The 144,179-nt window shown below is 43.2% G+C and overlaps 1 protein-coding gene across 2 annotated transcripts; it reads left to right on the plus strand.

Annotated features, from left to right (window-relative positions):
- The first annotated feature begins 10,453 nt into the window (after positions 1-10,453).
- On the plus strand, positions 10,454-81,968 carry AASDHPPT (aminoadipate-semialdehyde dehydrogenase-phosphopantetheinyl transferase). Of its 2 annotated transcripts, none has more exons than XM_073613125.1 (6): positions 10,454-10,730; positions 16,086-16,305; positions 62,813-62,934; positions 65,309-65,467; positions 72,171-72,248; positions 78,612-81,968. In XM_073613125.1, the coding sequence occupies exons 1-6, from the start codon at positions 10,557-10,559 to the stop codon at positions 78,771-78,773; spliced, it is 915 nt and encodes a 304-aa protein (XP_073469226.1). In that variant the 5' UTR covers positions 10,454-10,556; the 3' UTR covers positions 78,774-81,968. The 2 variants fall into 2 exon arrangements, with proteins under 2 accessions (XP_073469226.1, XP_073469227.1); XM_073613126.1 differs by lacking the exon at positions 78,612-81,968 and adding an exon at positions 76,165-76,329.
- The last annotated feature ends 62,211 nt before the right edge of the window (positions 81,969-144,179 follow it).

Consider the following 144,179-nt stretch of genomic DNA (forward strand, 5'->3'; position numbering starts at 1 on the left):
ACCAACACAAAGTGGCACATAATTGTGAAGTGGAAGGAAAATAATAAATGGTTTTCAATATTTTTTACAAATAAATATGTGAAAAGTGTGGTTGCATTTGTATTCAGCCCCCCTTAGTCAATAATTTGTAGAACCACCTTTCACTGCAATTACAGCTGCAAGTCTTTTTGGGGATGTCTCTACCAGCTTTGCACATCTAGAAAGTATATAAAGTGGTATACCCCGGTAAAGTGCAAAAAATACTTAGAACAGCATCGACAAAGCATGTGGTATCATCATAGTAAACATAAATAAAAAGACAAAATAATCGTGCTTGATCAATAATAAACTGCAAATGTACCATAGAGTAGTGACAAAGTTCTAGAATGTACAAGAAAGTTCCCAAAATGTAAAATCCAACAGGATATCATGATCCAAAAAGTTTCACCACCAAGGAAAACAGGCAACTCTTCCTGTGATAATTACTCTGTAAATGGGGACTCTTACCAGATAATGTGAACCTCATATCACTAGCAAGGTCACAAATGCTTGCAGATATAGTCCTCTGCAGGGTCAAATGGTCCACCTTGTCTCTGGAACTCACTGACGGTCAGAGAAGGTCATCCACAGTATCCAGTTCTCATCTGGGGATCTCGATCAGCCAGACACCACGGAGCATATATATAAAAAAGGAGGCTCCAATAGTGTAATAACATCTAAACACTTTATTAATAAAAGCCAAAAAGGTGGGTACACACAAAGGCATAACAAATTCCAAGCATAGTAGAGATAAGTTTGCTGGCAAACAGAATTCAAATCACCCACACTTTCTGGGGTCATGTGGGGCGTAATGACGTCAGCGCGTAGCTCTGCCCCATCTAGAGAGTAACATTTTTGCCCATTCTTAGCAAAATAGCTCAGATTGGATAGAGAGCGTCTAGGAACAGCAATTTCCAAGTCTTACCACAGGTTCTCAATTGGATTTAGGTCTGGACTTGGACTGAGCATTCTAACACATGAATATGCTTTGATCTAAACCATTCCATTGTAGCTCTGGCTGTATGTTTAGGGTCATTGTCCTGCTGGAAGGCGAACCTCCACCCCAGTCTTAAGTCTTTTGCAGACTCTGATGCCGCGTACACATGATCGGACTTTTCGACAACAAAGGTCCGATGGTCTTACCGATGGTCCTTCGACGGCGTTACAACGGACTTTCGGCGTACTTTCTAACGACCGGACTTGCCTGCACATGATCACACCAAAGTCCAACGGATTCGTACGTGATGACGTACGACCAGACTAAAATAAGGAAGTTGATAGCCAGTAGCCAATAGCTGCCCTAGCGTCGTTTTTTGTCCATCGTACTAGCACACAGACGAGCAGATTTTTCGACCGGACTCAAGTCTGTCGGAAAGATTTGAAGCATGTTCCAAATCTAAAGTCCGTCAGATTTTCGACCGAAAAAGTCCGCTGCAGGTCCGATGAAGCCCACACACGGTCGAATTGTCCGCCAGACTCGGTCCGCTCGTGTGTACACGGCATAACAGGTTTTCTTCTAAGATTGCCCTGTATTTGGCTCCATCCACCTTCCCATCAACTCTGACCAGCTTCCCTGTCCCTGCTGAAGAAAAGCCTCCCCACAACATGATGCTGCCACCACCATGTTTCACGATGGGGATGGTGTGTTCAGGGTAATGTGCAGTGTTAGTTTTCCGCCACATGTAGCGTTTTGCTTTTAGGCCAAAAAGTTCAAATTTGGTCTCATCTGACCAGAGCATCTTCTTCCACATGTTTGCTGTGTCCCCCACATGGCTTCCTGCAAATAGGACTTATGGCTTTCTTTCAACAATGGCTTTCTTCTTGCCACTCTTCCATAAAGGCCAGATTTGCGGATTGCCAGACTAATAATTGTCCTGTAGACAGATTCTCCTACCTGAGCTGTGGATATCTGCAGCTCCTCGAGAGTTACCATGGGCCTCTTAGCTGCTTCTCTGATTAATACTCTCCTTGCCCAGCCTGTCAGTTTAGGTGGACGGCCATGTCTTGGTAGGTCTGCAGTTGTGCCATACTCTTTCCATTTTTGGATGATGGATTGAACAGTGCTCCATGAGATGTTCAAAGCTTGGGATATTTTTTTAAAGCCTAACCATGCTTAACCACTTACAGACCGCCCACTGTCATTATACGGTAGCTCTTTGAAGTGGAATATCGTTGTTATAGCAGCAGCTAGCTGCCATAACCCTGGTATCCACTTCTTCAGCGGGTGGTCCTCTGTCCCCTTCTCCTTCTTCCTAATCCTGCTGTCCTCCTTCTTCACCTTCTTCCTGCTGTCACCTAATTAGTAAATACAGTCTACCTGTGTGTAATTTATTCACTGTATAAATAGAGCTGTTCTGTGAAGCCCTCATGAGGTTTGTTAGAGAACCTTAGTGAAAAAACAGCATCATTAAGGCCAAGGAACACACCAGACAGGCCAGGGATAAAGTTGTGAAAAAGTTTAAAGTAGGTTTAGGTTATAAAAAAATATTCCAAGCTTTGAACATCTCACCAAGCACTGTTCAATCCAGCATCTGAAAATGGAAAGAGTATGGCACAACTGTAAACCTACCAAAACATGGCCGTCCACCTAAACTGACAGGCCGGGCAAGGAGAGCATTAATCAGAGAAGCAAGAGGTCCATGGTAACTCTGGAGGAGCTGCAGAGATCCACAGCTCAGGTGGGAGAATCTATCCACAGGACAATTATTAGTCGGGCACTCCGCAAATCTGGCCTTTATGGAAAAGTGGCAAGAAGAAAGCCATTGTTGAAAGAAAGCCAAAAGAAGTCCTGTTTGCAGTCTGCGAGAAGCTATATGAGGGACACAGCAAACATGTGGAAGAAGGTGCTCTAGTCAGATGAGACCAAAGTTGAACTTTTTTGGCCTAAAAGCAAAACGCTATATGTGGCGGACAACTAACATTGCACATCACCCTGAACATGATGGTGGCAGCATTATGTTGTGGGGATACTTTTCTTCAACAGGGAAGCTGGTCAGAGTTGATGGGAAGATGGATGCAGCCAAATACATGGCAATCTTAGAAGAAAACCTGTTAGAGCCTGCAAAAGACTTCAGACTGGGGCAGGGGTTTACCTTCCAGCAGGACAATGACCCTAAACATACAGCCAAAGCTACAATGGAATGGATTCGATCAAAGCATATTCATGTGTTAGAATGGCCCGGTCAAAGTCCAGACCTAAATCCAATTCAGAATCTGTGGCAAGACTTGAAAATTGCTGTTCACAGACACTCTCCATCCAATCTGACAGAGCTTGTGCTATTTGGCAAAGAAAATTGGGCAAAAATGTCGCTCTCTAGATGTGCAAAGCTGGTATAGACATCCCCAAAAAGACTTGCAGCTGTAATTGCAGTGAAAGGTGATTCTACAAAGTATTGCCTCGGTGGGCTGAATTCAAATGCACACCACACTTTTATCAGATATTTATTTGTAAAAAAAAATGAAAACCATTTATCATTTTTCTTCCAACTTCACAATTATGAGCCACTTTGTGTTGGTCTATCACATAAAATCCCAATAAAATACATTTATGACAAAATGTGGGAAATTTCAATCGGTATGAATACTTTTTCAAGGCACTGTAAAAAACCTTTACCTTTACAACCACTTTAGGAACTTAGGCACAGCTTGTGTTTAAGAAATATAAAGTGAATTTGTTCCAAGATCATGCACACTAAAGTATCCATATTTATAAGCGCACAACACTGTTTGTGCAATCTGGACGTGTATGCCACTCATCCTGCATGTGGGCAGTATCTGTCTCACAGAGCACGCTCATCAATGCCCGGAACCAGGCGGGGACCATGTTCATGTGAGAATCAAACATTATGGCAGTACCCCAGCTTAGAGATGAGTTTTGCACAGTGTGCAGTAATTAATTACACAGAGTCCTTCTGTAGAATACCCAACCAGTCCAGCATACCTTTGCCACCTCACTCCCAGTGACAGAATGGGATCCCGCTGTGCACCTAGTTCTGACCTCATACAAGCAACTAACTCCTTTGCTCCCATACCATGTGAATAGGCTTTGGGTCCCTGTAACGTGGGTTCAGTCCTGGTTGCTTTGGGAAACTGACTGCTGGGGAGGGAGCCAACTCACTGACCCCCTCGCTACCGGAGGACACGTCACCTACACCAGGTTCCATGCCTCACGACTGGCTGCAATGTACCTTGCACTATTTGGTAAACCATAGCAACTGCATGACTCCTCCTGCTTCTCCTGCTGAGTACACCTTCCGTAGTGGCTTTGATTCACACCTCACATGTGCATTACTGACCCTAGTTCTGTTGTATGCCAGGAACCATCATGCACCCCTTTGAATGACTTCAGACCAGGCTCAAATAGTTTATACAACTTCACTTGTACATTTGTCGATAAAGTTCAACATGAACAATTTTAATAGAACATCCCCTAACTATCTCAACTAAGCTGCCCAGGCATACCTCAGCAAGGTGATAGTCCATTTTTGGCATCCTCCAAAGCTTGATAGTTCTCTGGACTTCTGGTGCCTTCCGGCGGACTGCCAGGCACAGCAGACCTCTCTGTTGGTGTTCTGTAGCAATCACAGCAGCTTCCTGAGTGGGCTGAAGCTCTAGAACCCAGCCTCCCCCCTTATTTATATCACAGGGCGGATCAGCTGGATCCAAAAAACCCGGGAACAGAGGTGCAAAACATTAACCCCTTCCCCAGCCTGGGTCAGCCAACTACCTAAACTAACATTCTGTAGACAAGCTGTCTACATGTGTGTTGCTGGACTTTTCCCCCCACTTTCCGTTTGGTACAATGTCAGCAGACCAGGAAGCAAGAGTAAAGCTCTTTAACAAAGCCCCAGATAAAAGTAAAAACCTGAGAGAGATAATAACCCTCTTCAAACTTTGTCTAAAAATAAGGGCATCCATTCTCAGAGCAAATTCCTTTCCTGCAACCATGGGTTACAGAAAAGAAATTTGCTTGATTCCCTGATCAACACAGACAGTGTTGATGCGGGAATCCCTCCTGCCAGGCAATTGTCTTCCCTTGATGGGGACGGCTTTCCCTGCTCTCCTAGCAGCTATAGCGTCCGCTACCGATACTCGCAAGAGAATCCGGCAGGCTGGTTGTACCCAAGATGATCGATCGATCAACTTGGTACATTCAGCCTGCCCATTAAAGGTTTGAATCTCGGTCAGTTCCTGCTGAACCGGTCAAGATTCGAACCATGTATGGCCTGCCTAAGAAAAAAAATTTTCACTGGACATATACTTAAATTAGGAACTGAACACCAATATCACCTGTGATCTCTTTGAAACTGATCATCCCCCATAAGTGACTTACTACCGATATATCTTGTTTTGTACTGTGTCTCTGTGTTGTGGCAGCCATCTTGGTAGAGGCCAGGTTTAGCTTCCTCTTGCAGTCTTATGGCGGTGAGTCCTTGGATTTTTCCATAGAAGGAGCATCTGTTTCTGCAAGATCAGCTCCATCACCTGCGAGTAAAAATGTTGACGTTAGCAGCCTGGAGACTGAAAGATCGAAGCTAGCTAGGGAAGATTTTTTGAATTCCGTTATCGAGACAATGCTCTGAGCTAGAAAAGCTTCTACAAATATGTCTTACTTCAGAGTCTGGAATGCTTTTGAGGCATTTGCTTCTATCACTGTATTAATACACTTGCTTCAAGTGTAACTTGTAGTGGGGGGTAGGTGGGTGGTAGGTGGGTGGTATTAGTAGGTGGGTCATGGGTGACACTTCCTCCATACACTAGGCACCTTGGGAAGGGTCCCTGCCTTACACATGGGGAACCTTTACTTGAACAGACTACTGAACTTTAGTTAACTTTCAATGGTAATAAACATCAACACGGTCAGTGACACATTTGGGAGTGACACGCAGAGCATCCACTGTGGTAGAGCATACTCAGCCTTAAGGTCGGGAAATGAGTGCAGCCTGCCATCTGAGACAACATGTTTTAGACCCACTATCCCCCTAGTAGCCCATACTTGAGGATCCGGAACACTATTCATATGTGGAAGTGTTGGATTACACCAGAGGGGAATATGAGGGCAGAAAATCCCTGGAGAACGATAGCGGGCTCTAGCCCTATGCCACACAAAGATAGTGGTTCGCACCAAAATAGTGGTGCGCACCAGGGTAGGACCCAGCACCCCGGAACACCAGATTGCTGAAGGTGGAATACGATCCTATAATAGCTGCCTCCAGAGTTACAGCAGGGTTATCTCTAGGCTGGGAGAACCACCACCTTTCCGTCACCAGGACTGCCGCCCAGAAATAAACTTGAAAATTGGGTACAGACAGGCCCCTCCCCTGTGTGAGAGGCAACTGGAGAGTGGAGAGGGCCAAACGTTAAGGTTCCACAAAAAGGAGGATATAATACCATTCAGTTTATCTAAGAAAGAAGCTGGAGGCAAAAGAGGAGAATTACGAAAAAGGTATTGAAATTTAGGAAAATAGACCTTCTTTATTAGGTTCACTCTACCCACTGGAGTGAGAGGAAGAGAACTCCAGGCCACGCACTTCTGGGAGAAAGTCCAGAGTAATGGCAATAGATTTAGGTCAAAGTAAGAGGACAAAGGGGCCCGCACCACTATGCCCAGATATTTAAATTCAGTAGCCCAAGCTAACAGGATATTAGTGTGGGGAAGGGGACTCGAGGGGTGCAAAGGAAACAGGAGTGATTTTCCCCAGTTGACCCTGATACCTGAGAAAGACCCAAAGGTATCAATAATTTTGTCCCTCAAAAAGAGGAGGGTGTCATCTGCATACAAGGAGATCTTGTCTACCACCTCCCCCACCCAGCTGCCCTCGACCAAGGAGGCAGACCTAATGCACCCTGCCAAAGGCTCCATCGCCAGCGCAAACAGGCCCGGGGAGAGTGGACAGCCCTGCCTGGTACCTCGAGTCAGAGGGTGACAGAGAATTGTTAATGCGCTCCCTGGCCCTAGGGTTATGACAGAGCAGCCAAACCCACTTAACAAACTGGGGACCAAACCCAAATTTATGAAGGACGGCCCAGAGGTAGCGCCACTCCACTGAATCAAAAACTTTTTCGGCATCTAGAGAGGCCACCACCCCCGCACCGTTCCTGTCCGCCCTAGAAAGATGGGTAAGAAGCTCTTGGATGTTAATGTCGGTTCCCCTACCCGGTATAAACACGGATTAATCAGCATGCACCAAAGCAGTGATCACAGTGTTCAAGCGACCGGAAAAAATCATAGCAAAAATCTTTTGCTTCCACATTAAGGAGGGATATAGGCTGGTGCGAGGAACACTGGTCTGGGGCCTTACTAGGCCTGAGAAGGACTACCACAACCGCCTTGGACATGGAAGAGGGAAGGGAAGCCTCCTCCATCGAATTTTGAAGCATGGTCCGAAATGTGGGAAGCAGCTCCTCCGCACACGTTTTAAAAACTCGTCTGGGAGGCAATCAGGGCCCGGGGTCTTACCAGCCTGCAGAGGGGCCACCTCCCTCTGAAGTTCCTTCAAAGTAATGGGGCTATCTAATGGCAAACTGTTTGATATACAATATGCACACGTGGTATATACACTCACCGGCCACTTTATTAGGTACACCTGTTCAATTGCTTGGTAACACAAATTGCTAATCAGCCAATCACATGGCAGCAACATGCAGCATATCCTGGGCTATGCTACCCCACATGCAGGCCCAGGACTAACATAGCGGGTGTCACTAGTTAAAGGGAGGGAGCCTACGTAGCTGATGTCCCCTAGTTACTGAGGACCAGGAAGCAACAAGGATGTTGTCACTTCCAGTTTCTGCTGTAACTTTCCCTGGCTGCTGTGGCTGGAGAGGAAGCGAATGCACCATGATCTGTGCTCCATTAGCTTCAATGCAGTGCAGGAAGGACATCAAGGATTTCAGTAAAGAAAACCTGCCACTATAAATATGCTATCACATAGAAGGCTATGTAAGCTGTAACGAGCAGGGCCTCCTGATTCCTCCTGTATTGGATTGTATTATAACTGAACTGTCTGCCCTAACGTTTTCAAGCGCTGCGCAAAATGTTGCTGCTATATAAATCCATTATAATAATAACAAAAATATAATAATAATATATATAATATAATAAAAAGTATAAATAATAATAAAAATAGAAAAATAAAAAATAATAATAACATCTAAGAATTGGTAAGCTGCAATGAAATAAATGTTTGCTTTTGGGTTTAATACTGCTAGGATCAGACAATAGTCTGTGTAGTGCAGAGGTTTCATTAAAAGTCTTTCTCTGCAGCAAATGTTGTGTGAGTACAAAGACTGGGACATACATGGGCTGTTCACACTCTATTAACCCATATCCAATTTTCAAGAAGTTCTAAAGTGATCTAAAAGAAAAATCAAAAACACACATGTCATACTTACCTGCTCTGTGTAATAGTTTTGCAATGAGCAGCCCCAATCCTCCTCTTCTGGGGTCTCCTGCCAACGCTCCTGGCCCCTCTTCTTCTCCGACTGCCCCCCCAGCAAGCTACTTACTATGGGGGCACTCATTCGGGTCTTGATCACAAGCCGGGCTGTGCGCGTCCAATGACACACAGCATGATTTGGCCACGCCCCCTGCTCCCACCTCATGGGATTTGACAGCGGCAGGAGACCCTGTCCGGTTTTTATTGCTGTCTGTGCCCCCGTTAGAGAAATTCACCCTCTCCTGTCCTGTTTACTGTTATCATCAAAAGTGAAAGGAAACAAAAATACCAAATTTTGGGTTGTCCCCAGAACAGGAATAGAGGAGAAATCGTCAGAGGGGGGCACTACTTCTGGTGACCACCCTGGGATTCCCTCATTTTGGGAAGGATTTCATCTCACTTCCTGTTTTGGCTATGGGACAGAACGTGAAGGGAAATCTCCCCAATGGGACACTAACAGGGCCTATAACCCTGCCGTAAAACAAAGTGAAAAAGAGACAAGACCTATAACCCTCCCTTACAACAAAGAGAAAAAGAGGCAGGGCCTATAACCCTCCCTTACTCTATCTAAAATAAAAAAAAAAAAAGTTTTGCCTTTGGTTCTAACTGATAAAACTTTTTATTTAGACTTGGATAGAATGGTAAGGGTTTAAAACTATTGTTAGGTTTTTATAGCTTTCGGTGTCCCCATTAGGGAGATTCACCCTCTCTATGTGTCATGATCGTAGGTGTGCACAGCCTATAGCATTAGGGTGTGCACCCTAAAGCCTCGTACGATCGGATTTTCGGCCAAGAATTGTGTGATGACAGACTGTCTAAAATCGAATGTTAGTACGCTCCATCAGACAACTGTTGTCCAACTTTCGGCCAACAAATGTTGGTTAGCAGGCTAGTAAATTTTCGGCAGACAACGGTTTGTAGTCAGATTTTTGTATTGTGTGTACACAAGTCCTTCACACAAAAGTCCAAAGTACAAACACGCATGACATTAGCAGGAGTTGCCCAAAGGGTGGCGCCCAAGAGCTGAAATTCCACGTAGTACATCACTACGTTCGTGTTTGTTGGCCGACAATTGTGTGCCGTTAGTATGCAAGACAAAATCCAGGCACACGCCCTTCGGACAAAAGTCTGACGCTTTGTCTGCCAACAATCCAATCATATGTACTAGGCTTAAGGCTCAAATACACACATGTATGTGTGTGTGTGTATATATATATATATATATATATATATATATATATATATATATATATATAGCACTTTTCTTTTGGCAGATCCGGTAAAAGGGGGATCTTTCCCATCTTCACACATAGTGATAATGCTAATGCACATGGGGTGATTAGGGTGTGCCCAGGCACACTCAGCACACCCTGTGCGCACGCCTATGTGTCATGATCACAGGAATGAAAGTGAGGGGAACATTCTGAGTTGCCACCACAGCAGGAATAGAGGGGAATCTTCCAATAAGGACACTCGTTAGTATGACAACTATCTACATAGTGCCTCACATTAAAAAGATATTCTCTTGCTTCCAGTTGAATCTTCATCTCTCCTAAATGAGACACCGATGGCAAGACTACAATACTGACAGGGGTTTTACCCCTCCATCTGCTCTATACAGAACAGTATAAACGTTTAGATATAATGTGTGTATTTCTAATACATAATATTTGCTGTTGCACTTGAAACTAATCAAAAACATTCTGACAAATCTCAATGTACGTTTACTAAAATTTCCATCCACATTTTTGGTTATTACAAGGGACTGACTGGTTATCTCTATACAAATTTCCAGTTGTGCTAATAAAGTTTGGTTAAACATTTAAAAAAGCATGTACACATCGGTCAATAATCCAGGAAGACGCTGTCTTCTCTAGTGGAGCCATGTTGTTGGTGATATCTGCTATTCACGTCATATATTTTGGCTTCAAGAAAATGGCCGGCAAACGTGAACTAAACCCTCTCCTCTGGAGACACTTTGTTGCGATGTCATCTTCCACAAAGTATGCAGCCAATGGGAAAAGGATGGAAGTTTGTTGTTAGAGGGGAATGAGTGAAAGAATTGAGAAGCGATAGCCGAGGGGGCCGATGAACTGGTGAATGCGGGCGGTGTGCCGGCTGGTACCCACCATGGAGGGGGTGAGGTGGGCATTCCCGTGTGCTCGGTGGGCGCCGGGCCGGGACGATTGGCTGCTCTGTACTCGATGTGTTCAGCCTGAGGAGAGGAGGAGGATCGGACAGTTCATGTTCACACGGGACGCCAAGGCTGCCATGGTATACCTAGAGATCAGATCATAGAGTCTATAGTAAATGGAATACTGTACTTTATATATTATGTATATTATCATATTATATGGTATATTAATATGTTAAATGGTTTATTCTTTCTATAGTTATAGAGTATATTATATTGTAATACTTATAGATTATATCATATACTGTATATTATGTTGTGTGGTTAATTTATATAATATATTACATTATGTGATTTATATTCTTAAATTATATGATATATTATAAAATGGTTTATAATACGGTATATTTTTATATTATATTGTATAAGGTATTTTATTGTATTATATACTATATTGTATATTTATAGCTTTATATATTATATTGTATGATTTATTTATATATTACATTATGTGATATATTTATATTTTATATTCCTAGATTATATGATATATTTATATGGTTTATTCTATTGCATATTTATTATAATAATAATAATATTATTATACACGATTTATATAGCGCCAACAGTTTATGCAGCGCTTTACAGGGAGGGGGGACAGCACAATTACAGTACAGTTCAATACATATTTATATATTATGTGGTATATACAGTGAGGGAAAAAAGTATTTGATCCTCAGCTGATTTTGTACATTTGCCCACTGACAAAAAATGATCAGACTATAATTTTAATGGTAGGTTTAGCTTAACAGCGAGAGACAGAGTAACAACACAAATATCCAGAAAAACGCATTTCAAAAAAGTTATAAATTGATTTGCATTTTAATGAGTAATATAAGTATTTGATCCCCTATCAATCAGCAAGATTTCTGGCTCCTATACGGGTAACAAGCTGAGATTAGGAGCACTCTCTTAAAGGGAGTGCTCCTAATCTCAGCTTGTTACCTGTATAAAAGACACCTGTCCACAGAAGCAATCAATCAGATTCCAATATCTCCACCAGGGCCAAGACCAAAGAGCTGTCCATGGATGTCAGGGACAAGATTGTAGACCTACACAAAGCTGGAATGGGCTACAAGATCATCACCAAGCAGCTTGGTGAGAGGGTGACAACAGTTGGAGCGATTATTCGCAAATGGAAGAAACACAAATATACAGTCAATCTCCCTCAGTCTGGGGCTCCATGCAAGATCTCACCTCATGGAGTTCCAATGATCATGAGAACGGTGAGGAATTATCCCAGAAGTACACGGGAGAATCTTCTCCATGATCTCAAGGCAGCTGGGACCATAGTCACCTAGAAAACAATTGGTAACACACTATGCCATGAAGGACTGAAATCCTGCAGCTCTCGCAAGGTCCTCCTGCTCAAGAAAGCACATGTACAGGTCTGTATGATATTTGCTAATGAACATCTGAATGATTTAGAGGAGAACTGGGTAAAAGTGTTGTGGTCAGATGAGACCAAAATCGAGCTCTTTGGCATCAACTCAACTCGCTGTGTTTGGAGGAGGAGGAATGCTGCCTATGACGATGAACGAGGCCATGTACCATCAAATCTTGGGTGAGAACCTCCTTCCCTCAGCCAGGGCATTGAAAATGGATGGGTATTCCTGCATGACAATAACCCAAAAAACATGGTCAAGGCAACAAAGGAGTGGCTCAAGAAGAAGCACATTAAAGTCCTGGAGTGACCTAGCCAGTCCTCAGACCTTAATTGCATAGAAAATATGTGGAGGGAGCTGAAGGTTCGAGTTGCCAAACGTCAGCCTCGAAACCTTAATGACTTGGAGAGGATCTGCAATGAGGAGTGGGACAAAATCCCTCCAGAGATGTGTGCAAACCTGGTGGCCAACTACAAGAAACGTCTGACCTCTGCGAGTGCCAACAAGGGTTTTGCCAACAAGTACTAAGTCATGTTTTATGAAGGGGTCAAATACTTATTTCACTCATTAAAATACAAATCAATTTATAATTTTTTTGAAATGCATTTTTCTGGATATTTTTCTTGTTATTCTGTCTCTCACTGTTAAAATAAACCTACCATTAAAATTATAGACTGATCATTTCTTTGATCAAATACTTTTTTTCCCTCACTGTATATTATTATATACTTAGAGATTATATTGTATATTATGTTATATGGTTTTTATAATATTTTACATTGTGATATTTTATATTCATAGATTATATTTATAGAGTATATTTTATATAATATGGTAAATTTTTTTTTAAATATACTGTAAATTATATGATATGATTTATATTATATTATGTGATATATTATAATTTATTTTCATAGATTATATAGTATTTTTTTTTATTACGGTATATTATATGATATATATATAAATATAACGTTATGTATTACATTTTATATTCATAGATTAATTTAAGGACTTTCAATGTAAGGACTCATTCTTGCTGGTAGTTAGAATCTTTAATATTTGCAAACAAAATGAAGGTTTGCTATTTAGAATAATAAGCTGTCGGGTTAGTAAAAAAGCGATATCAGAACCGATTCAATCATACAGTTTGTGGTGTACATAGATTTGCAAATCAATGGGATAAAGCAATATTCCTGAACTGTGTTTTATCTCATGGTTACTGTGAAATTGTGTGAATACATCAATGCAGTGCATGTTATCTCAGCTTGCAGAGCTTGGATTTATTGAATGAGTTTACCAAAAATGTAAATATTGCAGAATATTCAGCCTCATGCTACATAACTAAGCTCCATTTCAAGCTGAATAAACTAAATTATCAATGTATCTTAAGTAGAAAACTATCTTTAGATAGATTTTTACTCCAAAAGCATTTTATTAAAATAAATTTGATAAAAATTTAAAAAATCAGATTTTTTTTTTTTTAATACTTCAGTACCGGGCACTAGGGGTGCAACGGATCGTCACCGATCCGTGATCCAAAGGGTTCAACCTGTTCGGATCAGCACACATGCGCTCCGCGCAGCACGCCGCTGCCTCGGCCTTAGGAAAGGCCGCGGCTTTGGCCTAGCTCCGGAGCGGCGGCCATCTTGGTACACCAGGCGGCCGTTTACCACGTGATCGCTCCGTCAACTGACGGGGAGAGATCGGATGGCAGCAGCGCTGTGGGCTGGATCTGTAGTGCCCATAGCACTGCTCTGTGAAATTGCAGTCACATCCATTGATCATCCCTCCATACTCTGCCATACTCTGCAATACTCTGACAAAACTCTGCAGTACTCTGCAGTACTCTGCAGTACTCTGCCATACTCTGCCATACTATGCAATACTCTGCCAAAACTCTGCAATACTCTGCCAATACTCTGCCAATAACCTGCAATACTCTGCCATACCCTATGTAACGAGCCCCTGCTCGCTCGGTTCCACTCTCCTGACACTCTTCTGCTCTATAGAATCAGATTGCAGATCGCAACATCTGATGGTTCGGTCATCCGATGCTCCAGGACTAGAACTACAGCTATGTGCCGTTCTAATCCAGTTGTGTAGCTCAGAACAAACACACGGCAGGCTGTATGTAAGTTCAACCAGGAATCTCTTTTATTGAAAAATACAGGCTCTTTTATACAATAAAAGAGGAGGTGTATACCTCCTGCTCATATTACTCTGAATATACACCTGTGACCAGAAACCTAATTAACATGGGCTAATTAACTAATCTCTTTAGACAGCCTAGATGACTCAGACATGACCTTTAGGCCAGACTGGCCGTCTTGTAGCTCAGAAAACCCAATCAACATTATCACAATAGCAGAGTTAATTAACACAAACAACAATGGGGATCTAATGACTCTTAGATCCCATACTAGAGACTTATTTACAATACACATTTTAGCAGACAACAGACAGGTAGCTGGAATTGATGACATTAGCATTTAACAGTAGGAGTCCCAACGGTATGAATCAGTCACTATTCTAATATGGCATATAAAGGGTTCCCAGAGTCTTGTGTCTTGGGGGGACATGGAGCTGAATCCAAAGTAACACCAACCCCAGGGTCCCCAGAATCTGTGTGTCCTGGGCGAATACCACCTCAAGGGTCCCCAGGCATACAGCTCACAAAGAGCACCGTTCCCCCAAATGCCAGGGCCCACGATCGATCGGCAAGAGGCTAGCATTCAGTCCCCTCCAAACGTCTCTCTCCCGGCTAGGTCTGTCACACCCTGCCAATACTAGGGGTGCAACGGATCGTCACCGATTCGTGATCTGAACGGTTCAACCTGTTCGGATCGGCACACATACGCTCTGCGGAGCGCGCCGCTGCCTTAGGAAAGGCCGCGGCTTCGGCCTAGCTCCGGAGCGGGGGCCATCTTGGTACACTCGGCGGTGGTGCGCGCTGACGTCATCACCCCTTAACTCGTGGATCTGATCTGGCCGGCTTGGCGACTTTTATTCTGTAAGGTTAGACTAAACAACACTAGTCTTCCTTCCTAATTCCTATTCTCATACTGTATATACAGTGGGGGACTCTGTGGATATTACAGCAGTGGGGGAGATTTTGGATATTACAGTGGGGGAGATTGTGGATATTACTACAGCGGGGGAGATTTTTTTTTTTTTGTTGATCCAAAAATGATCCGAGCCGTGACTCCTGATCCGAGGAACGATCCGAACCGTGAGTTTTTTGATTCGTTGCACCCCTACCGGGCACTCCCCCTCCTGCCCAGGACAATTTTCAGCTTTCAGTGCTGTCGCACTTTGAATGACAATTGCACGGTCATGCGTTGCTGTACCCAAACTAAATTTTTAATGTTCTTCCCATAAATAGAGCTTTCTTTTGGTGGTATTTGATCGCCACTGGGGTTTTTATTTTTTGCTAAACAAACTAAAAAAGACCGGAATTTTTGAAAAAAAAAAAAAGTTTTTCTTTGTTTCTGTTATAACATTTTGTTTTCTCCTTCACTGATTGGCACTGACTGGTGGCACTGATGGGCAGCACTGATGATGAGGTACTGACGGGTGTTACTGATTGGCACTGTGGTGGGCACTGACTGGCAGCTGATGGGCACGGATTTGCAGCTGTGGTGAGCACCTTTGATGGGGGCTGTGCTAATAATCAATGTGCTGATTATCAGCGCAGACCCCCCTTCTGACAGGGAGAGCCGCCGATTGGCTTTCCCTGTCAGTGCGAACCGAGGAAAGCCGTTTACCGGCACTTCCTGGTTTACACGATGATCAGCTGCGATTGGTCACAGCTGATCACGTGGTAAGGAGCCTCCGTCTGAGCAAGTCCTGACTGTCATTTTGAAAGCAGGGATTTGCTGGCAAAGTGGCCAAGGAGCCACAGTAGCAAGGCTCAGGAGATATTCCCCAGGAGTTTTGTTGATGTATTTTCATTTGTTTTTGTGTTTTTATACCTCACTAGAGTCCAGCTTGAATATTTTTGATGCCTATCTTATATCATTTAGGAGCTCATAATCTGTTCTTTTGTAGGCTGGTCGTCTTCTGATGAGAAAGTTAATTGCAGAAAATCTTCACTTACCCTGGGACAGGATACACCTGGAAAGAACAGCAAAAGGAAAGCCGTTCCTGGCCAACAATGTCTCTCATGAGAACTTTAACTTCAATGTCTCCCACCAAGGAGATTACGCTGTCCTTGCTGCTGAGCCTGAGCTACAGGTTGGAGTTGATATCATGAAGACAGACTTCCCAGGTATGATGGAATTACACTGATTCTACTCTGTCAGCTATCATACGTTTTAATATTGCATAGCTTTAAGCTGAGTATTGCTAGTCCGTTGTTAAAGGGTAACTCCAATTTCTTGGGAAAAAAAATAGCAAAGAAAAAATAATATAGCGTATACAATTGCGACACAAGTCATGTTGTAATTAAATGTTATTAAAAAATACCTTTCCTTTTCAATCTGCAGACCCTCTAATTTCCTAAAAATGCAATATGGCTACCCAGAGTTGTTCTGTACACAGAATGTGTACTGACCACCCCCAGAAACATCATTTTCGGCTTGTGTGATTGGCTCACTGATTTTCCCAGAAGTCTGCTTAAGATACAAGTCAGATTTCAGGCATCCCCTGCAACAAAAATGTCATTTTTGGTGAGATACTCCCAATAGCAACACGTCTAAAGGGATGCAGGCCCTGCAGCTTTCCTCATTAGAGCCGTGCAGCAGCACAGCTGACTGATAATTATGAAATCACTCCCATTAGACCCACTCGGCCCAAAGGAACAAACCGTGATTTCTTCAGAATAACAAAAGGTAGGAATCTACAACAAAGGTTGTTATAATCCTTGTAATGTACATAGATCACCCAGAGGGGAATGTTTATTTCTCAACAAAAGTGGAGTTACGCTTTAAACACTGACCTCTGTTTGCATTGAATGTGTCTAAAATTGAACTCCATTTACTCCAGGTATTTACCTTCTCCTGTTCTGTCCCATACTGAGAAAAGTCACTCCAATTACTTCCTATATCGGACAGGTTAGTAGGAGGGTCAGCCTACTATATAACCTCGTATTCTGTGTCTGTATTGTTATAAGAGAAGCATTATAAAAAAAAAAAAAAAAAAACATTGATCCCTTTAAGTGCAGTGATAAAAATTACACCTATCCACCTAATACAACTACAGATATCACATAAAATCAAAAACTATAATTAGTCCTTTTCCATTTAATCCGTGCTTAACCACTTGCTGACCAGGCTTTTTCTGGCACTTTTTTTTTATACGTTTTAAATCCGTATTTTTTTGCAAGAAAAATTACGTATAACCCCCAAACATATTATTATTATTATTATTATTATTATTATTATTTTATTATTATTAGCAGAGACCCTAGACAATAAAATGGCAATCATTGGAATTTTTTATGTCACGCGGTATTTGTGCAACGGTTTAGCAAACGCATTATTTGGGAAAAAAATACACATAAATGAATAAAAAAAAAATAAAAACACGATAGTTACCCCATTTTTTTTGTATAATGTGAAAGATGATGTTGCACTGAGTAAATAGATACCTAACATGTCACACTTTAAAATTGTGCACGCTCGTGGAATGGCGCCAAACTACGGTACTTAAAAATCTCCAAAGGCGGCGCTTCCTTACAGGTTACCTGTTTAGAGGTACAAAGGAAGTCTAGCGCTAGAATTATTGCTCTGGCTCCAAGTTTGTGGCGATACCTTTATATATGGGTGCGCAACTTGCGTATGCGTTCTTTTCTGCGTGCAAGCACAAACGGATGGGGCCCTTTAATTATTTTTTTTAATTATTATTTCTTTTACTTTTTATTTTTACACTGTCTTCTTTTTTTATCACTTTTATTCCTATTACAAGGAATGTAAACATCCCTGTTAACAGAAATAAGGATGATATGGAGAGATCTGGGGTGAATAAGACCCCAAATATCTTTGACCTTTTTAAAAGCAAAATATTTTATAAAAATGTTTTTTTGATCTTTCGCTTTAAAAATTAAAAAAAAAAGTATTTTCTTCCAGCCTGGACTGGAAGTCGTTCTGGTCCTTCAAGGCCATAGAGTTGATCAAAGAGTGTTAACACTTTGATTGCTTATGGGAGCAGCTGGCTGCACCATCGAATCGTTTCTCAGGCGAACTGGCAGAAAAGGTAAGCCTGTGAAACAACGGCCAGCCGGCTGAAAAAAACGTTACTGGGGTTATGATCTCTTCAGCCATAATCCCGGTAAACCACTTGAAAACCACAACCTATATATACGTATTTCGGTTGGCAAGTTGATAATATACAGAAGTGCATAAACCCAGTTCACACTCTATTGGGTTGGTTTTTAAGCCTAGTTTCACACTATTGCGATGTTTGAACCAGCGCGATTCCAGTGCAGATTCCTGCATCGCATTTCCCTTGCAGGCAGTTCACGCTGCCCTCTGTGAACCACTGCGAATGCAAAGTTAACCAGTTCATGCCCAAGGACTTCATATGACGTCCTGGACTTTGAGTGGGGATATTTGAATGATGCCTGTAAAACAATCAAAGTGGCAGTTCAGCCGCTTGATCGTTCTTATAGGCAGCGGGTGCTTCTGCTGAAGCCCTGGTGTGACCTTATGACATCACGTCCGCCCGGCAGAATTAAACATTGCCAGGGACTCGGCTGGAAATTCCGAGATTGTTTTTTTTGTTTTTATCTCTGTTTTTCCAGCCTAGAGGAGAGATGTGGGGTCTTATAGACCCCACATCTCTCCATAAAGAGGATCTGTCACGCGCTATTCCTATTACATTCCTTGTAATAGGAATAAAAGTGATCAAAAAATTTTTTTTGAAGAGAAAGTGTCAAAATAAAAGTAAAGTAAACAATGAAAAAAAAAAAAGTAAAGCGCACCAAACCCCCCCCCCCCTGGTGCTCGTGCACAAAACTGAACGCATACGTAATTCACGCCCACATATGTAAACAGGGTTCAAATCACACATGTGAGGTAGAGCTGCACAATTAATCGTTAAAAAATCGTGATCTCGATTCACCTCCCCTGACGATCTCTCCTGCTGAGTTTGAAGATTCTTTCATATAAACAAGTGGAGAGATTATCTGCTCACTCAGCTGTCAAAAGAAAACATCCAGGCAGTCTGCCAAGTTTAGAAACATTGTATCTAACATTGTATCTAACTTCCTTCTTAGATCAAAGGGATAAACTTCTCTGTGTAAACAAATAACCTGGGCAATCTGCCAAGCTTCAAACAACTTGTAAATGCAGGAAGTTTAACCACTTAAAGTCTAAATCTTTTTCTGACACTTCTTTCTTAAGTTAAAATCAATATTTTTTGCTTACTTGGAACCCCCAAACATTAGAGATATATATATATATATATATATATATATATATATATATATATATATATATATATATATATTAGAGTGAGACTGCGAGCCAGGCCTTCTCGTCCACATCAGTGCCTGACCTCACAAATGCGCTTCTGGTCAAACATTCCCCTAAACCTTGTGGACAGCCTTCCCAGAAGAGTTGAAGCTGTTATAGCTGCAAAGGGTGGGCCAACTCAATATTGAACCCTATGGACTAAGACTGGGATGCCATTAAAGTTCATGTGCGTGTAAAGGCAGGCGTCCCAATACTTTTGACAATATAGTGTATTTCTCTTCTTTATGGAAGTGAAAAACTCCTTCTAACCACTTCAATACCAGGCATTTTCATCCCCTTCCTGTCCAGGCCATTTTTCAGTTTTCAGCGCTGTTGCACTTTGACAATTGCGTGGTCATGCAACACTGTACCCTATTTTTTTCCCCCCACAAATAGAGCTTTCTTTTGGTGGTATTTGATCACCTCTGCGATTTTTATTTCTTCCGCTATAAACAAAAGAATAGTGACAAGTTTGAAAAAAACACAATATTTTGTACTTTTTGCTATAATAAATATCCCAATTAAAAAAAAAAAAAAAAAAAAGGAAAATTTTTTCCTCAGTTCAGGCTGATATGTATTCTTTTACATATTTTTGGTAAAAAAAATCTCAATCAGCGTTTATTGATTGGTTTGCGCAAAAGTTATAGCGTCTATAAAATAGGGGATAGATTTATGGCATTTTTATTATTTATTAATTTTTTTACTAGTAATGGCGACGATCTGCGATTTTTATCGTGACTGTGACATTGCGGCAGACATATCGGACACTTTTGACACTATTTTGGGACCATTCACATTTATACAGTGATCAGTACTATAAAAATGCATTGATTACTGTATAAATGTCACTGGCAGGGAAGGGGTTAACACTAGGGGGCGATCAAGGGGTTAACTGTGTTACCTAGGGAGTGATTCTAACTGTAGGGGGAGGGGACTCACAAGGGAAGGAGACCGATCGGTGTTCCTCTGTACTGGGAACACACGATCTGTCTCCTCTCCCCTGACAGGACGTGGATCTGTGTGTTTACACACTCAGATCCACGTCCCTGCTCTCTTACCGGCAATTGCGGGTGCCTGGCGTACATCGTGGCCGCCGGGCACGCGCATCGGCTCCCGAGTGACGTGGCGGGAGAGCTTTAACAAAGCCCGTCCGAAGCCTTGTTTTGAAGCAAGTGTAAACTAGCCCTTATATGAGCCCTTACAAATACAACTGGCCCTACAACTGGCCCTCGTAATGCTGATGTGGCCCACAATGAAATTAAGTTTGACACCGCTGCTTTATTTTAACCTGGTTATCCTGCCATTACACGCGTCCTGTCCTAGGGGGACAAGCATACTGAACAATGTTGTCACCAGTGGTCTGCTTATTATGGACGCTGCCCCACTGATTCATGCGCCTGGCCCCTAATCTACATACAGGGTGCCAGATGCATGGATTTCAATTGGGTTTTTTTTTTTGTTTTTTTAGAAGCGCATGATTAGAGCCTGAGGTTCTAATTGGCTTCAAAAAAGGGTGAGCTCGGGGTGCAGAGCTCACCCACTTGTGTGATGTGTGCGGCAGTAGTTGGAGCGGAGGGGAAGGAGGAGGCAGGGGTATCTGGCAGCAGCCAATGAGCGCGCAGTCTCTGTCGGGGACATGCAGAGGCAGAGTTGCCGTGCAGCTCAGCTGGGAGTAGAAAGATGGCGATTTCTGTGGTTGGAGCGTGCCACGGCCTGGCTCTGTCCTCCTGGCTGCTCTCCTACTGTTTCATCCATCTGCTGTGCATGAACTTCAGGGTGGCCATGAAGGAGGAGAAGCCACGATCGTGGATGGGGTAAGTCTGGACCCGGCGGCAGGGGAAGGGGAGAGGGGTTGCTGCCCCCCCCCCCCCAAAATGGAGCACCAGCCACCACTGGTTGTCACCCTAGGACAGGGAGTGTGTTAGAACTACAAAAAAAAAACCTTCTCTTCTCCATAACAGGATGAGGAGTTTGCAAGTAAATGGAGATAGCAGGGAGCAATTCTAACTGATAACAGTCCAGGGGCAGAGAGCACAGGAAGTCATTAGCTCACAGGATTTCTGGCTGAATGAACTGTTGGACAGATATGCTTTGTTAGTATATTTAACCTAACTATATTATGGACATGATGAGGGAGGTATTCTGTAGTCCAAATCAATAGGGCAGCCTAGGGTGACAACGCAGCTCCTGCAGTGATTGAGCAGTGTCCCCTTAGGACAGGAAGTGTGTTACCGGTAGGATCACCGGGTGAAAATCAGGGAAACAAGGCCTTATGGGAAAAAAAAATAATAATAATAATTCAGCTCTACACACCTAATGTGTCAGCTTTGGGTAGTCACAAACCTCCAGTGTTTCTGACAGTTCTAGTGTTCTTTTTTTTCAGTTTCTTTTGAGTTATTCATTTTGGAATAACTTTATGCACAGTAATAGAACAGTCATTGATGGGGGAAAAAAGGAGCTCAGAATTTTCACTTAAAATTGATCTTTTCACACGCTAAGCCAGAACGTTCCTCACTGTCTGCATCACTAAAATGTTCCAGCTAAGAATAAATTGCAGCAATTCATCACAGTGACATCTTTTATTTTGGAAATAATTTTGCTCTGCCCTCTTTAACTTTTGTAGCACCTTTTCTGAGCTGACATTTTCATCTTCATTGTACCGGTATAAGCACCCAGATGATCTATGACATCCTTTTTATTAATTATTCAAACCTCCATTCCTTGGATCTTCCAGAGGGATCAGAAAAAATATGGTGCCATATTCCGCTTTTATTTCTTAGGTCGTCTATTTTCACAGCTATGCGAGTTGCTGTTAAAGGCAGTGTCCAGCTTAATATATAAAGTGCACTAGATGGAATGCTGTGTAGAAGGAAGGCGGGGGGTGGGGGGGGGGGGGGGGGCGAAGAACACTGAATTATTCGCCTAGGAATTAAAGAGGAGCTCCGGTCTCCCCCCCAAAAAAATTAGTCAGCAGCTACTAGAGCTGCACGATTCTGGCTAAAATAAGAATCACAATTTTTTTTGCTTAGAATAAAGATCACGATTCTCGCAACGTAACATGATCTTTCACATTCTACAAAAAAAAAATTGGGCTAACTTTACTGTTTGTTTTTTTTTATTTATTAATTGAAGTGAATTTTTTCCCAAAAAATTGCGTTTTTAAAGACAGCTGTGCAAATACAGTGTGACATAAAATATTGCAACAACCGGCATTTTATTCTCTAGGGTCTCTGCTAAAAAAAAAAATATCTATCTATCTATCTATCTATCTATCTATCTATCTATCTATCTATCTATCTATCTATCTATCTATCTATCTATCTATCTATCTATCTATCTATCTCTATATCTATCTATCTCTATATCTCTAGATATATATATAGATATAGATATATATTTGGAGGTTCTAAGTAAATTTCTAGCAAGAAATACAGATTTTAACTTGTGAGCAGCAAGTGTCAGAAAAAGGTTTAGTCTTTAAGTGGTTAACCTCCCTGGCGGTATGATTATTTCAGATTTTTAATGCTGAAAGCGGTACAATTATTTTGCACGGAAATTTGGCGTTTTATATTGTAGGCCTGTAATTCTTAGGAATAACACACTTAAACAAGAGTCTAGTAGACATCCCGGGTATGATAAAGTTTGAAAAACGAAATAAAAAATTATAATATAATAAATAACTATAAATAATTATAACAAATAATATAATAATAATAAAAATTATTAGAGGTCGACCGATATATCGGCTGATATTTGGTGTTTTTTACTTAATTGGCATCGGCGGATTGTGCTGATAAAAAAGGCCGATATCAGCGGACTTGCAAATGACTTCTGTAATAGAAGTCAACACAAGTTGCCTGTAATCTTCTGTGAAGCTACTTCTCTCCTCCTCTGGGCAGCCTGCCAAATCTGATAAAAAGAACCTGAAGGATACAATGTTTACACTTATGAATGAACTGAGCTCCATGTGGAGAAGTTCTCAGTTTAACCATTTAAAGCGGAGTTCCACCCAAATTTTGAACAATATCTGTATGTATTCTCTTCCTTGCCTAGATGCTGACATGCCGTTTAAATAAATTTAAATCGCCGTAATTACCTTTTGTTTTTCTATTCTTCTTTGCACTTCCTGGTTCTCCTCCCGTGGGAGTAGGCGTGTTTCTAGCCTCACCCAGACTCCTGGGAGCTAGTCTCAGGCTTCCCAGGATGCCACTGAGCATGTGCGGGAACGAGCGGTGAATGCTGGGAGCACAGCATTCACCACATCCAGGAAATAAATGCTTGTGGGCTTCAAATGCCCACAATGAAGATGGAAACCGCCTGCAGTGAATAATATAAGTTATTCTTTCCGACGAAATCTGACACAGGCGGACATATTACACACAATATGTGAGTATGTAATGCTGAGAAGAAAAGTTTGTGAATGAACTCAAAAAAAAAAAAAAAACAATAGATAGGTGGACCCCCGCTTTAAAGACTAAATCTTTTCTGACATTTGTTGCTTACAAGTAAAAATCCAGTATTTTCTGCAAGAAAATCACTTAGAACCCCCAAACATTATATTTTTTTTAGCAGAGACCCTAGGGAATAAAATAGCGGTTGTTGCAATATTTTATGTCACACGGTATTTGCGCAGCGGTCTTTCAAACGCAATATTTTTTCAAAAAATACACTAATAAATTAAAAAAAAAAAACTAAGCAGTAAAGTTAGCCCATTTTTTTTTCATCCAAAAGTTTTGATTACCTGTTTTTGTGTATTTAATATTTAAGATATAGTTTTTTTTATTTTTTTTTTTAATCTAAATTCTACATACAAGTGAACTGATTGGAGGTTTGTTTTGTTTAATAAATGTTTAAATGTAAAAAATTTTCTGTATCACTTAAGGTTGCCTTCACACTGGAGCAGGCATGCGTTGATGGTAAAACGCTGCTAGTTTTAGCGGCGCTTTACCGTCATTTTAGCGGCGCTATTCGGCTGCCAGCAGGGCGCTTATAACCCAGCTGGCAGCCGAGGAAGGGGTTAAATGCGCCCCTGAATCGCTGCTGCCGAAATGCTTTGCAGGTGCTTCGGCAGCGGTGCACATTCATTTCAATGGACGGGAGTGGTGGAGGAGAGGTATACACCGCTCCAAAGATGCCGCTTGCAGACTTTTTTTTAACATCCTGCCAGCGCATCGCCTCAGTGTGAAAGTACTCAGGATATCACACTGAGACTGCAGGGGAGCCGTTTTACAGGCACTTTACAGGCACTTTATTTTTAGCCCAAAAGTGCCTGAAAAACGCCCCAGTGTGAAAGGGGTCTAACTGTTAGATTTTATGAGATGAAGGGAAAAAAAAAAATTTGGCCTAATATATCGGCCCAAAAAAATCGGCATCACATATCAGCCATCGGCCACCGCGATTTCTAAATATCGGCATCGGCCAGAGAAAAACCCATATCGGTCGACCTCTAAAAATTATTCAATAATGTAATCAAATCAAAAACACTGAAATTTGCTCAGTCGCAGAATTGTCGCTTTCGTTACTTTCAGTGTTTGATGACGGATCTCCCCACAAATCACTATCGCTCAATTCTGCGAGTGACTCTAATTTATTATCTCTGTTTTCTAGCTGGTCTAAAAGCACTTTTGACGTAAACGGACATTTTTTGGCTGCCATGGACAATCTCCAGTTTCCTGTCAGAAAGAACAGTATTTATAATATAAAACTGCATGCAATATACTGGAGAAACCACTAGGGACAAAGGGGATGTGTAATTATTTGATACAGTACTGTAATCTGTAAGATTACAGTATACTGTATCTATACTGTGTTTTTTACTTTTTGAATTTGACGCCAAACTCCATCCCCGTGCGACACAGCACTCGCAGGGAATGGAGCCCGGCACTGTGAATCGAGCGAGACACAGCGGCTCGCAGATCACAGCAGGGAGACATCACAGGATCCAGGGGACAAGGTAAGTAACATCTACAAAGATCCTGCGATGCGATCCTGAGTCTGCCTCTGGGTTACCGCTTTTGGTATTGAAAATCCACCCCGAGCCAGACTCGGGAATACCGCCAGGGAAGTTAAAGTGTAAGTTCACCTTTACAGAAAATCTGTAAGGTGAACTTACACTGGACACCCTCCCCATCGCACCCGGTCCCGCTGACCTGGAGTCCCGCGATCACCCGTTCTAACACATCGGATAGCTGCTTTACCGGTCTGGGGATTTGAAATCCTGCAGCTTTCTCGCCTCTTCTCTAGCGCTGACAGGACGGGCTACGGGGTTTCTGATTGGTTGATGGCACCGACCAATTAGAATGCCTCCTATACGTATTTTACGAGGTACGTTTAGGAGATTAAGCCAAGGGGATTTCTAATCCCCGGACCGGTAAATCGGCTGTACGATGTGTCAGAGTGGGTGATCACCGGATTCCAGTCGGCTGGACGGGGGGGATGGGGAGGGGGTCCAGTGTAAGTTCACCTTACAGATTTTTCTGTAAGGTGAACTTACCCTTTAAACTGACCTCATTTATAGACTGAAGTTCTTCCCTTTGATCTAAAAGAACCAAAAGATACTTTGTCAGCACTGGGAGATAACTATAAACAATGTTTATAAACCTTTGCTGGCTTTTTTTGACAGCTCTGAGTGAGTAGAGAACGGCTCTGCTCTGTATGAATCAGGGAAATGCTGGGTTAAGATCGTGGGGGGGGTTGATTTGAGATTGTGATTTTTTAACGATTAATCGTGCAGCTCTAGCAGCTACTAATACTGTAGCTGTTGGCTTTTAATATAAAGGACACTTATTTCTCTGGGAATCCAGTGATGTCCTTACCCAAGCCGATTTGTGTGCAAGCGCCAGCATCTTGGCTAAGGCAAACCGGCAGCGAAGCCCTCTGGCTTCACAGCCAGTTTCCTACTGAGTTGAGATCAGGGCTCTGTGGTGGCCAAACCATCACTTTTAGGACTCTTTGTTCTTTACGCTGAAGATAGATGACATTGGCTGTATGTTTGGGGTCATTGTCCTGCTGTTAGGCCCATTTTGCTCTGGTAATCTTGTCACAGGCGAGAATTCTCACTAACAACTTAAAAACAGACACTTCCAGTTTTCTCACCTAAGCAAGAATGTTGTACACCCTGCTGATTGCATCCTCCTGGGATACTTAGTCTTGAACCCCAGCAGGCTTCAGAGCAATTGCGCAGTGTCGGGGGGTTAGTGGTCTTTTCCTGGTTTTTGCAGCCAGGCCCCAGATGATGTGGCACATGCTCGTTATCGGGGGGGGGGGGGGGGGGGCGGCTATTGCAAAAACCAGAAGAGAGAGCCATCTCCCGATGATTGTAGAAAAAAGATGACAGCACAGGACAGGGTATGCAGCTGCAGAACAGCGGATCTCTACAGGACACTGCTGGATCTGCTGGGCATGCAATTACGTTTTTAGTGGATAACATAGGGAAAAAGTTAAGGGGGAGGGGGTGAAGTTCCTCTTTAACCCCTAAACCAGTTGACATACTGTCTTAGCAATCAAAGTGCCAATCCGGACTCAAAGAGTCTAAGACCAACTTTTTTGTATCTGTTTTCCTTTATACAATACTTATATATGACCACACAATTGTATCTTGTAGCTATGTCCTATCTTGCTTTACCTTCTAATAAAATAAGATTGAACTACTGAAATACTGTAGCTGCCGCCTTTTAATATATGGACCCTTACCTGTCCAGGGTTCCTGCGATGTTGGCACCCCAGCCGATCTTCGGATCGGCTGTCGGGTGTTGCCGCCGCGATTCATGGTAAGGGAAACCGGCAGTGAAGCCTTTCGTCTTCACAGCTGGTTCTCTACTGCGCATGAGCGAAGCGTGCTGCACTTTGTATTTGGCCCGGCGGCGGAGAAAGGAGGAGGAGGAGGCGAACTTCCTAGGGACGGTGACGTTGTTCTGCCGACAAAGTTCCGCTCGGCAGATAAGGAACCCCCTCTACTGCGCCAGCGCAGCGCCGGCGCAGTAGGATCCGCCGCAAATAGCCGAAGGTGAAAAGGGGAAAATTAGCTGTACACGGCGCCTGTAAGAGGGCCCCTAGCGGGCTCGCTTCGCTCGCCACGCTTCGCTCGGCTCTTTTTTATTCCCCCTCTAGGTCCACTTGGATGGTGGAGAAGAAACCTGGACCTAGGGCACAGGTGCCGTGTACAGCTGATTGAACATTTTGAGCTTCGGCTATCTCCGGCGGCTGATAGTAGTTCGCACTGAGCAGGTGATGCGCCTGCGAAGTACAGGGGGGTCCTTACCCGCCGAGGGAACTTTCTCGGCAAGACACCGTCTCCGGAAGTGGGGAAGGGGTACTTGTCAAAAACAGGAGACGGATAAGCAGAAGTTCCACTTTTGAGTTGAACTCCACTTTAAATTCTGCTAGATCTCTTCAGGCTGGCCCCTTTTGCATGTATAGCTATGTAAAACATTACAAATAAGTGCCTATAGTGTATAAAATCCAGTAGTACACTGTCACACTCTGCTCTGCACATGCTCCATTTTTAGGCACTATCGAGTTTGTAGAGGCCGATCAGCTTGACAGCTTTAAAGCGGAAGTAAATCCATAGGCTTAACAGTTTAAAAAAAAAAGTTACCTTCCCGGGAAGTGCCGGAAATGTAACTGTCACATTGGTTGTGCTCTCAACCAAACTGTCAAACCATCAAATGGCTGGTGTCATAACTGATCACATGTGCAGCATCATGACAGTTGAAGATAGGAGGGTTTACTTCCACTTTAACCACTTCCTATGCGGGCCAATTCTGGCTCTATGCTCCTACATGTAAAAATCATCATTTTTTTTTTTCTAGAAAATTACTCAGAACCTCCAAACATTTATATATGTTTTTTTGGCAGAGACCCTAAGAAATAAAATGGCGGTCGTTGCAACGTTTTATGTCAGACGGTATTTGCACAGCAATTTTTCAAATGCGTTTTTTTTTTGGAAAAAAAAAAGTTTCATGAATTAAAATAAAACAAAACAGTAAAGTTAGCCCAATTTTTTTGTATAATGTGAAAGATGATCTTACGCCGAGTAAACAGATATCTAACATGCCATGTTTTAAAATTACGCACACATGTGGAATGGCACCAAACTTCGGTACTTAAAAATCTCCATAGGCGACGCTTTAACATTTTTTACAGGTTACATGTTTTTAGAGTTATGCCCCGTACACACGATCCTAAAATCGGACGACAGATCATCCGTTTCTTTTTTTTTTTGCATGCTAGTGGTGTGTGGAACCTGAAGAGTTTACTAAAATGTATGAAAATTCTCATACGACAGAATAATAAATCAAAAGTGATGTCATGTGTTGTAGTGTATTTGTATTGTATTTTTGGACGACAACTGTACTGATTAAAGCGGAGTTCCGCTTAAAAAAAAAAATAAATAAATAAAAGTCAGCAGCTACAAATACTGCAGCTACTGACTTTTAATAATCAGACACTTACCTGTCCCAGGGTCCAGCGATGCGGGGGAATGAAGCCCCGCTTGCCTCCCCCTCCTCTCTGCGGTGCTGGCATTGTCACTGTGGGCGCCCGGCTATGGCTTCACAGCCGGGCACGCACTGCGCATGAGCGAGCCGCACGCCGTGACTGGCCAGGCAATTATCTGGGACCTGTGACGTGTCCCAGATGATTGCCGAGAGGGAGGGGGGAGAGGTGAACTTGCTTCCGGGGCCGCGGTGCGCCGGGAGGAAGTGGGAGTCAATAAGACCCCACATCTCTCCTCCAGGCTGGAAAGGCTGAGATTAAAAAAAAAATGAACTCTCTCAGCCTTTCCAGCCGCGTCCTTGGCTTTGTTTACATCCACCGGCCCAGACGTGACATCATAACGCCGCGCCCGGGCCTTTGAGGGTCATTCAGATGACTGGGGACCATCTGTTCACCGGAAATCTCTATGCGCAACTTCCAGCGGCGACCGATTCATTCTCCGGCTCGCTGGTGGCATGGGTGAGACCAGAAGAGCACTGAAAAAGCACCAGTCCCATAGCGGCAATTCAGCTGCTTGATCGTTCTTACAGGCAGTGGGAAGGGACGTACCCCCCCCCCCTCCCGCCTGTAAGAACGATCGAGCAGCTGAACTGCCGCTATGATTGTAATTACGGTGCACAGAATCGCCGGCCGAAAGAAACGATATCTGAATGATAAATAAATACAAAGTTATGTGGCTATATACCTTTGTATTTATCTATTTCTGTGTATATATATATATATATTGTTGGCAGCTTCTCATATTCTTATTTTTTATATTTGAACGAGTTTGGTTTTGCGCATTAGTTTTTTTTTCTTTTTGATAGCTGAATGATGCCTTTACCTGCAGGCATCATTCATATATCACCACTCAAAGTCCATGACGTCATATGACGTACCTTGGGCGTGAAGTGGTTAAAGCAGAAATAAACCCTGCTATCCTTTACAGCCAAGGAAGCTGCTTCTGTTTAATCTGCAACTGCCATGTTGCTGCACATGTGATCAGTTATGACACCAGCCATTGGATGGTTTGAAAGTTTGGTTGAGGACACAAGCAAATGTGACACAGCAATCCTGACATTCCAGGAATGTTATTTTCTTTAAACTGACTACTTTTTTTGTTAAATTGATGGGTTTAGTTCTGCTTTTATGATTCACTGCTGTTCAGGGGCTCTGGGCTTCAGGAAAATGGCAGCCTCCAGCAAGAAGAAACAGGAGAAATGCTGGAGGCAATTTACAGCACACACTAATTTTGGTAGCATAATTCTTAAAGCGGAGCGGCACCGAAAAAAATTTTTTTAAAAGTCAGCAGCTACAAATACTGCAGCTGCTGACTTTTAAAACATGGACACTTACCTGTCCAGGGCGCCCGCGATGTCGGCACCCGAGGCCGAAGCGTCTCTCCGTCCTCGGGTGCTGCCGCCTCCATCTTCGGTAAGGGAATCAGGAAGTGAAGCCGTGCGGCTTCACTTCCCGGTTCCCTACTGCGCATGCGCGAGTCGCGCAGCGCAATACGAATGGTCCCTGCTGCCTCTGGGACCCGTGTGTTTCCCAGCAGGCAGCGGTTGGGGGAACAGGATGTGGCGTAAATACCCGCAGATTCTGCGGCTATCTACGCCGGAAGTGGGTACAGATACCTGTAATATACAGGTATCTGTACCCCCCTCCCCCCTGAAAGGTGCCAACTGTGTCACCGGAGGGGGGGAGGAATCTAATGAGTGGAAGTTCCACTTTTGGGTGGAACTCCACTTTAATATAGAATGTATGTTCCTTGCTTAAAAAAACATAATCTTTTACAAAGTTGTTGTGGATAAAGTTCCTGGCCTGAATCAAGCATGCATCCAGAGAAGTCAGAGTAGCTGATCTGCATATTTGTCCAATGACTCGCAAAGTACTGAAGCCACCAAATCTACATTTTCAGAAGCGATCAGTATTTGTCGGCCTACATAGTACGCTATTGTTATGCAAGACCTGGAGACATCTTTACTGCTATTCTCTTATTTCTCTTATTCCTTTTCTGCAGTCAGAGCACAGAACTGTTAAAATGATTATCGATTCAGTTCAGCCTCCAAGCATTGCAAGTGACGTCAGTAGTCAAAAATAGCAATCTCCTTCCTCCTAGCGGGACATTGTAATATATTTAATAGACATAATTTATGGCTTGTGTGCGTGAAGAGGGAGTTTGTGTCTAGTGGTTCAGCTTTGTCTCTGAAGGCTTAATTCACTGTGAAGCCTGCGACTGCATTGGAATTCACAAGTCACAGCTACATTGCTGTATGTTACATTTAAAGGAGAACTATGGGAACAAAGGTTTCTTAAATCTAGTACACACAATGACATTATTGGGTGAATGGTGTTTTTTTTGTTGCATGCTAGTCCCATATCAAAAATGAAGAGGTTACGAAAATTCTCACACAACAGAATACAACTTCGGAAGTGATGGAATGTATTGTATTGTATTGTATTCTTCTGTTTCTGAGCATGTGCTCTTGGTCTTCCGATTTTTCTTTCCGACGACTACTGTACTGATTTAATGAAAATCGCGTGATTTAGTATCATACAAGAAGTATTAAGTATTCGTGTTTGCCCCTTTGGCGCTGTTTTTGTCATCTGATTGTGTGTACGAGGCATTACATAAACCTGTGAAAGAGATTACCCCAGTAAAAAAAAAAAATATATATATATATATATATATATATATATATATATATATATATATATATATATATATATATATATATATATATATACACAGTCATGGCCCAAAATATTGGCACCCCTGCATTTGCCAGATAATGCACCACTTCTTCCAGAAAATTGTTGCAATTACAAATGTTTAGGCATTCTCATGTTAAAATGTATTTTGTTTGTATTGGTATGACACAAAGTGGAGAAACAAAAAGCCAAATCTAACACATTCCAACTCCTAAAATGGACTGGAAAAAATTATTGGCACCCTGAATTTAAAGGATATGTCCACCCTAAAACAAAAATCCTTGCATCTACAGACATCTGCAATCTAAAACTAACCTATCTAACCCTGGTATACATACCTTTTTTTTTTAAGCCGTTTCGACCTGATCCCACGCTGGGCTGTCCTCTGCGGCTTCGCTATGGAGGCGGGTGCAGAGGACACAGCCAACAACAGAAGCCCCATTGTTAGTCTATAGGTGACATCACTTCCCATCCATTTCACAGCCATGCCTTCTGCAGAGCTTCCACTGCTGGAGATTGGATGGGCTTCAAAAAAGGTATGTATACTGATTTCTTCTTTACGGGGTTAGTGCTACATTGTAGATGTCTGCAGATGTGGGGATTTTAGTTTTAGGGTGGACTTACACTTTAATATTTGGTAGCACACTCCTTGGAAAAAATAACAAATCAATTGCTTCCTTTAATACCTCTCTACTGGAATCTTTGACCACTCTTCTTTCGCCAACTGCTCCAGGTCTCTCAGATTGGAAGGGTTCCTTTTCCCAACTGCTGCTTTGAGATCTCTCCACAGGTACTCTATGGGCTTTAGATTTGGACTCATTGCTGGCCTGTTCAGTACTCTCCAGCACTTTGTCTCAATGTGGTTGTAAAGTCAGAAGGTTTTTTTATCTTAATGCATTCTATGCATTAAGATAAAAAATCTTCAGTGTGCAGCAGCCCCCCTAATGGTTGAGTCCCCGCTTAATCCAGCGATGATTCACAAAATCCTTGGCTGTCCGGGACTCTGCCTGTTGATTGGCTGAGACACACAGCGGGTGCCATTGGCTCATTCAGACATGGAGCCGTGGCTTGGCCCTGCCCCCTCTCTCTCCTCATTAGCTCACTGACTTTGATTGACAGCAGCGGGAGCCAATGGCACCCGCTGTGTGTCTCAGCCAATCAACAGGCAGAGTCCCGGAAAGCCAAGGCTTTCGTGAAACAAAGAGCAGCCTCTCGGGTGCCCCCGTAGCAAACTGCTTACTGTGGGGACACTCAGCAGGATGAAGGCGCCAGGAGCGTAAGCGAGGCACCCAAAAAGAGGAGGATCTGGGCTGCTTTGTGCAAAACCACTGCACAGAGCAGCTAAGTATAACATGTTTGTTATTTTTGAACAAAAAAAGCCAAGGCGTAAGTATCCCTTTAAACCATTTCTGGGTGCTTTTTGATGTGTGCTTTGGGTCATTGTACTGCTGTAAGACCCATGACCTCTGACGGAGACCCAACTTTCTGACACTGGACCCTACATTGCACCCCAGAATTTTTTGGTAGTCTTCAGATTTTATAATGCCATGCACACGCTCAAGACATCCAGCGCCTGAAGCAACCCCAAAACATCAGTGAACCTCCACCATGTGTGACTGCAGGAGCTGAAAACTGTAGAATGATGGGCTTTACCAAAAAGCTATAATTTTGTTTCGTCTGTCCTCAGCATATTCTCCCAAAAGGATTTTGGCTTCCTCAGGTAAGTTTTGGCATACACCAATCAGGCTTTTTTATGTTTCTGTGTCAGCAGTGGGTTCCCCCTGGGTCTCCTACCATAGCGCCCATATTCATTCAGATGGCGACATATAGTGCGAGCTGACGCAGTTGTACCCTCTGCCTGAGGGTCAGCTTGATTTTGTCTGGAAGTTGATCGAGGTTCTTTATCCACCATTCGAACAATTCTTCATTGCAATCTTTGATCAATTTTTCTTTTTCGTTCATGTCCAGGGAGATTAGCTACAGTGCCATGGGCTGTAAACCTCTTGACAATGTTGCGCACAGTGAATACAGAAACATTAAGATCTCTGAAGATGGACTTGTAACCTTCAGATTGTCCATACTTTTCCACAATTTTTGTTCTCAAATCCAAGACGATAGACAATTGTTTGCTGCTCTTCCTCTTCTTCATGCTCTGTGTGGCACACAGAGACACACAACAGAAAGGTTGAGTCAATTTTTAACCATTTTAACTGGTTGCTGGTATGATTTCTATATTGTCAGCACCTGTTAAAGTGGAGGTCCACCCTGAAAAAAAAAATGCACCAAAAAATACCTAAAAAAAAATGGAGGAAAAGAAAAAAAAATTTTTTTTACTTACGTGAAATGGCTGTTGCTAGGCAGTCTTCCTAATCTGCCTCTTCCTACACCGTGGGGATCTTCAGTCTTCTGCTCCCCACGTTGTCTTCTGGGGAATGGGGTGTGGTGTGTTATGGGAACTGTGTGTGTCCCACAACACATCGCGTCCCATTCACAAAGCGCCGCGCCGCTCGCGCATGCGCAGTAGGAAACTGGCAGTGAAGACGCAAGGCTCCACTGTCTGTTTCCCTTACTTAGGATGGTGGTGCCGGGACCGGAGAGCCGAGGGACAGGTCGGCCTCAGGCAGCCGACATCGCAGGCACCCCAGGACAGGTAAGTACTTATTTAAAGTCAGCAGCTACAGTGTTTGTAGCTACTGACTTTTAATTTTTTTTTTTTTTAATGACGGAATCCCGCTTTAATTGATACAGGTGAGTTTAATTACAAAATTACAGGAGCATCACAAACTTGGAATGCAATTTTTTATTACAATTTTGAGAAGGTGCCAATAATTTTGTCCAGTCCATTTTTTGAGTTTTGCATGGAATGTGTCAGATTTGGCTTTTTGTTTCTCCTCTTTGTTTTTGTGTCATACCAATACAAGCAAAAGAAATAAACATGAGCATGCCTAAACGTTTGTAATTGCAACAATTTTTTGGGAGAACTGGTGCATTATCTAACAGAAATGCAGGTGTGCCAATATTTTTAGCCTTGACTGGCCTCACCCGATGTGTTTTGTCAGACTTCATCAGGGAGAGTAGCTTGCATTTATAAAGCACCAGAAATTCTGTCTACCTTTACAGAATGTGCCCTCTCAGGATACTTCATCTTTTCTTCCTCTACCACATTCATACTGTCACATATGCTTGGGCCAGGTTTTTGGATTGTCAGGGTGGAATATTGTTAGGAAACTTTCAGGAACTTGGAGAGAGAACATAAAATGTCCCTGCATGTGGGGTTCTTGGTGGAACTTGAATCCATGTTGCCAGAGTTGCAAGACAGCCATTTTGCCCTTGTTACTCTTAAAAGAGACTCTGTCATCCGCATTAACTGGGAGTGTATGTAAAACCCTCCCACTGCTGCCTTCATATGCCATACATCAGTGGCAGCAAAAGGGTTAAAGTAAATCATTCTCGGTGACTTCCAACATCCCTGTTAATGCTATTACTCCTGCTGCTGCTACTAAACTTCTTATGCCGCGTACACACGAGCGGACTTTGCGGCAGACTTTGCCCGGCGGACGGGATTTCATCAGACAATTCGATGTGTGTGGGCTCCAGCGGACTTTGTTTTCTCAAAAGTTGGACAGACTTAGATTTGAAACATGTTTTAAATCAATCCGTCGAAATCGAGTCCGGTCGAAAAGTCCGCTCGTCTGTATGCTAGTTCGACGGACAAAAAGCCACGCTAGGGCAGCTATTGGCTACTGGCTATCAACTTCCTTGTTTTAGTCCGGTCGTACGTTATCACATACGAATTTGACGGACTTTGGTGGATTGTGTGTAGGCAAGTCCGTTCATTCAGAAAGTCCGTCGTAAAGTCTGTCAAAAAGTCCGCCGGGCAAAGTCTGCCGTAAAGTCCGCTCGTGTGTACGCGGCATAAGTCTAACCTCCTGTCTTGACCTAAAGCAATGGATACAGGCTCCTACTCATTCCGATGGCAACACCCTTAACCTTGTTTTCTCCTGCTTATGCACTCCGTGCAACCTCTTCAACTATCCTCTCCCACTCTCTGATCACCACCTTAATAGTTTCGCTCTCTCCCTGTCTTCCACCTCCTCTCCCTCCAACCGCCTAACAGTTACCTGTAGAAACCTTTGCCACCTCAACCCTTCTCTTCTCTACTCTGCTACTGACCACCTCTATGAGAAAATCTCACCCCTGTCCTACCACACCCTAGCCACTTCTGTTTACAACACTTCACTGTCACCCTCCTTGGACACACTGCCCCACCCCCTCACTACACACAGAATCAGGCCCCGACCCCTATAACCTTGGTAAACAGATGACACCAGAAGTCTCAAAAAACGTAGCCGCGCACTTGAGTGCCTGTGACTAAGTCTCAGAAAGCCTTCAAACAATATAAATCTGCCCTCCAAAAAAACTATTCCTGCCTCCTCACTGCCAAGCAGACCTATTTTATCACTCTCAGTAACACCTTCTCATCCATCTTCTTCAACTCTCTTCTTTGCCCTCCACTGCTTACACCCACTATCTCACTCACTTGAAGTGATTGGCAATTTGTGATGAAATCTCCACTCTACAGATATCCCCCCCCACTTAACACCCCATGTCCACGGTACAATCATTACTTCCCTCATTAAGCCCCGCTACTATAGACAAGGTTGCTAAACTTTTTTCTAACACCCACCTACCCCCTGGACCCTGTTCCCTGCGGTCACCCTCTGGCTCTATTCTACACTCTAATGCCCCGTACACACGGTCGGATTTTCGATGGAAAATGTGTGATAGGACCTTGTTGTCGGAAATTCCGACCGTGTGTGGGCTCCATCACACATTTTCCATCGGATTTTCCGACACACAAAGTTTGAGAGCAGGATATAAAATTTTCCGGCAACAAAATCCGTTGTCGGAAATTCCGATCGTGTGTACACAAATCCGACGGACAAAGTGCCACGCATGCTCAGAATAAATAAAGAGATGAAAGCTATTGGCCACTGCCCCGTTTATAGTCCCGACGTACGTGTTTTACGTCACCGCGTTTAGAACGATGGGATTTTCCGACAACTTTGTGTGACCGTGTGTATGCAAGACAAGTTTGAGCCAACATCCGTCGGAAAAAATCCTAGGACTTTGTTGTCGGAATGTCCGAACAAAGTCCGACCGTGTGTACGGGGCATTACTCCCATCTTCAATCTCTCCCTCTCTTCTGGTGGCATCTTCCCCAACTCTCTAAAACATGCACTAGTCACCCGCATACCTAAAAAGCCCTCACTTGACCACACCAATCTTAACAACCTACGCCCCATCTCCTTACTCCCCTTTTCCTCTAAACTCCTTGAACATCTAGCCTACAACTGACTGAGCAACCATCTGACTGAGAACAAACTTCTTGATCCTATTCAGTCTGGATTTCACCCTCAACACTCCACTGAAACTGCTCTCCTTAAACACACAAACAATCTACTAATTGCTAAAACCATTGGACACTATTCTGTACTCCTACTCCTTGACCTCTCTGCTGCCTATGACACGGATAACCACCCCCTCCTCTTCGAAAACCTTACTCCTTTGGTCTCTGGGACTGTACTTCTCACTGGTTCTCATCCTACGTATCCCACCGTACCTTCAGTGTCACTTTCAATTTTCTCCCTCCTCTGCTCTTCCTTTCTCTGTCAGCGTCCCCCAAGGTTCTGTTTTTGGACCTCTCCTATTCTCAACCTACACTTCCTCCCTGGGTCAATTGATTGCCACCCATGGCTTTCAATACCTTTTCTATGCCAATGACACCCACCTTTACCTCTCTACCCTTCAGCTCACTCCATCATCCAGCTAATTCGCCAACAGACATATCAGTCTGGATGCCACACCACAAAAATCAATGGCTCGACTATCAACCCGTCCCCCCGTGACAGGGTGCTAGGTGTAATCCTGGACTCTGAACTCTTCTTTCGGCCCCACATCCAATCATAGTCCAAAGCTCGCCGCCTCAACCTACACACCATCTCCAAAATACGCCCCTTCCTAACCAATTACACCACAAAGCTTCTAATTCACTCCCTGGTCATCTCTCGCCTCGACTATTGCAACTCCCTCCTACCTTTACATAGGCTATCTCCCCTTCAGTCCATCATGAATTCTGCTGATAGACTCATCCACCTTACAAACTGCTCAGTGCCTGTTACCCCTCTCCGCTACCCCTCTCTGCTAATCCCTCCATTGGCTTTTGCTCACCCAACAAATTAAACTCCAGATACTAACAATAACTTACAAAGCCATCCACAGCTTAGAAGGGGCTGGTTGCTCATTGCATAGACATGCATTCTCAGGTACTAGCAGTTTGATTGTGTTTGAATACCCAGCCAGCATCTAAAATCATTATCTAAACTAAGGACATAAATCTTTTTTTCATTATCTGTGATTGCTTAGCCATTGCCATTGTGTGGAAATCCACTGGGTGGCACCATTGCCCCTTTTATACAGTCTCTTTTTAGGAATTAAACATACTGCACTGTAAATGTAAATTTATTTCTGTTCTGTGCTTTAAATGTTTGTTTTTATATCCTACAATATAAATGGTTAGTATTGAGCTTAATTTGCTTATACATCTTTTACATGCTGTTATCCTGTTTACGCTCTAGAAATCACATGTTTATACAGTCGTTTAAATAGACTTATTAGAACTGTTTGGTGGATTGAAATCACTGGCATTTATTCCAGATATTTTATAACATATCATGGAATGATTCTTAGCTTCTTTATCCTGCGGTTCACAAATCGGGCTAAGAGGTGTGATTAAAGTATTGAAAAATGTGTGAGGACTGCCATTGCTGCTCTTCTGAAATGCTGGCCAACTGGCTAATTATGCTGATGCATGGGCTTTAGTACTTTATGTGTCACTGAGTAGCAAAATGTTTGCTTTTTAAGGGAATCAGAGAAATGTCAGAAATCCTTCTCTGCATGCTTGTTTCTGACCAGTGACTTAAAACTTAGTGGGTCAGCATGACGGCCAGGCAACTAGCATTATCGGAAGGAGATGTCAAAGTGATTTACTGTTACAGGGTGGCCATTCTGTGCACAAACTCATGTGTGTATACGTGTGTGTGTGTGTGTGTGTGTGTGTATATATATATATATATATATATATATATATATATTATATATAGAGAGAGAGAGATAGATATAGATAGATATATATCTAGATATATCTATATATCTATATATATATATATATATAGATATATATATATATAGAGAGAGAGAGAGAGAGAGAGATATATATATATATATATCTATCTATATATATAGATATTGCTGCATGCGCTCTCATCTTCACCCAACTTGCTTCCAGGTTTGCCGACTCTGGCTCTGTGACTGGCCGGAGCCACAATGACATCACTCCCGTGAATGCGCACAGGAGCTGCTGTTCACAGCACAGGGCTCGTTTTTTCCTCATTAATGTACACACGGCACCCCATATTGACAGAAAAACACAGAATTGTTGACATTTTTGCAGATTTAAAAAAAAAAAAGAAAAACTGAAATGTCACATGGTCCTAAGTATTCAGACCCTTTGCTCCGTATTTAGTAGAAGCACCCTTTTGATCAAATACAGCCATGAGTCTTTTTGGGAAAGATGCAACAAGTTTTTCACACCTGGATTTGGGGATCCTCTGCCATTCCTCCTTGCAGATCCTCTCCAGTTCTGTCAGGTTGGATGGTAAACGTTGGTGGACAGCCATTTTTAGGTCTCTCCAGAGATGCTCAATTGGGTTTAAGTCAGGGCTCTGGCTGGGCCATTCAAGAGCAGTCACAAAGTTATTGTGAAGCCACTCCTTCATTATTTTAGCTGTGTGCTTAGGGTCATTGTCTTGTTGGAAGATAAACCTTCGACCCAGTCTGAGGTCCTGAGCACTGTGGAGAGGGTTTTTGTCCAGGATATCCCTGTACTTGGCCGCATTCATCTTTCGCTTGATTGCAACCAGTCGTCCTGTCCCTGCAGCTGAAAATCACCCCCACAGCATGATGCTGCCACCACCATGCTTCACTGTTGGGACTGTATTGGACAGGTGATGAGCAGTGCCTGGTTTTCTCCACACATACCTCTTATGCCCCGTACACACGGTCGGACTTTGTTCGGACATTCCGACAACAAAATCCTAGGATTTTTTCCGACGGATGTTGGCTCAGACTTGTCTTGTATACACACGGTCACACAAAGTTGTCGGAAAATCCCATCGTTCTAAACACGGTGACGTAAAACACGTACGTCGGGACTATAAACAGGGCAGTGGCCAATAGCTTTCATCTCTTTATTTATTTTGAGCATGCGTGGCACTTTGTCCGTTGGATTTGTGTACACGCGATCGGAATTTCCGACAACGGATTTTGTTGTCGGAAAATTTTATAGCCTGCTCTCAAACTTTGTGTGTCGGAAAATCCGATGGAAAATGTGTGATGGAGCCTACACACGGTCGGAATTTCCGACAACAAGGTCCTATCACACATTTTCCGTCGGAAAATCCGACTGTGTGTACGGGGCATCAGAATTAAGGCCAAAAGGTTCTATCTTGGTCTCATCAGACTAGAGAATCTTATTTCTCACCATCTTGGAGTCTTTCAGGTGTTTTTTTAGCAAACTCCATGCGGGCTTTCATGTGTCTTGCACTGAGGAGAGGCTTCCGTCGGGCCACTCTGCCATAAAGCCCCGACTGGTGGAGGGCTGCAGTGATGCTTAACTTTCTACAACTTTCTCCCATCTCCTGACTGCATCTCTGGAGCTCAGCCACAGTGATCTTTGGGTTCTTCTTTACCTCTCTCACCAAGGCTCTTCTCCCCCGATAGCTCAGTTTGGCCGGACGGCCAGCTCTAGGAAGGGTTCTGGTCGTCCCAAACGTCTTCCATTTAAGGATTATGGAGGCCACTGTGCTCTTAGGAACCTTAAGTGCAGCAGAATTTTTTTGTAACCTTGGCCAGATCTGTGCCTTGCCACAATTCTGTCTCTGAGCTCTTCAGGCAGTTCCTTTGACCTCATGATTCTCATTTGCTCTGACATGCACTGTGAGCTGTAAGGTCTTATATAGACAGGTGTGTGGCTTTCCTAATAAAGTCCAATCAGTATAATCAAACACAGCTGGACTCAAATGAAGGTGTAGAACCATCTCAAGGATGATCAGAAGAAATGGACAGCACCTGAGTTAAATATATGAGTGTCACAGCAAAGGGTCTGCATACCATGTGATATTTCAGTTTCTCTTTTTTAATAAATCTGCAAAAATGTCAACAATTCTGTGTTTTTCTGTCAATATGGGGTGTTGTGTGTACATTAATGAAGAAAAAAAATGAACTTAAATGATTTTAGCAAATGGCTGCAATATAACAAAGAGTGAAAAATTTAAGGGGGTCTGAATACTTTCCGTCCCCACTGTATATGCTTTGTCTCATATTCACTATATTTGAGATTTATTTTTAATACAAAGTTCTTATTATTTATACATAACATGGTATCTTGTTCAATGTTTATTGTTTCATATTTTTAGCGCTACACTTTTCACCAATCTTTTACTTTGAACTTTCGTCACATTCTAATGTAGCAGCTGTTCATTCTTCCTCACACATTGGGTAAACGCAATAATATCCCCTCTCCACACTTGGTGGAGAAACCCTTGTTGGCAAGCACAAAGGTAAGGCATTTCTTGTTGTTGATGACCAGGTTTGCACACATCTCAGGGGGGATTTTGGTTCACTCTTCTTTACAGATCTTCTCTAAATCCTTAAGGTTTCTTGGCTGTAGCTTGGCAACTCGAAGTTTCAGCTCCTTCCATACATTTTCTATAGGATTAGGTTCTGGTGGCAGACTAGGCTACTCCATGACCTTAATGTGCTTCTTCTCGAGCCACTCCTTTGTTGCCTTGGCGGTATGTTTTGGGTCATTGTCATGCTCTAAGACCCATCCACAACCCATCTTCAGTGTTCTGGCTGGGGGAAGGTGGTTCTCATCCAAGATTTTACAATACATGGCCCCATCCATTGGCCACTCAATGTGGCAAAGTCAGTTTGTACCTTTAGGAGAGAAACAGAAGCATCATATTTCCAACTCCGTGCTTGATTGTAGGGATGGCATTCTTAGGGTCATAGTCAGCAATCTTCTTCCTCCAAACACGGCTAGTCGAGAAATGCCAAAGATCTCAATTTTGGTCTTATCTGACCACAGCACTTTCTCCCAATCCTTCCCAATTCTTCTCTGAATCATTTAGATGTTCATTGGCAAACTTCAGACGGGCCTGTACTTGTGCCTTCTTGAGGAGGAGGACCTTGCGGGCACTGCAGGATTTCAACCCATAGTGGCGTGTTGTGTTACCAATAGTTTGTTTGGTGACTGTGGTCCCAACTGCCTTGAGATCATTCACAAGCCTTTCCCATGTAGTTCTGGGCTGATCCCTCACTTTCCTCATGATCATCCTTAAATCTTGCATGGTGCTCCAGACCGATGGCGGTTGAGGATTATTTTGTATGTATTCCATTTGCAGATTGCTCCAACAATTGTCTCCTTCTAACCAAGCTTGTTGCTGATGGTCTTGCAGCCCATTCCAGCCTTTGTGCAGGTCTACAATCTTGTCCTTGATGTCCTTCGACAGCTCTTTGGTCTTGCCCATGATGGTGAGGTTTGAATGGAAGAAAGAGATTCTGTGGACTGGTGTTTTTTATACATTTAATGAGTTGTCGTTAGGAGCATCTTCTTACATTGACAAAACTAATCTGTATACCACATGAGAACATAATGTAGCCAGTCTGTGGGAGCCAGAATTATTGTTGGTTGGTAGGAGATCAAATACTTATTTTTCTCACTGAACTGCAACTCAATTTATGACATTTGTATCCTGTGTTTTTTCTGGATTTTTGGTTGATATTCTGTCTCTATCATTTAAAATACATGTATGATAACAATTATAGACCCTTCATTTCTTCGTAAGTGGGCAAACTTACAAAATCTGCAGGGGTTCAAATAATTCTTTTTCCGCTGTGCCAGTTTCCCTTAGTAATGTAACCTGATATACTCTTGAACATCAGATTCTTTTTGGTGCCTTTTTGTTTGTTTGAGAATTTTTCCTTTGGGCTTCCCCCTATATTCTACCTGCCTTCTTCAGGTAATATTTACACAGATGTTCTATTCAGTGAGATTCTCAGCTTACTATGGGGGACACCCGGGCAGACTCCCTCCCGAGCTGCTGCTCTGTCTGTTCATTCAGACGCAGGGCGTGGCTCAACCTTGCCCCCACTCTTTCCTCACTGGCTCACTAACTGTGATTGACAGTAGCGGGAGCCAATGGCTCAGCCAGTGAGGAGGCTGAGACCCTGGAGAGCCGCTGCTCTTGTGCACATCGCTGGATCGAGATTGGGCTCAGGTAAGTATCGGGAGTATCGGGGGGGGGGGGGCTGCTGCACACAGAAGGATTTTGTGATTAATCACAGCGGAAGCTGATCTGTGGGTGCCAGGTACTGGATGTCGGCAGGCACTCGGCAATCTTCGGTAAAACACACAGAACGGAGATCTGCCTATGTAAACAAGACAGATCTCCGTTCTGAAAGGTGGGGGAATGGATGGATTTTGTGTCCCTGCAAAGCAGGGAATAAAATCAATCACTTCCCTTAGTAAAAGCACCTAATACAGTAAACAAAAACACTGGCTAGGCACACAGGTAACCCTTTGAGCGTCCTTGATCTTTAACCCCTTCCCAACCAGTATCATTAGTACAGTGACAGTGCATTTTTTTTTAGCACTGATCGCTGTATTAGTGTCACTGGTTCCCACAAAGTGTCAAAAGTGTCCGATAACCCACCACAATATCGCAGTCCTGCTATAAGTCGCTGATCACCGCCATTACTAGTATAAAAAAAAATTAACAAATACAAATTCCATAAATATATATTTAATTTAAGACACTATAACGTTCGCCTAAACAATCAATATACGCTTATTGGGATTTTTTTTTTACCAAAAACATGTAGCATACATATTGGCCTAAATTTTATGAAGAAATTAGATTTTTTAAAATTTATTGGATATGATTTATAGCAGAAAGTAAAAAATATATATATATTTTTTTTTTCCCAAATTGTCGGTATTATTTTGTCAAATACCCGTTACACACGGTCAGACATTGATTGGACATTCCGACAACAAAATCCATGGATTTTTTCCAACGGCTGTTGGCTCAAACTTGTCTTGCATACACACGGTCACACAAAGTTGTCGGAAAATCCGATCGTTCTGAACGCGGTGACGTAAAACACGTACTTCGGGACTATAAACGGGGCAGTAGCCAATAGCTTTCATCTCTTTATTTATTCTGAGCATGCGTGGCACTTTGTGCGTCGGATTTGTGTGCACACGATTGGAAATTCCGACAACGGATTTTGTTGTCGGAAAATTTTATAGCAAGCTCTCAAACTTTGTGTGTCAGAAAATCCGATGGAAAATGTGTGATGGAGCCTCCACACGGTCGGAATTTCCGACAACAAGGTCCTATCACACATTTTCCGTCGGAAAATCCGACCGTGTGTACGGGGCATTATAGTGCAAAAAATAAAAAAATGCAGAGGTGATCAAATACCACCAAAAGAAAGCTCTCTTTGTGGGGGAAAAAAGTACATCTATTTTATTTGTGTACAGTGTTGCACGCCCGCGCAAACGTCCGTTAAAGTAACGCAGTGGCGTATCACAAAAAATGGCCTGGTCCTGAAGAGGGGGGGGGGGGGGGGGTAAATCTTCTGGAGGGCAAATGGTTAATAAAGTCTAAGAAAAAGGATGTTGGGGGAAGGACAAAAATCATTTTAACTCTATTTGTACCCTTAAGTTGAAAAGTTATGTTGTTGCTGTATATTGTGACATGTCAGGAATTTATTCTTGCAGACTTTTTAAGTTGCTGAAAGGTGGACTTTAAAGTTCATCTCATTGAAAAGTTCCATTTTGCTAGTTGCCGTTATGTATGAAATGGCTTGACCAGGTTAATCAGCACTTCGTAGATTTCCTATACAATGTATGAAGGAAACCAGAAGCTTTTATTCTGTACGGCTGTAATAGGAAGTTGGTGGTTTTATCTCTCGCTCCTTTTGTGGTGAAAGTCCACATCTAACCTTTTGCTGTCAGCATTTGTTGAGTGCAGAGGCTCGCTGTTTGCAGCTTTCATCATATGCAGTGCCCTCTGTGGGTCTGACATAAGGAGGTTTGTTGTGACAGCCTTTGTAGTGGAAAACCGCGGCTTGGAAAAGTTGTGCCTGGTGCTTCTATGGTAGAAAACACATAAGACGTCTTTTTAAAAAAAAAAAAAAATTTATCCCACGTATGTTTTAACTGAGAGAGCGATTGGATGGATATACTAAAGCATTTTAATTAGGTTTTTCTCTTGGGCACACATAAAAAACGGAGAATATGCAATCTGTGTTTGTTGACAGTTTTACTGTCCCTGAGTGCCCATGAATTTATACAGGACTGGCATTCTTTTAATCTTTTAGACTGAGCTTCTTGTAACAGCTGATGTTTTCTTGCTATATGTAATGTTTGTTTGGACTACTGCCATTACCTGGTGTATAATGCTTAAAGAGACCCTGTCACAACCAGATAAACGTACAGTGAGGGAAAAAAAGTATTGGACCCCCTGCTGATTTTGTATGTTTGCCCACTGACAAAGAAATGATTGGTCTATAATTTTAATGGTGGGTTTATTTTAACAGTGAGAGACAAAATAACAACAAAAGTATCCAGAAAAACGCATTTTAAAAAAGTTATAAATTGATTTGCATTTTAATGCGTGAAATAAGTATTTGATCCCCTTCACAAAACATGACTTCATACTTAGTGGTAAAACCCTTGTTGGCAATCACAGAGGTCAGATGTTTCTTGTAGTTGGCCACCAGGTTTGCACACATCTCAGGAGGGATTTTGTCCCACTCCTCTTTGCAGATCCTCTCCAAGTCATTAAGGTTTCGAGGCTAATGCCGCGTACACACGAGCGGACTTTACGGCAGACTTTGCCCGGCGGACTGGATTTCGTCAGACAATTAGATCGTGTGTGGGCTCCAGCGGACTTTGTTTTCTCAAAAGTTGGACGGACTTAGATTTGAAACATGTTTTAAATCAAGCCGTCGAAATCGAGTCCGGTCGAAAAGTCCGCTCGTCTGTATGCTAGTTCGACGGACAAAAAGCCACGCTAGGGCAGCTATTGGCTACTGGCTATGAACTTCCTTGTTTTAGTCCGGTCGTACGTCATCACGTATGAATTCGACAGACTTTGGTGGATTGTGTGTAGGCAAGTCCGTTCATTCAGAAAGTCTGCCGAGCAAAGTCTGCCGTAAAGTCCGCTCGTGTGTACGCGGCATAAGGTTTGGTAACTCGAACCTTCAGCTCCCTCCACATATTTTCTATGGGATTAAGGAATAGAGACTGGCTATGCCAGGACCTTAATGTGCTTCTTCTTGAGCCACTTCTTTGTTGCCTTGGCCGTGTGTTTTGGGTCATTGTCATGTTGAAACCCATTTTCAATGCCCTGGCTGGGGGAAGGAGGTTTTCACCTAAGATTTGACGATACATGGCCCCGTCCATCGTCCCTTAGCAGTAAAACACCCCCAAAGCATAATCTTTCCACTCCCATGTTTGACGGTGGGGATGGTGTTCCTGGGGTCATAGGCAGCATTCCTCCTCTAAACAGGGCGAGTTGAGTTGATGCCAAAGAGTTTGATTTTGGTCTCATCTGATCACAACACTTTCACCCAGTTCTCCTCTGAATCATTCAGATGTTCATTAGTAAACTTCAGACGGGCTGTACATGTGCTTTCTTGAGCAGGGGGGCCTTGCAGGCGCTGCAGGATTTCAGTCCTTCACAGCGTAGTGTTACCAATTGTTTTCTAGGTGACTATGGTCCCAGCTGCCTTGAGATCACTGACAAGATTCTCCTGTGTAGTTCTGGGCTGATTCCTCACCGTTCTCATGATCATTGAAGCTCCACAAGGTGAGATCTTGTATGGAGCCCCAGACCGAGGGAGATTGACAGTTATTTTGTGTTTCTTCCATTTGTGAATAATCGCACCAACTGTTGTCACCCTCTCACCAAGGTGCTTGGCGATGATCTTGTAGCCCATTCCAGCCTTGTGTAGGTCTACAATCTTGTCCCTGACATCCTTGGACAGCTCTTTGGTCTTGGCTAAGGATGAGCTCAGGCGTGTTCGCACAGCCCACGTGCAGAGCCCGCCAGGAAGTCGGCACGGCGCTGCGTTAATCACAGGCAGTGAGACATTTCCTGATGTGCGGCTGCAGAGATCGTGAAATGTCCCACTGCCTGTGATTAGCGCAGCGCAGTGAGACTTCCTGGCGGGCTGTGCGAACACGCCCGAGCTCATCCTTAGTCTTGGCCATGGTGGAGAGATTGTAATCTGATTGATTGCTTCTGTGGACAGGTGTCTTTTATACAGATAACAAGCTGAGATTAGGAGCACCCCCTTTGAGAGTGCTCCTAATCTCAGCTTGTTACCTTTATAGAAGACACCTGGGAGCCAGAAATCTTGCTGATTGATAGAGGATAAAATACTTATTTCACTCAGTAAAATGCAAATCAATTTATACGTTTTTTTGAAATGCATTTTTTTGTTGGATATTTTTGTTGTTCTGTCTCTCACTGTTAAAATAAACCTACCAAAAAAATTATAGACGGATCATTTTTTTGTCAGTGGGCAAATGTACAAAATCAGCAGGGGAGCAAATACTTTTTCTCTCACGGTACTTACATGCTGTACTCATAAGTCAGGATTATTAATACAGGTATTTATAGAGTGCTGACAATGACTTCGATATATTGTACATTCACATCAAGGCATTTTACAATCTAAGGTCCCTAACTCACATGTACATACTAGTCCAGTTTAGATAGGAGTCAGTTAACTTACCAACATGTCTTTGGCGTGTGGGAGAACACGGGAGTACCCAGAAGAAACCCACACAAGCACACTGAGAGCATACAAACTCCATGCAAGTAGTGTTCTGGCTGGAATTTTGAACTGTAAGGCAAAAACGCAAAAGCAGGAGTGCTAACCACCAAGCCACTGTGCAAGCTTTATTTATGAATTTCACTCCCCCACCATTCTGGAAAAATAGACTTTACAGTGGAACTAAACTGTATGTGAGAACCACAAACTAAAAACACAATTTAATTCCATTTTAATATTCAAAGCAAACTCGCCCATCTATCCATGTCTCCATGCTTTATTTTGTTGGGAAGTCATTTTGAAAAACACCCCCCTAGCATTTCTATCTGTGGCAGTCTTGCTTAAGGGCAAATGATTCATGTTGCATTTACTTCCTGGACTCCATCCGCCCTTAGCTCAGGCATATGAAAGAAAAATGCCCACCAAGACTCCTGGGATGACAATATTTTGGCCTAGGCCAGAAACCAGGAAGCAACTGAACAAATGTAAAAAAAAAAAAAAAAAAAAAAAAAAAAAAAGTTTAAAACAAGTAATTGTAATGTACCGTATATACTCGAGTATAAGTCGAGTTTTTCAGCACATTTTTTTGTGCTGAAAGTACCCCCCTCGACTTGTACTCGAGTCAAGCACTTTTCTGCAGCAAAAAATGTCATTTTCCGAACCGAATTTGGGGCCCCTCATCAAATTTGGTGTGCCAACCCAGTGGAACTAGCACCATAAAATATCCAAAGCTGGAGTTCCTAGCACTAAGTGGCCCCGAGATACAGGGCCCCAAAATCGGTTCGGAAAATGTCATTCTCTGCTGCAGAAAAGTGCTTGACATTTTCTGAACCGATTTTGGGGCCTCGTATCTCAGGGCCACTTAGGGCTAGGAACCCCAAATTTGGTGTGCAAACCCAGTGCAACTGGTACCATAACATATCCAAAGCTGGGGTTCCTAGCACCAAGTAGCCCGAGATACGGGGCCCCAAAATAGGTTCAGAAAATGTCATTCTCTGCTGCAGAAAAGTGCTTGACATTTTCTGAACCAATTTTTGGGGCCCTGTATCTCGGGGTCACTTAGTGCTAGAAATCCCAGCTTTGGATATTTTATGGTGCTAGTTCCACTGGGTTGGCACACCAAATTTGGGGTTCCTAGCACTAAGTGGCCCCGGGATACGGGGCCCCAAAGTGGGTCCACTGTGTCCATCTGCAGCAATGTCATTTCGGGACCCTTTGGGTTCAGAGACCCCAAATTTTGGCTACGGCTAGGGGGCATCTAGGAACCCTTAACTACCGAGTTTGAAGTTTGGGGGACCTATGGCTGCAAATGGGCACAGTGAGGCTGCAAATGGGCATTGTTGACCCTCTTTTGCACTTACAGTAACTGCATTTCTCACCCTCGTCTTATACTCAGGTCAATAAGTTTTTACCATTTTTTTATACTCGAGTATATACTGTACCTTTTTATTTATTTACTAATGCTAAAAACATAAGGATTAAAAATAGTTAATGTTGTTTGAGTTCAGCTTCGCTTTAAATTCTCAAGCATCTCCAATTGTAAACTGTGCTCCCCACAGAGACCTAGCTTTTCAAAAAAAAACCAAAAAAACAAAACTTGTCATTGAACATTAACTTTACTGTACAAAAAATCACAAGCACATGATTCATCACCAAATAAAACATTGAACAATCCAACACACACACTGTATTGTTCTCACTTTGTGATCGACTCCAAATATTAAAAAAGCATGATCTATCACCTGTAAATGTTTTTTTATCAAAAAAATTAATTTAATCAATTTAACTTCTGATCGTTTTTTCCTGCTGACATGAATGCTGCCCATTGTCGATCTAATGTGACTATTATGGGGACGGGTTCCTCAAGGAGTCCTCACCAGATCCTGAAGTCTTCCGGTTGCTTTGTGGTTAAGTTACAACCTGAGAGGCAACAAAACCATTTAGCAGATCTGGTCTGCAGTTTTTGGCCACCCATCTGCACTTCTTGAAGGGTGCAGTTGGGGTGAGATGGGTATCTTTGCCTGGAGTGGGGCTTTAAAGCGGTAGTAAACCGCAGCTGTTTAAAAAAAAAAAAAACACCTGTAAGGCAATTGCATAATGTGCTAGTATGCATTGCAAACTAGCACATTATAAAATATTTACCTTGGAAATAAGCCTTCCAGCGGCGCACTGTCACCACTGAGAGGGCTGACATCTTCCCCCGGTCTTTATTTGGGGTCGCATGTTTTCCGGATATGTAATTGTCCGGAGCTGCAATGACGTCACTCCCGTGCATGCACGCGGGAGCCCTCGGTCCGGCACCAAGCTCTAAAGCTCCGGCAAGGTATGCTGGACCTTCAGAGCGCATGACAGAACTGGCTGCATGCAGGGTGAATATCTCCCAAACTGTGCACATTTAGGAAATATTCATTTTACCTACAGGTAAGCCTTATTATAGGTAAAAATCACCAAGCCGTCTTTTTTTTTTTTTTTTTTTTTTTTTTTAACATAAAGTTTTTTATTTAATAAAAGCAAATACAAAAGAAAAAAAAAACAAAAACATACAGATGATACATTTTGCAGTGGTTACAGTACAAGGTGTACAGAAGTTTAGCAGCAGATGTTACAAAACAAATCTCACAACACATATATATCTATGAGAATACCACAAATAGGTCAGTAGGAACAATGATGGGGGGGGGGGGGGGGTACACATGAATTGAGAATTTTGTGGCTACGTCCCCTCTACAGCCTCCCCGTCTCTCCCTCACCACCATACTAGTAACTTCAGCTTCGTGTAAAATATAACTATATACTATATAGGCCCAGGGGGGCTCCCTTGATTCATAGTTGACCCATCATGGGGACCAGTGGTATGTAGATAAATAACATCAGTCAGAGTCGATACGCCCATTGTGCAGAGAGGGGAGTCCCGCGCCCACGTGTTAACTCATTCCAACTCTAGATGTTCCGCACCTATCCAGGGATCCCAGATTTTCCCAAATTTTTTTGGGCAGTTGCGACTTAAATACGTTAGCTTATATATCGGCAATGCTTTATTAATGAGATTTTTCCAAAAGCCTATTGATGGGGAGGCGGATCCCTTCCAATGCAGCAGGAGCGCCTTTCTAGCATAGAAGGCTGCGTAGAATATAAAGAGTTTTTTAGCTCGGGATGTATCTAGTGTGTCAACTATTCCAAGCAGTAAGGGTATTGGATCACAGGGGACTTTTAATTTGCCAATTCGGTTTAACGTATTAACTACGCCTCTCCAGAACGCCTGTGTATATCGGCAAGACCATACCATGTGGAAGAAGGAGCCCTCCTCCGTCGCACACTTGGGACACATCAGGTTATTAGTGGGGTATATTTTGGCTAGACGCTGAGGGGAGAAGTAGGCTCTGTGCAAAAATTTTAGCTGGGTGAATCTGTCCCTGGCAGAGATCACCAGGGGCAAGTATTGCTGGATACCCTCCTCCCAGTCGTCATCAGCAAGCGAAGGTATATCCTTCTGCCAAACCAAAAGCAGTTGTGAGACTTTAGATGTGTCTAGGCCCGCCAGGGCCGCGTATAGGTTGGATAGGATCTTTCCTTCACCCTCGTCGCCCAACAGTCGTTCAAGCCCAGTAGTCATGAGTGTCGGGGGAGTGGGAAATTGGGAGTGGTAGGCATGTCGGAGCTGTAGGTATCTGAAAAACATGTTATTGGGTAGTCTCTTTTGTTGTTTTAAGGCATCAAAGGGAAGTAGGCCATCTCTTGACACTATGTCCGCCACGGTGGTTATTCCGTAACGGGCCCATAGCACAGGGTCCGGGATAGTCTGGAAGTGCGACAACCGCGGGTTCCCCCACAGGGGAGTGCGGGGGGACCAGCTGTCCGCCCCCCTGATCTTGCCTCTAACCGTCTCCCAAACCTTCAAAGTGGTTTTCATTGAGGTGGTAATACCAGAGTTAGATCTGGGTCCTCTGTGTATCAGGTTTCTCAATTCTGAGTATGAACCCAGCAAAGCCGCCTCCAGCGTGGAAGCAGGGTTCGCTGGTTCCTCAGACATCCACCATCGGAGGGTAACCAACACCGCCGCCCAATAGTACTTTTGGAAGCACGGTAAGGCAAGTCCCCCCAACGTCAGAGGGAGTTGTAAAGTGGATTTAGAGATTCTAGGTATGCTACCGTTCCATATAAATGCAGTAATCACGGTGTCAATTTTTTTGAAAAAGGTATTCGGTATGTGTACCGGTGTCTGTCTGAAGACATAGAGAAACTTTGGCAGTATGGACATTTTTATCAAGTTCACTCTGCCTACTGGGGTTAGGGGCAGTGTTTTCCAAGTGAAGCATTTTTGGGTCAGAGTAGACAATATAGGGGATAGGTTGAGGGGAATAAACTGCGCAAAATCTCTGTGTATTTCTATTCCCAGATACCTAAATTGGGAGACTATTCTGAGGGGAGTATTAACAGGTATCGAGTCTTTCCCCGGGCGCAGTGCAAAAATTACCGATTTGGTCCAGTTAATACAAACGCCAGAGAACCCACCAAAAGTGTTAATAAGTGATAGGGCAGCCCCCAGGGAATCGCTGGTATTCCTAAGGTACAGCAGGGTGTCATCCGCGTATAGGGATATCTTTTCGAGTACCGTACCAATCATAATTCCGGTAACTGAAGGGGAGGATCGGAGAAGGATTGCCATTGGTTCTATGGCCAGGGCGAACAGAGCAGGGGAGAGTGGGCAGCCCTGCCTGGTACCCCTGTGCAGGTAGAAGGGTGGCGAGATCATCGTTCCCGTACGAACCCTAGCCCGTGGAGAGGTATAAAGGGTCTGTATCCAGGATATAAATTTGGGACCGAGGCCGAACCGACGCAGGACCTCCCATAGATAACACCACTCTACTGAGTCGAATGCTTTCTCAGCGTCCAGGGAGGCCACTGCGTCAGATTCTGTCAGGTATTCCTCGGCACCCATGACCGTGTATAGTCTACGAAGGTTAATGTCTGTCCCCTTACCTGGCATAAAGCCAGTTTGATCTTCATGAACCAAATTATGTATGACTCCATTAAGTCTTCTAGCTAGGATCTTGGCAAGTATCTTAGCGTCTGTATTAATTAAAGATATGGGGCGGTATGAGGTGCAAAGCTCAGGATCCTTGCCCGGTTTAGGTATGACCACTATAATTGCCTCCGTCATGGACGGCGGTAGTGTAGATTCCTCCAGGGTCCCCGTAATCATCTCGTGCACTTTGGGTATCATTTGCTCCCCGTGTTGTTTATAAAATTCAGGAGGGAGGCCATCCGAGCCCGGAGTCTTCCCAACCTGAAGTTCGCCTATGGCCTGTTTCACCTCCTCTAAGGAGATGGGAGCATCTAAACAGTCTCTGGTCTCTTCGTCAAGTGTAGGGAAGGTGAGCTGACTAAGGAAGGAGTCCAACTCCTCCGCAGAGTAGCCCACCCTAGAGGAATATAGAGACTTATAGTACGTGGCAAAACAGGTGTTGATAGCAACTGGGTCTGTCACCGAGTTCCCATCGTCAGTTTTAATACGGGCTATGGTGTACGCAGGCTGTTGTTCCCTCGCCAACCATGCCAGCAGATGACCTGTCTTTTCGCCCTGTTCAAATATACGTTGTGTCTGTGTCAGCTGTTGTTTTTTAGCTCCCGCTACTCGGAGGAGCATCACCTCATGGTGTGCCGCCTGCATATCAGACAGGGTGAGTGGGTTCTGTGTCTGTATGTATCGGGATTCGAGGTCTTGTGCCCTATTCTCAGCTTCCTCAATGGAGACCCTGGCGTCACGTCTGGCAAGGGAAATTGCGGTCTGGTAGCTTCCCCGAGTATGTGCCTTAAAGGCATCCCACCTAATAGGCAGCACCGAGGAGCCAGCATTAAATGTCCAGAAATCTGCTATAGATGTGTCTATGCTTGTCGCAACACTTTCCTCTGATATCCAGTAACGGGACAACCTCCATAGTCTCTCTGAGGGGGGGGTCTGTGTTTGCAAAGTAAGAAGCATAGGGGAGTGATCCGATATGCCCCTAGGGAGCATTTCCGTTTCTATTACACGAGAGAGCAGCCCTCCAGTGATGTAAATCAAGTCTATCCTGGATAGTGTACGGTATGAGGCAGATTGACAAGTAAATGCTCTATCTCTTGGATATTTCCACCTCCACACATCCACCAACCCATACAGGGTAGCCCACCTACTGAGGGAAGAGTCAGAGCCCGTCCCTGAATTCAATCTATCCACGGACGGGTTCGGAACCATATTGAAATCTCCGGCTATAACCAGGTTATCCGTGGAATATGAAGCAAGCATAGGGGTCAAGAATTTAAGAAGAGCCATAGTGGCCGGAGGGGGCACATAGATACCCACAATTAGCATCTCAACAGTATCTATTACAGCATGTATTAAAACAAATCTGCCCTCCGGGTCAGTCCTGACAGCAAGTAGGGTAAAGGACAGGGATCTGTGTATTAATACGCTAACTCCCCTGGCGTAACCCGAGTATGACGAATGGTAGGAGTGCCCTATCCACGGTTTTTTAAGACCAAGGACTCTCCTACCCACCAGGTGGGTCTCCTGAAGTATGCATATGTGTGGGTTATATTTTTTTAAATATGTCATAACCAGGGTTCTCTTTACTTTATCATTTAGACCCCTAACATTCCATGATATAATTCTCAGAGGTGCCATAGCACTAGAAATAGTAATGTTTGGGGATGGGAGTGTTGGCAGGACCGACCCAGAGTGGGACACACACCCGCCAATAGACAGTAATTCATTCGTAACATCTTGATCAGCGGGCCCGAAGTAGACCACGGGCCAAAAAAGATAAACCCAAGTAGACCACTGCTTATAGTCGTATCAATCTGAGTAAACCAAGAACAAAAAAGGAAATAAAGGAAAAAACTAACAAAAAAGGGGAACAACCGTAACCCAGAAACCCAACCCCCCCCTCCCCGCACATCCGTTGGGGAACTCGGAGTGCTTGTATCCCAAACTGATCCCATTATACTGTAGGAAAGTCTCCTATGAGAGCAATGGAGAGGCAGGCGACCTTTCCTCGCACAGGTGTTACAACTTTTCTCAAGATTGGAGATCTCCGCTCCCACGCCTACAGCAACAGGGGAGTACAAAAGAAATCAACTCTTTCAAAACATTATAGCGACATATGGAGTTTTCTATTGCATAGTTTGTAAGACAGAATCAGGCTTAAAAATAAAAAAACACCTAATAGAGATTAGGGGCACTTACTTCGTTGTTTGACCAGTTTACCAGCCATATATATAGGTATTGAGTCTATCCCCCTAGTAGTGTCACTGGCATGCAAATCTCCAAAAGGAAGGAAACTGTTACAAAACCATCCATTAACATTTAAACTTTTCCCCCCCCCTCCCAAGGACAAAACCCATGAGACAAAGATAAGCTAAGTCAAGGGGGGGAAAGGGAAACATCTAGTTTAAACTAGAGGCACAGGCTTGAGTATTTACTAAGGGTAACCTTTGCAGATAACAGGAGAATAGTTCACTCCTTTGTGGCAGTGTTCAGGACATGCAATTCCCTCAGAGAGAGCACACTCTTACAAGGTAAATAACAGTGTTAGAGCTTTGCTAGTGCATTATTTGCAGAGCAAAGTTGGGCTTGAAAATAAAAAAACACCTAGTCTGAGCTAGGGGCACATACTTCATCATTATAGTTATACTTATAGTTATACCCCCCCTTCTAACATCCGCAGGTATAAGGAGAACAGTTTAGCCCCCTAGTATTTCCACCGGCATGTAAATCCCCCAAAGGGGAGGAGCTTCTACCAACCAATATATCAGCATTAAAGTTTATCAGATGTATAGTTTGTGAGGCAAAGTTGCGCTGGAAAATAAAAAATCACCTAGTAGAAACCAGGGGCATATACTTCATTAATGAGCCAGTGCAGACCTCACGTATGTAGGGAGAACAGTCTATCCCCCCAGCAGTGGCGAGGACATGTAAATCCCTGAGAGCTGCATCGTATTATTCCAGCAGATTCCGGTCCCGCTCAAGCATTATTCCCTCCCATCATTTATCAAGCGTATGAGTTGGCCGCAAAGCAACCTTGCAGAAATGAAGTAGTAGGTTAATTGCGTCGGCCTTGCAAAGTATTGTCTTGTCCCGGCCGTTCAAGTATCGATTGGGAAGGAAAAATTGTATAGCCAAAGGAAAGAGCATGGAGGCGAGCGTCTACCGCGCTCTGAAGTCATTCACTTCGGTACTAGCCAGTGTAGCTATTCCAGACAGGAGAAAAGCACAGTGTCTCCTCACTCCATTACCCCAGGAAAGAGTTTTCCCTCGCATAGCTGCGTCAGGCAGGGTTAAGTATCTCATCGCGTTATCTTCGTCCGGGTGTTGTATCTGGAAATGTAATGTAAGTTACAGTCTTATCCTGCCATCATGGTAACGGATTTGGGTGGTCACCATCCGTTTTTCTGGAGGAGGAAGGTCCGACAGCCGGCAGAAACTGTGTTCGTAATAATTCTTGGTATTCTAATGTGAAGAAGCGAGGGGAGACAGAGGGCAGCTGGGGAGGGAGAGCAGGAAACATCGGTCTACACTGGAACAACGGTGAAACTTATACATTACCGGGCACGGGGAAGGCCGTCCAGCCACTGAGAGGCATCCTCTGGGGAGGTGAAGTAGCGAGTAGATTCACCGTCAATTACCCGGAGGCGAGCAGGGAAGAGCATGCTATATTTAAGCCCTTTTGTGCGAAGCTGTGCCTTAACGTGATCAAAAGTCCTTCTGAGCCGTTGTGTGTCAATAGAATAGTCCGGGAACAGCATTAGCTTCGTGTTGTCAAAGCGCAGTTCAGGAACTTTGCGGGCTTCTCGTAGTGCCAGGTCCCGGTCTCGGAAATTCAAGAGTCTAAATATAAACGTGCGCGGAGGAGACCCCGGGGGGCCTCGTACAGGAGGCATTCGGTGGGCTCTCTCAATCACGAAGTGCGGGGAGAACTGGGCCTGCGGAAGCAGGGTGCGGAGCAGATGTTCCGTGAAGGCCGCGGGATCTTGGCCCTCAGCTCCCTCTGGTAATCCCACGAGCCGTAGGTTGTTCCGTCGGCTTCTGTTCTCGCCATCTTCCGCCCTAGACTCCAGTGTCTTCACCCTGACCTGCAGTGTGTGAATAGAGGCCCTCTGGTCCCGAATGGAATCCTCCGTCTCACCAATCCTACGTTCAGCCTCTCCCATTCGTCCTCTCATCTTCTCCATGTCCCTCCGCAACAGCCCAAATTCTGTCTGTAGGTTGTCGATTTTTGCTGTGAGGGTCGTCTGGCATCCAGTTATCGCCTGCATTAGGGCCTGAAAGCGGTCTTCCTCTGCCGTCGCTGGATCCGCCATGTTGGCTTGAGATGCTACGTGCGCGCAGTCTATGGCGGGCCGCTGTTGTTGTTGCTGCTGGGCTAGTTTAGGGGCTTGTTTAGCCTTCCTACCCGGGCCCGATTTGCTTCTTCTCATGCCCCAGCTACCTCCCGTATCTGTTAGTCAAATGGAGGATTAATTTTCGGATAGTTTAGGCGATTGGGAGCGGAGCTCCTCTCACACACGTCCTTTCAGGCCGCCAGCTCAGCCACGCCCCCCACCAAGCCGTCTTTACTACCGCTTTTAAGGTCAAGTCGCCTTTATGAGATGAGTTAGCAAATGCTCGTCAATTATGTGTCTACCAGTATGCTTATATTTGCTTCTAGCTTTCAAACTGAAAGCTTAAAGTGGTTGTAAACCTCAGTCATGGAATTTGAGCAAAGCATATACAGTGGATATAAAAAGTCTACACAACCCTGTTATAATGTCAGGTTTCTGTGATGTAAAAAAGTGAGACAATGATAAGTAATTTCAGAACTTTTTCCACCTTTTAATGTGAACTATAAACTGTACAACTCAGTTGACCAACATACTGAAATCTTTTAGGTGGAGGGAAGTAAAACTAAAAAACTAAAATAATATGTTGTATAAGTGTGCACACCCTTAAACTAATACTTTGTTGAAGCACCTTTTGATTTTATTACAACACTCAGTCTTTTTGGGTATGAGTCTATCTACTCTTCTTTGCCAAAACATTCCAAATCTGTCAGATTGCGAGACCATCTCCTGTGCACAGCGCTCTTCAAATCACCACACAGATTTTGAATTGGATTCAGGTCTGGGCTCTGGCTGGGCCATTACAAAACTTTAATCTTCTTCTGGTGAAGCCATTCCTTTGTTGATTTGGATGTGTGCTTTGGGTCGTTGTCATGCTAAAATATGAAGTTCCTCTTCATGTTCAGCTTTCTAGCAGAAGCCTAAAGGTTTTGTGCCAATATTGACTGGTATTTGGAACTGTTCATAATTCCCTCTACCTTGACTCTAAGGCCCCTGTTCCAGCTGAAGAAAAACAGCCCCAAAGCATGATGCTGCCACCACCATGCTTCACGGTGGGTATGGTGTCCTTTTGGTGATGTGCGGTGTTTTTGTGGCAAACATATTTTTTTGGAATTATGGCCAAAAAGTTCAACCTTGGTTTCATGAGACCATAACACATTTTCCCACATGCTTTTGGGAGACTTCAGATGTGTTTTTACAAAATTTAGCCGGGCTTGGATGTTTTTCTTCATAAGAAAAGGCTTCTGTCTTGCCACTCTACCCCATAGCCCAGACATATGAAGAATACGGGAGATTGTTGTCACATATGCCACACAGCCAGTACTTGGCAGATATTCCTGCAGCTCCTTTAATGTTGCTGTAGGCCTCTTGGCAGCCTCCCTTACCAGTTTTCTTCTCCTCTTCATCAATTTTGGAGGCACGTCCGGTTCTTGGTAATAGGAAAAAAAGGGGGGGGGGGTTCGGCAAGGAGCCCCTGGTCAGACTTTAAAGGCACAGCAAACCAAAGGGATCGTAGTCAAAATAACAATGTAATAAACTGTATTAAATATAAATGCATAAGTAACAAAAACATCGAAAAGAATAATAAAAATCATCTATATAGAAATATACATGATGTGAGCCCCGATGCATCAGTAGAAATATACATGATGTGAGCCCCGATGCGATGCGTTTGACGCATCGGGGCTCACATCATGTATATTTCTATATAGATGATTTTTATTATTCTTTTCGATGTTTTTGTTACTTATGCATTTATATTTAATAAAGTTTACTACATTGTTATTTTGACTATGATCCCTTTGGTTTGCTGTGCCTTTAAAGTCCGACCAGGGGCTCCTTGCCGAACCCCCCCCTTTTTTCTTTTGACAATTTAACTATACGGATGTGGCTATAGGAGTGTTTTTCTTTATATTCAGTTCTTGGTAATGTCACCGTCGTGCCATATTTTCTCCACTTGATGATGACTGTCTTCACTGTGTTCCATAGTGTATCTAATGCCTTGGAAATTCTTTTGTACCCTTCTCCTGACTGATACCTCTTAACAATGAGATCCATCTGATGCTTTGGAAGCTCTCTGTGGACCATGGCTTTTGCTGTAGGATCTGACTAAGTAAATGCCAGGAAAGACCTACTAGAACAGTTGAACTATATTTGGGATTAATAAGAGGCACTTTAAATGATGGTAGGCATGTACTGACTCCTATTTAACATGAGTTTGAATGTGATTGCTTAATTCTGAACACAGCTACATCCCCAGTTATAAGAGGGTGTGCACACTTATGCAACCACATTATTTTAGTTTTTATTTTTACTCCCCCCCCCCCCCCCCTAAAAGATTTCAGTTTTGTTTTTCAATTGAGTTGTACTGTTTACAGGTCACATTAAAGGTGGAAAAAGTTCTGGGCTTCATGTACACACCTACTTTGAGTTTAGGAGCTTTGGCAAAAAAACGGCAAAAGCTTGTAAACTCAAGTTTAGGAGCTGTAGTGTACATGAGCCCTAAGTGTGGTTTTTCTCTGGTGCTGCTTTCCTCTGTTATCAGCATGAGTCACTTCTGAGAAGTATTCCTGACACATGACATAAATGAGTGTGGGGGGGGAGTAGAGCTGATCCATTCAGAACACAGCTCTTCTGCTGTGTGGAGGGGGGTGTGTCCCTTTCCTCCACTGAGCTCTCTCACACTGTAACTGCAGTCTCTCCGCCCCCTCCTCTGTGCTTCTGACAGATGAAGAAAGATTTTTAACAGGATCTGCACTTTTGAAGGGGTGTAGAGAAGAGAAGACTGCAGATAAACAAGTAAAACCTATGTAGGAGGATTTATTGTATCTCTGCCTATCACCTGAGGCTGTATATGTGAGGGTTTATAAGCACTTTAGCTCCATGTTTATATGGGCCAAGGCTATGGGCCATTACTACGAAATGCGGCTGCTGTTAGCGCTGTGTAAACTCCTATGTAGCATCGGCTACAGCGATGTGGTATGGGAACTTCCTTTGCCTTTCCCAGAACAAAATCAAGTCAGGCAGAGCATTGCTTAGCCATTCACAGGAAGCCTTGTATTTTTAAGAATGAATACAAGGAGTTTCTCCTATTGGCTGCGGTGGAGATGCTGATGTCATCCACCTCTCCACCTCAGCCAATCAGATTAAGCAGCAGTCCTGCATTGTATGGGAGGACCATAACTGCCCGCCTTGATTCTGGAGCATCAGACAATGAAGAAGAGCTCTGGCTGCCATAGGGATTAATGAAAAAAGGTAAGTATATCATCTTATTCATTATCCCCGGGGCAAAGTAAGCAGCTAGCTCTTGCAGTGGGAGGGGGACCCACTGTAGGGTTAAATCCTTTTTTTTTTCCCTCAGAGTTCAGCTTTAAAGCTAGAAGCAAATATAAGCACACTGGTAGGTTTTTTTCTTAATTCATTACCTGGCATGTTTTATTGGGTATTTCTCAGTAATCTTTCTTTGCCATGGTGAAGTTATTGATTTGCTGCAAAATGAGCTATTGATTTCACTAATAAGCTAAATTTGCAGTAAAGCCTTTAAAAAATGCATTTTAGCAGACTTCTATGCTGTGGGGTTTGTGCATGCTCAGCTCCAGGTTTTCTGTATGGCCTTTGTTCTTTTAGTTAAAATATTTATGTATGATTTTTGGATACAGAAAAATGGCTTGCTTCCACCTCCATCTTTCTGTGGAAATGATGGGCAGATTGGTTAGAAGGAACAGGTGGTACAGTAGACACATCATTGGATGGGTATCTTTGGCAGCACCTCCCCTAGTTACCAATCTGATCGGTGCAGCTGATTTCAGATAAGGGTGTAGAGTTCATATTGATTGAACAGGTTAAAAGAGAACTCCACCCAAAAACAACAAGATAGTTAATAGCTCATTAAAAATTAAACAAGCTGTTTTTTTTGCAATATTTATTTTTAATTAATAGTTGTGCCCCGCAATACTTCACACACACAACACAAGATGCCTTCAGTCTGATGGCCAGCATCATGCAACCCACTTCCTCTGAGCCCAGACTGTCCAAGACCTGCAAAATACATTCATTATTATTCATTACAAGGTTACATTATTTTGTGTCCATTATATTTGCCTAGAGCTGTGGTCTCCAAATTGTGGCCCGGGAGCTGGATGCAGCTCTTTGCTAGCTTTTTATCCTGCCCTTGGGGCAAATATTCCCCCTACTGTAAGCAGCAGTGGGGCATAGTTTCTGCCACTGACCCCAACAATGGAGCACTATTCCTCCCACTGACACCAATAATGGGGCGCTATTCATCCCATTTGCTCCAATGATGGGGCTGCTATTCCTCCCCTGGCGCCAACGATGGGGGTGCTATTCCTCCCCTGGCGCCAACGATGGAGGTGCTATTCCTCCCCTGGCGCCAACGATGGGGGTGCTATTCCTCCCCTGGCGCCAACGATGGGGGTGCTATTCCTCCCCTGGCGCCAACGATGGGGGGCTATAGGTGTGTCCCTAGTTGGTGCTTGCTTACTGTGTGGAGGATGGACTAACTGGCTGACCAGAGATCCGTGTTCCTGCTTAGCCCTGTCAGAACAGTGGTCTACCTTGTTTTTCTATCGGCAAACCGCCGTTCTATCCCTGTGGGAAGCGATCACGGGTGGCCAATGTCCGCCGGACCCGGTGATTAGCTCCTCTTGTTGCCAGTCAGCCCGCACGCCCCCGGTGGCTATTGCACGAAATGATGTACAGGTACGTTGTTTCATACAATAGAGCCAACCTGCCGCAGTATATGTACTGTGGCCGGACTGCGGCCGGTCGGCAAGTGGTTAAATATTCAATACTTTGAATGGATGAAGAGAAGACTGCAGATAAACAGGTACAACTTATGTTGGAGGAATAGTGTCATCTCTGAGTAAGGGTTTACAACTTAAAAAAAAGAAAAAAAAGCAACTTGTTTATAATGCACCATGCTTTTACAAACTACCGTATATACTCGAGTATAAGCCGAGTTTTTCAGCTCATTTTTCTTGTGCTGAAAACGCCCCCCCCGGCTTATACTCGAGTCTCTCCGCCTCACTGTGTCCATCTGCAGCCTCATGCGCCTGATCTCCCGGCGCTGTGATGTGCAGTCTAGTCAGCGGCCGTCTAGTGTAACAAAGCCCCGCCTCCTCCTTGTCCTCATCCGTGATAGGCGGAACACTGACTCACTGCTGGGAAAGTGAATCAGTGTTCCATCACGGACGAGGAGGAGGCGGGGCTTTGTTACACTAGACGGCCGCCGACGAGACTGACTGCATGTCACAGCGCCGGTGTACTAGAGATCAGGTACATGAGGCAGGGAGATGGGCACAGTGAGCATGTAGATGGGCACAGTGAGCATGTAGATGGGCACAGTGAGGCACGCAGACGGGCACAGTGAGGCATGCATTTATATGTGCCTGGATCTGAGCTTTGAGCTTCTTTTATAGCGCCATGTGGTGTTCTGAGCCATTTCATACTTTTTATTGCTCTGGTATTTCTATTTTTAGCTTATTTGAGTGGATGAATTTTTGAAGCCCTCCATGTCTAAGCAATATTTTATTTGATACTACAGTGCGGAGCCTGGCTGGGTATCCAGGTGCCATTAGTCCTGCTCTCAGAACGAGGCTCCCAATACTGTACTATACAAAGTAATTTATATAAATTACAGGGAAGGAGCGCTGCGGTAAATCTTCAGCTTGATTCTCCCATTACTGAGCCAGAGCATATTACTGCAAGGTCACATTTACTTGTTAAAAGTGAAAAATATTGTGTTTAGCCCGACCATTTAAATTTATGTTTGCAATTCTGCAGGCAGCGGCTCGACTGAAGAGTTCTTTCGTCTCATGCATCGTCAGTTTACCGAGAGGGAATGGCACTCCATCAAGAGCATGGCCGGCGACTGGGCTCAACTAGACATGTTCTACAGGCACTGGGTAAATCACAGGCTCCGGAACAGCTGAGAAATAAGGTCTGGGCTTCATATACTCATCATGTCACCCCCAGGGCCTGGGCTTTGTACCATTGTATACCAGAGCAGCACCCAGAGCAAAGGTTTATCTGATATCTCAGCATATACTTTTCAATTAAACTGGTCATTAATACTTTTTTATTTCACATATTTTTGTAACAGCAACAGTGGTAAACACTTCAGAAAACAGGAAAAGGGAGTGTTTAACCCCTTCGTCTTAGGGCCGGTTCACACTGGTCCAACATACGCTCCAACATGGAGAGCACAAGTTGCATGACATGTCAAAATCAATACAAAAGAGAACAGGGAGACGGGACTTTAAATGAAGTACTCGGAGGGTCAAGTGTTGTGTAGTATTATAATTAACATATATATATATATATATATATATATATATATATATATATATATATATATATATAGTAGGACATTTGTCTCATAATTCATATTCGATAGAAAATTGATATACTACACCTATAATTAAATACCTGCATGGAGTAAAATGAAAAGCTTTATTTCATACAGCAATACGTAACACATAAATAATCCAAAAAATGGATGGCACATGATACATTTAGAAAAGGCCAAAATCGGATAGTACATGATTAGAATATAGTCAAATACAAAATGCATAAACAGAATCCATAATGACGTGGTAGGATGAAGTATGCGATTTGAACACGCATCTGTTAGCTCAACGCGTTTCGTGACTTAATGTCACTCATCAGGAGCAAGCGTGTACATGTGCAAGATATCTCTGTAATGATATATTGTGCATTTCTAGTTGGTCTATTATAGTCACAGGTGTGAACAATAAAAAAAAATAAATGCGGGGTAAAACTCCCTGTATGATATCATATAGGTATCTATATGGGGTGCTAATCCTATATAGATATCATGTGCCATCCATTTTTTGGAGTATTTATGTATTACTGTATGAGATAAAGCTTTTCTTTTTAATATCTTACTCCATGCAGGTATTATATGTGTATAATGCCACACAACACTTGACCCTCCGCATACTTCATTTAAAGTCCCGCCTCCCTGTTCTCTTTTGTATAAAATAATAGTGATGGAGGCTGATGACAACGCCATCTCATATACAGTCCCACAGACCCCTCTCTTTTAGAATGTTAATATCAATGGTTCCCTATGAGAGCTGTTTTAACTGGCCCGACTTGTGTCGGTCCGACTTTGAAAAAGGTTCCTGCGCTACTTGGCCTCGATTTCAGCCCATTGATTTGAATGTAAGTCACATCCAAGTCGGATCATCATCTTAACTGATCCGACTTGTGGCATGTGACTTGTGCCCTGAGGATCTTGAAGGGGAATCTGGTGAAGATGGAAGACCTGTCAGCGGTGACAGCACACCGCCGGAGGGCTGCGTTTTAAGGTAAGCATTTTATAATGTGTTAGTAGGCAATGCGATGCGTGCATTTGCGTTTGTATGTGCATAAATGTGGGGGGACCTCAATTTTTCTGGGGGAGGGGGTTATGTGCTTGGGTGTAATTTTCATTTTTTACAATTCCCCTATGTGATGATTTTTTTGATGACAGGTTCTCTTTAATGAGACATCCAGGGTCTACAAGATTGCATTGGAAGCATTGGAAATCAAGCATCATAATGGAGCATGCTGACAGGAGTAGAGAGCAGAGGGATGACTTCAGCAGCATGCTGCTGTTCCTTTTATGTCTAATTACAGGCTAGGGGCAGCCTGTGACCTAGTTTTGCAGCCTAACCGCAGCAGAAAATAGGTGGGTCACTAGCCTGGCTGTGCTGTCTTCTATGGCTGTGTAAATCTCAGAAATGGCTGGACAGAAATACAAATCCTTTGGATGGTAAAACAGCTCCTATGTCTGCATTTCAAATGTGTATTTAGTTGTTTATCTGGCATTCAGTTGACTTCATGGAGCTGTAGAGACGTTACTATATTTTTTTCCTAGTAATCCCATCTGCATACTGTTCCAGTAGTGCTTAAACATGCTTTTTGCATTTGCCTTAATCATCTGGCAATATCCCACTAACCGGTGTAATGTTACAGAAACAAACATATGTTTCTTACCGTGGAGAGTACAGAGGTTTTTCGCAGCACTGACACAAGCCACATAATGCTCTTGTGTGTGTGCGTGTGTGTGTGTTTGTTTTTTTTTTTTTTTTTTTTTTTCATTTTTCTGATAAGACGCTATAAATATTTTATTTTAAGAAGCTCAACATTCATAAGGATGAGTGAGCAGATATGTGCAGGTTTTAATAGGAGAAAAGATCAGAGTAAATAATGTATAATATTTTGTTACAATAAATTCTGAAACTTTGGCGGATTCTGTGTTTCTGCTTTTAGGCTCTAAAGGAAAGCTTTATAAAAGCCATAGGGGTCGGACTAGGCTTTAGTCTGCAGCGTGTCGAATTTGAAGTGTCACCCATAACTATGGAGGTCGGTAAGGTTTACACAGAGACCAGAATGTGGCTGGACGAGGAGCTGGAAAACTGGTCTTTTGAGGTAAGAATGTGAAAGGTAACTGTGAAGCTTCATCATCTCTTAGGGTCCCCTTCTTGTATGTTACCATGGCTGTTCAATGAGACTAGGTCACTGGAGAGTTAGGGCATCAGATCAGGCCGCTTCCCTGTACTACTCTGCTATGCCTGGCGGCTTCTCTGATATACTCTCTTGTATTTAACCGTGGAGGGACCTGGACTGTTTAACATGCAGTTCTTCATTTTATCGCAGTGAGTGCAATAGTTTGTGTTTTTTATCATTTATTCCAATAAATCTACACTTAAAGTGTTTGTAACCCTAACAAAAAAAAAAAAAAATCCTGTTACTTTAAAGGTATGTTATACAGCACAGTGCTTGTGCTGTGTAATTTGGCCCTTTCTATCACCTGAAATACCTGGCTGATACTGCCAGTTTCTGCCTTCCCCTGTAAACTGACCACAGTTTATCATGACTGCTGGGCCCTGACACCGTGGTCACTTTACTTTCCTCATTCATCTGCTATGTCTCCTCTCTCCCCCTCCCTGCCTGTCAGCTCCGATCTTCTCCACGATCCTCCCTCCTGCTGCTATCATAAGTGTCATGTCCTTGCAATCCACTCTGTTAGGTTACAATATGTGCTTCACTGTATGTTCTTTATAAAAAAAGCTGATTTCCTCATTCCTCTTGGTGTCGCGTGAACACCCACCTTTCTCCTCCCCTCCTCCCAGCTGATGTCAGCGGGAGTTCTCGGCCCCTCCTGCTGTAGCTGTCAAACTGCGAGAGAAGAGAGGCGAGGAGTCACGTGAGCTTTTTTTTAATAAAGGACATGCAGTGGGACACATATTGTTACCTACCAGAGTGGATTGTAGGGACATGACAAGTGGCTTTACAACCACTTTAAGAGATGGCGGCCTATTTTGTTTTTCTCACTGGCCAGGTGTGAGTGACACTTTTGCTTTCCTAATATTTTTATGTTGTCAAGATAAGAGGAAAACCAGAGAATACAACAGCTAGAAAGGTGATGACTGTTCCTGTCGACTGTTTACAGGTATCACTGGAACTGAGTTTTCTTAAGGGCCCATTCACCCCAGGGCTGCACTGTACTGAGCAACTTTGCCCAACGCAGTCTCAAAACATAGACTTTGCAAAAATCCTTGTGCAAAACTCTACGACCTGCAGTACTTTTTTTTTAGGGCAGCGTGTTACAACTCAGTCCACTGCATTGCACCACACTGTGGCCAATAGAACGTAATGAAATGTCATTTGTGACATTTCAATAAAGTTCATACAAAAAAGTAAACTGCGCCATGTGCTGTTTTTAGCGCATCTGCATTGCTGCCTTTTAGTGCACTCCAGTGGCAGTGCGGTAGTGCACGCTGCTGCTGTGAATGGGTTCCTATAATAACATGCAGAGTCAGACAGATTCAATTGTATCAAAGCCCCAAAACAAAAAAAGCAACATACTGCAGCTTACCAGTCCTTAAATGTGGTGGCTGCATTATTTTGCACTTTTCAGGCTCAGAACATTTTCAGCAAGTACAAAAATCACCCTTTAATCTTGTCAGAGATTCAGTGTCATTAGTCGCTTCCGGTGAGCTGAAAAGAAGCAAAGAGAACCTTACCTCTAATGTGTAAACCACTGGTGCCATCCACATACCATGTAATTGAGATGAACAAAGGGGAGACCTGTTTAAAGTCCAACCAGTGTAACAACCTTGGCTGCCCCCAAAAATTCCACGGATAAAAAAAATGTAGACATGAAAGAACAGGAGATGTGTTATTTGCAGGGTGGAGAAAAGAAGAAATGGCTGCATATCCAAAGGTTCCAAAACAAAATGCTTTTTATTGAACATGACCAGGATACCCCAGGGACACCAGGTATTAGTCACGTAGATGTGTTTCACACATCTGACCTGTGCTTAATCATTAGCAATGTGAGCAGCCATTTCATATTTTCTCAAGTTTTCACGGAGGCGGACCGGGGCTAGCACTCCTACTTGGTTCCAATTGAGGTATTGCACACACCTGGAGCAGCGCATCCCTTTTCTCTTTATTTGCAGGATCACCAGTTAAAAATAAAGAAAAGTCTGAAAAAAAAAAAAAAATAGTGTGGCCGGTAGCATCTTTAGTTCTCCTATCCATTCAGTTGATATTGGAAATGATTACTCTTGGCCAGGGGTGTCAAACTGAATTTACCTGCAGGCCACCTCAGCATTATGGTTGCCCTCAAAGGGCCGGTTGTATCTGTAAGATTATATAAATTTGTCCAGGGCTTTTCTTTTCTCAGAGAATTAGGTGCAGGAACTCAACCTTCCCCTTCTGCGCCAAACCGCATCAAGAAGTGGGTGTGGTCAAATTGCACTAACAGTGGGAGGTTCTTAAAGGGGCAGTAAATACCAGGAATGGTAAATGTTATGTATGGAGTTCAGGGATGCACTATGCACAGAGTGCTGTTTCAGGGGTGCTCTATGCACACGATGCAGAGTTCAAGTGTGCGCTACATACACGATGCAGAGTTCAGGGGTGCGCTACATACAGAGTGCAGAGGTTAGAGATGTGCTGTGTACAGAGTTCAATTTCAGGGGTTTCCTGTGCACACAGTGCAGAGTTTAGGGGTGCGCTACGTACAGAGTGCAGAGTTTAGAGATGTGCTGTGTACAGAGTGCAGGGTTGAAGAGTGCGCTACATACAGAGTGCAGAGTTTAGGGGTGTGTTATGCACAGTATGCAGAGTGCAGCTCACTTTCACAGGCTGTCCACATCTCACTTCCACCCCTCCTCGGCTCTAACCTCTGCACCACTCTCCATCCCCCACCTCTGCACACAACTCCCTCCACGGCCCCGATTCCCCCACAAAAGCTTCCTCGCATCTCATCTTACCTGCCGGCTGTAGTACCTCCCAGCAGTGTAGACGGCTCCACCTCTCTCACTTGCAAGGGAGATCATTGGTTGGCATCTGTGCACCCAGACAGACAGAGATCACAGTGCAGTCTACTACGTGATGCCCCATCCCACACTGCATCTTCATCTCCCTTGTCCCCACTGTGTGTAGGGCAGGCATGGATCTGTAAGAACCGCTGAGAGGAAAGCTGTCGGTGTAAACACCGAAGGCTTCTGTGTTTACAATTGACAGTGGTGAGCGGAGGGTGAGAGCCTGATGTGGCGGAACAAAGTTCTGCCATCTTCCTGCTAAAATAAAGCCCTGGGTGCGAGGGCCGTATGACATGGTTAGGTGGGCCAGATTCGTCCTGCAGGCCTTGTGTTTGACACGTGCTGTGGGCAAAGTGAACTTACCCCATTTGCACTGGGGGGCATAGAGCCTGGATAATCCACATGGCAACATAAACTGGAGCCAAGTGATTGTCCTCAAAGTCAACCTGCCTGTCACTTCAGGAGGGAGGATGTACTCATAGGCAGTTGGTGTTTGATGTGGGGCATGCCAGTACAGACAATGCTAATGGGGCGGCTTCTCTGTGCCTAACGGAATCCTTTCCAATATCAGTCGAAGGGATGACGGTACCAAGGCTGCTTCCCTGTCTGAGTCCCCATTCTGCCTTAATCCATCTCTGGTGACATTGATAGGGAAAGGGGAAGGTGTGTGAACAAGTTTGCATTCTCTTGACTTCATAGGACTGATTGAGACAACAAATATAAAAACTACATTTTGGATCTGGAGGGCTGGGAACTTTCTATATGGCCATGTTAGATTGTAGTTGCTATGAAGCAAGGTCTCCCAGGAGATCTAAGCATTATTCTGTGTTTTATTTATGTTCTGCTTTCACCATCTTTCCAAGTGAATCATTTTGTCTGTTAATAATTCATATAGGAATTCCTGCATGGTAGCTGTGTATATCGATCCACAAACTTTAATCTTTTTGTTGGTTTTTGAAGTATATATTTTCCTGCGTCAGAATAAACGATGTATAATTATGTAAGCATGCTTATCTGACTGCCAGAAGTACGGGATTATGTCAAAACACACAATTACCTTTCCTTAGGCAATATTAAGTTAGTGATGGCTGCAGAAAGCAAGAAAAAATGTCATCCATATCTAACTTTTTATACTAAATATTCTATGCAAGACCAGACACCTCAATATACATCTATTAGCTCCTTTGTTACTGAAGACCTGACTTATGGACTAAGGCCTTCCAACCACCACCCCTGTCCAGTGAAAGTGCTGTGCAGTCATGAAAGTCCCTCTCATTGGACAGAGGGTGGTGGTTAAAAGTCCTTAGACCCCTTTCCCACTTATGCGTTTTGCTGTGCTGGAACGCACCTTTCCAGGACAAAAGTGCATTAAAATTATTTGCCTTTAAATTCTATTCTTTTTACATCGATGTGCTGCGTTTTTAGTATGGTTTGAAAAGTTCTGCATGCTGCATCTTTGGTGTGCTTTTAAAAACCGTACTACAGATGCACCTTCCATTGAAATCAATGGGAAACGCACCCAGAGTCTGCTTTTGGGTGAGTTTTTGGCATCACATGGCAAAAGTATACTGGTTTTAAGTTACGGGCACCTTTCAGCATCCTTAACAACCAGCGAATAGCTGATTATTAAGGACCAGGCAGATGCTGGCTTCCTTAAAATGGTTGTAAAGGCTGAAGGTTTTTTACATTCATGAATTTTATGCACAAAGGTAAAAAAACCTATGTGTGCTCCTCCCCCCCCAGCCCACCCTAATACTCACCTGAGCCCCCTCTCAATCCAACGATGTGCATGAGAGCCTTGGCTGTCCCGGGACTCCCTCTCCTTATTGGCTGTGAGCCAATGAGGAGAGCGCAGAGGGGGCGGGGCTGAGCTGCGGCTCTATGTCATATGGAGCATGCCTTGGGAGCAAGCATGCATCAGTGCCCCCATAGCACATGGCTTGCTATTGGGGGCACTGGTCAAGGGGGAGAAGCCAGGAGCGCCGGCGAGGGACCCGAGAAGCGTAGGATCGGGGCTGCTCTGTGCAAAACCATTACACAAAACAGGTACGTAAGTATAACATGTTTGTTTTTTTTTGTTTTTTTTTAAAGCCGAACTTTTAATACCACTTTAACAATTAGTTGGAATGTAAACAATGCCCTCCCTACTACTACTACTACTCAGTTGTCCCCTTGTGGGTCACCAGGAGTTCAGCCTTCCGTCCTGTGTAGGTGTCAGTCTGGCCTTCCCCTGCCTCCTTACCTGAGATTATGGAAGCCGATACTCCCTGCTGTCCCACCCGTTGTCTCTCCACCTCCTCCCTTTCCGGTGATAGTATCTCTCCTGCACAAGAGGAGCTGGGGCATGCTGACCACTGGGAGGAGGCTTTATCAGTTGTTAAGGACGCTGGCGGGTTCCGGCTTCTTAACAACCACCCACCCGCATCCTTAAAGTGGTTGTAAACCTTTGTTTTTCTTTTTTTTTAAATAACAAGCATATCATACTTACCTGCACTGTGCAGTTTGTCTTGCACAGTGTGGCCCGAATATCATCTTCTGGGGTCCCCCGGCGGTGCTCGCGGCTCCTCCCCGCATCGGTAAACCCCCTGGGAGAAGCACTCTCCTGGGGGGTTACTGTGTGGGCCACTCTCGAGTCCAGCATTAGCATAGAGACAGAATGCTGGACTTATCCACCGCCCCCCTGCGCCTGCGTCATTGGATTTGCTTGACAGCGGCGGGAGCCAATGGCTGCGCTGCTATCAATCTATCCAATCAAGAGCCGAGAACCCCGGACAGAGAGGAAGAGCGCGTCTCCGCTGAGGGAACGAAGGGCTCAGGTGAGTAAAACCGGTCACTGTCAGAAGTTTTTTCGCATTTAGGTGAAAAAACATAAGAGTTTACAACCCCTTTAACAACAAATGAATAGCTGGTTGTTAAAGAGGAGTTCCACCCAGGGGCTCCATTAAAAAAAAAAAAAAAAAATTAAAAGTCAGCAGCTACAAATACTGCAGCTGCTGACTTTTAATTGGACACTTACCTGTCCCAGGGTCCAGCGATGCGGGGGATCGAAGCCCCGCTCGTCCCCCCCCTCCGCTCGTCGGCGCCGGCATTTTAACTGTGGGCGCCAGGCTGTGGCTTCACAGCCTGGCACCCACTGCGCATGCGCGAGCGGCGCCGCGCGCCGTGATTGGCCGCTCAATCACCTGGGACCTGTAATGGGTCCCAGATGATTGACAGGAGGGAGGGAGCAGAGCCGAGCCCTTCCTGTGCCTGGGGGGAAGTGATGTCACCAGCCCAGGCAAAGGAAGAGGCAGACTACGAGGGACCACCTAGCAACAGGCATTTAGAGGTAAGTAAAAAAAATATATATATACATTCAAATGTTTTTTTGGTTTTTTTTTTTTACAATTTTTCAGGTATTTTTGTTTTTTTGGGGTGGAACCCCACTTTAAGAAGCTGGCACGTAACGGCATCCTTAACAACCAGCTATTCAGACATCTACGCTGTATAGCAACACATTTAATACGTGCTATGCATTTTTTTAAAACACACTGCGTTTTAGAAGCGCTGCAGTGTGAACACAAACAGTCCCCACTTATCAAAGTGAAATTAATGGGAGGGTATTCTTGCTGTAAGAAGTAATGGGCCTCTTGTGGTTTGTGCAATCAGAAAGGACCTTTACCTAAACAGTGGCTAACAAGTTCACTTTAAGAAGTGCCAGCTTTATTTTGCAATAATGGAAGTTGCATGTAGATTTTTGTGATAAGTTGGACTCCAGTGTTCAGGAAACAGTAATTCATTTTGATTGAATTGTATAGGAAATGCTTCTGGATGACAAGCATCATGTTGCTGTTGCCTTGGGGGACACAAATACAAACAGAGAACAGACTTCAAAGGTAAGCTAACATCTGTAAAGGTGTGCTGCAAGGAAATGCTTGCCGCCTTCTTACCAGGGTGTTGATACACTGGCAGCCTTATTTAATATAGCAGTCATGTGCCTTTTATGGGGTGTAAAGTGAGATAACCTATAACATCGAATCACGTTTTCATCTCTGGTCAGGACAACACGATTGCTGATTGGTTGCTTGGATTAAAAAAAAACCTAAAGTGTTAAAACTGTCCACAAACCTTGAACTTTTTGAATAGAGTAAGGAAGATTCATAACCACTTTCAACTTTATATTGCTGCCTCTGTTCCTACTGGGTATTTTCAATCTCTTTCTTTGTCCTAGTGACCATTTTCGCTGACACAGAGACTTAAAAGAGAGGTATGGGTTTTTTGTTTTTTTAAATCATACTTACCTAGGTGGATGCTGCATCTGCCCCCTCCCGCCAGCTCTAATGCCCCGTACACACGGTCGGATTTTCCGATGGAAAATGTGTGATAGGACCTTGTTGTCGGAAATTCCGACCGTGTGTAGGCTCCATCACACATTTTCCATCGGAATTTCCGACATACAAAGTTTGAGAGCTTGCTATAAAATTTTCCGACAACGAAATTTCGGTTTTGGAAATTCCGATCGTGTGTACACAAATCCGACGCACAAAGTGCCACGCATGCTCAGAATAAATTAAGAGACGACGGCTATTGGCTACTGCCCCGTTTATAGTCCCGACATACGTGTTTTACGTCACTGCGTTCAGAACGATCGGATTTTCTGACAACTTTGTGTGACCGTGTGTATGCAAGACAAGTTTGAGCCAACATCCGTCGGAAAAAATCCATGGATTTTGTTGTTGGAATGTCTGATCAATGTCCGACCGTGTGTACGGGACATTATAGTTGTCCTGTGGACAGATTCTCAAACCTGAGCTGTGGATCTCTGCAGCTCCTCCAGAGTAACCATGGGCCTCTTGGCTGCTTCTCTTATTAATTCTCTCCTTGCCTGGCCTGTCAGTTTAGATGGACGGCCATGTCTTGGTAGGTTGTCAGTTGTGCCATTCTCTTTCCATTTTCGGATGATGGATTGAACAGTGCTCCATGAGATGTTCAAAGCTTGGGATATTTTTTTTATAACCCAAACCTGCTTTAAACTTCTCCACAACTTTATCCCTGACCTGTCTGGTGTGTTCCTTAGCCTCCATGATGCTTCTGTTCACTAAGGTTCTCTAACAAACCTCTGAGGGCTTCACAGAACAGCAGTATCTATACTGAGATTAAATTACACACAGGTGGACTCTATTTACTACTAGGTGACTGAAGGCATTTGGTTCCAATAGATTTTAGTTGGGGGTATAATTTATCATTTTTCTTCCACTTCACAATTATGTGCCACTTTGTGTTGGTCTATCATATAAAATCCTAATAAAATACATTTACGGCTATAACATGACAAAATGTGGAACATTTCAAGGGGTATGAATAGTTTTTCAAGGCAATGTACATCAACATTTTTTTCTTTTTGGAATATAGGTTTTACAAAAATGAATAAAAGCTGATCATTGTAATCACCCCGTCGGTGGTAAATGCATAGTTGCCAACTGTCCCGATTTTGACAGAACTGAGCGATCAAAGACCACTGATTGCTCAATTCTCAGTGCTCTCAGAGAGCTGGTCAGCAGTCACTGGTGATTGCTCTGCACTCCTCTGATCCACAGGAGAAGTACAGTCAAAGCTTGTTTGGCTGTACTTGTTCTTTAAAGGCAAATCTAACATTTTACACTTGTCACCAGAACAAGAAGTGAGGGGACATATTCTAATGTGGACACCTGTTCCAGTGCCAACTGTCTAAGTTTTTCCCTCAGAGATTTCCTGTTGCTCTCTGGGACAGAAGGGTAACAAATATCTCTCCGACGGGACAAAAACTTAAACTCAGACATTTTAATGCATGCCTACACGATACAAAAAAAAATAAAAAAAGATTGGCTTATATATCCTTTAAATTTAAGCTAGAAGTAAACTTCTATCTCATGCTTTTATCTGTAGGTAAGCCTATAATAAGGCATACCTATAGGTAGTGTAAATATCTCCTAAACGAGCCCTGTGCCGTGAACAGCGGCTCCCGTGCGCATTCACGGGAGTGATGTCATTGCGGCTCTGGCCAATCACAGAGCCAGAGTCGGCGAACCTGGAAGCAAGTTGGGTGAAGATGAGAGCGCATGCAGCAATGACATGGAAGAGCTGGAAGAGCTTCGTTTTAAGGTAAGTTTAACATAATGTGCTAGTATGTGATGCATACTAGTACATTATGCCCTTACTTTGCAGGTACAAAAAAAAATGTCCAGCGGTTTACAACTGCTTTAAGGTAAGCTTACTTAGGGAAAATGATCCGTACACTGCACTAGGACCCTTTAAACATAATGCGTGTAATGGCAAGAGGTCAGCCATTTACTGCTGTTAGAAACATGGTAATACTTGAATGTCCACTGCTTAGCCATAGGTTCACATTAAAGGAGAAGTCCAGCTTGAGCTTTTTAGGCTGGGAGTCTCCTAGGGGGCACAGGAGTGCAATTCGTTTTCAGCGGAGAGCGGTCTGAAGTACGCTCTCCGCTGACCTCACGCCCATCAGTCGAGGCAGCGCGTTATCCCGACTTCCAGGTCTGGATCCTCCAGCTGCCTTGATTGATGGCAGTCTCAGCATCTCAGCGAGCCTTTGAGACAGCCTCTCCACAGCTCATCGCTCCAATGAGCGTGGAGAAGCAGAGAGGAGAGACGCTGACCCACAGTCAGCAGCGCCCCTCTCAGGGAGAAGTGAGAACCGAGCCATCGGCGATGTTCGGTGGCTCGGTTCTCAGTGCAGAGACGGTGGTCTGATGCTCCATCCACATAGGTAAGTATGAATCTAAAATAAAAAAAAATCCCATACTTCTCTTTTAACAGCGCTTAGGGTCACTTGATACCCTAATGTATGTTCTGCCGAGATATCATAGGCCCTAAAACCCTCTGAAGTCTGAGCACTGGTCCATATCCTGTACCTCACTGTCGATTCTTGAGTGTATGGCGTGGAAGGGAACAAGCCTAATAAAAACCTAGAAAATAAAAGATGCTATCTGTATCAAAATCTACTACCAAATTAAAAACCTGATCTGTCCTGAAAAAAAAAAAGTTGTTTAATATATTAGTCTATAAAATCTCCAAAAGAAAAAAAAAAAGATCCTCTAATGCACCTACCTGCATCTCCCCCTACCATGTTGATTTGTAAATCTGTGTGTGTGTGTGTGTGATAACATTTGAGGACTTTATTATAAAAAACAAAAAGCACACTTGTGTTTTAAAATTTTCCACTATAGGGGGGCAGCACAGTGGCTAAATGGTTAGCACATCTGCCTGGCAGCACTAGAGTCATTGGAAACCCAACTATGACGCCACCTGCCTGGAGTTTGCATGTTCTCCCTGTGCCTGTGCGGGTTTCCCCCGGGTGCTCTGGTTTCCTCCCACAAGACATGCTGGTAGGCTAATTGGCTCTTGGATAAATTGGCCCCAGTATGTATATGTATGAATGTGAGTTAGGGACTTTAGATTGTAAGCTCCTTAAGGGCAAGGACTGATGTGAATGTACAATGTATATGTGTAGTGCTGTGTACATTGACCGCGCTATATTAAGTACCTTTAATAAATAAAAATAAAGTACAGTTATCCAAACCCCTGCATATTTCAGACTTGTCAACATTTTGTAGCAAACACAATAGACTATTTTTGCTAGTATACAAAGCATGCTGAGGAAGCATGAGGGAGGGAGATATACTGCAGAAACAAGGAATCCTCCTAGATATCACTGCACAGAATATCCCTTGTGATCTCTGTGATCTTAGAAGCATGTACATCCAGATGGATGCAGAAAGCACCTAATTTAATGTAACTTGCTACTTGCAGAACTCCCAGAGCGCCTGGAAGAGCTGGCAGGCATATGGAGGCTCATGTAAAAAAAAGACACGTAAAATGTCTGGATGTTTTATGACAGCTCTCAAAGGACAGGAAACGAAGAGGAAAGGTTATGTTTGCGAAATAACTTTATTTGCCTGAATATATTAAAAGAATTAAAGCTTAACTACAAGCAGATATACTGTAAACCACACATTAATGCAGTTCAATATTCATTCATCTTTAATGAATATGAGTTTACATGTTGATAAGAGTAAACAAAGAGTTGACCTCATCGGTCTGCTGCTTATCTTTCTCTGTCCAGTCAGAAGGCAGGGTGGAGAGAGAACTTCATTTTATTCCTTAAAATGGTAGTAAAGTCATTTTTTTTAATAATACATACAGGTAAACCTATAATAAGGCTTACCTGTAGGTACAGTAAATATCTCCCAAACATGCACCGTTTAGAACTTATTTAGGGCCCTTTCACACTGGGGCGGTTTGCAGGCGCTATTGCGCTAATAATAGCGACTGCAAACCGACCTGAAAGTGCCGCTGCTTTGTCTCCAGTGTGAAAGCCCTGAGGGCTTTCACACTGGGGCGGTGCGCTAGCAGGACGGGAAAAAAAGTCCTGCTAGCAGCATCTTTGGAGTGGTGAAGGAGCGGACTGTATACCGCGCCTTCACCGCTCCTGCCCATAGAAATCAATGGGACAGCACGGCTATACCGCCGGCAAAGCGCCTCAGTAGAGGCGCTTTGCGGTGGTAGAGGCGCTTTGCGGTGGTTTTTAACCCTTTCTCGGCTGCTAGCGGGGGGTATTGTAAGTGGCGCTTTACCGCCGACGCCGCTCCAGCGTGAAAGGGCCCTTACTTTAATAGCGTCAGTGACGTCACCTGGTGCATGTGCATGCCGTCCATTGAGAACGGCCATGACTTCCACGTGGCTCATACATTCAAATGGCTGGAGCACACAAACGCAAAAGGAAGACCGGGTGAAAATGGAAGCCCTGTCAGTGGTGACAGCGCGCCGCTGGAGGGCTGTGTTTTAAGGTAAGTCTTTTATAATGTACTAGTATGCGATGCATACTAGAACGTTATGCTCTTCACTTGCAGGGAGAATTTTTTTTTGCAGTTTACTGCCGCTTAAAAGCATATTCAAGGCAAAATTTAAATATACATATTTTATACTTCTCTGCAATTACATTCACATTCCCTTTTATCCATTTAACATGCTACAAATACAGAGAAATAACTGTTGATGTCCCATAAATGTCAGGCAAAATCAAACGTTTGCATTTATAAAAGAGAGCAAACACTTTCAATGGTATAGTTTGTTAGGTTTTACATACACTTTAATTGTAAGTGGTGTTATCCACCTGGCTGTGTTGTATAAGGGATCTGTGTAAAGCTTAGGAATCGATAGACAAACTACAGAACCTTTGGCAGGTCAAACCGCTCTCCTTTGTATATTTTACCTGTATATATGACAAAAGTTTAGCTGTACTTTTTAGTGATCCTTCCTCCAGCGATGCTAGGTCTTCTCTCCCCCTTTTCACTCTGTTGCCACTGCTGCCATCTTCTCCCAGTCTTCTATATAGGTTGGCTATGGGTAACATAACTTCCACACATGAGCACAGAAGTTACATTAACCCTGTATTTAGCATTTACTCCTGGCCATCTGTATATAGACTGAGATGTGCATTAATGGAGCGCTGGGTTGTGGAGGGGGGCAGGAGTGGCTGGCTCAGGCTCGCTAAGAGCCGGAGCCGTTCAAGGGATCTGGGCGGATCCTGACCCTTTCCAAGCCTGGACGGGTTATGTGACGTCAGCTCCGTGAGCAGAGAGCTGGTGACGGTAAGTCACCGGCTCTCTGCTCTTCCCCCGTGCCCCACACTCACTGGAGCACCGGACTGTGGAGGGGGAAGGAGTCGCTGGCTCAGGCTCCCTAAGAGGCTGAGCAGGATGCCGGTCCAGGGATTTGGGCGGATCCTAACCCTTCCCGAGCCTGGACTGGTTCTGTGCCGTCAGCCGACAGCAGGCTTCAGCCCACTGTCTGCTGAAAACAGGTCACAGGAGTGCAGTACGAACTGCACTCCAGTGATCCACAGGAGAAGTACAGCCAAACAAGCTTTTGCTGTACTTCTCCTTTTAAGTAACTTTAGCTCTGCTTTATGTAAATGCAATGCTGCATTGATTTTTGTCTTGTGTTTCTGCCTGGGGGTTCAGCTTTAAAGGGGCACATTGCCAAAACCCCCTAACCTTTTTTTGGATTTTGAATTTTTTTTCTTGATCTAGTCCTGGTGACATCTTAAAAAAAACAAAAAAAAAAAACAACAGGAAAATCTGATTGTAAGCTCCACTGCTAATTTAAATATGAGTATGATTTAGTTGTATACAATAAAGCTGCCTACAAAGTGGTTGATATTTTGTCATTGTACTGTTTCTTCTGTTTATAATCAGAATGTAAAGAGATCAGTTACGCCATTTACAGTTCTCACCTACAAAGACCTGATGGCTTCAGCTGTTCCACTGTCTGATGAAGACCCCACCTATTGGGATAGCTTTACTTCCAAACAGGAGCTTCCCCAACGCCAAAGTGCCAAGCCGTCATCAAAGTCATGACAGAAGCCTGCGACCTTCCTGGATTTTTGAAGCCTTTTTATGAAGATTAGAAAAAAAGAGACTGTTGTTTTGGTGCATTTTCCTGAATGTCCCCCTAAATGATAATTGTTGGTAATGAACTGTCATAACATCGACCTGAAATGCATACAAATTTAAAGTGACAAAGCACAAAGATTGGAGGGAAATATTACATAAACATGCAGCTTTGAGGGAGGTTTCTTTTCTAGTTTGTCCCTGATGCAAATAATTATATCTGGTTTAGTGTGGCCTGCTCTGTTGGTGATAAAGTGGCAGGTTTTCATTTTAGGTGAAATAAAGAAAAAATAGCAGATTGTAATTTGGATCTTTTATAAATTAATTGTCCATTTATTACTCATTATTTGCAGAAGCTTAGTGTAATGCCACACTTCTCCACGTGTGTGATGTCATAATGTACATCTGGCCGCAGTAGTAAAATGGTACACATGTAACCCCACCACTAGACAATCTTAATCCCGGAATGATGTGTTCATAAATATGTACTTTTGTATTGTCTGAGTATTCAAGTGTATGTCCTATACAGACATTCCTGGTGCGACTTTTATCTAAGGGGAGCAGTAAGAATCAAATGCAGAAATGCTGATTGACTGCTCCCCCTTTTTATGAAACTAGGTAGCTGGGGCTGTCTGCTCACACATGACATTGCAGTTGTCATGTGATGTGGACAAAATCATCATAGGCACCAGAAGGTTGAGTGATAAGATATTAGATCTACTTTTGGTCCCGGGGCAGTAATATTTAAGGATAACATTTGCATATACTACGTAACTGCTTAAAGAACATCTGCAATTTAACATCGAACGTCATATGACAGGCATAGGTCAGCAATATCAGACCACGGTATGGGTTTTCAAAGATAGAACATAAGCTGTTTACCTTCAGACTCTCGCCTTCTGATTGAAATTTTATTACGGCACATCTGCACACAACAGGCAGTCAGTAGAAGGAAGGGGGGGCGAGTCATCATTTTAAGTTATTTTCTTGTCTATGCCATTTTTGTCTTGAGCTATTGAGCTCTATAAAGAACAGGTATTTTTCTGTAAAGCAGTTGAGGGTAGCCTGGTAAACATATTAATATATGGCATATGCATATACAGTGAGGGAAAAAAGTATTTTGATCCCCTGCTGATTTTGTATGTTTGCCCACTGACAAAGAAGTGATCAGTCTATAATTGTAATGGTAGGTTTATTTTAAATTGATTTGCATTTTTATAAGTGAAAAAAGTATTTGACCTCTTCGTAAAATATGGCTTGGTATTTGGTGGCAAAACCCTTGTTGATAATCGGAGGTCAGACATTTCTTGTAGTTGGCCACCAGGTTTGCACACATCTCAGGAGGGATTTTGCCCTCTTTGCAGATCCTCTCCAAGTCATTAAGGCTGACGTTTAGTAACTCGAACCTTCAGCTTCTTCCAAATATTTTCTATGGGATTAAGGTCTGGAGGCCACTCCAGGGCCTTAATGTGGTTCTTCTTGAGCCATTCCTTTATTGACTTGGCTGTGTGTTTTGGGTCACTGTCATGCTGGAATACTCATCCACGACCCATTTTCAATGCCCTGGCTGAGGGAAGCAGGTTCTCACCCAAGATTTGACAGTACATGGTGCCGCCCTTCATCCCTTTGATGCTGTGAAGTTGTCCTGTCTCCTTAGCAGGAAAACGCCCCCAAAGCATAATGTTTCCACCTCCATGTTTGACGGTGGGGATGGTGTTCTTGGGGTCATAGGCAGCATTACTCCTCCTCCTCCTCCTCCAAACACGGCGAGTTGAGTTGATGCCAAAGAGCTCAATTCTGGTCTCATCTGATCACAACACTTTCATCCAGTTCTCTTCTGAATCATTCAGATTATCATTAGCAAACTTCAGATGGGCCCTTTAAGGGAGCGCTCCTAATCTCAGCTCATTACCTGTATAGAAGACACCTGGGAGCCAGAAATCCTGCTGATTGATAGGGGATCATATACTTTTTTTACTCATTAAAATGCAAATCAATTTATAACTTTTTTGAATGCATTTTTCTGGATATTTTTGTCTTTATTCTGTCATTCTGTCATTCACTGTTAAAATAAATCTACCATTAAAATTATAGACTGATCATTTCTTTGTCTGTGGGCAAACGTACAAAATCAGCAGGTGATCAAATACTTTTTTCCCTCACTGTATGTGGTAATACAAGTTTGCCAGACTAAAAAAATGTTTTTTTAAGTCCAGACCAAAATACATAATATATATGCCGAACCACTATACTCTGCCTTTAAAACCACACTTGTTCTACGCAAGTTTGTATTGAGTCTGGTGGCTTGCGTCTACAAACCCCAAAACAACATTTTCGAGTACAACAACCGGTCCAAGATCCTGTACATGCCTAGTGAGAAAACACAGGTAACATATACAATCAACAAGGTTGAATATACCAGAATATTAACCCTCAGAACCTCTTTTATTGGTGGGAAAAGGCTGCTTAAAAAACGTGCCTAAATCTGCATATTGTACACGAGTTTAGGTGCGTCAAGTGTTTTGAGTGTTAATGGATTCCATTGGCCAGAACATCAATTTATTCTGGCCATTGGAATGAATAAAGGCTCAAGCACTAAACATGCCTAGTATTTAAGCATGTTTAGATGCGTTTAGGAGTGTCAAGTGTTTTTGCTGTCTAGAAACACCTGTGTGTGCATGGACACAAAGGCTAACATTAGACACGCTTTTACAGACTAAAAAAAAAAATGCCAAATGCCTGTAAAAACTGTGTTTTTTTAACCCAGTGTGCATGAGGCCTTACTTTATGGATCAAACACAACTGGAGCAGAAATAAATGTACTTTCAGCTTGGCAGAATAGCTGTATATATGTACGCACATAATTATATTTTATTATATATAGAAAATGTGAGGAAGTCATTTGGTGCTGGTATGAGAGTTGTTGTTAAAAGTTTTAAATCCGTGAAGATGTAAATAAATGTTTTCCCATGTAGATTCCTGTTATTGTGTTCTTTTATGTGTGTATGTCCAGGATGAATGAAGTCTGTGCATATGTCCTTAAGGCTATAAAACAACTAAATCGATTTATACAGTATATTCATATAGAAAGGGAGAAAGCAGAATCAATTAGGTGTTCTGCCTTCACATGTGCTAACATTAAACATGATTTGTTACATCTCAGTGCTTCTAATCGCCTTTTTTTCTAAGGTGTCAACAGTGGACCTGATCTTTGTAGTGTTTATTGCAACAGTCCCTTGTCTCCATTGGAAGCCCGTGTGGCAGGGTGATAACACAGCAACACAAATAAAAGACCTGAATGGTGCACTATCATACTAAAATAGGAAGTGCATAAACAAGGATCCCCTTTGTATCATCACCAGGTATTATTTTAATAAAAGCTGCTTAGAAATATTGGACATTACATTAACCTGTTGGAGCTTATGAGATTTTAGTGATTGGGTTTACCCCTACTTTAAGGCTGAACTCCGGGATTGGCAAATATTATCCATATGTAGAGGTCACGTTTATTCTTTGTGTATTTCTTTCAGATCTGTGCAGTATTCCAGTGTGAAAGTTTACCTCTGTACAGGAGCTTCCTGTAGTAAAAACCGGTCACTGCTTTTCACTCCTTGTGCAGGGTGACTGGTCTTGTCTCCACCCCTTCCCGTAGTCTTCTGTAGTGGGTGGAGCCTGCTCGATCCATCTCACAGCTCAGCTCTCTGTATAGGTTATGTACAGGACAGTGATGATGTCACTCGAATAGTTACAAGGCAATATTTGCATTTGCAAAGGGATCTGGTGAACACAAAGTGGATTCATAAGCTTTGTGGCTATTGAGGAATATATTTCAAATAACGCTTTTGTGCCTGGAGTTCAGCTTTAAGGTTTAGTTTCTGTTATTGTGTTAATAGGTAACCCTAGTATAACCCTAGGCCTTGTGTTTGATCTAATTAGAACAGATGTCACTTCTGTGACATCTGTGTCTGTGCATTTAAAAACTGGAGCTTTCTGGACCTCTATCAGATCTGGGGGCAGCCAGATGTAAATGGATTTGTGTGCATTTTCATCACATTACCTCTGTCATGTTTAGGTCCAAAAAAAAAAAGGAATAGGATGCAGACCTTTTCCATTCTTTCGGATCTGGATGGAACCAGAGGCAGCCGGATGTAGAGAGATGCAAGTGCGTTTATTTCCGCCATAGACTAACGTGGATTCTGATTCATGTTTTGAGTCCATTTATATCCACCCCCCTCCCCCAATAAACTAACATAGATTCTGATCCATGTTCTGAGTCCATTTATATCCGCCCCCAGATAGACTACCATGGGTTCTGATCCATGTTCTGAGTCCAATTATGCCCGCCCATAGACTGACGTGGATTCTGATCCATGTTCTGAGTCCAATTTGCCCGCCCATAGACTGATGTGGATTCTGATCTATGCTCTGAGTTAATTTTTATCCACCACCCCCCATAGACTAATGTGGATTCTGATCCATGTTCTGATCCTTTCTGATTCAGGTTTAATATTTGTTTTTTTTCAATTCTAAAGCATATCACAGTAAGACAGAAATAAGAATATAAAAATTATAGCAACATAAACATGTATATAAAAGAATCCTAAGAAATTTCCAAAGACACTTTCTGTGATACATCAGGCAGCTGCGCTTACTAAAAGTAAAGCTGTAGTGGTAAATAGGTGACATACTGGTGGCAAAAAAAGAGGGCAGAGAAGAAGAACATAGAGAGGAAGGAAAGAAGAAAAAAAATGGGAAAAGGGGGAAATTGGATGCTCTGGGAAAAGTGGTTTAGGCAGAAAAAGAGGAAGGGGCGAACGGTGTAGAGACCGATGTCCAACCTAAGAAAGGTCCTTGTGCAACTGTTGGGGGGGCAGGGGGGTAACTCCGAGGTTGAGGCAAGCAGGGAACCTGATAGGGCAGTATCTACAGATGCTAGAGCTTTTAGGAAATCAGAGGAAAAGTAGTGCGCCATTATCAGCCAAAGAACTTTGTGCTTATCCCACGTATCAGATTCCTGCTCTATTTGCGCCTCCATCTACATGATATCGTTTACTATGTGAACCCAAGGGGTAATAGGGGGAGAGTTGGAAGTTTTCCATGCAGTCAGTTGGCAAGCTGCAGATGAGAAGTACCGCAACAGGTTGGCTTTTCAAGATTTGTACGTGCCTGACAATATTGACATTAGAGCAATATACGGCGAAGGGGTAAGGGACTCGCCATGCATCTCATTATGGATGGAGAAAGTTTTCCTCCAAAAAGGAGATACCCTATCACATTCCCCTGATCCATTCTGATTTGATGAAAAACTGAGAGGCGGGCCTGATCGGACTGCCCCAAAAGGGGCCTTAGAGGGAAAATAAAAAGACTGCTTATCCAGAGTTTTATGAGCATGTTCAAGTACCATAATCCTCATAGGGACATAATAGAAGGTGGGGTGCTCTATTGTAAACATTTTGTTTGTAAACTACAGGTTTGCTTTTCTGATAAATTAAATGTTTAAAACATACAGGAAGGCTATCTGCACCACAATATCTACTTAGTAGTCTCTTAAAATACTCCAATGCTTGCTGCCTCTCCTTGCATAGCAACTACTGCGAAGAGATACAGAGATATTTTTTTTATTTTAGTAATGAATTCATGAAGAAATGTCTATTGTACATACACGTCTCTAAAGATTCAGATATGTCCGATTGTGATTGAAAATGGATTCCACAAAAGAATGCATTACAAACTTGCTGCCTTCTGGGAAATGCATTTACCAGTTTTTATTTTCAGCTTCCTTTTATAGTACTGTATCTTTAGAAATCTGATGCGGAATAGTATGCAGGAAGGAGACAGATATAATAAAGGACTGGCCGAGGTTTTATCTCCCATCTTTACCTACCTACATTTTACACTGGCTGCTGTGTATAAAAAGTCGACAACATTTCTAAGAGTGCCAGCCAATCACTGTGGAAGGGAAAGATGTGAAATGCCGCATGTACTAATGTGAACAGTTCTGTGTATTGCTACAGTTGAAATAAAAAATAGCTTGTTATAGATTAATTTTTAGGAAATATAAAGGACACAACTCTGTAATCATTAGTACTGTACTTATTTACATTTATTATATTTTAATGCATGCAGTGCCTGAATTTGACTTGGTATCAGCCTTTTGCAGTACCTGTACAGCAGAAGTCAGACTGGGGGGTGGAGAATCAGCACAAGCAGCCAATCAACACACGTGCCAACAAGGAACATGATAGGATGGATAGCTGAAAGGAGGAGAGTAAGGCTGGGTATACATGTTCGGTGTTTGTTGTTCAACCAGTGGATTGAACGAAAAAAGACTCACAGATCCCCAAATCAACAAATGATGTGTGATGTAGGCATCTCTGCTGCTGTGCTATTGTGTTCTGACTCCCCCACCAGAATACACTGATTGGTGCTTGCAGCTATTGGCAAGTGCTGATCGAATGCTGGTTTTAGGACGGTCGTTAGAAGCCATCTGTTAACAAGACAGTGGCACGTATGTACCAAAAGTGAGCCTGTTCAGAAGGAACATGTGTACCAGGCTTTACATAGAGATGAGCTTCAGTGTTACATAGTTAGGTTGAAAAAAGAAACATGGCCATCTAGTTCAACCAATACAAAAAAAAACATACAATCCCATATACACAATCCTATACCCACACTTGATCTAGAGGAAGGTGAAAAACCCCAGCAAAGCATGATCCAATTTGCTACAGCAGGGGAAAAAAAATCCTTCCTGATTCCCCGAGAGGCAATCGGATATTCCCTGGATCAACTTTACCTATAAATGTTATCCAGTATAGTATGTACATTTGGGAAAGAATCATTTTCTAAAGCAATCTGCTGAGCTTGCCAGAACCACCCCTGGAGGGACTCTATTCCATATTTTCACAGCTCCTACTGTGAAGAAACCTTTCTGTATTTGGAGATGAAATCTTTTTTCCTCTAGACGAAAAGAGTGGCCCCTTGTCCTCTATGATGATCTTAAAAGGGGGTTTGTTTACCCCCTAGTGTTTTTTCACCTTAATGCATCCTATGCATTAAGGTGAAAAAACTTCTGACACTGACCAGCCCCCTAGCCCCCCCGTTTTACTCACTTTCGTTCCCTCGGCGGAGACGCGCTCTAGCTCTCTGCCCGGGGTTCTCTGCTCTTGATTGGATAGATTGATAGCAGCGCAGCCATTGGCTCCCGCTGCTGTCAATCAAATCCAGTGACGCAGGGGGCGGAGCCGAGTCCAGCATTCTGTGTCTATGCACCTAAATGCTGGACTCGGGAGCGCGCCCACAAGGTAACCTCCAGGGGAAAAAAAAGAAGGTTTACAATCACTTTAAAGTGACTAACTCAACACCAAGTTCACTATATGGACCACTTATGTATTTGTACATGTTGATCATATCTGCCCTTAATCTCCTCTTCTCATGAGAGAATAAATTCAGTTCCTCTAATCCTTCCTCATAGCTGTGCTCCTCCATGCCTCTTATCAGTTTTTTGCCCTTCTCTGCACTTTCCCCAGTTCCCCGATATCCTTTTTGAGAACTGGTGCCCAAAACTGAACTGCATATTCAAATGAGGTCTTACTAATGATTTTAACAGGGGCAAAATGATATCTCTCTCTCTGGAGTCCATACCTCTCTTAATACAAGAAAGGACTTTGCTTGCTTTGGAAACCGCAGCTTGGCATTGCATGCTATTATTAAGCTTATGATCTACCAAAACCCCCAGATCCTTCTCCACCATTAATTCCCCCAGTTATACTCCCCCCCTAGCATGTATGATACATGCATATTCTTAGTCCCCAAGTGCATAACTTTACATTTATCAACATTAAACCTCATTTGCCACACAGCTGCCCAATTAGTGCACAGCACATTGAGGTCAGCTTGTAAGTTGGAGACATGCTGTAAAGACGTTATTGCACTGCATAGCTTGGTGTCATCTGCAAAGACAGAAATGTTACTTTTAATCCCAGACCCTATATCATTTATAAAGCTATTAAAAAGTAAGGTTTCCAACACTGAACCTTGGGGTACACCACTGATAACCTTAGACCATTCAGAGTAAGAATCATTAACCATTACTCTCTGAAATCTGTCTTTTAGCCAGTTTTCTATCCATTTACAAACTGATCTTTCCAATCCTGTAAACTTTACCTTACACATTAGCCGTGTGTGTGGAACTGTGTCAAACGCTTTTGCGAAAAGTATACCACATCCACAGCCACCCCTTTACTTACCTCATAAAAAGAAATCAGGTTTGTTTTGACAACGTCTGTCTTTCATGAATCCATGCTGTCTGTTGCTTAAAATATTTTTTTCCAGCAAGAACTCATCTATGTGGTCTTTTATTAAACTCTCCAATATCTTCCTGACTATAGAAGTTAAACTAACAGGTCTATAGTTACTTGGTAAAGACTTTGATCCCCTTTTAAATATAGGCACCACATTGGCCCTACGCCAATCCAGTGGTACCATTCCAGTCATGAACGAGTCCCTAAAAATTAGATACAATGGCTTTGAAATGACAGACTTCAATTCTTTTAGGATCTGTGGGTGCATGCCATCTGGTCCAGGTGCTTTATCCACCTTTATTGCCTCCTAAATATTTCTGACATATTTCACTTTTGAGCCATCGTGGATCATTTGGGGCTGTGTCAATATCACCCCCATTATGGACATGAGCTCCTCCATGCTCCTTTGTATACACAGAGCTGAAGAAAGTATTTAAAAAAATGTGCCTTCTTTTTATCCCCAGTCACCCACTCTAGATTATTTTGTAAAGGGCCTACATGCTCAGACCTTTTTACTATTAATATATTTGAAGAATTTTTGGGGGTTTGTCCTACTATCTTTTGCAATCAGTCGTTCGTTCTAAGCCACATAGGTTTTATTTTTAGCCTTTTAAACGTATTGCCCATGGGAATATACTTTGCAGTGAGTTCACATACAGTCTTTTTGAAGAATTCCCATTTCTGTTCTGTGTTCGTCGATTCCAATATTCTCTCCCAGTCTAAGTTTTGGAGAGCAGCACTCATCCTTGGAAAATTTGCTCTCTAAGGCTGCTTCCACACTGAGGCGCTATAGCGCTAAAAATAGCACCTGTAAAGAGCCTCTCCTGTCACTCCAGTGTGAAAGCCCAAGTGCTTTCACATTGGAGCGGTGTGCTGGCAGGACGCCACAAAAAGTCCTGCAAGCCGCATCTTTGATCATGGGCAGTGCCGGCAAAGCACTGCTGCAGCAGCACTTTGCGGGCGCTTTTAACCCCTTTTTGGCCATTAGCGGGGGTTTAAAGCTCAAAAACGACGGTAAAGCCCCACTAAGGATAGTGGCGCTATACCGTCGAAGCCCCCAACGCCCCAGTGTAAAAGTAGCCTTAAAGTTAGGTGTTTTTGTATTTCCCATATGTGTTTGTTGCTTACAGCTAACATTAAACAAAATCATGTTAAGGTCACTGCTACCCAGATGTTTTTATATGATTATTGATAATAAGCTCTGCATGGTTTGAGATCACCAGGTCCAGAAGAGCATCATGCCTAGTCGGGGGCCTCAAAAAATCGACCATAAAATTGTCTTGTAATAGGTTTATACATTTTTGCCCTTTAACTGTTCCAGCAGTGCCATTACTCCTGTCAATTTCCAGGTAGTTAAATTCCCCAACTATTATCACTGCCCCAGCCCTTGCAGCCCTTTCTGTTTGTGCAAGGAGCTGAGCCTCCACCTCCTCATTAACACTGGGAGGTCTATAACAAACTCCAATGACAACCTTTGTAGTACACACACCCATGTACAGTTCTACCCATAATGCTATAGACTCATCATACTCTGAGATCACTTCTTACATAGAGACAGACACCACCATCCCTCAGTTTTACCCTGTCTTTCTGAAAGAGAGCATAGCCAGGAATATTAATGGCCCAGTCCTGAAGAATGAAGCCAAGATTCAGCAATACCAATTAGATCATAGCTCTCCTCATGCACTAGAGCTTCCAACTCACCTATTTTGCTTGACAGACTTCTGGCATTGGTGAAAAAACACTTTGTCACATTTTGCATATTTTTTATTTCAGTACAAATAGTACAATTTCCAATGGTTGTTTGTAACATGGGAACCTTCGTATCATCTGCCATAACCCTCCCCCCATCGTTCCCCATTCCACCCACCAATAGGGCTGACCCCTGTCTGACCTGTCTGTCCCATTATAATCTAATTCACCCTCCCCCGACAATCCTAGTTTAAATATGCTGCCTCTCACACTGTCCAGTCATAAGCTGGGAAGAGAGAAGACCTAAAGTGTTAGGTCTTGTTCACACAGGCGTGTTAAAACGTGAGAGCTGTGTTTACTCACATGGAGATGCTCTGGGGGTGTTCTGTGCATCCTTGTACAGACAGTGTGCAGCAAGTTGAGCTGCAGTAGGCTATGCTGCCTCCTCCTGAATGCCTGTTTTTTTTGTTCCAATCTGGGGTATTTTGCATCGCAATACTGTGCTGCAACCTCGTGCCATGCCGTTGACATGCTATTATGCCATGGTCCTAATGCCTTCAATAGGTTAGTTTGGCAAGCAGCACTGCCTGTTTAACGTGGCATGCCACACTATGAACTGTTGCCAGGTGTATGGACCTGAGTGGCCACCATGTTGTTTTGTAGGTAGGCAGTTGTGGGGGAAGGGGGTAAAAACACAGATCACCTGCCTATTTTTGCCATCCATGTGAACTTATTTTTGTTATATACAGTACATTCAAGTGCTGGGCTATTGATTTATATTTATACAATAAAGTTGGACTTAATGGCTCTTTCACACTAGCGGGCTGGTATCCGTTGTGTAGGGGGGGTGTTTAGTGTTGTTAGAACTGTTTTCTATTTTTTAACTTTATCAAAATGTCACAAAATGACACTTCAAATCAATGCACCACAGCGCATTGCAATGCCATACAGTGCAGTGAGTTGCAATGCACAGCATGTCACAATTATTTTCTATGTACCCTTGCGTTGCAATGCAGATCAGCACAGCTCAACAAAGATAGTGTGAACAAACACCAAAAGATACCCAATAATACTTACACTGATGGCCCAAGAAAAAAAGATTTTTTTTTTTTTTGATAAATAATTAATAGCTCCTAATTTCTATCATAATGTGTGCATTGGGGTTGGTTTACTAAAACTGGAAAGTGCAAAATCTGGTGAAGCTCTGCATAGAAACTAATCAGCTTCCTGGTATTTTGTCAAAGCTTAAGGCCCCTCAAAGTTCAGGTCCACCTGTCAGTTTTTCAGGCAGACCAGAATGGACGCTCCATGTACCTCTATGGAGCGACAGGTGTCAGCGGTGACATGTCCGCTGACATCCGATCCGCTAAATGCACACGGATGGAAACCCTATTTTACATCCGTCTTGCTGGTCGTATGAAAACGGATAGGCAGTCCATTTTCATCTGATCCCCCATAGAGGAGAGCGGGGCTCTGACAGGTCCGTCCCTACACAGTGAGCGGAGACAGACCTGTCATCCAATGGCTCAGTGGGGATCAACAGATCGATCCCTGCTGAGCAAGCGGAGTCTGTCAAAACGGACAATAAGGAGCGAAAGAGCCCTAAAGTGTTACAAAACCCACAAGAGTAAAATCAATCTGTATATGCAGTAAAGCATGCTTGTTATACTCACTGTGGAACCAAGGGGGTTAATCCTCTACATTGTGTAAAAAAGCTGTTGAAACCTGTCTTCTCTGATCCTCCCCTTCTTTTACTGTCCCCAATCCATCTCCTGATAGTAAAGAGCTTCGGGGGCACTCTGCACATGCTAAGTTTGATGTGTATTGCTGGGAGAGTTTTCTTTTTGTTTTTTTTAGGAGGGTGCATGTGATCAGCACTGTCCAGTCAAAGGGTCAGTCAAAGGGTCAGGGGTCCTGCAGCCTCATAGAACAGTCAGAGGAGAATGAAAACTCCTCCAAGCTTTAAAGCGGAGTTCCAAAAAAAAAATAAAATAAAAGTCAGCAGCTACAAATACAACAACTGCTGACTTTTAAGATTAATGTCGCGTACACACGGTCGGACTTTCCGGCATACTTGGTCCGGCGGACCAGAGTGTGCCGGACAATCCGCCCGTGTGTAGGCGCCGGCGGACTTTTCCGGCGGACTTTTTCCCAAAAGCCCGCCGGACCTAGATTTGAAGAAAGTTTTAAATCTTTCCGCCGGACTCAGTTTCGGGTGGAAAGTCCGCTCGTGTGTGTGCTGGTCCGACGGAAAGCCCGCTCGTGTGTATGCTGGTCCGACGGACCAGATACGACACGAGGGCAGGGTATTGCATCTCGCGCTCGCTGCAATAGGAAAAACACATTTTCCTATTGCGGCGAGCGCGGGGCATACCAGGCCCTTAGGTCTGGTATGGATTATAAAGGGAACCCCCTACGCCGAAAAAACGGCGTGGGGTCCCCCCTAAAATCCATACCAGACCCCGATCCGAGCACGCAGCCTGGCCGGTCAGGAAAGGGGGTGGGGACGAGCGAGCGCCCCCCCCCTCCTGAACCGTACCAGGCCGCATGCCCTCAACATGGGGGGTGGGTGCTTTGGGGGAGGGGGGCGCCCTGCGGGGCCCCCCACCCCAAAGCACCTTGTCCCCATGTTGATGAGGACAAGGGCCTCTTCCCGACAACCCTGGCCGTTGGTTGTCGGGGTCTGCGGGCGGGGGCTTATCGGAATCTGGGAGCCCCTTTAATAAGGGGGCCCCCAGATCCCGGCCCCCCACCCTATGTGAATGAGTATGGGGTACATGGTACCCCTACCCATTCACCTAGGGAAAAAGTGTAAGTAATAAAACACACTACACAGGTTTTTAAAATATTTTATTAAACAGCTCCGGGGGGGATCTTCCTCCGGCTTCGGGGGTCCCTCCGCTTCATCTTCTCCCGGCGTCCGGTTGGTTCTTCTCCCGGTGTTCCAGTTCTTCGGCCGGCTCCTCTGCTGTCTTCAGGTAGCTCTCTTGCCAGCAGAGGTCCGGACTCCTGGGCTTCTGGGCTTCTTCTCTTCTCTTCTCTTCTCTTCTCTTCTCTTCTCTTCTCTAGATGTTGACACGACGCTCTCTCCGGCTGGACTGCTCTCCGAGGGCTGCGTTGTGACTTATATAGGCGGAGACCCCGCCCCCTTTTGATGTCACAGTCCCTGGGCATGCTGGGACTGTGACGTTTTAGGGGGCGTGGTCAACATCACCCAGTGACCACGCCCCCTAAAACGTCACAGTCCCAGCATGCCCAGGGACTGTGACATCAAAAGGGGGCGGGGTCTCCGCCTATATAAGTCACAACGCAGCCCTCGGAGAGCAGTCCAGCCGGAGAGAGCGTCGTGTCAACATCTGGAGAAGAGAAGAAGCCCAGAAGCCCAGGAGTCCGGACCTCTGCTGGCAAGAGAGCTACCTGAAGACAGCAGAGGACCCGGCCGAAGAACTGGAACACCGGGAGAAGAACCAACCGGACGCCTGGAGAAGTTGAAGCGGAGGGACCCCCGAAGCCGGAGGAAGATCCCCCCCCGGAGCTGTTTAATAAAATATTTTAAAAACCTGTGTAGTGTGTTTTATTACTTACACTTTTTCCCTAGGTGAATGGGTAGGGGTACCATGTACCCCATACTCATTCACATAGGGTGGGGGGCCGGGATCTGGGGGCCCCCTTATTAAAGGGGCTCCCAGATTCTGATAAGCCCCCGCCCGCAGACCCCGACAACCAACAGCCAGGGTTGTCGGGAAGAGGCCCTTGTCCTCATCAACATGGGGACAAGGTGCTTTGGGGTGGGGGGCCCCGCAGGGCGCCCCCCCTCCCCCAAAGCACCCACCCCCCATGTTGAGGGCATGCGGCCTGGTACGGTTCAGGAGGGGGGGGGGGGCGCTCGCTCGTCCCCACCCCCTTTCCTGACCGGCCAGGCTGCGTGCTCGGATCGGGGTCTGGTATGGATTTTAGGGGGGACCCCACGCCGTTTTTTCGGCGTAGGGGGTTCCCTTTATAATCCATACCAGACCTAAGGGCCTGGTATGCCCCGCGACGGGGCTCGCAAGGTGTCAATCTCGCCGATAAAAGCGGCAAGATTGACATCCTTTTCTAGTCCCGTCGCACCTGAGTCACGTTCAAAATGAACGGACTTGTCCGTGTGTGGGCAAGTCCGTTCATTCTGAAAGTCCGCCGTAACTCCGGCGAAAGTCCGTCGGAAAGACGGGCGGACTTAGCCCGCCGGAAAGTCCGGTCGTGTGTGGGCAAGTCCGTCCGTTTTAAAGTCCGGCGCACCTGGCGGACAAAGTCCGTCGGAAAGTGTGCCGGACCAAGTAGGATAGAAAGTCCGACCGTGTGTACGCGGCATAGGACACTTACCTGCGAAGGGCGCCCGCGATGTCCTCACCCGAAGCCAATCTGTCCCCCGGCTCCGGCATCTTCGGTAAGAGAAACAGGAAGTGAAGCCTTGTGGCTTCACAGTCTGGTTCCCTACTGCACATGCGCGAGTTGCGCTGCACTATCTCACTGGTCTCTGCTGTCTTTTGGGATCTGTGTGTCTCCCCCTCTGAAAGGTGCCAAATGTGACACCGGAGGGGGGGAGGAATCCTAAAAGTGGAAGTTCCATTTTTGGGTGGAACTCCGCTTTAACCAGACACTGATAGATGTCATAAGACTGCTATATACTACTGATGAGATAATGTATTTAGCAGTTTTTATTTACTAAAATAGTTTAATTCCCATGTTCTGTTAACTACGGGAGACCAGATATAGAGAATGAAGGGTCCTGGGTTTAGTAACAATTTAATTGAACAAGCGGAAATTAGAAGCTAATTGGCTACCATGCACAGCTGCACCAGATTTAGCACTCTTCAGTTTTAGTAAATCAACCCCAATATTGTGTTTTATACTATACATGCATGTATAATGCTTCGAAAAAGTATTTGCCCCTTTATGATTTTATATTTTTTTTCATATTTATCACACCAAACTGACTTGGATCGTCAAACAAATTTTATTGTTACACAAAGATAACAACCCAAGTAAATAAAAATGCATTTTTTAAATGATTGTTTCATTTATTAAAGTGATGTTCCGGCCGAAATTATACTTTTTAAATAAAAATACCCCTATAATACACAAGCTTAATGTATTCTAGTAAAGTTAGTCTGTAAACTAAGGTCTGTTTTGTTAGTTTATAGCAGTAGTTTGTTATTTTATAAACTTCCAGCAGGCCATGGCCATCTTAAGTGTGGGCATCTGAAGCCAGACTGTATTTCTTCCTGAATCTCATCCTTGCAGATCTCGCACATGCTCAGTGCAGCACAAGCAGTGTAATAGGTTTCAGGTCAGGTTTCCATAGCAACAGCAGTGTCAGAGGAAGTTGCCGCCCCTTCCCAGAAGGCATTGCAAACAGGAAATGATGTGATGGGCCGCGGCCAGGGAGGAGGAAGTGAAAAATGAATACAGCAGATATACAGTAGGTGCTGAGAAAAAAAATTTAAAAATATCCAATTCGTTTACAGTGCACAGTTTAGTGAGGGATGCTGAAGAGTTGTAAAAGTGGGTGGAACTCCACTTTAAGGCAAAAAGCTATCCAAACCTGCCTGGCTTTATGTGAAAAAGCAATTGCCCCCTAAACCTAATAACCCTTGGCGGCAACAACTGCAATCAAGTGTTTGCGATAACTGGCAATGAGTCCTTCACATTGCTGTGGAGCAATTTTGGCCCACTCTTCTTTGCAGAATTGTTTTAATCCAGCCACATTGGAGGGTTTTCCAGCATGAACGGCCTGTGTAAGGTCATGATACAGCATCTCAATTGGATTTAAGTCCAGGGTTTGACTAGGCCACTCCAAAACCTAAATTTTGCTTTGTTTGAACCATTTGGAGGTGGACTTGCTCTTGTGTTTCGGATCATTGCCCTGTTGCATAACCCAGGTGCACTTGAGCTTGAGGTCACAAACTGATGGCCGGACATTCTTCTTTAGGATTTTTTGGTAGAGCTCGAAATTCATGGTTCCATCAATTATGGTAAGTCGTCCAGGTCCTGAAGCTGCAAACCATTATGCTACCACCACCATGTCTGACTGTTGGTATGATGTTCTTGTTATGAAATGCTGTATTTGTTTTATGCCAGATGTAACGGAATGCACATCTTCCAAAAAGTTAAATTTTTGTCTCAGTCCACAGAATAATTGCCTAAAAGTCTTGGGGATAATCAAGATGTTTTTTGGTAAATGTGAGATGAGCCTTTGTGTTCTTTTTGGTCAGCAGTGGTCTTGGAACTCTCCCATGGATGCCATTTTTTCCCAGTCTCTTTCTTATTGTTGAATCATAAACACTGATCTTACCTGAGGCAAGTGAGGCCTACAGTTCTTTAGATGTTGTTCTGGGTTCTTTTATGACCTCCTGGATGAGTCGTCGTCATGCTCTAGGAGTAATTTTTGTAGGCTGGTCACTCCTGAGAAGGTTCGCCACTGTTCCAAGTTATCTACATTTGTGGATAATGGCTTTCCCCGTGGTTCGCTGGAGTTCCAAAGCCTTAGAAATGGGTTTGAAACCCTTCCTTGACCGATACATGTACATTACTTTTGTTAGATTGTGGCATGATGTGTGGCTTTTTGTGATCTGTTAGCGTGCTTCACTTTGGCAGACAGCTTCTATTTATGTGATTTCTTGATTCAACAGGTCTGGCAGTAATCAGGCCTTGGTGTGGCAAGTGAAATTGAACTCAGCTTTCCAAAAAATTGTGGTTAATAACAGTTCATTCATGATTCAGCATGGGAGGGGGCAATTACTTTTTCACATGGGGCCATGCAGATTTGAACAGCTTTTTTTCCCCTTGATAAATGAAATAATAATTTAAAAACTGCATCTTGGATTTACAAAGTTATCTTTGTGTAATGTTAAAATTTGTTTGATCTGAATCATTTAAGTGTGAGAAATATGCAAAAAAAAAAAAATTAAAATCAGGAAGATGGGAAAATACTTTTTCACAGCATTGTACATATTATATTATACAGCCTTTTTTTTAGCCTGACAAAGCAAAAAAAAAAAGAATAACCTTTGCTGCCATGGAAACTCTCCAAGAGAAACACAAACTAAAGCAAACGTTTCATTAAGGAGATGGAAGATGTACAAAGAAATGTACACTATATACATGGAATCTCTGTTGGGTAAAATGTATAGAAAACATTTATAATCTCCATACCCAGTTTCTATTCAATCCACTCTGTGTTTGTATTAATTGACGCTGGCATTGTGTGCATTTGCATAGACAGTAGCTGTGTTTTATTACCTCAAGGATTACCAGAGTCCAAATAGAATCTTAATAAATAATGGCCCATCCATGGACAGCAAGCATCTATTTATAGCACACCAGGGTGAAACCAGCGAGGAGTGATGATTGCATTATAGTTAGCATCTCTCATGTAGAATATTTTGTAAAAAATACATTTTTTTTAAATGACGCAAAGGCAAAAAGGTACATTTACAGCTCACATATACTGTACATGCAAGTGTGAATGTCTTAATTCCTCTGTTCTTCTTGTTTGCTTGCATTTATATTCAAAATCTCTGATTTTTCCAAAATAATTTTTAAGTTTGATATTTCTCCATAGTTTTTCAGTAATTTCATTAAAGCGGAGTTCTGCTAATAAAAAAAAAAATAGAAGTCAGCAGCTAAAAATATTGCAGCTGCTGACTTTTAATAATTGGACACTTACCTGTCCCAGGGTCTAGCGATGCGGTGGAGCGAAGCCCCGCTCGTCTCCCCCTCCTCTTTGCGGCACCGGCATTGTAAATGTGGGCGCCCGGCTGTGGCTTCACAGCTGGGCACCCACTGCGCAAGTGCGAGCCGCGCCGCACGCCGTGACTGGATCTGGGACCTGTGACGTGTCCCAGATGATTGCCGAGAGGGAGGGGAGAGAGGTGATCTCCCTTCCAGTGCCGTGGTGCACCGGGAGGTAGTCGGAGTTGGGACCCTCTGAAAAAAATTACATGCCAAATGTGGCATGTCAGGGGTCACCTCCCTTAAAGCGGAAGTTCCATTTTTGGGTGGAGCTCCGCTTTAAATTTGATGATGTTATCTTAGGACAGGAGATGTAGAATAACATGTCATCAGTGTATGCTGCTATTTTATGCTCCTCATCTCCAATCCTAATACCTTTTTATAGCTACACAATTGCGTACTGTTGTTAATAAGGGCTCTAGAGAGAGCACAAACAAAATTAAAACGAGAATTTCCATTTACATGGAAGACAACAGAATTGAAAAACCTAGGAATAAAACTGACACCGTCTTTGGGAAACTCTATCAAACAAACTATATACCACTCATTAATGAAATAAAAATAGTAATAAAAAGTTTATTAACTAGACCACTATCCTGGATTAGTTGAGTGAACATGGTAAAGATGATAATACTACCATAAATGTTGTATAAATTCCAAATATTGTCAATTTCCTTACCTCAAATATACTTTAAGATGTTGAAAGCAATTATATTAAAATATATCTGGCAGAATAGAAAACAGAATATGGTTCTCTGTATTAAGTAAAAATAAACTGCAAGGGGGCTTCGCTGTACCGGAAGTTAAAACATGCTATATAGCTATATTAATATCACAAGTAATAGAGTGGACTAAAGAAACAAATGAAAAAAGATGGGTGCAAATAAAGAAAACTTTGAGTCGTACGCCGTTGGGTAAAATTGTATGGATTCCTCCACAATATAAAGAATTAGACACACACACACACACACGAATTGACACTAGAAGTATTAAAAACTTGGGATTTAATACACAAAAAAAGCTAATTGGAAGTTTAATTCACCATTAATCCCATTGAGGGACACAAGTTACTTTTTACCTGGGAAAGGGAGATTATTTGGGGAATGGATAAGAAAAGGAAACGCACAGGTGAAAGACATAATGGAAAATGGGGAATTACTCACGCTACAGGGCTTACAGCAAAGGAAAGAATGGGTGGTGATCAATGAATGGCGGCATTTTCAGTTGAGGCATTTTGTGACATCTATACTGCAACCAATAAGATTCTGAGAAAATGTATTACCGCTAGAACAGTTGTGTACATCTAAAAATTCTAGACATGGGATATTGTGAATCTATAAAATACTGCTGATGTTAGCCAGAACTAAGAAACCGCCATACATCGAAAAATGGGAAAAGAAGTTGGGAGCACAGGTGAATGGGTTTCGATTAAGAACATTTTTTAAAATGGTACATAGTTCTGCAGTGGATATAAACACTACAGAAATGAACTATAAATGTTTGTCTAGATGGTATATAACTCCAGATAAAGTTTATAAGTATCAAACAGGAAAATCACCAAACTGCTGGCGAGGCTGTAATACTTTAGGAAATATGGCCCACATTTGGTGGGACTGTCCCAAAATTAAAAAATATTGGAAAGAAATGTTATCTCTGATTAAGGAGATTATAAAAAAAGAAATGCATAAGGAACCGTGAGTATGCCTATTCCATAATACAGAGACTCCAATAAAACATTATAAAAATACTCTGATACCATATTTATTAAATGCTAAAAGTTTAATCCCACTACACTGGCAGGAACAAGAGGGTCCGGTAATAGGTGAATGAATGAGAAAAGTTGAATATAGATATCAAATGGAACAACTGCGATATAGTGAGTGGGATGAGAGTGGAAAAATAGGGGAAGTTTGAAAAAGCTGGATTGAATTTAAAAGAACAAGGAAATACGCTGAAGAGATCGGAGTAGAGGAAATGGGTATGGAAGATTACAGAAGGAAACTGGGGGGAAAAAGAAGAAAATAGCGAGGAGGTTTGGGGGGTAAGGGGAGGGAGGGTAGGGGGGATTTGTATAAAATTATTTTTGGAAGATAATTTTCTCTTTTAATGTTTGTATGAGAATTATTGAAAGTCAATAAACATATTAAAATAAAAAAAAATAAGTGTGAATGTCTTACCTGCCAACAAGTTTCTTTGTTTAGCTAGTTTTCTAACTCAGACATCGCTGCCAATATCTTTCCTCACTGTTTAAGCAATAAAGCTTGGTCAAGATTGGCTGTTGACCAACCTGTGATTCAAGGAGCAGCAAAGAAGATGTAGTGCCCTCCTCTAGTTACACTGTTAGACTATAATTCGTTTTTAAAACTGCCAAAATGATTGCGCGCTAGGTATCAGTGTATACCGCCAACATCCATACTATCCTCTTGCCGACCGCATAACACCATTATACGGCGGCAAAGTGGCTCTCCTGTGCACTTCCGGGTAGGGGGCGTTTTGGCTGTGCTGTGACAGGACACAACACAAGCCGATTAGCAGGTGGTGGCCAATGGATGACCGCCAGCACCGGCTGATCGGTGAAGGGGAAGACAGGACAGAGCTCTGCATATGTAAACAATGGAGCGCTCTGGTGGTTTTTGTTTTGCAGGGAATAAAACCCGGCACATCCCTCAGCTAAAAGCACCTTAAAGTAAATACATAAACACTGGTTAGGCACAAATTTAACCCTTTGATTGCCCCTGATGTTAACCCCTTCCCAGCCAGGGTCATTAGTACAGTGATAGTGCTTATTTTTAGTGTCACTGACACAAAGAGTCAGTTAGTGTCAGACTGCCACAGCCCCGCTATAAGTCACTGATTGCCAGCATTACTAGTATAAAAAAAATAAACAAATTCCAGTATATATACCATTTTTGGTATTATAACATCTACCGTTTGTAGACACTATAATGTTTGTGTAAACTAATCAATATACGCTTATTGGGATTTTTTTTTTACCAAAAGTGTATAGCAGAATACATATTGGCCTAAATTTATGAAGAAATTCAATCTTTTTAATTTTTTTTATTGGATATGTTTTATAGCAGAAAGTAAAATACATTGTTTGTTTTTCAAAATGTTTGGTCTTTTTCCATTTATAACGCAACAAAATAAAAAACCCAGTGGTGATCAAATACCACCAAAAGAAAGCTCTATTTGTGAAGAAAAAGGGATTTAAATTTAATTCATGTACAGTGTTTCATGACCGCGCAATTATCAGTTAAATTAACGCAGTGCCAAAAGGCAAACAATGACCTGGTCATGATGAAGGGGGTAAATCTTCTGGAGGTCAAGTGGTTATGTGACTTAAAAAAACTTATAAAACAAAAAATATTATTTTTCCAAATAAAAACTATAAATATGGTGCTATCAAAAAACAATATGCACACAGACTCTGGTGTAACCAATCAGCTTTTAACTTTGGATTGTTCAATTAAGCTTTGGCAATAAAACTTAGAAGCTGACTGGTTACTATGCACAGTTGCTCTAGATTCTGTGTGCACCAGGTTTAGTAAATTTCCCCCTATGGGTCCATAAACATCCATAAATCAATAAACCAGCTGTAGTTTCAACAGTGATCTATGCAAACATCTTGAATTTTTGTGGAGCACATTCAAGAGTTTTGCATAGATCACTATTGATATTATAACTGGTTTATTGATTTTGGACGTTTATGCACACATACCTAGCGCTTACTCATTTTGATAGTTTCATGTACAATATCCTAGTGCTTTTACCACAGGACATTTGGAAGAGCAGCAGAGGTATCACAAGTGCATGGGGTGGAATCTGTGGCGCAGTGAGTGATTTGAGTATACAGTAAAATTATTTTTGGCTTCACTGCAGTCAATTGAGCAGTAATCAATAGTTTTTGTCTGTTCAGGGTTTCCTAGCTGGGTGTTTGATTTCTCCCACCTGCTTCTGGAAGACACTTCCAGAATATAGGGCAGAAAAACTCAAATGTCCAGTATGAATTATTATCGTGCCCCAGCCAATATCTGGAAAGAGGTGTCCAGAAGGTGGCTAGGGAAGTGCTAAATGTTTGGGAGGGCTGTAATGGAAAAGACACATAAATGAGATATATAGGACTGCACACCCCAACTACAATTTGAATGGGAATGTTCCCCCACAGGGTTTTTTAGCAGCAAAGTATCACAATTGATCAATATGTAAAAAATCTTTCCAGAGTGTTCTTTCCTCTCCAGGGAGGGTTCCAGTTTTCCTGGGGCTCCTGTCCCTGGGAGATAGCTTTGAATAAGTGAGTTGTGGGTAAGCTTTCAAAAGAAGCTGTCACATAACCCTGAATTGACAAAAAATAACTTATTTTTATAAAGCGGAAACTCTCATCTACCATTTTTTTTTCTTCCCCTCTTACCTTAAAGTGGTTAAAGTAAAAGCAAATAAAATGCACTGCCAGCCCCTCTGTTTTATCATGCCATAACACACAGTGTAAATGTTTGTGTAAAACGATGCCTTATCTCAGATCTCTTCTGGCCGGTCGCGTGGTCTCCAGCCGCTCTGCTCCTCCGATCTTAGGGCTGCAGCAGGAGGGGCTTAGATTCCCTCTGACGTCAGCAGGGGATGTAACGTGACTGCTTTGCTAGCTGCTCAGCACCTCCCGCTGTAGCCCTTAGATGCCTTAGATGGGGGAGGAGAGCCAAGGGTCACGTGACCGGCCAGAAGAGATCTGAGATAAAGTAATTACAGGCACCATTTTACACTAACATGTACACAGTGTGTTATAGCTTGATAAAAGAGAGGGGCTGGCAGTGATATAATAGCGGCAGGAGTGGAGGGGCGGGGCAGCTGACACACAGGATCCACACCAGACACTGCAAAAATGACTAAATTAAAGAAATCTCTGTTTGATTTGTTTCCCTCTTGTGATCACAGTCTAGGGTACTTTTTGATTCAGTTACTTTAATTGTAAGGGATATATATATTTGAAAAATAGTTTAGCCATGTTGAAGTCATATTTGTCTTTTGTACGTCTTCCATTTTATGTAGAATTGTCTGTGTTTACATATGCTGATAAGTCAGCATGCCAACAATTAAGCTAGAAGGCCATTCTGGCCACAGGAGTGTACAGCCAGTACTCTGTAAATATGTCTTATCAATCATTTGTTTTTCACAATGAAAAGTCATCTGGTAATGAAAAAGTTGCTCAGCTATTATTTTCTCCACAATGGAGTTTTTTGCCTCTTTGGCCAGGACTACCTCCACCTAAGTGTGTGGAGGTTCCAGGTTAAAGGTGATAGCAGGTATGGTTAGTGATCAAAATATTGATCAAAAGAGGAGAGCTGCGAATGACGGAAGCACGTAAACTGGCCACAGTAATCAGGGATCAGCAGCCATGATTACTGTGGTCAGCACACAACGGGGGACACAAGAACAGGCAGGATCAGCCAGGTTTTTTACAGCTTAGAAAGGGGCAGATTAGACAGCACAAGCACTGTGCTGTTTAATCAGCTATAAGGGAACAGGATCTTATTTATTTTTTTTTTTTTAGGGTTACAACCACTTTAACCTCTGGGTTGCCCTCAATGAACATACTCGGCAATGGTACATCTCATTACAGCTTCCGCTAAACCTCTCTAAATGCATCTCCCACAGTTTATGTCTTCAGTGACGTTCTACATTTAACTCAGCCCACAAACGGCTCTTCTGGGAGTAGGCATCATAGATCTCCCTCCACACCTCAGGTCTTTCAATCTCCCATACCCTCATAGGAGCCAGACTAGTCCTTGCTCGTCAATGGAAACAGAAATCCTCACTCTCTCTAGATCAGGGGTCTCAAACTGGTGGCCCTCCAGCTGTTGCGAAACTACAAGTCCCATGAGGCATTACAAGGCCGACAGTTAAAAGCATAACACCCACAGGCATGATGGGACTTGGCACAACAGCTGGAGGGCCACCAATTTGAGACCCCTGCTCTAGATGAAGTGATACGGACTCTCAATAACCACTTCCTAATGGAGTCCTCATTTGTTAAAGCAAACTCCCAACTTTCAAGGAGACTTGGGAACCCTGGATCAAAGACAGCAGGAGTTCTACCATTATTTAGCCTCTTTATTATCACACTTTTGGATCATCTTTCTCATCCTACTAATCTTCCGCAACTCTTACCCACCTACCTGCCTAAGCTGGAAATGCCCTCTTTCCGATTATAATCACTCAATACCTGCTCTATATTATACCACTATAACATATCCTGTCCCACCTACAACTCCAAGATTATACTCTGTTACTCTCATGAGCAGCGAAACCCAACTATTGCCCCAACCGCCTTCCTGGAACACACACTCTCGTCCTCGCTGGACCCTTCAGGGGCCGACATATGCTGGCGTACCCTTAAAATTCAGTCTCCGGTGAACTCTTCCTTTCCCACTCAATTACTAACTTTAAAGTGACACTGTACTCCCCCCACCCCCCATTCCCTCTATTATATCCCCTCCCACAATCCCCTCCTTGATTATTAGTAACTACATATGTTCAGATATTAAAGAAATTTTTAGTATATATGCTGGTGCCGCCCTGATGGAGATGGCTTGGTCACAGTATGATCCCACTTGGGTTGACCGGCCCATACTCCATCACGAGGCCCTTATGTTTATGTTAACTATATGGCTTTGTTAAGTGGTTATTTCCTTTGTACCTTTTATGTGACATAAGATCATCACATGTTTTGTACCTTTTGAAATTACTCTTTAATAACCTGTGTAAACTGGGTCCCGTGCCACCATCTTCTCATCTGACATTAGGGGGCTGGCTGTCTCTTTTGAAATACTGATGACGCATGAGCAGTGTGCTGGAGATACCTAAAAAGCCTCCAGTGATGCGTAATATCAGTGTCCTAGGAGACATCTGACAGGGGGGTAATGGGAGATGTCATTCTTGCTTAGGGGAGAAAGCCAGATTTGAGGTTAAGTCCCAATAAATAGATATTTTGGGGAAAAACGTAATGTCCAATTATTTAACAGGAAGAGGGAAGGAGGAAAATTGTGTTAGCTGATTAAAGAGGGAGAAGGTCCGCTTTAAGGTGATAAGGCGATGCTTGTGTTTGTAACTCCAGTGTGTGAATGCACAAAACATCTGCCACCAACGGGATTAGTAATTCTACAGCTGTGTTATTCTGGAAAAAACAGGTCAGTCTAAATGTTCACATTAATTGTATCCAACTGCAAATACAGCACAAAATTCTCAGAGAGAACATCATTAATCATATAATCTCTCCTCACTGCTTAAAGGATTTTATTCTAAGTTCCCCAATGAAGCTTCGTTCATCTATTCTTCACACTAAATTACACCCCAGGAGCAAGAGAAGAAGGGAAATCTATCTTTCCTATACACCCTCCAGAAGAAAAGATCCAGCCGCACAGTCTTTGAATTGGACAGTTTAAACTGGGTTACATCCCTACCGTGTTCAGATATCTCTCATTTATCTTCTGTATGAGTCACTCAGCCAAATATAGAATAGTCTTGGCTATCACTGACAGGAGGAAATCATCAGACTTTCATGTATAAGATGTTCTATGCTTTTTCTGTTTTCCTTGTCAAAAGAAGTTTATTGAGTATACAATGTTATAAAGATACATAAAGTAAGTTTACAAGGATCTATAAAGTAAGCTCATTGTTTTACAGTAGGGTTTCTATAGGCAAATATAATGAAATTTCAAATATTAAACATTGGGTTTACGTAAACCTAAATTAAAGATATATATCATTTCCTTAGTTACTTTTGTAGGTATTTAAATGATTTATACCTACTATACATATTGTTTACAAGTAGAGTGTATATAGGTCAAATAAATTCTGATAATGAGCTTTAATCGTAAGGTGGAGAAAAGGAAAGAAAAAGAAGAAAAAGGGTTGAAAGGTAGAGGTATGGTCCACAAGGTTGTCCTGCTCGTCAGTTTATTATTCTTTTTAGTTCTCTTTGAAGCCTTAGAATGGGTGTCTCTGTAAGTCATTTAATCTGTTACCATGGCAACAGGACTGAGTCATTGAAGTTTGACAGGAACTGTTGTTTTATCCAAGGATGCCAAAGTTTTTCAAATTTTGGAATTTGATTTTGATCGATGGCTACCATCTTAGCATGGGACATTGTATTATTCATTCTGTGAATTGTTTCTGCTAGTACCAATGTAGGAGATTTCCATGCCTTGGCCACTGTTTGTTTTGCAGCCGTTATTAGTTGGATCATAAGTTTGAATTGAGAGAGTGTTAACCATTCCGGTTTTAGATTAAGTAAAGTTAAATATGGATCTGGTTGTATTATTTTTTAAAATATTTTAGATGCAATCACGAAGACTTCCTTCCAGAAGGTTTGGATTACTGGGCACGTCCACCATATGTGTAAATATGTGCCTATTTCTGGGCATCCTCGAAAACAAAGAGCTGAGGTATTAGGTGAATATTTTGCCACTCTAGCGGGTACAAGGTACCAGCGAGTTAGGACTTTATAATTTGTCTCCAGTGCTAAGATGTTGGGTGAAGATGACTTAGATGTGAGCCATATGTTAGACCAGTCCGTGTCTTCTAAAGTTCGTCCCAGGTCCTCCTCCCACCTCTGAACGTAAGAGGGTCTATTAAGATTTGCTACTCCATATAATTGATTATAAAGTGATGAAATTGTACCTTTAGCAAATGGATCTTTTGTACAAATTGATTCAAAAATGGATAATTGGGATAATGGTGTATCCCCCTTTAGGAATGGTGTATAGAAATTTTTGATTTGGAGATATCTAAATATCTCAGAGTTTGGTAGATCATATTTTTCTCTAAGCGATGGGAATGAAAGGAATGATTTAGATGCTATGAAGTCATTTAGTGTCTGAATGCCTGATGTTGTCCAAGCTTTAAAAGAATTTGGGTAGATCCATGCCGGATAAAAGGCCGGATTTCTGATAAAAGAAAGGAGAGGATTGTGTGGAGATTGTAACTGATATTTGGTTTTTAGTTTATCCCAGAGAGATAAGAAGTGTTTAGTTATGGGATTATGAATTTTAAAGCGGTCTTTAGGATCAAGCCATAATAAATTTGATATTAATAGAGGGTCATTTTCTGAAGCCTCTATAAATACCCATAATGGGATTTCCTGTTTTGCATGGTATTTGGACAGACTGGCCAAATGTGCTGCTCTGTAGTAGTTAGTAAAATTAGGGTATCCCAGGCCTCCTTTATTTTTGGGAAGATGTAGTGTGTGTATAGGTATACGTGGTTTAGAAGAGCCCCATATAAACGAAGTTGCTCTTTTTTGTACTATTCTCAAAAAATAGGAAGGAATTGGAATAGGGAGGACTCTAATTAGATAAAGCAATTTGGGTAGAATAGTCATTTTGATTGCATTAATCTTCCCTATCCAGGATAAAGGAAGTTGAGACCATTGTTTTATTAGATTTGTGATCTGTCTTAATACAGGAGGATAATTGGTTGAGAATAAGTCAGAATGAGATGCTGTTAAATGAATTCCAAGATATGGGATTGATTTTTCTGCCCATGTGAATGGGAGTGCAGCCCTAGCCGGGATCAATTCCATGTTTGTGAGTGAAATATTAAGCATTAGGCATTTCTTAGGATTAATCATAAGGCCGGATAGGGCTGCAAATCCATCAAGAGCTGGTATTAAGTTAGGACCAGAGACCTGTGGTGATGATAGAAAAAGTAATATATCGTCTGCAAATATACATAATTTGTGTGTAATACCTCCTACTTCAATGCCAGTTATAGTTTGGTTTGTTCTGATGTATTGGGCCATGGGTTCGAGTATAAGGGCAAATAATAAGGGAGATAATGGGCAACCCTGTCGGGTACCTCTTTCGATATTAAAGGCTTCAGATTTGTATCCAGCATATTTTATATAGGCTTTGGGTTTATTATATAATGCTTTGATCCATGTTAAAAAGTGTGGTCCAAAACCCCATTTTTGTAATGAGTATTGCATATATTGCCAGGATACTGTGTCAAATGCCCTCTTAATATCGAGAGATAGAAAACATAAAGGGATTTTCCGTTTTTTAGCAATATGTGCCAATAACACTGCCCTGCGTATATTATCGCCTGCCTGTCTATTTGGCATGAAGCCTACTTGATCTCTATGTATTAATTTTCCTATAATGCTATTGAGGCGTTTTGCTATTATTTTTGCTAATAATTTAATATCGAGGTTTAACAGAGAGATAGGCCGATAATTCACACAGGAAGTATCATCAGAAAGGGGTTTTGGGATCATACAAACAATTGCCATTAGTTTTTCTTGCCGAAAAGAATGTCCATCTAGAAGTTTGTTAAAAGTTTCAGTGAGAATGGGAGAGAGTATTTCTGAGAATGTTTTATAGTATAAAGCCGAGTAGCCGTCTGGGCCTGGTCTTTTGTTAAGTTTTAGGTCTTTTATGGCGTTAGCAACTTCATCTATAGTTATAGGCTCATCCAAACTGCTTTTTTGATTCTGAGATAACTCAGGTAAGGTTATTTTTGAGAAGAAGAATTCAGCCTCTGTAGGATTAAATTCATTGTTTGTCTTATATAAAGTTGCGAGATGTGAGTGAAATTTATGGACTATTTTAACTGGATTACAAGTGTAAACATTTTTTGATAATTTCAAACGTATTGGTTTGAAAGATTTGTTAGTTGAATTTAATGCCCGAGCCAAATATGTACCTGGTTTGTTTGTATTCATGTAGAAATTGTGTTTGGAGCGTTTGAGGGATTTATCAACTGACTCAGTGAGAAATAGATCGTATTCCAATCTAGATTTTTCCAGATGAGATTTTGTACTCTGAGATGGATTATCTTGAAATGATATGTAGGCTGCATTAAAATTGAGTTCTAGTTTTTTTGCTAGATTTTTGCGTTCCCGTTTAAATAGTGCCATTTGTCTTTGTATTGTACCACGCAAGACAGGCTTATGAGCTTCCCACAGTGTTATTGGGGAAATGTCTGTTGTATTATTAATTGATATGTATTCCTTTAAAGCTTGTTCAATGGCCATCTGATGTAGTGGGTGTTTGAGCATTATGTCCGGTAAGTACCACGTTGGGTCATGCGCTTTTGGTATGGCTGAGGCTATAGTAGTGTATACTGCATTATGGTCAGACCACGGAATCGGAATTATATCTGATGCAATAATTTCTGGTATCATTCCTATTGTTAGAAAAATATGATCTATTCTGGTGAAGGTTTGATGAGGGTGCGAGAAATAAGTGAATTTCTTTTTCATTGGGTTACTTTCTCTCCACGAATCTACCAGATTGTATTTGGAAAGAAGTTGAGAAAAAGGTAATCTAGAGGTTATTTTGGATGGTGTAAAAGGTGATTTATCTAGAAATGGGAGGAGGACCTGGTTCGAATCCCCACACATTATCACTGTTCCTATTTTGTGTGTATTAATCACTTGTAATATATGTGAGAGGAATGGTGTAGGTTGTTTGTTAGGAGCGTAGTAGGAAATCACCGTGATTGCTGTATCCATTATATAACCCATGAGTATCAGGTATCTACCTTCTGGGTCTTTAATTTCTGATGATAAGGTGAATGGTGTGGATCGGTGAAATGCAATTAGAGTTCCCCTTTGCTTTGTACAGACAGAAGCCGTGTAAATTTGTTGATAAAAAGGAGAAATATATTTTGGAGTAGAATCTTTGGTGAAGTGTGTTTCTTGGAGGCATACTATGTGAGCCTTCTTGTTATGGAAAGTACGGAAGGCTTTGGTCGTTTTTTGAGGGACATTTATTCCCTGAACATTCAGGGAAAGTATATTCAGTGGTGCCATGGCAATAGATCAAATAGTTTTGACTTACTTTTTGTTATGCAGAGCTGACTGCGCAGATCAACCTGTGTGGACTGAAGAGATGAATAGATAGAAAAGAAACCAGTGAATTCTGGAGTAAAGAGTAAACAAAAAACATATGAGATTAGATGATACATTGTATAAATTATTTTTTGCAAGTAATCACAATTTACCCGTGAAAGAGAATAAATATCTCTCTCAGGGGAATAAGTGCCTTCGTCACACTCCCACATAATATGGTTGGGAGAATGAGGAGGGCTAATGGGGGTACACGGATCTTCCGCTTACAGGAGAGAAGTGCTATGTCAAAAGACATCAAAATGATGTTTCATTAATTGGAGTGCAGAATATAGTTTTTGTTGAAATTATTTATTCCAGGGTGGATGTATATGGTTAGTCTTGCCCTAGGCTAAATAATTCAGTTAGAAAGGTACTGTTAATAACTTTGGTATTGATGAAGATAGTTTGAATTATTTTGGGATTTTAACCCTTTTAGAGTAAACAATTACATATTTTATTCATATGCAACTGTTTAGATATGTTAACTCATAAAATTGAGGTTGTATTGCTTCAGATTAGAATAAACAAAAACATAATTCTAGGAACTAGTTAGGTAATAATATATTTGTTTTAAGAAAAGAAAGAAAAAGCTTCCATTACTTCTGGATTATTGAACATATTTGTCCTAAAAAGTAATAAATCTATTGTTATTACCTGATAATATATAACTGAACAAGAATTTCCTTATTTCACTTATATATTCTAAGGCTATATGAATCAGAAGTAATAAGAAATATAACTGGAATGTAACATGATCCCACACAGTGTGTGACTATCAGAATGCAGTTACATTCAGTTATAAATATAGGTTTTTTATAGAGAACCATCTCTTAGTATAATAAATGAAGAGATATCAGGAATTAGGATGTCAGTCCATTGAATCTTCTTGGTCCATGGATGATGTGGCATAACGGCCTCTTTTGTGAGAATGATGATTCCCATTTTGTTCTGAAATTTTCTGGGTGCTGCCTGAAGGTGAAGAAGATGCCATTCTTCTGCGTGTGGGAGTGTTGCTGCTTGTGGGTTCTGTCAGATTTAATTTTAAAAGGGTTTGTTGTAGTTCATCTGCTGATCTGCTTCTGTAAATTGTACCTTGGTAGTTAAATCTGACTGAAAAGGGGAAGCCCCATTGATACATAATGTTGTGGCGTTGCAGTTCCATTAGTTGGGGTTTCATGGATCGTCTTTTAGTAATAGTAAGTTGGGATAGGTCAGCAAAAATTTGATAATTGTGTCCTTGAAAATTAAGTTCCTTTTTTTCTCTTGCAGCAATTAGTATTTGTTCTTTCGTTCTGTAATAATGAAATTTTGTGATTATATCACGTGGGGGTCCATCTTTCTTTTTGGCTGTGAGGGCTCTGTGTACTCTGTCCAGTTCTAAACGTTCAATAGGGATATCTGGCTTTAGTTCTTGTAATAGAGCAGTAATAGTAGATTGCAGGTCTGTCACAGTTTCAGGTATTCCCCTTATGCGCAAGTTTGAACGTCTGGCTCTATTTTCGTAATCTTCGAGCTTAGTTTGAAGTATTAAATTCTCTTTTTTTAATTGTTCCAATTCTGTTATATTTTCTTGGGTTGTAATTTCAGTTTCATCCATTTTTATTTCTAGGGCGGCGGTGCGGTTTCCCAGCTCTCTTATTTCTTTGGTTAGGCTTTTTGTTATTTGGTCTGAGGTTTGTTTTAAAGCCTTATGAAGCATCTTTTCAAATTGTAATAATATTACTGGGGATGCTGAGGAGGCTTGTGGAGAAGTTTGTGAGAGGATTTGTTCTGTATCTGACTTAAATGGAGAGTCTTGCTGTGACATTTTCTGTCTGTGAGAGCGCCCTGATGCTGTATCTTGTGAGGTGACTGGAGCTGCTTCAGCTGCAGTGAGTGCCTGTGAGCTCTTTGTGAGGTGATTTTTATTTCTGCCACGGTTTCCTCCCAGTACCATATTTCCTGCCCAAACTTTCACAGTTTGTTCCCAGGGGCAAAAAGGTTCAAATGGATACCTTTTGAGCCTGCAGGCTCCGCTTTGTCCTTCTCTTCTCTCCTCAGCGGTGTGGAGCTCTAACAATGCATGTCTGCTCTGCTAGGCTCCGCCTCCTGCCCCCGCTTTTTCTGTTTTCAATGCAAGCCAATAATTTAGCATTTTTAAAGGCTTTGTATTCATACTACAATAAATGGCTTAGGTAACATTAAAGCCCCAGAAAAAGAATAGGCTATTGCACTAACTGAAACCCAACTGTCATTAAATGGGGCACATACGAGGGCCAGGGGAACATCAGGTGAAGTGGATGCAGCTCCTCTCAGATTAGGTCTGGAGATCCTAATGCACATATAATGAACAAAAACAAGAATGCACCTCCATCTAGGTGTAGAGATTTATTTAATAAAAAAGTATAAAAGACAATAAAAATGCACTCACTAGATAAAAGTATATCAAGGCTTGTCATAGACCCATATAGACCTCCATAGGATCAATGTGAGGCTGCAGAGCTCAGTAGGCATGTGGCTAGTTAAGGCAGAGTTCTTGATGGAACTGCAGTTGTCAGGCTTCAAGCTAGAACAAGCCTATGATTTGATAAATAGGCCCTCCTGTCTGCCCTGAAACATGTAGCCACATCCCCTCCACTTCCTGTCATCATCCAGCCAAAAGAAGTGCTGTTTGGAGCCACAGCCATCTTGCCACTTCTGGAAGCCGCATGTTGCTATTGTTTCAGCCTGAAGCCTAACAGCTGTACTTCCATCAAGAACTCTGCTTCAACTAGCCACATGCCTGCTGAGCTCTGCAGCCTCACAGTGATCATATGGAGGTCTATATGGGTCTATGAGAAGCCTTAATTCACTTTTAACTAGTGAGTGCATTTTTATTGTCTTTTGAACTTTTTTTTAATAAATCACTACACCTAGATGGAGGTGCCCTTTTGTATTTGTTTTCTAACATTAAAGCCCAACCCTGGCAAATGTATTCTTTTAATTGTCTAACAGGTGTTAACAAAAGTTCAGCCCTCCCCCACAGTTCCTTTTCTTTACCTTACTCAACCCAGAGGACTGAGGCCATACTATGAATGTAGGGCATCAAGGGCCCACACTCCAAGGGGGCCACAACACCCTACACTGTGAAATTCCGCTGAGGGCAGCACTGACTTCGTCACATTAGCTTCACCTTATGCATCACTGAGGACCATCCAGCTCATAGGAGAAGCCAAGAAAAAGAAGACCTTTTGGCATCCCGCGGCTGGCATGAAGACATCAGTAAATGTAACTTTTAAAAAAAAATACAGCCTAGGAGCATTCAGGGAGGAGGGGATGCATTGGGTGGGAGGTATGGAGCCCGGAGTTGGACAACCTGCATCAAAGTGTGCTGATAAGGACTTTAGAATTTCTGACTCTACATATACTTTAAAGTGATACTAAATTATATCTATTCTCTAAAAATAATTCATATACATCCACTACTAAATGCCCTGTAATCTAATTTTGTTAAAATTGGTTCTCAGGGCTCATTTACACAGACAACCGTGGCGGTAAAAGCAGGAGTGTAGCACCCTCAGAGCTACTGTGTTTAGTGTTTTTTGCTAAATTAAATTTTTGTAACCAGGGAGAGCACCTATCGATTAACAGGTCTGGGTTCTATTGGCTTGGGCTGAATTGCTTCCCCCTGTATCCTAGGGGATCCTGGGACATAGCGGGTGGGAGAGTTCAGATACTAGCCTTCTTGGTAATATCTCCTCAGCCAATCCCTGGTTGATATGGAGGTGACCAGCAGGAGCTGAGTGAGGTATATATGGGCTTGGGCCTAGAGCAGAGCTCTCTTGGTCCTGGGGGAGTAAGTCCCAGCCTCATGGCTCTGGCATCCCTGGGAGTTTCACTCTGCCCTATCCTTCCTTGAGTATTCTCTGAATGTCCACTACCAATCCAGAATACAGGCTGCTGGAATACTGAAATTTGCTGACCCTGCACATGGCTACCTGGAAATCAAGAACAGAGAATACCAGCCTCTGATCTAGAGACTTTCCTAAACTCCTCTGGAAGATCTTTAGTTACAACTTTCTGCATTCAGGACTGCATTGCTATTGGGATTCCTGTTTGCATCCTGCTCATTCTTATAACTTTAAAGGGGGTGCCTTCATCCTGATGTTCTGGTTCAGATTAGAGTCCTCATCGTTTGTACTATAGTTTTCTGGAGTAGCCCCAGGCTCACCCCTAACCTATCCGTAATGGTGACCCCACAATAGGGATAAAACTTTCCGCGAAAGGGAGTTTCACAAGACACGTGGCCACTCATTAAAATTAGAATAAAAGAGGTTTAACCTTAAACTGCGTAGAGGGTTCTTTACTGTAAGAGCAGCAAGGATGTGGAATTCCCTTCCACAGGTGGTAGTTTCTGCAGGGGGCATTGATGGTTTCAAAAAACTATTAGATAAGCACCTGAATGACCGCCACATACAGGGATATACAATGTAATACTGACATATAATCACACACATACAGTATCTCACAAAAGTGAGTACACCCTCACATTTTTGTAAATATTTTATTATATCTTTTCATGTGACAACACTGAAGAAATTACACTTTGCTGCAATGTAAAGTAGTGAGTGTACAGCTTGTATAACAGTGTAAATTTTGCTCAACACACAGCTATTGATGTCTAAACCGCTGGCAAGAAAAGTGAGCACACCCCTAAGTAAAAATGTCCAAATTGGGCCCAAAGTGTCAATATTTGTGTGGCCACCATTATTTTCCAGCACTGCCTTAACCCTCTTGGGCATGGAATTCACCAGAGCTTCACAGGTTGCCACTGGAGTCCTCTTCCACTCCTCCATGATGACATCACAGGGCTAGTGGATGTTGGAGACAGGTTTAGGTCTGGAGACATTCTTGGCCAGTCCATCACCTTTAGATTCTTTAGCAAGGCAGTGGTTGTCTTGGAGGTGTGTTTGGGGTCGTTGTGTTGGAATACTGCCCTGCGGCCCAGTCTATGAAGGGAGGGGATCATGCTCTGCTTCAGTATGTCACAGTACATATTGGCATTCATGGTTCCCTCAATGAACTGTAGCTCCCCAGTGCCAGCAGCACTCATGCAGCCCCAGACCATGACACTCCCACCACCATGCTTGATTGTAGGCAAGACACGCTTGTTTTTGTACTCCTCACCTGGTTGCTGCCAAATACGCTTGACACCATCTGAACCAAATAAGTTTATCTTGGTCTTATCAGACCACAGGACAAGGTTCCAATAATCCATGTCCTTAGTCTGCTTGTCCTCAACTGTTTGCGGACTTTCTTGTGCATCATCTTTAGACGAGGCTCCCTTCTGGGACGGCGGCCATGCAGACCAATTTGATGCAGTGTGCGGCGTATGGTCTGAGCACCGACAGGCTGACCCCCCCACCCCTTCAACCCCTGCAGCAATGCTGACAGCACTCAAATGTCTATTTCTCTAAGACAACCTCTGGATATGACGCTGAACACATGCACTCAACTTCTTTGTTCGATCAGAGCGAGGCCTGTTCTGAGTAGAATCTGTCCTGTTAAAACACTGTATGGTCTATAACATGGAATGACACTTTTAAAGAGCTCCGGTTTACATAATGCATGTTATAATGTTATGCATTATGTAAACCGGAGCTCATGTTTTTAAATTTGTGTCTTGTATGGCTTATGTCCAGAGTCTTTTTCAAATAAAACTAATCATTTTGAATAAAACTTTTTCCGATTTATAATTGCTGCTAAAAAACCCCACGGGGAACTTTCATTTTTCTTTTTTCAAACCACTGTATGGTCTTGGCCACCGTGCTGCAGCTCAGTTTCAGGGTCTTGGCAATCTTCTGATAGCCTAGGCCATCTTTATGTATCAAATCTTTTTTTCGGATCCTCAGAGAATTCTTTGCCATGAGGTTGAACTTTCAGTGACCAGTATGAGAGAGTGAAAGCGATAACACCAAATTTAACACACCTGCTCCCCATTCACACCTGAGACCTTGTAACACTAACGAGTCACATAACACCGAGGAGGGAAAATGGGTAATTGGGCCCAATGTGGACATTTTCACTTAGGGATGTACTCACTTTTGTTGCAAGCAGTTGAGACATTAATGGCTGTTTGGAGTTATTTTGAGGGGACAGCAAATTTACACTGTTATACAACCTGTACATTCACTACTTTTACATTGTAGCAAAGTGTCATTTCTTTAGTGTTGTCACATGAAAAGATATAATAAAATATTTACAAAAATGTGAGGGGTGTACTTACTTTTGTGAGATACTGTAGGTTGGACTTGATGGACTTGTGTCTTTTTTCAACCTCGTCTACTATGTGACTATGTAACTATCCAAGTTCGAAAAAAACAAACCCCCCAAAAAAGAGCTGCACGGCCTATTTACTGTCTCAGAATGTGACAATGTTGCTTGCCTCGCTACTGTGTGATGAACAGGGAACAGAATCCGGGACCAAACTGCAAGACCAATCCAGTCTGTGCGCTACAGGAGGTTTAACTACTGTTTTACAACCCCCTGACCACCCACCTAATCACAGCAATATAGTTGAATAGTGTTGTACTCATGCCACATTTGCAATGTTTTGCTTTGTGTCCGTGGCAAAAATTAAATGGCATTTTGCATTCAGCAGGCAGTACCGTCACCAAACATGACCCATTCAAGTGAAATCAGCATTTTGAAGGTTAAACCAGGTGGCGAGGAGGTTACATATTGGGGTTGATTTACTAAAGGCAAATAGACTGTGCACTTTGCAAAGTGCAGTTACACTCTGCAAGAGCTGTTGCTCCAGAGCTTAGTAAATGAACAGAAGCTGTGCTGACTTTCATCATCCAATCATGTGCAAGCAATAATGCTGTTTTTTTATGTTCTTTGCTTGTGATTGGGTATTCTTTACAAAGTGAAGGTTTACCTCATTTACTAAGCTCTGGAGCAACTGCATTTTGCAAAGTCTTTGCAGTCTATTTGCCTTCAGTAAATCAACCCCGTTGTTTGTCTATCTACTCTGAAAAGTTGTCAACCACTGCTGTGTATGTGAATGAGCCTTTACTGTGTTTCTGCCTCCTCGTAATGTCCTTCACGAGTTTAGCCAAGGAAGGAGTTTATTATGCATAAGGAGGGGGAAGCTCCATATCTAGAGAGGAAGGAAAGAGAGGAAAGGGAGGAGAACAAGAGAAAGGAAGTCCATGGGGGTGGTCTGGTCACCAACGATACTCTAGGTGGTGAGGAAGGGATAACAGCTACTATGGCAGGAGGACTGTTTGGTGAAAGTATGGTGGTAAGCAGTGCGTGATCCAGGGTTTCCAAATCCGGCCAAACTTTGGAGCCTGGTCTCTTTCAATGGCTTCCATTTTGGCGTGTACCATGGCATGGGATACTCTGTGTTTGGCCTCAGCTACAACCAAAGAGGGGGATTTCCACGCTTCAGCTATTGTTTGTTTTGCAGCCATAAGCAGCTGAATAAAAAGCTTAAATTGTGTGTGTGATAGGGGATCTGGTTTTAGATTGAGAAGTGCTGTGGTGGGGTCTGGCTGTGCAGGAACGTCAAACAACTTGGCATTGAGGGCAAAACATTTTTAGCTACTTTAAGATGTCCTTTATAACATTTTTATAATAAAGAAAGCCCAAATAGTTCCATCTTCTATCATTGCGACTGGGGCCTGGAAATCACAAGATTCTTACTTACACACCACAAAACACCTATTATCTTGCTTTCTTACAGTGTACAGGGTTCCAATGGGACTTGCTGGGACAATAGAGTCGCCTTTCTTTGTAATGCAACAATTTAAAAGAAAATATTTTCCTGCAGTAAAGGCTTGAAAACAATAATGCCCGAATGTATTAGCTCCCTCCAAAAGATGGTTCTGTTTTGGTTGACAGAATTCATTTTGGAGCTAATAAATAACTCATAACTCATTTTCAATAAAGAGTGAATTGTCACTGCAAAGAATATGAAACTCAAGGGCATTCAAAGTTGTAAGTGTGGAAGCTACAAAAAAAAGATGATTGCAAAGACATTACATGATTATTATTATTATAACTACTGCAATGGGTTCTTTTCTTACAAATACAATTTCATCAGAGACTGCGCTCCGCACCTCTCACATTTATCAGGTGTTAAATGAGCTTTCTTGTAACTATTGTTCTTGTAATGTGTTTTTTAGCTTCATTAGTTTGTCACCTTTTATGGTAATGATTTTTTAGTTTTCCAATTTCAGATGGTTTTTCAATCAATCGATTCCTCTAGTGATATGCTAATATGTTTATTTTTTTATTTAAATGAGTTTTGAAAATAGGGAAATGAGAATTTAAGAAACATTTGAACTGTCTATCCCGGTGGTGATATAAGTCTTGGGGTCCGCTGAATATTTTAGAAAGCTGTGACAAAATGCGACCAAAGGAAATAAATATATGAGTTTTTACATGTATTACGGGTACAGCCAACCTAACCGTAGCATGTCACATAATGGTAACACATCTATGTAGAGCAATAAACATGGATACAAGCAAGTACCTTATAGTGTCTGGAAATACATTAAAGTGGAATGTCACCCAAAAGGGGAAGTTCCATATTTCTGCCTCCCCCACCTGTCAACATTTTTGGCACCATTTATTTTTTGCGTTTTTGACAGGTACCTGCTCACTCTTCTGCTTGGATCGAGGCTCTCTCTCTCTCTTTGCCCGCAGCTTTCTGGGACACATCACAGGTCCCAGAGAGCTGCGGGACAAATCACCAAGCGCAGCATGGCTTACGCAACTCAGTGAGAAACCGTCTGTGAAGCCCCAAGGAGTCACAGCCAGCTTCCCATATTAAACATGCCGGTGCTGGGGACCCTGAAGACAACCTGGTCAGCTGGCGAGTTCCATGGAGCTTAAAATATGTAAACCAGAAATTTTTCATATTCCTGATATGTGCCTGCTGTACCATGTTCTTGTATGAGAAAGTATCCTGTTCTCTTTGTATTGCTTCCTTTATGTGAAATCCCTGGTGTTCCTGCCAGGCCCCGTGCTTTCTGATTAAAGTGAACCTTTGCCCTCTTCAGGGCCGTCTTTAATATAGAATGGACCCTGGGCAAAAATTTTCTTGGGTGCCCCCTCCTCCATGCAGTTTCGCTCTCCACCTGCTTTGAGGCATACAATAAATAGCAGCTAGACTCAAAATCTGTTTACTGAATCAGATCAGGCAGCGATTGCGATTGGTTGCCAGAGGTTACAGTGTATCGTTACCGCTCACTGATTAGTTGCTAGAGGTTACAGCACATGATTTATGCTTATTGATTGGTTGCTAGAGGTTACTGCACATCATTACTGCTTACTGATTGGTTGCTAGAGGTTACAGCACATCATCTCCTCACTGCCCGCACACCATGGACTGAGGAGGTGAGGGGACCCATTAATAGACAGAAAATGCCTAGGGATCCTAGGACTCCTGGGATCAGTGGCAGTGCTGGGGGGGGAGGGGGAGGGGTGGGTGTGATCAATTTCCAGCATGTCCCTTTATCACCAAAGTCGGCAGCATTCCGTATAGGTGATGGTGGATTTGACCTCAGGGAGGCATGATATACATATGGATACTGCCTCTATTTACATATGAATGCAGCCGCTATTTACATATCAATGCTGGTATGTACATGTAAACACAGGGTCTGCAGGTGAGTCATCCATACACAACAATAGGGCAGAGCTGGGCAGCATTAGTAACAGAACTTCACACTGAGATATCAGGACACAGCTGTCAGGAAAGGTCTTCTCCGCTGGTAATATCGGTCATTTGGCATGCAGTATTGAGGTCCACCAGCAGGTGTCTCCTGGCAGTTCCGAGCTGCTCTTTCCTGCAAGTATTCTGTCACCTTTGGGCCGCAGTACTGGCGTCCACCAGCGGAGGAATCCTGGCAGTATGGAGCAGGTATTCCCCTCTGCAGACAGGTATCACCTGACCTTAATTAGCAGAGCTGCAGTATAAATACCCAGCAATTGCACACTTATGTTGCCCTGGTATTGTCCTTGAGCCCTGACCTGTATCCTGTTACTCTGATTCCTGTTACCCTGGACTCTGGACTCTGAGCCTTGTACCTGACCCGTCCCTCCTGTGATCCATCCTCTCTTGTCCTGTTTATCTCCCTTCCCAGCTACTGATTCCCTGTTTATGACCCCGGTCTGGCTTGACTACGATTTTGGTACTCCCTCTTGCTACATATGCTGGTTGGTTTTATATCACTAATTGTTTGGTTGTTCACTCTGTATTGGTGGTGTGTTCACATATGCATTTTCCTTAATAAACTTACTTTCACCTATTTATGTCAGGTTCACTCTGTCGCAGTCACACAGTTCTGGTCACATCTGGTTTATGACAACAGCACTGGACTAAACCCTCAAGAGATGAGGGAATTTAAACTGGGATAGTTGGCAAGTACGGGGCAGCTGCTTTGGGCCCCACAATAATGACAGGGCCCAGGGCAGCTGCCCCTTTTGCCCTGCCTTAAAGCTGGCCCTGGCCCTTTTACACTACTTCCCTCCACTCCACCCCTCCTTCCATCCTCTGTAGGTATTGCGCTGTTTTTTTTACCCTTCTTTTAGTCAAAAATGTCTGCTCCCGACTCCCCATGCATGTCAGTCATCTAAGGCAAATGACGTGCACACTGCCCGCTGTGCCTTCCTGGATATGCACATCACATATCGCAGAAGGCATAGCCTTTCATTCAGAAAAGGAGGATCATCGGGAGACCCGCCCGCTGAACCAGCAAGAGCAGGCAGGCCTCTCGATGCCGTCAGAAAGAAAAAACATGGTGGCGCGAGAGAAAGCTGTGGCTGGGCATCAGAGGATATCAGCGTGAGATCGCTGGATGGGTGAGTATCTGAAATGTGCAAATACTACCTTAAGGGGGGTAAAAATAAAAAACAGGGCGGGTGCAGATCCACTTTAACAACTAACCACATTGAGCAGCAGAGCACACAGTGGTCAGTTCTGTAGCAATGCTGGAAACTCAGGCTGCTCTCCTCCAATGTTTAGACTTGTCCTGACGCCCCCCGTACAGGCTCACAATGGGAACTTCAGTGTGCTGTTGCTTCTCCTCCTCCAGCTCTTATGCAGCTGAGAGCAGAGGGTACAGTATGGCTACTTTCACACGGGGGAGTGATAAAGCGGCGCTATTTTTAGCGTAGTTTCAGCGGCGCTATTTGGCCGCTAGCGGGGAGGATTTATACCCCGCTAGCGGCCTGAAAAAGGGTTAAAACTGCTGGCAAAGCGGCGCTTTGCCGTCGCTGCCCCATTGATTTCCTGCAAAGATGCTGCTTGCAGGACTTTTTTTACCGTCCTGCAAGCGCACTGCTCCAGTGTGAAAGCACTCGGGCTTTCACAATGGAGAGACAGGAGCGTTTTTTTACAGGCGCTATGCAAGCTATTTTTAGCGCTGTAGCGCCTGTAAAGTGCCTCAGTGTGAAAGTAGCCTATGTAATCACTTATAAAAAAAGGAAAAAAAAAGGTATTTATAATTTTTTTTATATCTATACACAAATGTTTTGCCTTTCATTTCTATTTTAAACTGAATGAGTTGTTTTACAAGGTGATCATTTACAAACACTTAAACTAATACTTTATTCCTTGTACAATATAAAAGATGTTTTATTGATCGCAAAGCACTTAGATCTTGCCACCCTTGGCCTGTGTCACATTCTCATAAAACTGGCCCTGGTCCAGGCCTGTTGCACGCATTGTGAGAGACCTGGGCACCTTTGAGTTCCCTGAAAAGAGAGCAGCTCTGGTAGTTAAAATGATTGGAAAGCTTTAATAAATCATACTTACCTGCTCTATGCAATGGTTTTGCACAGAAATGCGCCACCCCCCTATTCCATGCGCCCAGCCCCTAATCCACATGCAGGGTGCTGGACGCATACATTTCACATGATTAGGGACTGGGGTCGCCGCCTTACTGTCCCTCTCCCGCGGGGGGGGGGGGGGTTTCCCCATCTTCCCTTTCCATCTCCCGCCGTGGGCGGGGGGGTGGCTTTGGTTTGCGGGCACTGCTTCTGGGGTTCCCTGGTTTCCCCACTGGCGCTCATGGCTCCTCCCCCTACCAAGTGACCCCCATAAGAAGCCGCTTCTAATGGGGTCACTCATGCGTGCTCAATCCAAGACCGGGCTGTTGGCGTTTTTTTCAGACAAACAGCTCAGCTCAGCCCCACCCTCTGCTCTCTGCTCAATGACTCCCTCTGTTCTCAGCCAAGCCTGTGAAACAGGGAAGAAGAGCTGCTGCAGACATGGAGATCGGATGCAGAGAATGCATTAAGGTAAAAAAACTTTTACCTTTACAACCACTATTTACTGAGTTTCTGGGTGAGTGGTGTGACAGTATGAGGCTCTGTCACTATCAAGGTGGCCAGGAAAAAGAGTTTGCATGTCTTCTGACTGCAGGGCTATAAACCTGCTCTGGCAGCTTTCTTCAGGTTTTGCTCTATCTGTATGGGCCTCTGTAGTTTGGAGATTCCTAAGAGTCTTAGGCAGGACAGAATCTCCATCTCTGTGTTGTGGACAGCCAGCAGGGTGTGTGCCCAGGTGCACACAGCCCATATAATGATGGGCTGGTGAGAGCAGTGTGAGGTGGAAGTTGGAGTTGGTGCAGTGGCTGCCATTTGGATTCAGAGCCCTGTCAGGAGACTTGGTTGTCTCTGTCTGTGACTGCATCCCTGGTGAGGGGGACTTCTTGCCCGAAGGTCGGGATGGCTACATGGGCTTGGAAGACCAAGAGCGGGTCTGGGAAGCTGGGAAAGCCAAAGTGGCTGGCAAGTCCAAGGTGGGTGTAGGATGTCCTGAAGTCTCAGGGAGAGTGAGCAAACCCAGGGGGCTGGATAATCCTGTTAAGGCCAGGAGTAGGCCTGTGCAGCAAGGAACTGTAATACTGACACATAATCACACACATAGGTTGGACTTGATGGACTTGTGTCTTTTTTCAACCTCACCTACTATGGTGTATTCATGTAACTGCAAGTTGAAGCAGAATGAGCCTGATGCCGCGTACACACGATCGGACTTTACGGCAGACTTGGTCCGGCGTACCGGATTTCGTCGGACAAGTCGATCGTGTGTGGGCTCCAGCGGACTTTGTTTTCTCAAAAGTTGGACGGACTTAGATTTGAAACATGTTTCAAATCTATCCGACGGACTCGAGTCCGGTCGAAAAGTCCGCTCGTCTGTATGCTGGTTCGACGGGCAAAAAGCCACGCTAGGGCAGCTATTGGCTACTGGCTATGAACTTCCTTATTTAAGTCCGGTCGTACGTCATCACGTACGAATTCGTCGTACTTTGGTTGATTGTGTGTAGGCAAGTCCGTTCATTCAGAAAGTCCGTCGTAAAGTCCGTTGAAAAGTCCGCCGGGCAAAGTCTGCCGTAAAGTCCGCTTGTGTGTACGCGCATTAGAACTAGGTGGCTCGGTATTTATTATTCATTTGTGTTTATTTACTGGAGAAAAACCCCTGTGTGGGCAATCTGTGTGTGTATGGGCTATTATTTCTGTTCCTTTTAAATAAAAACAGGCTACCACACCCTTAAACCTAATAGCCGACTGCCGTGGACTCACTGAAAAACGCATCTACCACAGAGCTAGGCAACCCACATATTACAGTGGTGATGAAGAGCACATTTTGATGGTGGTCATTGGTAAAGTGTCCCCTTATGATTAGTGGGATCTAAATTAAACATTGACGTTGGCGATGTTTGTTTCCCTCTGGGGGAAGCTCACCCCCACCCGGTCTCCCTTGCTTTGGCTCCGACACAGCTGGTCTTCTACTGTCTTTCCTGGCATTTACCAAAGCATAGCATGCATGACTCAGAAAAATGTCATCTCACATGCTGTACTTTGTTTACATAAAAATTCAGGGGTGTAAGCAATCCATTAATTGCAACTGAAGCTCAATTCCGATATTGCTGGGTCAAATCAGAAAGTTTCCAGCTACGTCAATGCCACCATCTCTGGCTTTCCCGAGCCCTGACAGCTCTAAGGCATAATAAACTTGCCCTTGTGAAACAATATGTCAGTACCCTGAATGGGATTTTAAAATCTCAAGGCAGCCTGGAAAACAAACTATGCAATGAAAGAAATGCATTTTGGAAAAGCTCCACTTCATTACATCTCTAATCAATCTAAAAGTGTAAATATGACACTCCGCTCTTCTGAAACAACAAGTGGTAATTAAAAGTAAAGAAAGCGAAAATGAGAGACAAATGAAAATCACTATGGAGGCTTTTAGATTCTGGTGGTTATATTTTATTAGACATCATCACAGCTTCTTGTTGATTTATGATAGGACTTAAATTACTTTTCAGTGCCACTAAGAAGATTATAAACATTTATATGAATGTCTATTCTATGCAATGAAAACTTAAAAAAAAATTATATAGTTGTAAAATGAGTTTTTCATCTCTAGATCAGTGTTGGTGATATTAGATAAAAGGGGTGCTTAGCTTGATTTATTTTGGGAGCATAGGGAAAACCCTTACCAATGCCCCCTCAGCTGCAGAATGGTTGGGATATACTGCTCAGAACATCCACCAATGATAGGGTGACCAGATGTCCCCGGTTTTAGAGGACAGTCCCTGATTTTAGGAGGCCGTTTCCAGAAAAACACGGTCCTCAATTTTGTCTCCAGTTTAAAGAATTCATTCATAATTCGGAATACTTTATTAATCCCAAAGGGAAATTATTGACTGTGCCACTGATTTCTGTCTAGCTTTAATAATGAGATCCCCGGCCCGGGTGGCTGCAGCATGGTAATTTGTTTTAGCAGCATTTCTGTGATTGGCATGGTGCAGGCAGAGGAAGGGCAGAAGTGTGACACCTGTCCTACTGAAAAAGCCCCATTCTAGGGCATAACGTGTACAGGAGCAGTTTTGTGTTGATGGCGCCATCACACTTGGTACCAGAAGCTTATGGTGAGCTGGGAATTGTTATGCGATACATAAATTATTCATACGGTTATATAAATAAATGTATACAGTGAGAAATATTAGTCTCCTTTTCTGTCCTATGTTGTTCATGCTCACATGGTCCATGGTGGATGTATGTCAGAGGAATAAAGATGGAAGGCAGACCTGCATGATATATCCCCATATGGGAAAAGTTGTTTAGACCTCTTAAGCAGCTTTGAGGTCAATTATCGAGGTGAGCAGACTCACAGTACACTGAGTGTACTGTGTTTGGCACTTTTTGGATTAGTGGTGTCACTACTATAGAAGATTGTATTTATCTTTTTATCACTGACTTTTTTATGAGACTGTATCTAGGTTTTAGGTTTATATGAACTCACTCTTATAGAGGATCTGTTTTTATATGCAGTATGTGCGCCTCATTTTTGAAGTCTTCATTATTATGTTTTTGGGGATTTTTTTACTTTGTCTATTAAGTTAATTTCTTTTTTTAGACAAGTTTATTACAGTAGCGCTGTGCTAGTTTATAGATTTATATTACTATTGAGTGCTGTGGAATCACTTTTCATGTGTTAGCTTGCAACCCATTTTTGTACATTTGGGTCTACATGAATGAATTTTTGATCACATATTATGCTCCTGGTCTTGTCTGAGGTTATTGATGATGTCATATGCCAATATATAGTTAGTCGGGTTGAAAAAAGACACCAGTCCATCTATCCAATCAATATAAAAAATAAAAATAAAATACAATCCCAGATACACAATCCTATACCCACAGTTGATCCAGAGGAGGGCAAAAAACCCAAGCAAAGCATGATCCAATTTGCTACAGCAGGGGAAACAAAATTCCTTCCTGATCCCCAGAGAGGCAATCAAATATTCCCTGGATCAAATTTACCTATAAATGTTAATATCATGTGGTCTATCTGGTCCATCTCCTCTTGGCTTATGTGGACTTTATTAATGGGAGGTAAGAATATGGATTATTTGCCGCCTTGCTCTTTTTTGTGTGAAGTGATATTAGTTCTTGTTTCTGAGAGTGGGCCCCCATAATATTAAACCTTTCTGTAACAGCAAAATTATCCTTCCTGGAAACACTAACCTCCCCTGTAATTCTTATATTAACCCTTTCTGTAACCCCAACACTAATTCTCCCTGTAACACTACCCCTAACCTTTCCTGTAACCCTCACACTAATCCCTTTTTTCAACTCCAGCACTAAGGCCCGCTTCACATTATTGCATTGCGGGAATGCGCGTGTTCTTATGCACATTAACGCAATGGGTGGCACCGCATGCTACTTGTGATAGTGCGATCTAGTGCTATTAATTCTGAATGACACCCCACCATTCTGATGGAGGTTTGCTACACCGAAGTGTGACTCATTGCATTGGTATGTGCATTGCAGTGTGGTGCACTGGCAAAAGAGATAAAAGTGATTGTAAGCCTTTTTTTTTTTTATTTAAAATAACAAACATGTCATACTTACCTCCACTGTGCAGCTCGTTTTGCACAGAGTGGCCCCGATTGTCCTCTTCTGGGGTCCCTCGGTGGCTCTCGCGGCTCCTCCTCGCATCAGATAACCCCCCCTTGGAGAAGCACTCTCCCGGGGGTTACCTTGCAGGCATGCTCCCGAGTCCAGCATTTGGTGTCCATAGACACGAATGCTGGACTCGGCCCCGCCCCTGATGCCCGCGTTATTGGGTTTGATTGACAGGAGCGGGAGCCAATGGCTGCGCTACTATCAATCTATCCAATCAAGAGCCGGGACCCCATCAGAGAGGGACAGCGCGTTCCCGCTGATGGAAATACGGGACTCGGGTAAGTAAAACGAGGGGGCTGGGGGGCCGTTCACTGCCAGAAGTTTTTTCATCTTAATGCATAGGATGCATTAAGGTGAAAAAACACGAGGCTTTACAACCCCTTTAAGGTCCGGATTCTGGGCCACTGTGTTTTATGGCAGTCCAATAATTTTAAATGAGTTGTGTAACACATTAATGTGTGACAAAACGTGTATTATTTAATGTACTGCACTTCAGCGGTTAGGTGTGGCTAACTCTCCCTGTAACCCCATAATAAACTCTCCCTGTGACCCCAATATTAACCTTTCCTATAACCCTCATACTAATCCTCCCTGTAACCCCAACACTAACTCTCCCTGTAACTCCAGCACATCCCTCCCTGTAACTCACATTAATCCTCCTTTTATCTCTCACACTAACCCTCCCTGTACCCCTAACACTAATGTTCCCTGTAACCCTAACATTAACCCTCCCTATAATGCTCACATTATACTCCCTGAAACCATTGCCGGGACAAGGTCCTCTGCCACTCAAGCTGGGGATGCCAAACTGTGCTCACCCAAGAGCTCTTTAACTGGACACCACAAAATCAGTAAAAAAAAAAAGGTAGGTGTATGTGGCTACACCCAAAAGATAGAACACTTATTCTATGCCCTACCTTGTCCTTTTCCCTTGATTTGTGGGATAGATTGGTGTCCAGACATGGCTTTAGGTCTCCACATACACCTCTGGCTCCATTGTTGCATAATCCAACATTCACCCCGTGTCTCCACCCCCAAAATTTCTCCTGGTGGACGAACAAAGGTTTACTTCTCATTGCCGATCTATGTGACTATAGGGGTGCTTTGTCACAGGCTTGCCTACGTGAACAGTATCAACTTCCAGACTCGAAAATGTTTCGATATATGCAGCTGATGCATTTCATGCACTCTCTGAAACGCGAGTCTGATCTGTCCTCTTCCACCTCAATGGACCACCTTTGCAGGTGCAAAGGTGCAGCACACTGGTCACATCTCTAAGATTTATAGCATGCTCATGCATTGCCAAGCTCTTTTATATGGAAAAATGGGAACAAGATCTGAATAAACAGTTGGAAATGGAGGAGTGGTGTAAGCTTGCTCCAAATCTTATATTAACATCTCTCAGAGGCCAACTATAAAGTACTCATGCGATGGTATATGGTACCAGTGCAGGTGGCAACGTGTGTCCCGGAAGCCTCCTTTCAGTGCTTTAGGGGCTGTGGACAAGAGGGGACTGCCTATTATACCTGGTGGTCCTGCTGGAAAGTGCGGAAGTTTTGGAATAGAGTGTTTAATTTTATCTACTCACTAACGCAAATGAATTCGGTGAAATCACCTCAGCAGAGGGACTACCGAGACACACTGGGAGACTAATTGCTTTTATTTTTACAGCGGGCAGAATTTCCATTGCTAGATCTTAGAAATCTCCCAAAATCCCTGTTGAGCTACTGAAGTCTAAGCTTTCATGGATAATGGTTAACAAACGACTCTCGGCCATTATTGAATGATAAGATGGCATTTTTTTGTTATAAAACCTGGGATCCTTGGATCACCTATTTGTCAGCTTCTCTCTAAGCATAGAATGATATTTATCCTATCCACTGGTTGCGTGCACTTTCCTCCTCCTTGTTTCTTCTTTGTTCCTTCTTACCTCTTGCAATGCATTTTGCAACTCGTTTTTTTTGTTTTCTTTTTTGTCTTTTATTTTATTTTGATTGTGAATAAACAGTTATGAGGCGGTATAACCTGCCCTTGGGGAACTGGGTGGGATTACAGAGTTCTGATGGATGTCTGCATCCCACTCGCCAATTTATCACAGGACATTATATAAAAATGGAGAGAACCGCGCTAACAAAAAATATAAATAAGCAGCAGCATATAGTGCGATTACACCAAAATTCTAAAGTCCTGTAAATAAGCTGCGCTAAGAGTTAAATAATAGTCCATATAGATAACATCAAAAAAGAAATCTTTATGAATCCTTCCAGAGTAAAAACACCACCACCGTGCACTTATAAGCAATAGTGTCAATCCACCGTAGTAGTTGATCCTGCTTACCAGATGGCAAGCATAAAAGGGCGAGTGGCTTTAGCCCAGCCAAGGCTTTTTAGCTTGCTGGCACTCCCGGTGTTCCGGTGGGGGGGTAAATCTCCTGGCTCACATAAGATGTCCACGTATCCCCATTTTGCAAAGGAAAACCCGGATAACTCAGAGGAAAGAAAGACTTGCCATAGTGTAAAATCCTCCAGATATTTTATTTAAAAAACAAGTAATCACTTACATTAAAATTTGCAGAGTTGCGTGTACGAAAAGCCGGCCAGCATACAAACAAAACGGAGCCCGTTCTCTCACTCCGAAAGCATGGTGACGTTAATGCGTACCCTCCCAGATGCGTTTCGTCATCATCTGACCTTGTCAATGGACATTCACAGGACATTGTTGTGTACTTAAGGATGGGCGGCAGTCTGCATTTGCTTATTTGTATGCTAATGTCAAGTCTTCTGTAGTGCGTTGGTTTATACTCTATCTACTTTGAGTGCCTTATGTCCTGTTTGGGCATTTTTGTACTATTGTACTTTGTATTATTGTATTACCTTCCTGGAAAACAATACAAATTATTGGAGAAAAAAAAGGTAGGTGAAGATAATGAAGTTATAATAATAAAGAAAAATTGGTTAATAAAATAATAAGGGTTAACCAAAGTTTAGAAAATATTTTAATGGTTAAATTAGTTGGCTAATTTGAGTTAACTACTTGTAGCTTTAAAGCACATCAACGGTCATGTAACATCATATTATAAAATAGAAGTATGTTTTTTTCCCCAGAATCATACTTACCTAGGTTGTCCCCCAGAACTGAGACTGAGAACCGAGCGATCAAACATCGCTGATGGCTCTGTTCTCTCAGCTCCCCGAGCAGAGAGCTTCTGCCTGTCAATCAGCAGCTCTCCGCTCTGCTCCCCCCCCCCCCCCCCCCCGCTTATGACAAATCATAAATGCAGTGCAGGACCTGAGTTGAACGTGATTTGCCCTATGTAATCACTGGAGATTTGTGACGGCCGAACGCCATGTCAGCAGAGTGGAGTGAGCTGGTTACACAGGCAGAGACGAAATCCTGATCAGTTTGACAGATCAGTGTCCAGGACATGGCTGGTCGATGTAGAGGTATCAGCTGCCACCAAACTGCACAGCGCCCAAGGCTATGTCTCTACTGTCTCTGCCTGGGCCCAGCCCTCCCTGTAACTCTAGCACCAACTCTCCTTTTAACCCTAAAGCTAGGTCTGTATGCTTATTTTCCCTGTGCTTTGATTCTCTGTATTTTAAAATAATAACCTTGTGCTAAAAAAAGAGGAAACTTGCTTTGAGGTGTTCAGTTTGCTCATGAACAGTAGTAGTAGAGTCTTGTACTGTATTGGCCATCATTTAATTTAGAAACTTTGTAGTTTAGGGGATACCTTTTATTGGCTAACTCAAGTTAATAAAGATGCAAGCTTCCCAAGCTCTTTAGTTTCCTTCTTCATGATTTTTTTAGTTTTCTGAAAATAGTTGTAATAGTCATAAAAAACACATATTTATACACAGATTTAAATGGAGGAGCAACAAAATACAACCATCAATAAAATACAACTTTTTTAACCACTTCAGCCCCGGAAGATTTGGCTGCTCAATGACCAGGCCATTTTTTGCGATACGGCACTGCACGGCACTGACAATTGCGCGGTCGTGCGACGCTGTACCCAAACAAAACTGACGTCCTTTTTTTCCCCACAAAAAAAGCTTTCTTTTGGTGGTATTTGATCACCTCTGCGGTTTTTAATTTTCTTATTTAACAAACGAAGAGCGACAATTATGAAAAGAAACACAATATCTTTTACTTTTTTCTATAATAAATATCCCAATTTAAAAAAAAAAATGTTTTCCTCAGTTTTGGCCGATATGTATTCTTCGACATATTTTTGGTAAAAAAAATCACAATAAGCGTATATTGTTTGCGCAAAAGTTATAGTGTCTACAAAATAGGGGATAGATTTATGTGTCACGAGGACCACATACCTGATGTGAGACCAAAGTAGTGGGAGGCCTTCCGTGCACCTCAGGTCCTTAAAGCCTCTGGAGATGGAGACAGAGACTTGGTGGGGAAACTGAATGGAAGGGGTGCCAGGGGTGCGGAGCACCGTGCAAGCCTTAGTCCGGGATCCGAGCCTAGGTCAAGTTCAGTTGGCCAACGAAGCATAAAAGGGTTAATCGGAAGAAGAATGGTCGAGATCCAAGACGGGGTCATTTCCAATCTGGCAGCTGAGTAAAAAAGGGGCAAAGAGGTAGAATGGTTAAGGTACAAATCCGAGGTCAAAGGCAAGCAGGTTCAGACAGATCACACACTAGCACAGGAACAAGGGGGGACTGCAATTTGGCAGTGTCTGGGCTGGGCTTATATAGGCAAGTTTGATGTCACTTCCTGTTCGCCTCCTGGGTATTTTCCCGCCTTTTTCCATCAGGTTGAGGTCACTTCCTGTGCGTGTCCTGGGCACTTTCCTGCCCTTTTCCATCAAGTCTTCTGCGCAGGTGCGGTTTGGCGCCCTGAGGCGTCTTTGGCGCATGCTCAGTTGCAACGGATTTCCTCTTGTGGCAACGCGCCATTGGTGCATGTGTAGTAAGCTGTGGACTCTTACAGAACCCCCCCGAAGGGGCCTCCAGAATTGGCCAAGATGGCCTCCATCTCATACTACTCAATCCCTTTAATCATAGTGGGATGCGGAGGATGGGCCTCACGTTCCACAAAGGGGTTCGGGGCCACGGGCTTCAGGAGGGAGGCATGGAAGACAGGGTGGATCCGGTAAGTTGAGGGCAGTTTGAGTTTGTAGACAACAGGGTTGAATCGGGACAAGACAGGGAAGGGCCTAATGAACTTAGGGCCCAATTTCTTGGAGGGACAGGCCAACTTTAAATGCCTGGTAGACAGCCAAACCTTGTCTCCCGGTTGAAGATCATAGATAATCCCGCTTTCGATCATAGATGGTCTTGTAATCCAGCTGTGCCTTGGCCATGGTATCCTTTAGGAGCTCTAAGTTGTTGTGTAGAAACTCCACTCTGTTCCAGACAGCCGGGACCGAAGCAGAAGCGGGTAGGACAGGGGAAAAAAAGAGTGGTACCCCAGGTTGCCGTAGAGCGGTGATTGCTTAGTGGTAGAATGTATTGCGTTGTATGTGAATTCTGCTCAAGGAAGTAGGGACACCCAATTGTCTTGGGACGAAGGTGGAGAAGCAACGAAGGTACTGTTCAAGAGTTTGGTTCGTGCGTTCCGTTTGTCCATTGGTCTGAAGGTGGTAGGCTGAAGAGTAGTGGTTCTCGATGTCTAAAGCAAGGCAGAGCTCCTTCCAGAATTTAGAGGTGAATTGGACCCCAGGATCAGATACAATATTGCTGGAGACCCCATGGAGGCATATGATCTCCTTGATAAAAGCCTGAGCTGTTTCTGGGGCGGAAGGAGTGGCAATCATAGGAATAAAATGAGCCATTTTTGTAAGTCCACAACAACAAATATGGATGTAAACCCATCAGGGGGTGGTAGCTCCACTATGTAATCCATGCTGATCTGTTCCCAGGGTCTGGAGGGAACAGGCAGGGGGCCTAGCAGCCCCTATGATTTATTATTTTCCGTTTTGCTGTGATTGCATACCGGGCAGGAATTGACGTAAGAGGGGCAGTCTGCCTTGAGAGTAGGCCACCAAAAGGTTCGCAAAAGCAGATCGGTGGTTTTGGTCATCCTGAAATGCCCTGCTAACTTGTTGTCATGGCAGAGTTTGAGCACAGGAACTCTCAGTTGAAGGAGCACAAACACAGCATGGTCATGGAAGAAAAGTCCTTTTCTTGCAGATGTTCTCCTGAGGGCAATTGGTCTAGAGAGGAGGCCAGTTTAATCCTGGACAAGAGGTCATCCGTAAGTAGGAAGAAATTATAGGCAGGGAGTATCGCGTCCGTTCTTGGCAAGTTATCTGATGTGGGATACATGCGGGATAGAGCATCAGGTTTACAATTCTTGGATCCCGGACAGTACGTGATATGCATTTGAAATCGTGTGAAGAAGAGAGCCCATCTGGCTTGTTTAGGTCTGAGACGTATAGCTGTACAGGTATTCCAAATTCCTATGATCAGTGTAGACAAGTATAGGGTGCGAGGCTCCTTCCAATAGATATCGCCATTCTTCCAGGGCCAGTTTATTAGCAAGGAGTTCCCGTTCCCCTACATCATAGTTCCTTTCGGCTGGGGACAACTTCCTGGAAAAGAAGGCGACAGGATGCAAGATGGCTGTCATTTCGTGGCACTGAGAAAGGACTGCCCCAATCGCAATCTCTGAAGCATCGACCTCCAAAACGTAAGGCAGGGCTGGGTCATGATGACAAAGGACTGGGCAGAGGTGAATTGCTTCTTGAGTTTGTCGAAAGCCGTTTGTGCTGAGGGGGATCACAGAAAACGGCTGTTTTGCTTTGCGAGTTGTGTGATAGGTGAAATTATTGACGAGAAGCCTTTGATGAATTTTCTATAAAAACTGGCGAATCCCACGGACCTCTGGACGCTCTTATGGTCCGAGGGTACTGGCCATTCAAGAACTGCAGTTACCATCTGGGGGTCCATGGAAATGCCAGTAGTCGAAATAATGAGGCCAAGGAATTGTATGGTATCTTTCTCAAACTCACATTTTTCAAGCTTGGCGTAGAGTTTATGGGCTTGGAGGTGAAAAGAGACTTTTCGCATGTGGATGTGATGTGCCTTGAGGGAAGGTGAAAAAACAAGGATGTCATCTAAGTACACTATCATAAAGAGGTCAAGAAAATCCCGAAAGATGTCGTTCACCAATTGTTGGAAGGTTGCTGGGGCGTTACACAGCCCAAATGGCATGACCAAATACTCAAAATGGCCAAACCTAGTATGAAAGGCCGTTTTCTATTCATCGCCCTCTTTTATCCTTATTAAATTGTAGGCCCCCCGTAGGTCCAATTTTGAGAAGACCTTAGTGGTGCAGAACCTCTGAATGAGCTCAGGGACTAGAGGCAAGGCTTTCGATTCTTGATTGTGATACTGTTTAATTCTCTGTAGTTGATAAAGAATGGCCCTTGTTTTCCACAAAGAAGAGTCCAGCTCCAAGCAGGAGAAGTAAAGGGCCGGATGAACCCTTTCCTAAGATTGTCATCAATGTATTTTCGGAGGACTTCTAATTCAGGCTCAGAGAGTGGGGAGATCCTCCCAAATGGTATTGCAGAACCAGGAAGAAGCTCAATGGGACAATCATACGGCCAGTGAGGCGACACGGATTCAGCCCTCTTCTTGTCTAAGATGTCCAGGAAGTCTCTGTAAACCTGCGGGAGAAGAGTGTTGTCATCTGTGGAAAGGGGTTGAACCATCAAACAAGTTTGTTGTGGGAAACAGTGGTGTAAGCAATAGGGTGAGCCGAAAGACACAACTTCAGTGGACCAATCAATCTGTGGTTGGTGCTGTCGAACCCACGGTAACCCCAAAATAACTGGAAAAATGGGGGAAGAAATCACGTCCAGCCGAAGATATTAGGCTGATCTCATGGGTTATGGGACCCGAGGTTGGTGTGGAGCCATCTGCCAGATGAACGGTAAATGGCTGGGGCTTCTTGCATAGTGGGATTCCATACTTTTTGGAGAAGTGGATGCCAATAAAGCAGCTGCAAGCCCCAGAGTCAATAATGACTGCTACTTGGATTATCCTTCCCGGTATCTGCAAAGAGAGACAGAGAGTGAGATGTGAGGATTTATCAACGTACGGTGAAACAGATGGGGTTCGATCTAGTTACTCGGCCTAATGGGACATCCCTGAAGAAAATGACCCCCTCCACCACAATACAGGCATAAATTGTTCAGGCGACGGCGTTGTCGTTCTTCGGGTGTGAGGGGTGCAGGAACTAAGCCGAGTTGCATCGGTTCTGTGTCATGAATTGGGGTTGATGCATGGGTTTCAGGGGTTCTCAGGTGTGGAACCATGGGTACTCGTGGGAGCATACATGTGGGATGGGCCATACCGGATCATTCCCTTAGACGTTCTCTGAGTCTGCGATCAAGCTGGATAGCCAACTGAATTGTAGGTCCCAAAGTATCAGGGAGCCCCACTCTTGCTAATTCGAAACTGCCAAGCGAAACTGATGGCGCAAGGCAGCATCGTTCTATGCAGTGTCTGCAGCCCACTTGCAGAATTCCGTTACGTAGTCCTCAACATTGCGTTTCCCCTGTTGTAGAGAGGTCAACACTGTTTCAGCTGTGGTGGTTCGTTGTGGGTCATCATAGAGGATTGCCATGGCATTGAAGAAAGAAGACAGTGAGTGCAGTATAGGAGTCTCCCTTTCCAATAGCTGATGAGCCCATGCTTGAGGTTCTTCTGTAAATAAGGCTACTACGAACCCGACCTGTGTATCCTCTGAAGAGAAGGTCCTAGGCTGTAAGGTAAAGTATAGCCGACAGGCATTCCTGAAAGCCCGAACCCCTGAAAAGCGTTCTGGCATAGGAACCCGTGGTTCAGGAGCTGGAGTAGAGATGGGTTGCTCCATAGCCATAACAGGTGGTTCCACAGGGCTCAGAACTGAGGGATTGGCTATTGCAGTCAGCCGACCTTCCAGTTGAAAGTACCCCTCTTGTATGGACGTCAGGGCCTGAGACACAGAGGCCACTTGTTGGCACAGGGCCGCGAAGGCGGAAGCACTCCCCTCAGTCTCAGACATGGCTGGATTATTCTGTTACGAGGACCACGTACCTGATGTGAGACCGAAGTAGTGGGGAGGCCTCCCTTGCACCTCGGGTCCTTAAAGCCTCTGGAGATGGAGACAGAGACTTGGTAGAGACACCGAGTGACAGGGGTGCCAAGGGTGCGGAGTACAGTGCAAGCCTTAGTCCGGGATCCGAGCCAAGGCAAGTCCAGTTGGGCAACGAAGCATAAAAGGGTAAATCAGAAGAAGAATGGTCGAGATCCAAGCCGGGGTCGGTTCCAATCTGGCAGCTGAGTACAAAAGGGGCAAAGAAGTAGAATGGTTAAGGTACAAATCCGAGGTCAAAGGCAAGCAGCAATCAAGAGTAGTCAAACAGGTTTCCAGGTCTCAACAGGTTCAGACAGATCACACACTAGCACAGGAACAAGGGGGGACTGAAGATAATCCAGCAATTTGGCAGTGTCTGGGCTGGGCTTATATGGGGAAGTTTGAGGTCACTTCCTGTGTGCCTCCTGGGCATTTTCCCGCCTTTTTCCATGAGGTTGATGTCACTTCCTGTGTGCCTCCTGGGTATTTTCCTGCCTTTTTCCATTAGGTTGAGGTCACTTCCTGTGCGTGTCCTGGGCATTTTCCTGCCCTTTTCCATCAAGTCTTCTGGAGTCTCCGCAGGTGCGGGTTGGCGCCCTGAGGCGTCTTTGGCGCATACTCAGTTGGCACAGATTTCCTCTTGCAGTTACGCGCCATTGGTGCATGCCTAGTAAGCCGTGGACTCTTACATTATGGCATTTTTATTATTATTTTTATTCTATTTTTTTACTAGTAATGGCGGGGATCATCGATTTTTATCGGGACTGCGATATTGCGGCAGACAAATCGGACACATTTTTGGGACCATTGACATTTATACAGCGATCAGTGCTATAAAAATGCACTGATTACTGTATAGATGACACTGGCAGGGAAGGGGTTAACACAAGGGGGCGATCAAGGTGTTAACTGTGTTCCCTATGTGTGTTCTAACTGTAGGGGGCATGGGACTGACTAGGGGAAGAGAGAGATCGGTGTTTATACTTATTATGAACACACAATCTGTTCTCGTTCTGTAACAAGCAATCGCGGGTGCCCAGCGCCGCCAGAGGCATCTTAAAGAGCCGACGTACAGCTACGACGGCTTGCGCAGGGGAGCCAACCTGCCGCAGTATAACTGCGGTTGCTGGTCTGGAAGAGGTTAAAGAATAAATCCAGGAATTGTATTTTTTGGCATGCTGGCCAAGCTGGACCAATATAACTATGTATATACCATACCTGGCTGATGCCTTTGGAAGATGGAAGTCACTGAAGTAGACACCGCTACTCCAGTGATCTCCGCTTGCTTCCTGGTCTCATGCTGAGCAGTGGTGGCCCGCCCATTGGGGGCGTAGGGCGCCACACCCCCTATTAATGCATCTGGCCCACTAATCTACATGCAGGGCGCCGGACGCATGGATTCTAATGGGGTTTTTTTCTTTTTGAAGCAAGTGATTAGAGCCAAAGGCTCTAATAGGCTTCAAAAAAGGGTGGGCTCGGGGCGCAGAGCACTGCGCCCTGAGCCCACCCAGTTGTGTGACAGTATTGAATGAGTATTCCCTATTGTCACACTGATTCTCCTTCCAGCCAATCAGGAAGCAGGTCCTGAGACCTGTCAACCAATTGGCTGAAAGGACAGGCGATCCTATTGGCCACCTAGGAGGAGGAGAGACACACAGCCACCGCCCGGAGGGAAGGGCTGCCCGCTTCATGGGGTAGGTGCGGGGCTAACCGGGAGGGGGGTTGTGCGACCAGCCGACCCACGGGTGTGTGTGGCCCAACGGACCGGATTTTTTTTGGGGGGGGGGGTGCGGCACACAATGCACCCACAGAGAACCCCCCCAAAGAAAAGCCGCCACTGAGTGGCCGTCCTGGAGGCTGGAAATCACTGAAGTAGACATCACTTCCGGATCCTGCGTTGAGGGGCTGGCCTGATGCATTTTGAACACAGGAGATTGGCCACTCAGTACTGGTGCCATTCAGAGCATGCTTTGCATTTTCTGAATTAATGCAAAGCCTTCTCTAACTGGACGACATGGAGAGCTTGATGTCACTGCCCTGCCTCTTCTCCTTATCCTATTCGAGAACACTTTGCATTCATTCAGAAAATGCAAACTATGCATTTCAGATACCTCTTCCTTGAAGTTGTAGATGGAATTCCCCACAGTCCACGTCATCCCGGTTTTATAACTGCATCACTACCTTTCCTAGGAAATCTGCAGAAGCCAAAATTTACATATTTGTTGAGATGCCTGCACTGTACTTTGCACATCTAGAGGGACACTGGAGTTGGAGTGCTCTTTATAACAACACTAAAACTGTAAAGTGGACATTTTTTCCTGCAACTGATTAAAGCGGAGTTGCACACAAAAATGGAACTTCCGCTTTTCGGAACCCTCCCCCCCTCCGGTGTCCTTTCAGGGGGGAGGGGGGTGCAGATACCTGTCTAAGACAGGTATTTGCACCCACTTCCGGCATAGACTCCCATGGGAGTCTACGCCACTTCCCGTCCCTCCGCGCTGTCTCCTGGGAATCACACAGCTCCCAGGAGATAGCGGGGACCACTAGGGACACGCAGTGCGACTTGCGCATGCGCAGTAGGGAACCGGGAAGTGAAGCCGCAATGCTTCAATGATTCCCTCACCTAGGATGGCGGCGGCAGCTGCCGAGAACTGAGCGGGTTCTCGGCGTCCCCTGCCGACATCGCTGGACCCTGGGACAGGTAAGTGGCCATATATTAAAAGTCAGCAGCTGCAGTATTTGTAGCTGCTGGCTTTTAATATTTTTTTTTTTGGCGGTGTGGATGGACCCCCGCTTTAATGCTAGCCATAAAATGTCACTGTTTGGCAATTCTGACAGCTGTTAACACTGGTAGAACTTTGTTCAAAATTTTTCGTTCGCTTTTCTAATGGTTAGTGGGGTCAAATCAATGTTCACTTTCAGCCGTAGTGACTAGAAAATTTGACGGAGCAGAATAGAAAATTTTTCTCCAACAAACAAAATTGTAACTGTGAATTTGGTTTTCATTTGGGAAGATATAATATTGTAATGAAGCCTGTTTAACCACTTGACCTCAGAAAGATTTACCCCCCTTCATGACTAGGCCATTTTTTGCAATATGGCACTGCGTTCGTGGACGTGCAATGCTGTACATAAATTAAATTTATGTCTTTTTTCCCCTACAAATAGAGCTTTCTTTTAGTGGTATTTGATCACCACTGAGTTTTTTTTTGCGATATAATCAAAAAGGACAGCCAATTTTGAAAAAAATAAATAAATCTTTTTTTTACTTTCTGCTATAAAACATATCCAATAAAAAAAAATTAAAAATCAAAATTTCTTCATAAATTTAGGCCAATACGAATTTTACTACATATCTGGTAAAAAAAATTCCAATAAGTGTATATTGATTGGTTTGTGCAAAAGTTATAGCGGCTACAAACTATGGTAGCCACACACCCCATTAGCTCCTGTTCTCTGCAACCCTGAGTTTTTATCAGAGCTTGTGCCGACCTCATTTCAGTGGTGGCTCAACAAGGGTCTTTTACGCATTGGAGACTACCCCAATGGTGATACACCATATTCTTTACAATATTTTAAAGAGAAGCTTCAGATGCCACCTGCTGAAACATTTTGGTACAATCAAATAATATCTTTTGTGAGATCCAGACTTAATTTGCTGGAAGGACCTCTAACACTTACGACCTTCGAGCTGTCTTGTCAGGCAGGGGGTCTCCTGAAAAGACGAATATCTGTGATATACACTTCCCTTACCCATATCAGAATAATAAACTTCTCTATATCATTCAGTGGGAACAGGACCTAAATCTTACTTTTGATCTAACTGAATGGCAAGACATTACTTATGCTTTGTCTAAAATATCCATCAATGCTACATTGATAGAGTATAACTATAAGATGCCCTTACGATGGTATTTGATTATCATGCTGATTGCTAAGATGTATGCTACTGTGTGCTAAGATGTATGCTACCACTTGTTTTCGGAGCTGTGGAGAGGTGGGAACTATGCACCACATCTGGCGGCAATGTCCTATTGTATCCAGATTTTGGATTTGGATGTTCTATCTCATATATTCGGTGACAAGAGTGAATATACGCAGATCCAAGGAGTCCTCCCTCATTCAGTAGTTGCCTGATGCAGTCCCCAAAATATCTGCAAAGCGAATCCTGTATTACTATTGCAAAATATTGGAAGCAGTCGGTGGTACTATTTGACTATGTCAAAAGCAAATTTAACTGGATAATGGTTAATGATAAACTCACCTGTATCCTCCATATTAACACCAAAAAATCTTACAAGACATGGGACCCATGGATTCAATACTTGTCTGTTCCCTAAAGAGTCCCTGATTGACCCTTGTTCTTTCAGTATGTCTCTTTCTTTCTTTCCTTTTCTTCGTTTTGGATTTCTTTTTGGTGATTCAATTGTTACTGCATTGTCTTGGTCTTATTCTCGGGAAATTATATATTGGCTTCTCCCTTATATCTCCCATCCCATACCCCCTCCCCACCTTTTCTTCCTACTTCCCCTCACTGTGTAATTGCTTTCAACAATAGGTCTCTGAGCAAATGTTAGAACAAGTTTTGATGTTATCTATGCTCACTGTACACTGCATTTGTATTTACCAACCTTTTTGAGGATGTCTGCTTACAACCCTTACACCTTAAAGCGGAGTTCCACCCAAAAGTGGAACTTCCACTTAATTGCTTCCCCCCCTCCAGTGTCACATTTGGCACCTTTCAGGGGGAAGGGGGGGAACAGGGACCTGTTTTTGACAGGTACCCATCCCCACTTCCGGGAGACTGAGCCACGGCCAGGTCTTTGTGCTTACTGTTATGGCAACCCGAGAAACTCATGTTGCTTTTTCCACAACATTTTCTGCTGTTGTACTTTTAATTCTAATAAAAAATATTGAAATAAAATACAAACTATGGTATATATATATATATATATATATATATATATATATATATATATATATACTGAAATTGCTATTTTTTTTATACTAGTAATGGCGGCAATCGGCGACTTATCACGGGACTGCGATATTGCGGCGGACAGTTGGACATTAACTGACAATTTGTGGGAACCAGTGACACTAATACAGTGATCAGTGTCAAAAATAGGGGTTACAGTGTCAAAAACAGGGGTTAAACATCTAGGGCGGTCAAAGGGTTAAATGTGTGCCCAACCAGTGTTTTTGTGTACACTGTGTGGTGCTTTCACTAAGGGGGATGTGATGGATTTTTTTCCCCTGCTTTGCAGGGAAAGAAAATCCATCACATCCCCGCTGTCAGGATTGAGCTCTACATTGTTTACATATGCCGAGCTCCATCCAACCTCTCTCCTTGATGCTCAGCGGGTACCGGCAGACATACATGGGCTGGTACCCGTTGATAGGTGACTAATCACAACAGAAGCGCCCCCTACAGGAGTATATATATACATGATTCTGCACAGAACAGCCGCTCTGTAACAGTAAGTCTGATTTAGGGTGGTTGTGAAGTGGTTAATGCATCTGTGTTTCCAATAGCAGGTCTGGAAATTGTTAAGGGCTTTCAAAAGGAAATTAGTTGACAAGAAATAATGTTCTGACTAATGTTTTTTTCTGAATTTCTGTACGAATGTTCAAACCAAAATCCAATTGTGGATGGCCAGTTTAGGTTATGAAGAGCTTACCTAAAGGGGACACTTTAAGATGCTTGAAAATGTGTTTTTATTGAAAGCAACAAGCAGGTCTGTGGGATGGTGGACACCTGCAGTTATTTTTTTTTATCTACATGGACTATCACTTTCCTAAGGTAAGATATTTTTTTTGCAATCAATGTGTATTTTTTAATCTTTGGATTGTGGTGATAGGACAAAGTAGAGAAGTGACCCTTTCTCATCTTACCTGACTTTGCTTTCCAATGTTCAAGCCCCAGCAGGAAGCCTGTTTTCTCTTATCTCCTTGTCAAGGTCACATTCCAAGAGACCAATGAAACTATCTGCCTGTGATGAGCTGCATGCAGATTGCAGAATGCAGCCTCACTGGCCCCTCTGTTTAATGACTGTCAATGAGTGAATGCTAGGAATCTAATTTTATCAATCTACCCACTTAGAGAACAGTCAATTTCATTTACTATAGGGGAATTAAATGGCCTGAGTCCTTCACAGCAATTTCAACATACCAATTCCCTATATTAGTCTAAGCATACATATCTTCATGTTATTGATGCAAGAAAATTGCAGTATTAATAGGAAAATTCTCTTTGGTTCTGGTGCTGTATAGCTCTGAAATGCTAATTAGATCATAGCAGTCCATGTCTGCAGGGATTTTTTTTTATCTTTAGGCTTTTGTGGGCCAGTGCCAAGGGCAGCAAAGTTAGGAGGGCAACAGCAAGTTTTAAAATGAACAAACTGTCAATATCCTTTTCCTATTCAGTTTCCTTTTTCTGGCCACCTCTAAATATTTCTGATTACATTTAGAAAGATAAATGTAGGAGGAGAATGGTGGCCCCTGTATTATTCTTAGGAAAGCTTTACATTATGTAAATCCAAAAATTTGAATTAAAATAATGTAATTTGAAGCTCTTTTATGTGTGCTAAGGGGACTCTTCACCTTGCTTTTATTTATTTTGATAAGAAAATAGTGCAGTGCCTTCAAAACCGAATATTACAAGCTTAAAACACAATGTGCAAAAAACATCTGCAATACTTAAAAATAATAAAAAATTAGTGTAAATAAAGTCAAAAGCGAAAAATTAAAAATATGTGTATGGTGCAGAAGCTACATACTGACATCTCGCCACCACTTCCCTGCTTGGAACTGGTGGCTGTCTTTGTAAGTGCACTGTTTCATTTGTCATGACAATTGTTTTACTGGCATTTGGATCAAACCTTTTACCTTTTTGTGTGATATCTATACTTTTTTAAGAAAATACTACACTATGTGGTCTCCTACTTGTTGCTCCGTGCAGTGAGCGTTTTTCTCCCAGACAGTATCAAGTAAACCTTCTGACTGTCCCCAGTGGTGAGAAATGGTACCGCCAGGTGTCCCCTTTGTGAAAATGGAGTTGGTTGACCACATGTGAGAGATCCTGTTGATACAAACATGCACCTCCATTCATCTGGTATCTCCCCCCACTTAACACCCCATGTCAACAGGTACAATCAACACTCCCCTTATTCAAACCTGCTACTATAGATGAGGTTGCTAAACTAGTTTTAACGCCCACCTAACCACCCGCCTCCTGGACTCTGTTCCGTCTCAAATACTACAGTCACCCTCTGACTCTATCCTGCACTCTCTTACCCACATCTTCAATCTCTCCCTCTCTTCTGGTATCTCCCCCAACTCTCTAAAACATGCACTAGTCACCCCTGTACCTAAAAAGTCATCCTTGGACCCTACTGACCTTAAAAATCTATGCTCCCTTTTTCCGCTAAACTCCTTGAAAGCCTGGTCTGCAACTAACCTCATGAAGAATAACCGTCTTGATCCCCTTCAGTCTGGATTTTGCCCTCAACACTCCACAGAAACTGCTCTTTTAAAACTCACAAATGACTTACAGCAAAAAGCAATGGACACTACTCTATACTCCTGGACCTTTCTGCTGCCTTTGATATGGTTGACCCCTCCTCCTCAAAAAAACGTTACTCCTTTGGTCTCCGTTAATGTGCTCTTTGCTGGCTCTCATCCTACCTATCCCACCACACCTTCAGTGTCACTTGCAATTCTACTTCCTCCACTCCTCTTCCTTTCTCCGTCAGGGTTCCCCAAGGTTCCGTTCTTGGACCTCTCCTATTTTCAATCTACACTTCCTCCGTGGGTCAACTGATAGCCTCCCATGGCTTTCAATATCATTTCTATGCTCACGACACCCAAATCTATCTCTACACCCCTCACCTCACTCCATCACATATCACTAACTTACTAACTTACATATCTGTCTGGATGTCACACCACTTCCTCAAACTCAACTTGTCCAAACCTGAGCTCATAATATTTCCTCCCCCACGTGCCTCTCCCCCTGACTTCTCTGTCAATGACACAACCAACCACCTATCCCCGCATGCAAGAGTGCTAGGTGTTATTCTGGACTCTGAACTCTCCTTTCAGCCACATATCCAATCACTTTCCAAGGCTTGCCACCTCAACCTCCGCAACATCTCTAAAATATGTCCCTTCCTAACTAATGAAACCACAAAGCTCCTGATTTACTCCCTGGTTATCTCTTGCCTCGACTACTGCAACTCACTCCTCTTTGGCTTATCTTTAAATAGGCTATCCCCTCTTCAGTCCATCATGAATGCTGCTGCCAGACTCATCCGCCTTACAAACTACTCAGCATCTGCTACCCCTTTCTGCCAATCCCTCTGTTGGTTTCCACTCACCCAACTAAGTAAATTCAAAATACTAACAATAACTTACAAAGCCATCCACAACTCTGCCTCCAGCTACATCACTAACCTAGTCTCAAAATACCAACCAAATCGTCCTCTTTGTTCCTCCCAAGACCTCCTGCTCTCTAGCTCCCTCATCACTTCCTCCCATATTCGCCTCCAGGACTTCTCCAGAGCCTCTCTCATCCTTTGGGATTCCCTACCTAGTCTGTCCAACTATCTCCAACTCTATCCACTTTTAGGCAATCTCTTAAAAACTTTTCTCTTCAGAGAAGCCTATCCTGCCCTCACCTAACAACTGTTCTTTTATTTTCTTCATCAGTTCATTCCCCACAGTTATTAACTTTTGTATCACTTGACCCTCCCTCTTAGATTGTAAGCTCCAACGAGCAGGACCCTCTAATTACTACAATATTGAATTGTATTGTAACTGTACTGTCTACCCTAATGTTGTAAAGCGTGCGCAAACTTGGAGCTATATAAATCCTGAATAATAATAAGTGCATTTTAGTTCTGTTGCTTACGGGTGAGAGATTTCCATTAGCTGGTGGAAGACACTTTCTCTGCTGTGATATTTATTACATATTTGGACTTTTTCGCTTTGGACTTTATTTACACTGATTTTTGTATTATTTTTAAATATTGTTTGTTTTCTTTATTTTACTTCGACCTGTTGAAACCCTGCTCCGTGATCGTTTTCACAAACTCTACCCCCCCTTCTCTCCTACCCCCAGCTCCCATCCCCCCTTATACTTCCTGATCTCGATCCAGCTATGTGCATGAGAGCAGCGGTGCTCTTGGCTCTCTTTTCCTCCTCATAGGCTCAGAGACAGCAGTGGGAGCCAATCACAGCCAGTGAGGAGGGGGTGGGGCCCAGCCACACTCTGTGTGTCTATAGACAAACAAAGCTGGCTTGGAAGTGAGCCCACACAAGTGCCCCCATAGCAAGCAGCTATGGGGAGGAGCAAAAAGAGCCGGTGCGGTACCCGAGAAGAGGAGGACCGGGGTTGCTCTGTACAAAACTATTGCACACAGCAGGTAAATATAACATGTTTATAAATCCCTATTTTTTGTAAAATCACTAACACTTGAATAGTATTAGTAATCATTTCTGTAGCACCATAATTTTCCATGGTACTATACAAAGTCATTTACAATGCTGGACCCGGCCTGATACATTCCTGCATATGATGGGGCAGCTTGGAGGTGCTGGGAACAGAGCTTTTTGGAGGAGAGACGGGGGCATGTGCACCCTGAGAACAATGATGCAGAGGTTAGATCAGCCAGCAGAGCATTAAAACCAAGAATAAAGAAGTGAAACCAACCAAAACACTTATGGGTTTACTGACGCTTCAAAAAAGCTTATCTTTCAGAAGTTAGCTTCCCTTGACATTTTTTCAAGGAGAATAAAAAGTTATATCAGAACACAAAGGTTATATTTTTTATTTTTATTTTTTCAGATCTTGCAACAATGGTCATACTGTATATCATTTCCTTGCATAGTGTGTGTGCGTGTATATGATGGTCAGAGTGCCCTATTTCCATATATAACCTTTGTTATATATATGTATATGGCTATTAATCCATAAATAGTGCCTGAAACAATATGACTGATACAACACATGAAGAGGCTTTAGAGCCTCCTAATTGACCTCATACACCAAGATAGAATCAATTCTGTCAATGAGTTTCCTTTAAACAGATGGAACTATATTGTAAAACCTAAAAAAAAAAAAAAAAAGAACATAAACATCCAAAAAACAGTGCTAAAATATTGGATGTTTGAGTTAAAACACCA

This window comes from Aquarana catesbeiana, linkage group LG02 (genome assembly GCF_042186555.1).
Source record: "Aquarana catesbeiana isolate 2022-GZ linkage group LG02, ASM4218655v1, whole genome shotgun sequence".
In the NCBI taxonomy this organism is placed as follows: domain Eukaryota; kingdom Metazoa; phylum Chordata; class Amphibia; order Anura; family Ranidae; genus Aquarana; species Aquarana catesbeiana.

Excerpts from the sequence above, each read along its gene's own strand:
- AASDHPPT (XM_073613125.1), top strand. The coding sequence starts at position 10,557 with ATGCGGGCGGTGTGCCGGCTGGTACCCACCATGGAGGGGGTGAGGTGG. Across the intron at positions 16,306-62,812 it reads CATGAAGACAGACTTCCCAG|GCAGCGGCTCGACTGAAGAG; the intron begins GTATGATGGAAT and ends GCAATTCTGCAG. Across the intron at positions 72,249-78,611 it reads ACAGAGAACAGACTTCAAAG|AATGTAAAGAGATCAGTTAC; the intron begins GTAAGCTAACAT and ends GTTTATAATCAG.